Source organism: Lontra canadensis, unplaced genomic scaffold, assembly GCF_010015895.1.
Source record: "Lontra canadensis isolate GAN:19392208 unplaced genomic scaffold, GSC_riverotter_1.0 scaffold15, whole genome shotgun sequence".
Classification (NCBI taxonomy): domain Eukaryota; kingdom Metazoa; phylum Chordata; class Mammalia; order Carnivora; family Mustelidae; genus Lontra; species Lontra canadensis.
Window position 1 is genome coordinate 24,397,605 of NW_022631009.1, and position 144,179 is coordinate 24,541,783.

The 144,179-nt window shown below is 39.1% G+C and overlaps 3 protein-coding genes across 11 annotated transcripts in view; 1 reads left to right on the forward strand and 2 right to left on the reverse strand.

Moving 5' to 3' along the window:
• Positions 1-24,266: 24,266 nt before the first annotated feature.
• On the forward strand, positions 24,267-38,755 carry CCNE2 (cyclin E2). Of its 4 annotated transcripts, none has more exons than XM_032858681.1 (12): positions 24,267-24,532; positions 26,724-26,763; positions 26,848-26,944; positions 27,021-27,074; positions 28,011-28,162; positions 29,028-29,163; positions 31,342-31,488; positions 32,629-32,724; positions 34,003-34,137; positions 36,137-36,248; positions 37,029-37,186; positions 37,557-38,755. In XM_032858681.1, the coding sequence occupies exons 2-12, from the start codon at positions 26,750-26,752 to the stop codon at positions 37,668-37,670; spliced, it is 1,215 nt and encodes a 404-aa protein (XP_032714572.1). In that variant the 5' UTR covers positions 24,267-24,532; positions 26,724-26,749; the 3' UTR covers positions 37,671-38,755. The 4 variants fall into 4 exon arrangements, with proteins under 4 accessions (XP_032714572.1, XP_032714571.1, XP_032714569.1 ...); XM_032858680.1 differs by lacking the exon at positions 24,267-24,532 and adding an exon at positions 25,274-25,537; XM_032858678.1 differs by lacking the exon at positions 24,267-24,532 and adding an exon at positions 25,715-25,785.
• On the reverse strand, positions 32,933-88,370 carry INTS8 (integrator complex subunit 8). 3 transcript variants are annotated; one of them, XM_032858670.1, is made up of 27 exons: positions 88,077-88,369; positions 86,604-86,778; positions 84,261-84,401; positions 83,657-83,728; positions 82,669-82,720; positions 81,384-81,566; positions 77,210-77,317; positions 75,728-75,883; positions 72,844-72,944; positions 72,284-72,425; positions 66,849-66,919; positions 66,311-66,486; positions 65,038-65,171; positions 63,782-63,892; positions 61,422-61,623; positions 57,833-57,954; positions 52,583-52,767; positions 52,135-52,168; positions 51,205-51,261; positions 51,054-51,115; positions 47,803-47,921; positions 45,655-45,758; positions 44,872-44,922; positions 43,250-43,323; positions 43,110-43,174; positions 42,911-42,954; positions 38,960-39,155 (listed from the first exon to the last, which is right to left on the reverse strand). In XM_032858670.1, the coding sequence occupies exons 1-27, from the start codon at positions 88,204-88,206 to the stop codon at positions 39,039-39,041; spliced, it is 2,988 nt and encodes a 995-aa protein (XP_032714561.1). In that variant the 5' UTR covers positions 88,207-88,369; the 3' UTR covers positions 38,960-39,038. The 3 variants fall into 3 exon arrangements, with proteins under 3 accessions (XP_032714562.1, XP_032714561.1, XP_032714563.1); XM_032858671.1 differs by lacking the exons at positions 38,960-39,155; positions 42,911-42,954 and adding an exon at positions 32,933-32,951 and having other exon boundaries at positions 88,077-88,370; XM_032858672.1 differs by lacking the exons at positions 72,284-72,425; positions 72,844-72,944.
• A 20,900-nt stretch (positions 88,371-109,270) lies between these two features.
• DPY19L4 (dpy-19 like 4) overlaps positions 109,271-144,179 on the reverse strand; it is a 61,526-nt gene continuing 26,617 nt past the window's right edge. For 2 of the 4 annotated variants that reach the window (XM_032858674.1, XM_032858677.1), the window contains 13 exons: positions 142,988-143,111; positions 140,161-140,295; positions 137,241-137,372; positions 137,047-137,145; positions 136,430-136,503; positions 132,283-132,441; positions 131,019-131,138; positions 125,253-125,373; positions 123,345-123,401; positions 119,012-119,094; positions 115,923-116,055; positions 112,793-112,951; positions 109,271-110,349 (listed from right to left, as the gene is read on the reverse strand). In XM_032858674.1, the coding sequence (XP_032714565.1) occupies positions 110,185-110,349; positions 112,793-112,951; positions 115,923-116,055; positions 119,012-119,094; positions 123,345-123,401; positions 125,253-125,373; positions 131,019-131,138; positions 132,283-132,441; positions 136,430-136,503; positions 137,047-137,145; positions 137,241-137,372; positions 140,161-140,295; positions 142,988-143,111 (1,561 nt within the window). In that variant the 3' untranslated portion in view covers positions 109,271-110,184. The remainder of the gene's footprint in view (positions 110,350-112,792; positions 112,952-115,922; positions 116,056-119,011; positions 119,095-123,344; positions 123,402-125,252; positions 125,374-131,018; positions 131,139-132,282; positions 132,442-136,429; positions 136,504-137,046; positions 137,146-137,240; positions 137,373-140,160; positions 140,296-142,987; positions 143,112-144,179) is intronic. The other 2 variants (XM_032858676.1, XM_032858675.1) reach the window with 2 other exon arrangements.

Consider the following 144,179-nt stretch of genomic DNA (forward strand, 5'->3'; position numbering starts at 1 on the left):
CGCTTAACCCATTTATTCTCATTTTAACACCTGTGATATCCACACGTGTTTTATACTCCATAGCATGTCCTAGTGTAAGGGACAGGGTTTGATCTTTCTTAGTGACACACACAGAGGGCTTTCTTACAGCTGGTGGCATCTTGGTGCGATGATGTACGACAGAGCTCTCTTTCCTTCTCCCGGTGGCAGGCTGCCTCACTCCCAGCAGGGCCGCTCCTGCTTCACTTAGGGGCTCTCGGCCCTTGGCCACGGAAGGTGCCCTTCACTGGAGCATCATTGTCTTGCATACAGCAGATGCTCAGTGTGGGACCTTACCTCAAGTTTTCCTTTGAAATGGGGACAATTAAGACACATCCTTCTTGCTTGGCTCCTTCTCTAAACTTGAAGTGTGACCTGCCAAAGTCAATAAGGCTATAAGAAATTCTGTATCCAAAAAAAAAAAAAAATATATATATATATATATATATATATATATATATATATATATATATGTGTGTGTGTGTGTGTGTGTATCCCAAGTTTCGCCCCTGAATCAGCTCTGCTTTATTTAGAAACCTTTGGTCCAAGCATAGATTCTCAATGTCTCTCTGCCATATTTTATTTTATTTATTTTTAAATTCACTGCTCTAGTTTAGACTTTGTTGCTAACTTGATTCGTTTATAATGTCGATTGTGGATAACGAATTCAGATAGGACAAACCTTCTGGAACTCAGGACAGCTGCAGAAGTAGAACAGTGTCCTGTCAGAGGGGGTCCTTGTGGCCTAGGAAGAGGGGACATCATTCCCTGAAGAGCTTACAGGATCCTCTCTGTCACCGGGATAGAAGAAGGGTAGCCAAAAGCAGGTGGGTAGACTCAAACCTATGAATTTCTTGGTCTCTGAAAATAATGGAGCAAATCATGGGGACTACACAAAATGACATTCCAAAACGTCTGATTTCTTACTTGAGAATACATCACAATTAGTGATTATGGGTACATTTAATTAAGGAGTGAAGTAATAGCCATTTTTAAACGCTTTTATCAAATAATAACACTGGTGCCTCTAGTGGGATGATAGTTTATGTTTAAGTTCTGTAAGCAAAAACCCGTGTATTCGAAGGAGTAGGAATTCCTAAGGGAATTAGAGATTCCTAAGAGAAGTGCAGGATTTATTTCCTCTAAAAGATGAAGAAAAATTAACTTTGATTTTTTTTTTCTGTTGAATGATTTCCGTAAAGAGAATGTGTCCCAAAGTGACTTCAATACACCCTGGCCTGATGGTTTCATACAAAATGTAACATTTAACTAAATTAAAATTAATCTCCTATCGAGATATAAGGAATGAAAAGGGAGATGGATGTTATCAGTTTCTCAGGATTTACTGAAAACCTCCACAGGGTGAAATGTGGAGAACGAGTTGGAGAAGAAGTGGTTGGAGGTCCTGTCACAGAACTGAGGTGTGTGAAGTCGGGGTGAAGAGGAGAGGAAAAGAAGATTTTGAGTTTGGGCAAGGCTGAGGAAAAAGAATTCACTCTAGTCTGCGGACTTCCACGTGGGGCACTCTTTTTTTTTTTTAATTTAATTTTTACAGCCCATTCCGCCTTGTTGTAAACCTGTTGCAGGTAAGAAAACAGCCATGGTTGCTACCTATTTCACTGGAGATAATGTCATGGCGAAGACCTTCTACCTAGCTGTCTCTCACTGAGGGGAGGGGTTGGGGAACTAAAGCCTTAGAGGGGTCTAGTCAGTTCAGGGACCTAGTAAGTTATCTAAAAAGATCTTAGAGGTAGATATTGGGAAATCCTCACACTTGCCAACAGAAAAATTGGGGGTAAAATTGGGGGGTTAAAGCGCCCTGGACTTTCACGTGGGGCACTCTTAACGTGAATTACAGGAATAAAATTATTCATGTAAAAGAAACATTTGACAACTATATTCAAGCGTAGGTCACAGTAGAGGCACTGGGTAGCTCAGTCAGTTAAGTGTCCAACTCTAGATCTCAGCTGGTCTAGATCTCAGGGTTGTGAGTTTAAAACTCACTTTGGGCCCCAGGCTGGGCAAGGAACCTATATTAAAAAAAAAAAAAAGTCAAAGTACGAAAGTCAGTGAAGTGATATTTTATACAGCTCTCTCATAGGCTAAAAATAGCCTCTAGAGAAGTTTATAAAAATGAAAAATGGGTTAGTAATCAAAGAGCTATCTCTGGATAGAGATATCTGCGATAAAGCCTCTGGAATAACAATTATAGAGGCAGATGTGGTGGCTTCAACAGACAATTTATTTCTTGGCCAGCCTCCCAGGACCTCCCCTGTCACCATTGCCTCAGAAACCCTGAGAGGCCCAGGCCAGGGTTTCCTGCTTCAAACCCAGCCCCGGCCCCAGGGGACATGAAGAGCAATGGCTTCTCCCTGATGAGCCTGTGTCGTGCTGATAGCCCTGATCAGGAAGGGAGTCCAACTGGTGAGGTCGTGAGGTTGACACACTTAGAAGTTCTTGAGCTCTACAGTATCTTTTCTAGGGAGGAAAAAAAAAAAGATTATAAATATCTATAGAGAAATCTAAGGCAAGTTAGAAAACTTTGAAACTAAAGAGCAACTTAAAAGAAAGAGAAAGTTTTGCGCTGATCCTAAAACTTTTGACCCAAAAAGCATCTGACAACACGGGCTAAAGAATGTTCCTTTGCAGCCCTAGGGGTCTGCAGAAATTCCTGGGAGACTACTAGCCCAGGGAGGCTGCTCTTAATATCTTGTATTTCAGTAGCAGACCTGAGGAAAAGACTGACGTGTGTTCTTAAAGGAAAGTGAATAAACTCAAGAATGACTTCTTGTCTACCTTCTTATAAAACTGGATTGGCAAACCATTTACCCACAAGGTTATAATGTTTAGAGGAAGATTTGACAAAGAGTGGGTGAAATTTTTGCCGCATTTTTTAATAGAATTTGTACATTTATCGGTGATTTCTAAAATCTCTATAGTGTTAACACACTAAATTGCTTCTTAGAGATTCTTTGTGGTTACACTTGGGTTTGGTTTTGGGTTTTTTTTGTGTGTGTGTGTTGTTTTTTTTTTCCCCGCATTTTCTATTTTAAAACCAGTTTGCGGAGATGCCATCGGCAATACACTGAGTTCAACCATCTTGTCATATAATCCATTTCAGACTCAGAGCTTTATATAATTTGCCAATTTTGACAGAGCTTACTTTTACTTCTCTCTGTTGTTGTTTAGAGATCTTATTGGAGAGAGACAGAGCGAGAGAACACAAGTGGGGTGAGGGGCAGAGGGAGAAGCAGGCTCCCCAGTGAGCAAGGAGCGCGATGCGGGATTCGATCCCAGGACCCCAAGTTCATAATCTAAGCTGAAGGCAGATGTTTAACAGACTCAGCCACCCAGACGCCCTTCTCTATTGTTAAATAGGAGGAAAATATACTAGTCTGGCTGCTGGGAGATATGGGTTCTGTTTGCATCCCCCAGCAGGACTTGTGTTTAGCTGAAATTCCAGGAAGTGTGTGAAAGTTCCCAGAGGATGTAAGGCCAATGCCAAGATGTTAGCAAATGTCTCCAGCACCCTTGTGTGAGGATACTCCGGCATGGGTAGAAACCAGAGGGCTGCCATCCTTAGATTAGTGTGGTAGGGCTAATTTTTACTATAGGAAATTATAAGTCGATACTACATTGTCTAGTGACTTGTGGTCTGCGTTTATTCTTTGTGGCTGCTTTTGTTTTTCAGTCGGTAGCGTAAACTGAAATTGGGCCGACTCTGTAGTAATTCCTTTAAATGTAAATACTAAGGAAACCTAAGTGGCTAACAGGATGACAGCTGGGTTATAAAAGGGACTGGGCCATTTGGGAAGCAGGCCACTGGCCTTTCCCCTCAGATGGGTGGACTGGGGGACAATGGCTCCATTAGGGAAGCCTCTTGCTGTTGGGTGGTGCTGATCCCACGGGACAAGGGCCTGGCTCGCCCCTCGTTGTTTGTTGTGCTAGGGACCACCTCAGATGCAGCGGTGAATTGCTACTGAGAAACAACGGAGAGAAAAGCATTGCATCAGGCTCAAAGAAATTGCACGAGGCTTTATTTCTTCTCTTTTCTATACCCATCCTGCTACTTCCCTCAGCCACTCTGTGACCTCAAACGAGGCACACTTTTATGCCCCACTGCCTCAGCTGTATACCCCATTTCTGCTGACATTCCACTAACCAGAATTCAGTCAGCGGCCTCTCCTCGCCTGCAAGGGAGAAGGGGACACTTCATTTTTCTTGCACCGGGACTGGGAGATCTGTCGGGGAGGGGATCCCCAGCAGGCGCTTCCACCCCCACACAGCCCACTGGTCCTACAAGGTCTCATACGGGCGTCACTTCTAAGGGTCTTCCTGCCCCTTCCCTAATTCTTCCAGGCAGACTCTTCATCCTTCGTTGCTCTCAGGTCCGCCCTTTCCTTCTGCTTGCTCTTTGCCATGTGATGACATGACCTGTGTTCTCTTCAGGTCTCCTTCTAAGTCTTGAGTCCTGAACCATGGACACCTACGGCTCACCTCTGTACGCAAGAGTCTGTGTGTTACTCACTTTTGTACTTCTGCGTGCAGAGCCTAAGACCTATAAGGAAGTTTGCTGTGTAATACTGTTGGACTTCTGATAAAACTAGTAGAAGCCATCTGTGCTCCTTTCAATATGTATTTAAACTACGTTATAAAGCCAGTAAGTTTTATGTATAACCTGAATTGGTGTGCCAATCAAAATGCTTCTCTCTACAAATGACAGCATTTCAGTGTACTCAGGCTGGTGATCCGTGGCAATCAGAATCCTTGTTTGGTCATCAGACATACTTTGTTCCAAGACTAAAGGGGGGCTCTGGTTAAAAAAAGGGGGGTGGTGAGTTCCTGTCCTAGGTGCTCAGGAAGCTTTTCTTCATACAGCAGGAAACTGATATTTCTTCCACTGCACAAAATATTCTCTACAAAAGAATTAGATCCACAATTCCTTGTCTGCAATTCTGATCTGAAAAGCCTTTAAAACCAAAAGTTATTCCATAAACTTGGCACCGAAACTTATTTTGCAGCAAAATGGGCTTGAACTGACCAAAGACTCAGCTGTCACAACATCCCTCTCAAAATATCTGCTGAATGCTGGTATTTTGTTGCCTTTTTTTGTTCTTTTATAACTATGAAAACATCAGGGTCAAAGATACCCTTCTGGTAAAAGTGAGAAGATAGAAGAAAAGAAGCATCTCTCATTAACAATGTAGCACAGAGAGTGAAGTCATTACAGAAGCTCAGTCCTGGTGTGTTTTCGAGATATTTTACTCAAGATTATGAAGCAGAATCGTTACTTTCTATGACAAAGAAACAGAAGTCATTTAAGTTTTATAGTGATGATGAATAAGAATTAATAAAAATAAAAGATTGCATAAGACAAAAATTACAGATTTTTTTTTTTTTTTTTAAGTTTAAGTAATCTAGGGATGCCTGGGTGGCTCAGTGAGTTAAGCATCTGCCTTTGGCTCAGGTTATGATCTCAGAGTCCTGGGATCGAGTCCCACGTGGGGCTCCCTACTCTACGGAGAGCCTGCTTCTCCTTCACCTGCCGCTCCCTCTGCTTGTGCTCACTCTCTATTTCTCTCTCTCTCTGACAGATAAAATATTTTTAAAAAATTTATTTTTAGGGACTCCTGAGTGGCTCAGTGGGTTAGGCTGCTGCCTTTGGCTCAGGTCATGATCCTAGGTCCTGGGATCGAGTCCCGCATTGGGCTCCTTGCTTGACGGGGAGCCTGCTTCTCCCTCTGCCTCTGCCTGCCACTCTGCCTGCTTGTGCACGCGCTCTCTCTCTCTCTCTCTCTCTGATAAATAAATAAAATATTTAAAAATTTTTTATTTTTAAATAATCTCTACCCCCAATGTGGGGCTCAAACTCACTACCCTGAGATCGAGTCACAGGCTCTACCAACTGAGCCAGCCAGCCGCCCCGCCAAAACCTAAGATCTCGACCACGTTTTGGCTGAGTGCATTCAACAAGAAGTGGCTCTCTAACTAGAACACGGCTAGAATCTGCCAGGAAGAACTGAACCTTGAAGATGTGCCTGAACATTCATCATGATGGTTCCAGAAACTGAAGAAGCATCATTGCATAAAACCGCCTGCACACCAGGTGAGGACAACTTCTAATGATCAGCAAGCATCGGAAAGTTGATGAATTTGATAAAATCGTATTTGATGAAAATGTTTTTCTTTCCTTTCTTTTTTTTTAAACTGATGAAATCCAATTTTAATTTTTTGAAGATTTTATTTATTTATTTGGCAGAGATCACAAGTAGGCAGAGAGGCAGGCAGAGAGAGAGGGAGAGAAGCAGGCTCCCCACTGAGCAGAGAGCCCCATGTGGGGCTCCATCCCAGGACCCTGGGATCATGACCCCAGCTGAAGGCAGAGGATTAACCCACTGAGCCACCCAGGCACCCTGAAAACGTTTTTCTTGAGCATACTGAGAGTGCTGACGAAACCACTCTTACCTGGAGCTACATACTGGGAAAACCTCAGCAGCACTGATGGGTGAGTGGGGAACCAGACAGAGCAACAGGCAAGGTATCCAAAAGCTCTGTATAGTTTCCCTGGGCTTTTCCATGCAAACAAAGCATGGGTGGGACACCTGGGTGGCTCAGTCGATTAAGCGTCTGCCTTCAGCTCAGGTTATGATCTCAGGGTCCTAGGATCAAGTCCTGTGTGCGGCGCCCTGCTCTGTGGGGAGCCTGCTTCTCCCTCTGCCTGCTGCTCCCCCTGCTTGTGCTCGCTCTCCCTCTCTCTCTCAAATAAATAAACCTTTAAAAAAAATAATAAAAATGTTTGGTGGGGCGCCTGGCTGGCTCAGTCAGTAGAGCATGTGATTCTTGATCTCAGGATCATGGGTTTGAGTCCCACGTTGGGTGTAGAGATTACTTAAAAATAAAATCTTTTTAAAAAAACGCTTGGCCTTGATGTGATGCATAACCACACACTGATTATGAGAAAAATTAGACTCAAATTGAGAGACATTTTACAAAATACTTGACCAGTACTCCTCAAAAGTTTCAAGGTTGTGGAAAACAAAGGAAGACTGAGAAAGTACTACAGACTAGCCGGGGCTCTGGAGACAGGACGGTTGAACGCACGGAAGTGTCTGCCATTGGATCCTAGAACAGGAAAAAAAGGCCATTCATGGAGAAATTGGAGAAATCTGACAAAATGCAGATGTTAGTTAACACTACTATACCATTCTGAATTTCTTAGTTTTGACAAATGTGCCGTGGTTATCTAATGTTAGTGGAAGTTGGGTGTAGAGCACACAGGAATGCTGCACTATCTTTGCAACTCATCTGTATTTCTAAGATTACCTCAAAACTAGAAATTTATTTTTAAAAATGCTTGGTGTGGACTTGGACTTATACTGATGTTTGAAACCAAATCTATACAGACTTTGAAGGATTTCATAGCACTAATGAGAAGACAACTGATGCAAAAATTCGTCAGCCAGAATACAAAGCCAACAACAAAGAAATGTTCCACATTAACAGTGACCCTCCTGTTGTGCGTGTCTTGAGTGAGAACACTGCGCAAGTGATTTTTGTTTTGTTTTGGAATTTCGGGCGCACAAAATTTTTTTAAAATTGTGATAAAATACACACAAAAATTGTCATTTTAACCATTTTTTAAAGTGCACAGTTCAGTAGCATTAAATACACTCACATTGCATAGCAACCTAAGTATTCCCATTACTCTTTGCATCTTGTGAAATGGGAACTCTATACCTATAAACAACTCCCTATTCTCTCCCCCGCCTCCCCAGTCCCTGGCAACCACCATTACAACTTCTCTCTTGATGATTTTGACTACTTGAAGTACCTTATAGGAGTGGAGTCAGACAATATTTGTCTTTATTGTAACTGGCCTCTTTTACGCTGCATAGTAACCTCCAAGGTTCATCCATATTGTGCCAAAATGTAGGACTTCCTTCTTTTTTAAGGCTAAATAATCCATTGTATGGGGGCACCAGCCTGAGTCCATCTGTAGGGGTAGAGTGTGTGACTCTTGATCCCTGGGTTGGGAGTTCAAGCCCCACATTGGGTGTGAAGATTACTTAAAAACAAAATGTTTAAAAAAAAAATCCATTGTTTTACTACATTTTGCTTATCCATTCATCAGTCACTGGACACTTGGGTTGCTTCCATATTTTAGCTACTGTGAATAATGCTGCTATGAAAATGGGCGCACATTACATCTGAGACCCTGCTTCGAATTCTTCTGAGTACTCAGAAGTCTGGCTGTACAGAATTGCTAATTATAAGATAATTCTATTTTCTTGAGGAAATGGCTTACTGTTCTCCACAGTGACGGTACCATTTTAACATTCCCACCAATAGTGCACAAGGGCTCCCATTTCTCTCCCTCCTCCCAGCACTTGTTCTTTTTTACAGCAGCTAACTCAATGGGTGTGTGAAGTGGTTTTAAATACAGATGATCATGAGGGTAATAGCGCTGATGAAGATGGAATTGTAAACAGGTGGAAAAAACTTAGATGATATGGTGAAAATGTGTGAAGAGTCAACAGCTGGCCTTGAACTACACACATTTATCAATGTATGTGAGTTTATGAGGGTTTTGGTAACTAAAGAGGAACTGCTTAGAAGGAAACCTAAATTAATGAGCTATCAGGCCTGAGGAGAAGGTCTTAATGAGGCCCCTATTAGAATGCTTCCCTCAATCCAGCTCCTCCGGTCACGGGGACACTCGGTTTACATATGCACAGGCATATTTAGCTAAATTTTAACCTGTGTGTATTTAAAGATTCATAAAATGTCTTCCTAGAAATAAGAGTATTAGAGTATTTATAATCTATTTTTATCCTATTATTTCATTTAGTGTTTTATTATTATTTAAATAAACTACACACTGTTTGTCCTAATGATTATTTCACTGTAGGAGCTTTAGTGAGTTTGATTCTGATTTGCTGCCTTGGACCTTGCTGGATCTGTCCTGAAACATACAACATTATATACACTACCTTTTTTTTTTTTTTTTAAGATTTTATTTATTTATTTATTTATTTGACAGAGAGAGACACAGCAAGAGAGAAAACACAAGCAGGGGGAGGGAGAGAGGGAGAAGCAGGCTTCCCGAGGAGCAGGGAGCCCGAAGCGGGGCTCAATCCCAGGACGCTGGGATCGTGATCATAAGCTGAAGGCAGATGCTTAATGACTGAGCCACCCAGGTGCCCCTATACACACTACCTTTAAGGATATCTGAAAAATTCTGAGTTCCAAAATTCCCCAGGCCCCCAAAGATTTTGGAGTATAGTTTGTAGACATTATTTTAGCAAAAAAGCAAATAACACACTTGTAGGAGATCGTTCCATTGTTCCAGGTTAATATCTTTTTGGAACAATTTCTAATACCTGTTACTCTGGGCTATGCAGATTTCTATCTTCCCCTCATTGGATAAAGTCCTCTGTTACATTCTGGCACTAATATGAAACCAATACTTAGTTTTTAAGCAACAACACTGAAAAAGTTTAATCCTCTCTGGTAGTAATACTTCTAGACTGTGTTACACTCTAATTAGGGGCATTTAAAGGATTAAATAAAGCATGAGGGACGGTAGGCTGGTTCACTTGGAAGAGCAGGCAACTCTTGACTTTGGGGTCATGAGTTCAAGTCCCTTGTTGGGTATAGAGATTACTTAAGTAAATAACTTTTTTTTTTTTAAGATTTTATTTATTTGACAGAGAGAGGGATCATAAGTAGGCAGAGAGGCAGGAAGAGACAGGGGGTAAGCAGGCTCCTTGCTGAGCAGAGAGCCTGATGCGGGGCTCAATCCCAGGACCCTGAGATCATGACCTGAGCCAAAGGCAGAGGCTTAACCCACTGAGCCACCCAGGCGCCCCAGTAAATAACTTTTAAAATATTATGTAAAGAATGAGTTAATTTCTCCCTAATAATTCAGCATTGCCATTATGAAGGTGAGTTAGTCACTGTGAAAACAGGGCCTGGCTCCAGGCCTTCCAGCCACTTGTGTCTTCCAGCCACCCCTGGGCTCAGACCAGCTGTCCCTCCTGGCTGCTGTCAGGTGCTGCCCGTCCTAGCATCCTCACTAATGCACCAGGGCTGGAAAAGCTTATTTGGGTGTCTAAAATAAGAAGAAAGGATCTAGTAAGAGCTTGCCTTTAGAACATCTGTTTTGGATACTCAAGAGTCCCTTGTTAGCCCTTCCTCCTTCTCATCTGCGTTACTGACTGAGGTCCTGGGTAAATAACCCCCAGAGGGCCAAGGCACCATCATGAATCATTCTTATTTGATCTATAAGGATAAAGGAGGGAAATAGAGGTTATCACCTGGATATTCTTTCCCAGAGTGACACTAATCAACATCTTTTGTAGGCCAATGTCAAGTTGAGAACATATACTGATATCATTGACAAGTTTTGTGTATGTTCAAATATTCTGTGAATTGCATAGAAGGAAAAAGAAACAGAAGGATTACAATGTAAGACATGCTTTGTATATTTCCTTGAGTTAAACACAGGGAGGTAACTGTTATTCCCCTTTTACAGGTGAGGACTAAGGTTAGGTCAATTAACCAAACCTCTTACAACCAGTAAGCGACAGAAACTAGATTATAACCCACCTAACTCTCAAATCCATTTTCACTTTATTAAAAAAATCACAAAAGCAGTGCAGGTTTGTTGTAACAAGTCCAATGGAAGAGATGGGTTGATGTCTCCATCCCCATCCCAACTCAAGAGTACAGACTTTACTAGCTAGGATGGTATCTTGCCACTTCTCTCTCCAACCTCACGTAATTACACAGACACACATACAAACATTTCTTTATTTTCCCTCTTTCATTAATGTTAATCTGTAACCTTTCCTACTATACTCAATTGATAACATTCAGAGTTTCTCAGTCCACACATGTAACCCTAACTCGGTTATTTTTAATTTTTTTTAAATTTCTTATTTTTTTTTTATTTTTTTAAAGGTTTTATTTATTTATTTGACAGAAAGATCACAAGTAGGCAGAGAGGCAGGCAAAGAGAGGAGGACACAAGTAAGCAGAGAGGCAGGCAGAGAGAGAGAGGGGGAAGCAGGCTCCCTGAGGAGCAGAGAGCCGGATGCGGGGCTCGATTCCAGGACCCTGGGATCATGACCTGAGCCGAAGGCAGAGGCTTTAACCCACTGAGCCACCCAGGTGCCCCCCAACTCAGTTTTTAAAAAAGTAACTGCATAGTATATTCTGTACTACAGACAAACCACAATTTATTCAACACTTCCTGACAGAAATTCAAATTGTTTTTAGGCTTTTGCCATTACAAATAATACTGTGGTAAACTTTCTTGAACACACGACTTTACAAACTGGAACCTTGATTTCCACAGGATGAATGGACAAGAATAACGTAACTGAATGTAATCTCTGCATTTTTTTATTTTAATAGATAGTAGGCTGCATTTCCAAGATGTAACTAATTCATATTTATAGCAGCAGTGTATGAGCGCTCATTTTCTCACGCTCTTGCCGGAACAAAATATTAGTAATCTCTCTCTCTCTCCCTGCCTATTGGATGGCTGAAAAATGGCATGTCACTGCATTTCTCTGATTACGGGTAAGGTTGAGGTTTGTGCTCTTGTTGGTCAGGCTCAACTCATAGAGACAGAGTGACGTGCAAGGCCAGTCGATGGCATGATCTTCTCTAAGGTCTGGTAGAGTCATTCCTATGGGGCGGGGGCAAGATTCCCTGCACCATGAACCCTTGGTGGGCCAGCAGGGTCTATACCAGGAGGCATGAGAGAAAGGCAGAAAAACAAAACTAGGTTCTGAGCTGTGACCAGTTCAAAAGCAGTACATAAATGGAGAGTGAAATGAGGTTACTTTTACTAACTTTCAGACTCCGTGACCTTTATCAAAACGAGATCTCACAGGGAAGCGAGTAGGGAACCTTGGCTGGATGCCTCTTCCGTAAGCCTCGCCCCTCACCTGCAAGCTAAATAAGAAAGAAGGAAAAAGAAATGACAGAAAGAGGGAGAGAGAGAAACCAAGCTTCCTTCAGCTGGGGCCATGTTCCTGCCAGAGCTGGAGGTTTCTGGGGGCCTGGGCTTCCAGAGGCTTCCAGAGGCTCCGATGCAGGAAAGCAGAGGGCAGCTTGCTCTCCTGCAACTTCAGTCCAATCTCTCCAGCCACGAGTGAAGCCTGAGGACAAACCAGAGGCAGTAAGTGGAGGAGCCAGCTTCAGTGTAACTACGTCTTCGGCTGGAGATGCCCCTTGAGATACATCACAGAACCCCTCCGAATCTCACTGTCCTATTTCAGAAAATGAGGGAGGGGGTTGAAATTTTTGATGTGTGAGGCCTCTTCCAACTCCAAGGTTCTACAGTTCGAATTATAAAATGTTGATTGTTTTCTATTACTTTTGTCCCACCTTCTATTGGTATCCATGAAAAAGGAGAACGATCATAACACTTGGAATCATGTCTTGGGTTCAAGTTGCAACCTGCAAGCTACACAGTCTCAGACAAGCCCTTTGATTCTTCTGAGCCTTTTCCCCTCATCTATAAAACTTACCAAATCAACCTTGTAAGGCTGTGGCAAGACTCATGTGAAGGGGGCATTTGTGAGAAAACTTACAAACTCTAACAGTGTTAAAACAAATGTAGTACAGTATTCTTACTAAATCCGAACCACTCGCTTCCATCGCTTTGCTGCATTTAAACTTCACTCATCAAATACGTCAGTCATTCGTTCCAAAAATGTTGACCGAGCGTTTGGGGGCACTAGAGTTACCTTAGTGAACAGGATTTTGGAAATTACTAACTTCATGGGACTTGGACTTGACAGTTCTTCTAGTATCTGGATCAGTTAAGGGAATCTGGGCCCATAAATATTTCAGCAAGGTACGTCGATGATAAATGAGCGGTATCCAGTGTGCATCTCCAGTAGAGAGATGAATTCCATAAATGTGTACAGAGCTCTTCTTAGGGCTCCATAGTGATCAGGCACTGTTGTAGGCATTAGGAGATTGACGCAGACCAAGTTCCTGGCCTTCTGGAGCTCACATTCATAAGATCGAATCGGTTAGATGATCCGAATCCTACATGGAAGATACAGCCAAAGGAAGGTATGAGGGTGATTTTGAGAGGTCGAAAACCTAGTTCTGGACCCAGAGCTTCTGACCTCTTCGCAACAGTGTTTCCCCTTATTAGAACCAAAGGCATTATAAACTCTGACGCCTCATGCCTCGTTTCTAATTCCAAGTCCTCAGAGCCTGGACAAGTGCAGAGTCTGTACTGAGAGTCTGCTCTGTGTTGCCTCCAGTGCTGGACATTTTACGTGCGTTCTCTCACTGGATGTGGAAAGCTCCGTGACAGGCTTGGACTCTAAGACCTTGAGTGATAGGAGGAGTGAGGAAAGGCAGAAATGTAGTTTCAGATGAATATGCCCTCACTGCCCAAGGCTGGCCGGGCACAATGCCAGGTCCTGGGCACCCACGGTGAACAAGTGTGGATCCTGCAGTAGAGCACTTTCAGTGGGGGATACAGACCCCTACGATAACCAGACAATGACCAGGGCCACGCAGTGTGTGGTGTGTTACAGCAGGGAATAGCACGGGGGCGACAGGAGACCAGGAAAGGGGCTTTCGGTTGCCCCTGGCAAAACTGACTCCGTTTCTTAAGCTAAACTGAAACAGACTGGCTCGTGCTATTAGGAACCTCAGGGCAGAATCAGGACTTAAACAAGGAAACCCTCTCTCCGCTCTCTGTGTCACCATAGGCTTTCGTGCTGCGGGTGCAATGTTCTTCCAGAGGAACATCGGTTCATACGGTGACCTTGGAGCACGACCCAGGCTTCTTAGCTAGCTCTCAGGGAAGGAATATTCAGGGAAGAACTCTGGCCCTGCTCGGACCGCTTGGCTTTTCCCCTGAAACAGTCGTGGTGCCCACCCATGGGCCACCAGGATTTAACAAGCTCCGTTCGCACACCTATCCCTGTTGGCGGATGGCGGGTAGGTTCTGAAAGCAGAAGAAAGGGAGAGGGAGAAATGCCCGCCTGCTGAGTCACCCAAAACAACAGCTACCATAAAGAGGCCCCTCCCTGGAGGGAGCGTTGCAGTCATGGAAAAAGCAGGAACCCAGAGAAAGAAGTTTGCATGCTGAGTTCTGGCTGGAACCGTGGTCGCACCTAAGAGCTGGGAGGAAAACCAGGGGAGCATGCTGACAGCTCTGTGCAGAATCTCTGCAGTCCTCCCGAAAATCATTCAGAGCCACGAGAAGGAAGGTTTGAGACCACTACACACTTAGATCGTCAGTGAAATGAGGACGTGAGAAAGGTCACAAGCTTCATACTGTGTGCGGCTTCACCCCTGCACCAGCGCAGGGCAGCTCCAAAGTGCGGTTTGCCAGCTGCCACAGGGGAGACCAGAAACTGCCCAGGGGCCTGGGGGGGAGGGGGCTGCCGGTCCCAGCAATCCCCAGGGAAAATTCCACCCCAGCAGGAGAGGACTCAGCCTGGCTGGGAACTGCTGTGAGCAGGACTGGGAAGAGAAAGAAAGAAGTCACCCACATGCCTGGAGGACTCGGAGGGACAGGAGAGGGAAGGAGCGAGGAGCACGCTGGCAGGAGGGGCAGGACTCTCGGGGCCAGCGGCTTTGTCCGGAGAAGGAACCAGGGAAGCTTCCTGCTGGTCCTGGGAGCCCTCCTGAGCCAGGCAGGGATCCTAAAATCAGACGAGGCTCCATAAAGTAAAGGAAGTCTGCACCCCTGCATCAACAGAGGAGGGAGCCCTTGAGCTGAGAAGGAAGGCAGGCTTCCCCACTCCCATCACAGGATTGTCTTGCAAACCGCTGGTTTCGAAAAATCCAACTCATGCAAAAATCAATGATGAAACATTGCGTCTCCACCTCCAATCAGAAGCACGTTAGAAAAACATCCGTACAAAGGCACTGCCAGAAAAAAATCGGAAAAGGAGGAACAGAACTGCCCTGCAGACAATGAAAACTCTTAGGGCAGGAGAAAAACTTAATCAGCATCCTATTACAACAGTTAAAAAGTGTCACCAGGCAGCGGCAACTGAGCTAGAGGCTGATGGGGCAGAAATCACTCAAGGAAGGGGTGGTCAGGCCGCAGAAGGCCGCAGACAACAGGAAGACAGGAAAGAGGAACGGGGCGGGGATGGGTGGGGGGGGAGAGGTGGGGAGAGTTAGAAAATAAGTGTAAGAAAAACACAGCAGTGTTTCAGAAACCAAATTACAAGACATACAAGCAAAAAGAGGCACCACTCTAGAGGACGCTGTGGAAAACAGAAGAAAAGTGAAGAAGATAATGTAGAAATAAATAAAAATCATTAGAGAAGGCACGATAGGGATGATAGGCAGGCAAAGGAAATTGCACAAACGTAAAGTTTAGAGTCCCCGATGAAAAAACCCTGAATAATGGAACAAAACAAGTATTTTAAGTTATCATTCGATTTTAGGTAGGGTTTGGACCTGGGATTGGACGGAAAGTTTGGCCCAGATCACAGACCTCAATTTAGGAAGCAGGTGGGAAGGAAAGGCTGGAAGTCATCTGCGGGTGGTGGTGGCCTCCCAGGTCCCAGGGGCTCTGCCATTCAGGACAACCCCCAATCCCTCAAGCACACACACCCAGGGGCCTCCCAGGAGCTTTTCCCACGCTGTGACCGCCCCGCCCATGAGGGAGCTCAGGAGCGGGATGAGCAGCTCTGTCCCCGAACCCTGGCTCTGCCCAGAGTCTCAACTACCTACAGAAGTAGAGGCCAGGGCCGAAGGAGTAAATGAGATAAATACTTCAGGAGGAGCTCCTTAGACACAAGTCAGAAATCAGAGAACCAGAAAGTATAAAGATGAGTAAAATGAACGTGACTACATCACTCAGCTTTATAAAATCGTAGTATTTTTACCGTGTTCTCGTCAGAAGATTTTAAGGAAATACAACTTTAAGGATACAGGTGAAGCCTATTACAGACCCCTCTGATCCCATTCGTCTTCCTGCCCCCAGCCCAAGATACTACTACCCTGAAATCAAGGATTATTTTTGCAAAACATGCCTTTATGCTGTTAAGTATGTATCAATAACTGTATGTAATATCTGTTTCACACGCTTTCCAACTTTATATAAAGATCATACTGAGTGTTTCTATCTAAAATTTGCTTTTTTCCCCATATGTTTGAAAAGCATCCATGTTGATCCAAGTGGCTCCACTTCGTTTTAACTCTAGCCCAGTATTCCTCAGTGTGACTAGACCACCATGTATTTACCCATTCTTTTGTTGATGGACCTTTGAAAAAAAGATCTGACAGGTTTTGTTTTGTTTCAGGTTTTTTTTTCAAGTTTTCACTCAAATTCCAGTTAGTTAACATACAGTGTGATATTGGTTTCATGTGTAGAATTTAGTGATTCAACACTTCCACACAACACCTGGTGCTTATCACAACAAGTTGGTGATGGTGTTTGTTTGTATGTGTGTGTGTGTTTTTAATAAAACTGAGACATATTCCTACTCTATGATCCAGAAATTCTACTGTTAGGTAAATACCTAAAAGGAATGAATTTGTTTGTCCACAAGTGTTCACAGCAGGAATGTTCACATACAAGAATGTCCACAGCACCTTTACTTAAAATAGCCAAGAACTAAAAAAATAAACAGGTGTACAGATATGATGGAATACTAAGCAGTAAGAAGGAACAAAGCACAGGTCTATGCAGCAGCATGGGTCAGAGTCAAAAACGTGTTAAGAAGCCACTATGAGGGGCACCTGGGTGGCTCAGTGGGTTGGGCCTTTGCCTTCGGCTCAGGTCATGATCCCAGGGTCCTAGGATCCAGCCCTGCATCAGGCTCTCTGCTCAGTGGGGAGCCTACTTCCTCCTCTCTCTCTGCCTGCCTCTCTGCCTACTTGTGATCTCTGTTTGTCAAATAAATAAATAAAATCTTAAAAAAAAAAGAAGCCACTGTGATTCCATGTGCGTGTGTGTACACACGTATAACGCAGTTTGTATGTAATATGAAGTTCTAGCATTGAACTGGTAAAACCAGTCTGTGGTGGGAAAAACCCAGAACCTTGGCTCCCTGATGGTGGAAGTTGGAAGGGGGTATTGCCAGGGAAAGGGAACCTTCTGGGGGTGATGGTAATTTTTTTTTTAAAGATTTTATTTATTTATTTGACAGATAGAGATCACAAGTAGGCAGAGAGGCAGGCAGAGAGAGAGAGAGAGGAGGAAGCAGGCTCCCTGCCAAGCAGAGAGCCCGATATGGGGCTCGATCCCAGGACCCTGGGATCATGACCTGAGCCGAAGGCAGAGGCTTTAACCCACTGAGCCACCCAGGCGCCCCGGTGATGGTAATGTTTTAAAACTTGACAGGAGTTTGGGTTACAAGTGTATCCATTGAGAATGTATATGTAGTGTTTGTACTTTTCATTTTAACAAAAATAAGTTTTACCACACACACACACGCGCACACACACACACACATACACACACACAACTAAACGGATATCGAACTCTGTTAATGCTAGGCATGCTAAAGTATTCAGGGGAAAATACACTGGTATCTCACTTTGTTGGAAATGCACTGGAAAATAAGATGAAATAGTGGATGGACAGAGGGATGGATAGATGGAGAGAACTATGATAAAGTAGGAATAGCAAAACATTGGTAGAATTTAGGTGCTGGATATACAGGTACTCATAAATTCTTTCAGCTTTATTGGGCATTTAAAATTTTCGTAATAGGGGCGTTTGGGTGATGCAGTGAGTTTCAACTTAGGTCATGACCTCTGGGTTGTGAGATCGAGCCCTGTGTCATGTCAGGCTCTGCACTCAGTGCAGAATCTGCTTAAGATTCTCTCCTCTCCCCTTCCCTCCCCTATGCTCTGCCTCTCTCTCTAAAATGCATAAATAAATCTTTAAAATTTTCATAATAAAATGTAGGGAAAGGTTTTAATATTTAATCTGTCCAAAACCCACTCTTGATTTCATTCTGCCCTAAAGCCACTCCTCCCTTCAACTTCCCAATTCCAATAAATGACAGCCATTCAGCTAGTTGTTCACCTCTGCATTGCCCCTGACCCACACAAGGAATCCATCAGCACATCCTTTCAGCTCTACTTTCAACATCCGTTCCGGATGCACCCAGCTTTCATCAACCCCACCACCCGAGCCTGTCCCAAGTCACCATCCTCTCCCACCTGGATCACCCTAGTCTACTGAGTGACCTCCCTGCGGAGTCTATTTTCCACCCAGCAGTCCCACAGGTCATTTGTAAACGCTCCCTCCTGCTGCCTCCCCTCTGTCCCTCCCTCCCTACATTCCAGCCATACTGACCTCCTTGTTGTCCATTAAGTAAGCCAAGGTCTTCAGGACTTCCTGTTCCCCTGCCTGGAATGTTCTTCCTCCTCATCTGCATGGCTTGTTCTCTCACTTGACTTGTTCAGATTCCCTGAAATCTATCCAATATAGCACATTATACTGTTTTTATTTTTCTTCTTATTGCTATCTGACTTATGTTTGCTTGCTTTCTATACCCCTTAACTAGAATTAAGCTCCAAGGAGGCAGGAATTTTGTTTGCTTTACTACTGTGTCCTAGTGTTTGTTGAATTAATGAATGAGATAGACAAAATGTCACCACCTCCGTGAGTCCTTCCCAATCCACTCCCCACCTCCTACAAATTAATAGTTCCCTCTATCATATTCGTTTTTTTTCTTTTCTCTATTGCTTTTTTTTTTTTTAAGATTTTATTTATTTGACAGAGACACAGCAAGAGAGGTAACACAAGCAAGGGGGAGTCGGAGAGGGAGAAAGCAGGCTTCCTGCCAAACAAGGAGCCCAATATGTGGCTCAATCCCAGGACTCAGAGATCATGACCTGAGCCGAAGGCAGACACTTAATGACTGAGCCACCCAGGCGCCCCACTTTTCTCTACTGTTTAATGATAGTCGTTTGTTACACATTTACCCTGTCCCCCACCCCAACAGAGATATATATATAGCTCTTGGATGGAGCTAGGGGCCATTTCTTGTTAACTGTCATATCCCCTGCAGTTAACAAGAACAGTGCACGGCCCAAAGCATGCTGATCCACCCTGCATCTACCTGCCAACTTCAACCTCTACCCAGACCTTCTAGATTTCCAACGCGGCCCTGTTTATCTCTGTTCTTTCTCTGCACCGTGGAGTTACCACAAATCCTTCAGAAGCTACACCTATTATCTCTAAGGGGCTCTAGCTCCCACGTGTTAAGATGCCTTTCTTCTCAAGTGCACGCCCCCCCACCCCCCCCCCCAGCCTCCCACCACCTAGTGGCCAAAGGCAGCTCCCACAGAGCCAGGCTCTCTGGGCCTAGACTCCTAGGTGCTTCTGGAATCCCAGATGCCAGAAACCGCTCTGCCTCTAGAGGGCAGCACTCAGCCATGACCCTGCTGAGTCCAACATGCCTGCTGCAAAGGGAGTGGTTGGTCCCTGGAGTCTGGTTTAGGAGGGCCCATTTTGGCTGCCCCCTCCATTCATTCCACAAAAGGGACTGCGGTTGGCCAGGCACGTGGGTGTCAGGTATGAAAGAGGCAGTTCCTGCCCCCAGGGAGCTCCCTGCTGCCTGGTAGAGGCCAGCTGGCATGGGAGAAAAGGAGGAAGTGGGAAGAAAAGAGTGTGAAGAGCCCCACCTCAGAGCAGGACAGCTTTCCGGAGGAGGTGGTGTTTGAGTATTAATGGATTTGTGGGAATTAGTTGAGGGAAGGCAGCAGAGGGGGAGAGGAGACTGGGAGGTGCAGGTACAAAGGTCCAATCGAGAAGGGCAGGGGGTGTGTAGAACAGCTCTGCAGTTGAATTTCCCAGGTGCAAGAGGCTTTGTGTGTTAAGGGCTCTGGCCTTTACCCCAAGGCAATCGATAGCAGGGTGGTGGTGGTGTGGGCAAATCTGTGCTGAGAAAGAGCTTAGGGGGCACCTGGGTGGCTCAGCGGGTTAAGCGTCTGCCTTCAGCTCAGGTCGGGATCCCAGGATTCCAGGGTCCTGGAATCGAGTCCTGCATCAGGTTCCCCGCTCAGTAGGGAATCTGCCTCTCCCTTCCATGTTCTCTCTCTCTCGAATAAATAAAATCTTGAAAAGAAAGAAAAAAGCTTTGGCAATACATCGGAAAGCAGATTAGAGGGGGTAACACATGTCAGGAGAACCAGTTAGGAGGTCACTGCACTAACTGAGGAGAGACTGGAGTCGTACTGAACTAAGGTGGAGGGAAAAAAGGATTAATTTGGAAACGACCCGGTGGTACCTGGAAGCAGCACAGTGCAGGAGTGCTGAAGTCAGACCCTGCTACCGGTCCCAGGGAAACTACGTTTGTGTCTCATCTCTGAAGTGGGGATGACAGTAACAGCACCTGCCTTGTTGTGCTGGTGCAGGACTACAAGGAGTTAATACAATGGAAAAGCTTAAAGTAGAGCTTAGCTCCACTCAGGAAGTACTAGTTATAATTATGAGGCTCAGAAAAAAGAAGAAAGGAATAACTAAGATGACTCCTAGCATTCTGCTTTGGAAACTAGATCTGCAGTTCTCAGTGTGTGATCTGGGAACCTCTGGAGTCCCAAAGCCCCCTTCAAGGAGATCACAAGGTCAAAACTGTTTTCCTGGTGTTAATGTTTGCTGTGATGATGCAAATGGCAGTGGTGGTGAAAACTGCTGGTGTCCTAGCATAAATGAAGACAGTGGCGTCAAACTATACTAGTAGCCATGGTACCAGCACTCAGCAGTACAAAAAAAGGGAAAAAACAGGTTTACGGGAAAATGTCCTTGATGAGGCAATTAAAGGAATAGTCTAATGGGCAATTCAGTATTAAAATATGAAAAGATTTTTTTTCTGTTGATGTGTTTTGACTAAGATGAATAAACACGTTTAATGTTAAAAAAGTTTTAGTTCCCTCTTCATATGAGATATACTGGTTATTATTTAGCCATACTCATTTTTGCTTAATTTCAAATAATCTCTATGACCAAAAAAGTATTAAAAATACCCTGGCCAAGGCTAGAACAATTTGAGCAATAAGATAAAGTAATACTGAATGATACTTCAAAATACACAAATAAAACAAAAAGTATAAATATCCATGAGTGTATACTAATATAAAAAAATCACTGAATGAGATAGTAAATGGGAGAGAACAGACAAATCTAGCAGAACTCCAAATAAATAACGTAGATATTTTATCTTGAAGGCGAGGGGAATAGCTCCCCACTCCTTCCCTGTGGGCTGCACATGGTGATTTTTTCCCAAGCAGTATAGTATTTGAGGGTGGGGATGGGGGAAGTAAGTCTACAATGCAAAAGCCTGACAAACACTACTAGGTAATCAAGGTCAACACCAACAGTCATAAACCACGATGATAGTATGTACTCTTGATTTGATATGAAGAAAATGGCACTTTGCCTCTGTGATATTCTTCCTCCAAACCTATAACCTCAGTTTAACCATTAGAAAAACATAAGACAAATTCCACTAGAAGGGTATCCTACAGGGCCACCTGGGTGGCTCAGTGAGTTGAGTGGCTGCCTTTAGCTCCCATAATGATCCTGGGATAGAGCCCCACATCTGGCTCCCACTGCTCTGCCCCCCCCCACTCCTGCTCTCTCTCTCTAATAAATAAATAAAATCTTTAAAAAAAAAAGGCATCCTACAAAATACTTGGCCAGCACTCCTCAAAACTGTCAAGGACATAAAAAAAATAAGGAAAATGTGAGAAACTGTCACAGCCAAGAGGAACCTCAAGAAGACATGAGTTCTAAATGTGATGGGTTTGGATCCAGGAGCAATAAGACATTAGGGTAAAACTGATGAAATCTGAATAAAGCATGGGTTTTAGTTAAAAATAATGTATTGACATTATTTGTATGATAATAAATGTACCACACTAATGTGTCAATAATAGGAAAAACTGTGAGGTGGTCAGGGAAGGTGAAGGAATATATGGAAGCTTTGTTCTACCCTCTCAATTTTTCTGTAAATCTAAAAATTTCTAAAAAATAGGATTTTAAAAAACCTTATTATTAATTGGTGAATAATTCTACCATCCATCACTCTAGACTTTGAGAACTGAAGTTCTATAATGGGATATCCTATGCATAATTCAATTCAGTATTTACCAAGGTCCTACTCTGTAGGCCTTTGAACTGCTGGGTACTGACTATAAAAAAATGAACAAGATCCAAGGCCTAGTTGGAGATAAAAGACATTTTTAATAGGTAATTACTGTACTGTGAGGTGAGCAGAACTGAAGAGCAGAGAGAAAGGGGTTTAGGAAGGTTTTGCAGAGGAGGCATGGAGAGGAAGAGGTACAGAAGCAAGAAATAAGTGAATTGAGCCTTTTTAAAACCTGTTCCTCTAAAAGTCTTGTTTCTCTCCTTGTCCTTTTTTTCCCCTGAAAATAAAAGCACTGTAGAGGCCAATACTTTATTTAACATGGTGTTTTAACTTTACATGAACAATGGGAAAAATACACTTTAGAAAATGCCAAAATTATCACAAGCATGAAAGAATATACATTTCAAAGTGAATTTTCAAAGATTTATTTATTTGAGAGAGAGAGAGAGAATAAGGGGGAGAGGGAGAAAGAATCTCAAGCAGACTCTATGCTGAGCACAAAGCACAACTCCGGGCTGAATCTCACAACCCTGAGGTCACACAAAATAAGTGAATTGTAAAAGCGAGATCAGTGGGAAATGAGGGGACTAAAACGTGAAACAAAGATAATATATTGAAAGATGATGTCTAGAGGCGTCTAGCTGGCCTCTAGACAGTTGGAAGAGCCTATGACTTTTGATCTTGGGGACGGGGGTCATGAGTTCAAGCCCCATGTTGGTTACAGAGATTACTTGAATTAAAAAACTTTTAAAAACTTAAAAAAAATTTTTTTGTCTGGGGACACTTGGGTGGCTCAGTGGGTTAAGCCTCTGCCTTTGGCTCAGGTCATGGTCTCAGGGTCCTGGGATTCAGCCCCACATCGGGCTCTCTGCTCAGTAGGGAGCCTGCTTCCCCCCTCTCTCTGCCTGCCTCTCTGCCTACTTGTGATCTCTCTCTCTCTGTCAAACAAATAAATCTTAAGAAAAAAAAAATCTGAAGTAAGTATCCAAAAGGATGACTTCATGAACAAAATTCTGAGAAACAGCAATTTCCTAATTCTGCTTCATTTTATTGCAGATCTTTCAAACAACTCAAATTCCATGGGTGTAAACTAGTAAGGGGGGTGGACGGAGGAGCAAAGAGCAAGGACTGAGCATCCCTCTGTGACAGGTAACATATACAAGAGAGTGTCTCTCTATATATTTTCAAATGTAATCTTTAGAAGGAGCCTTGAAATGAGTATCTTCTATGTTTTCGGGAAAACCCCTGCTCAGAGGAACTCAGTATCTTGCAGCAGAGCAGGACTGGAACCAGGGTCCATCTGAGAGTAAACCCATGTCCTTTTTAGTCCCATTTAACCATTTAGCTGTTTGTAATATGGCAGTATTCACCCTGTTGGTTCCAAACAAAGCAGTCTTGAGATTGCTTCTGATTTCTTCCTTACTATGATTGCACTGTATTCACTTCATAGCCAAGGGCACTGAGCAAAGAACATTTCTAATTACATGTCTTGTTTACAAGTAACTTATTAATTAGCCCAGTGCTGGGCATACAATACATACATACTCCAAGATTAATCCTACAAATGTTCATGGACATCCCTAGTTTTCAGTATATTTTGATTACCATCGTCACTCATTTAGGCCGCCAGTTTCGCGTCCGTCAAGTGTAAGATACACTTGTTGGTAGACCTCCCTTCTGTTACCATCATGCTGTGACATCTCTAAGCTTTTTACCGCCAAGTGTTCTGAGCTGACTGCAAACGGAGGCAACTCCTTCCGGAACGAGAGCGCCATCGTAAGCATTATAACGGTATCAAGCTTCTTGGGACCGACAAGATTCTGGGCCTCTCCTGATTCTATGCCACCTGAAGTAAGGCTCTTCCTATTTCCTCCTGCGTTAATACCGGGGAGAAACAATGATTTTGCCGGAGGCACGAGACTGTCGTTAAGAGAATCCAGAGAGGGAGCATGAAAAACAGTTGGCCTTGCGGGCCCGAAATCCCGAAGAGCTGCGGTTATTTCTAGGCTCCCAGGGCCGCCCGGACCCAGCCGCACAAAGGGCGCGGGGCGGGGGCGCGGGTCGGTCCCACTGCCGCCGCCGCCGCCTCCTGGTGCATCTCGGGAAGGGCTCCCGCCCGGGCCGCGCCACCGCGCCCGCCCGAGCGCCTTCGTATCCCCGGCCCTACCCCAGCGGCTCGCGCCGGGCCAGAGCAAAGCGCCGAAGCCACCAGCCCGCGGCCGGCCCGACCTGCCGCGAGTTCCCGGGAACCTGCGCTTGGCTCCTCCGCAGCGGGGGTCTTTGTTCCCTTAGGCGTCCCCGCCCCACCTCTCCCGCCGCCAAACCCGTTGGCGGACTATCAAGGGCTTGTCCTACTTGGAGATGGCCAGTCCGGGGCGCGCAGGAGAGGGGCGGTGATAGAGGTAGCGAGGGTACCCTTGTGTCTGGCTAGGGGGGGAAAGAGAAGGAAACGCGTCGGGCCCGCCTCCTGCTATTATAGCTCGGAGGCGGGCGGCTCCCTCCAGCGCGGGCAACTCGCGCGGGCTCCGCAGGGCGCGCTGGCGGCAGCGGGGCGGGGCGCGGCGGGTCGGCCCGCGGGCTGCACGTGGTGGGGGCAGCTCTCCCGGCCCAACCCGGGAGAGCCACCGCTCTCAGGGGAAGGTGGGATGCCGCCCCCGGCCCCGCTCTGGAGAGACGTTTTACTCGTGGGGGGCCCCCGGAACTTCAGGTCCGGAGGACAGGAAGGGAGGGTGCGGCCTGGCGCGAGCCTTTTCTGAGCGCGGGGACTTCGGAGTGGGAAGCAGCCGGGCCGGGGAAAGGCGGCGGGGTGCGGAGGGACCCATCCATGGGAGGTAACCGGTCGGCGGAGCGGGGAGCGGGAAGAGGGTTGATACGAACCTCCGTCGGCGGGCTGGAGCGAAGTGCAAGACAGGCATTCCAGAGAATGGCTGCCCTCGGGTGCCGCGGCCGGCCCAGGTGGTCCCAGACCCGAAGGGTGGCGCGCGGAGACACACGTGGCCTGCCGCGCGCAGGGCTGTGTTTACATTCTGCAGCAGCTCCACGTTGTGCCTCCGTCTTCGCCTCCCATTGGCCAGCTCGCCAGCCGAAGCGGCGCTCCTCCCGCAGGGGCGGGCCCTCCCGGCCCCGGCGTCTTTTCCGAGAGAACCGGGTTCTTTGAGGCCTTAGCGGGACCGCCACGGTGCGCCGCAGGATGGCCACTACCTCAGTACTCTATGCTCGCCCGTGCCGCCTCCACCTGGCCGTAGCCGGGACTGAGCCGCGGCCTGACGTGGACCGGACCTGGGAGTTGACGGCGGGAGGGAAATTGAAAGTACTGGCGGGAGATGCGGAAGCAGAGCGGCCGGGAACCAATCCTCGAAGGAGGAGCCTCTGAGAGACTCCCTCCCGCCTCCGGGCCGCGCAGGCAGGTGAGGTGGAGAGCGGGTGAACGCGGACTGAGGGCCTGGGCAAGCTGGCCCCGGCCCCTCGGGGTGGGCGGGCGCGGACTGAGATCAGGGCGCGGCGCGCGGGCCTGCGGGGCGGGCGCGCGGGAGAGGGGAGCGCGCAGTCCGGAGGTGTCAGTCTGAGGCGCATGCGTGCGGGGCGGGCCCGGCCCGGCCTATATATTGGGTTGGCGCCGGCGCCAGCTGAGAGCGGAGCGGTAGCGGGTCCAGCGGTGAGAAGGTGCCGGGCGTAGGGCGGAGTGCGGGAGGAAAGAAAGCCCCCGGGGCCGATTCTTCCCGCGGGCGGGAGCCTAGAAGAGGAAAAATGGGAAGGCTGAGAAATAGGCGGCTGGGGCGGATGGCTTCCCGCGTTGCGTCCCTGTCAGGATCTCTGGCAGGGAGCCGGGGAAGCGGCGGGGGTGGAAGGCTGCCCCGAAGGGGGAGGCCACGGAAAATGCCCTCATTCTAGGGGCTTCTCTCGCCCACGCTCGTTAGGGGGGCTCTCCCGCGGGAGGGAGGATAAGGGTCTGGGTTCCCTTCACGGAGCGAAGAGCTCCCTGACCAACCCAGTTTTCCCCTTTAACTCTCTTTCCTTTCACTCCCACCCCCATCTGGAGTCGGGGTCCCGGTGCCCCTTCAAGCAACAGGCAGGGCCCGGTGGGGCTGGGAAGGAGGGAACGGAGACTGAAGGACGTGACACAAGTCTCCGTTCCCTCCGCCCCCTGCTTCCCCGCCACCGCCGCTCTCCAAATTGGCGCGGAACCGGCTTCTCCACGGCGTTTCGCCTCCACAACCCCCTCTCTCTCCGGGACTCGTCCTGGATGGAAGGGGGGACGTGGGGGCGCTGCCCAAGACCCCCTCGGGGTTCCGGGAGAGAGGATGGAGGGCGCAGAAAAGACCCATTTTGGGGGAGACCTGCCTCCTTGCTGGGGTGCTTTGTAAATTCTTGAAGACACTCGCGTCCCGGCCGTCTATTCAATTGAGGAGACGCAGGCATGTGTCCAAAATTAATACTGTGAGATAACCATTGTAGTCCGTGAGACAGCATGGTCAAATGGCTCAGGCCATCTCCTGAGGGACTTAGCCGAAACCCCTGAATGAGCGTCTCATTGGCACTTGGGGGAATATGGGTGACAATATATTTGACTCTCGTTTTTCCTGTCCCCTCCAGAGATTTCACACATTTGAAAGAAGAGAATGTCAAGACGCAGGTAACATTGTCTTGTAGACATGTTTAAAAATATTCGCTGCTGTGCTTTAAACGCATGATTAAACTTTTAAAAATTTCACCGTAGTAGCCGTTTACAAGCTAAGCAACAGCCCCATCCCAGCCAGACGGACTCCCCCCAGGAAGCCCAGATAGTTCAGGCCAAGAGGAGAAAAACAGCTCAGGTGAGTTGAGAGAGAGGAGAGAGAAGAAATTCTTTGCTGAGACTTCAGTTTAATAATGGTCTTTTTTATTTTCCAGGATGTCAAAAAAAGAAAAGAGGAGGTCACCAAGAAACACCAGTATGAGATTAGGGTAATGCAGAACTGGGCTGGGGGAGGGCTTGGGGGAAACAAATGCAGGACAAAGAATTGTGTTATTGCTATGCAATAGAAAGATACCTCTGACACTTTTACTTCGAATGCCCCTAGAGGTCAGCAGAAGGCCCGTATCTTTGGGTGGTTTATATGTGCCTGAATCCTACTACAGCTGCAGAGCAAGTTTGCCTTGAAGCAGCTGGTTCCTCTTTGTAAATCCCTCCCTCTTGGAATCGCCTGGTGCACCAGGGCCCGCCTAATCTGTCCAATGTACTGCTCTTTGTTCCCTCTCTGACTGTAGTGGAGGGTCCTAATAGCTGTTCCTTGGGCCATAAATAGGATGGAAGTCACTGACAGACTGGCACATAGCCCTTTGCCACCTATTCTCCCTATGTGTGGTACAGAGAACACTAGAGACCATGGTTCTCTTTGAAACCAGCATTGGTTGGGGAGAGGGTCCTTTAAAAGCTATTTAAGTAATTGACATCAGTTGATTCCACTTTTAAGGTTTTGCTTTATAGTATTCTGAAGTATGGAAGTAGACTTAACTGGGGTGGGGGTAGGAGCTTTTTATAAAACGAGGTGCCCTTACCACTATTGTAAAGAGTGAGAATTTTAGTTTTATGATCTTGAAAGTGATTATTAGTGTTGGACTACAGATGCATTTTGTTATTACTCCCTTCCCCAATATCTAATGTCTTGTATATTTCCAGATTTGTATTTTGTTCTCTAAAACATCCCCACCCATTACTCTTTATGTATGAAGATCCGTATGAACTGTGTCTTAATTCTAAAATATGAATGTCAACTAGATTGTCAGCAGTGGTTAACTAACAGTGGTGTTGGGGGCAACTATAGACTGTTTAGAGATACTAGCTTCCATCCAAGACAAAAGCTGATTTTCTTTCGCACAAATTTTTGTTTTATATGACAGAACTGTTGGCCACCTGTATTATCTGGGGGGATCAGTCCTTGTATTATCATTGAAACACCCCACAAAGAAATAGGAACAAGTGACTTCTCCCGATTTACAAATTACAGATTTAAAAATCTTTTTATTAATCCTTCACCTTTGCCTGATTTAAGGTAAGAACATTTTTTGTAATTTAATATCAAAGATTAAAATTGTACTTAGTATATTACACTATCTAGAATCCTATTTTGCCTTCATTAGAAGACCGAAAAACATCCAAAAATTGCTTTACTAATATTTATGCATGTACTGAGAATGATGTTTGCAAAGGATATGGGTGTTTAAAATACTAATTTTATGAAGTGCTTTTCATTTACTTGTTGAATACTCTAAGGCTTTTTAAATGAGGTTTAAGTCTTCCTTTTAATAAGGAAGCACTTTAACATGTATGACATTTTCATTTGATAGATCAACCCTATTTCTTACCAAGTTTAGAAATACCTATATTCAATTCTTTTTTCTAGTTAATATGACTAAGAGGTATAGCTTATACAAAGCATGTAGTGTAGTATATTTGGCTCTAATATACAAATGAATGAGCAGACATTTAAACTCACCACCCCTCCCCTTTACTATACTCTGTCCCAGCCACCACCACTTTAGGTGAGTCTACTATTGATTTATTTGGAGATGACTGGAACTTGTCTCTACTGGGATTATATGCTTAAATATTTAAATTTGCAGTGTTGATCTTGAGAAAATGTTATCTTAAATAGAAGCCTTTTAATTTATAAATGGGGGAAGCACTCTTGAAAGCCATAGTCTAAGTTCTTGCTGTACAATTTCAGGCTTCTGCTTTTTTATGCTAAAGAAATGGTTTCTAGAAGTTAAAGTAGCAATTTTTTCCTAATTTACTTTAAGAGCTCCTCCTTCCAAGTTCTAACTCAAAGTTGTATTTCAATACCTGAAGTTGATTCTTTGTACAACAGGTAGCCTGAATATTATGTAGGTCACATATTCTTTTCTCCCCTTCTATAGTTGGGGATGTTCAAAGGATGTTTGGCTAAACATGCTAAAAAAGGAGACCAGGTATGTTCATGACAAACATTTTGAAGTTCTGCATTCTGACTTGGAACCACAGATGAGGTCAATACTTCTAGACTGGCTTTTAGAGGTATGTTCCATCAATACAAATTTTCTTTATCTCTGTATAATGGAAAAGTATTTAGATGTGTATGTGCTTTCCATGTGCCCTTGCTATATTTTCAGCAGCCATCTTTTGGGGGATACATACTGCAGTTAACAGTACCAAAATGGAAAATGTCTGCTTTGTGAGAATAAAGTAACACAGCCACTGCATCCCATACAACCTAAACTTAATTCCGAACTCCTGGTGTCTGTGGGAATTGCTATGTACCAGGCCCTAGATGCTGAGGATAATCAAGATAAACAGAATATATACTTAGTTGAAAAGGTTTTGAATTCTGGTATGCAAAGTGAAGAACCAGGACTAGGCTTTGGACCTCAGAAGTCCTTTTTCTACATCACCAAAATCAAATTATGATTTGGAACCTGATTTCTAGGTCCTAAATGATAAGTAGGCTTTGAATATCCAGAGGCACTAAGCCCTCTGGGCTTCATGTAGTTTCCCTTTATTACACACCTTTATTCCTTTTTGAAATACACTGTACCATTAATCTAAAGGAGTAACAGTGATCTCCAAATCTCTAAAGATCTATGACAGAATGTTCTGTTTAGGCCCATTCCTTTTCTCTGGATAATAATTCCAAGAGTTTCTAAAATTGAGAAAATTACTTGTGTAAATGACAAACTGATTTTTCTCCAGCCCTTGGATATTTACTCTGTAGTCTCCCTGTGTTTGATAGAGATGATACACTCTAAGGGAGAAACGCTATAGGCTTTTCGGTGGAATAATACATGGCAGAGTAGATCTCAGAAGCTATCAGAAAAGTTTTTAAGACTATAAAACACTGTCCTTTTGAGTTAGGTTATCATTTCTTATTCTGACTAGCAGGGAAGATATTTCAGTCATGTGGGTACAAGAAGGTGGCTGAATTTTTACTTTGGGAGTTCCTAGTGATCATGGAAGCAACCTAAGCACAATTATGTAGATTTTTTTTCCTTTTTATGGTTACACTGACTTTATCCGGTAGTTGCCCATCAAATTTATTGCTGTCTTCCCTTAAACAGGATTATATGCAAAACTATAGAATATAATCAATCAGCAGTGTTAAACTCTAGTTTTTCTTAGTATATCCTTTTAGTCTATGAATGCAAAGATGGTTCAATATTATCTTAACAGTTTAAAAGAGAAACATCATAAAGTGTCGACAGACTTGAAAGATATTTTTTGAAATTCAGTTTCTGTTCCTCCTTTCAAAATATGTAGTAAACTAAGAGTTCCTTAACACATTGTTTATTAGAAACTCATGTACTTCCGTCCCTGTTTCCTCATCTTCAAAATGGCGATAAAGCTGCTACTTCCTGGAGCTCAGAATTTGAAGCTTTCCCTATACTAAGTATGGAAATGACAGATACTGTTTATTAACAATAGTGAAACATTAGGGAAATTCCCATTACAGTAAGAAACAAGGGATGAGATCAAGACTTTGTCTATCACCAATGTTGTTCTTTCAGTTGTCTTCTATAAAAATTCTTAGCCAACACAGAAAACATGAAAAAAATGAAGTTAAAAACATTGAAAGGAATGTTATTTTGTAGTTAAATGTCTACCTAGAACAGTGAAAGAATCATTTCGAGCTGTTAAAATTATAAACTAAGCACGGAAACATGACCATTTACCAGCAATAAACAATTAGGAAACTAATGGAAAAAAGTTCCCACTCACAGTCAGCAAAAGTATAAATATACCTGAGAATAAGTCCGTATGAATAAAATACATATATAAAACTAGTAACAGTAGGGACACCTGGGTGCCACGGTCAGTTAAGCATCTGCCTTCGGTTCAGGTCATGTTCCCAGGGTCCTGGGATGAAGTCCTGCATCAGGCCATTTGCTCAGTGGGGAACCTGCTTCTCCCTCTGCCTGCCGCTCCCCCTGCTTGTGCTCTATCTGACATATACATAAATAAATAACTTTGAATAACTTAAAAAAAAATCTAGTAAGTAAATGAGGATAGTAATAGATTCTTTTATCCTATATCCTAGTATATGTTAGTATCTGCCCCCCTCCTTATCCCTGCCCAATCTTAGCTCTGGTATCCTAAAAAGCAAAGTTGGTCTTGAAAGTATTCTAAAGACTGGTATTTTAGGTGAGAACTTTCTAATTGGAGAAATGCATAGAATATTTAAATGTTTGGATTCTTCTCTAGGTATGTGAAGTATACACACTTCATAGAGAAACATTTTACCTTGCGCAAGACTTTTTTGATAGATTTATGTTGACACAAAAGGATATAAATAAAAATATGCTTCAACTCATTGGAATTACCTCATTATTCATTGCTTCCAAACTTGAGGTGAGTTCTCAAGCTTTATCCATGATAATATATCTCACTTTTTTAAACCAACACATTAATAATCCCAGCATATACAGCTTTTGACATTAACTCTATAAGAAAGATGAGTGGGTTTTTTCCCCCAGAACGTTTTCTGAATATTATTGATTTGGATAGATAAATATAGTTCCCTTTGTTAGTATCTGAGCCTATTATAAGCATCTGGTTTAGATTCTGGAAGCATCTAGGTGAAATATCCTATGGTTCATTCTGCTGGACAAAATATACCAGCAGTGTGGTCTGTATACATATACAGCACTTGCATTCAATAGAATGGCCTTTGAAAACTAACTGACCAATCAAATGAAATAAATACTATACTGGGTTAAAATAATGGTCTATATATACTGAATGGTCTACATTCTGGTTTTGGGTGGTGCTGCCAGGATGGAAGGCAACCCTTTTTGCCTGAGGTTTTCTTTCACACAATCTTGTTTTTCTTAAACAATACATTTTGGATATCATACTTTTTCTTCTGAAAGTTTTGAAACTTGTCATCATTTTGAGGGTAGGAGAGGGACTGTGAATCAGGCCTTAATCTAAGTGTATTTTTCTTCCAAATTTGTCTTTTGAGCACCAAGAGCTATCTCCCAATTCTGCCATATTTGGTAAATAATTTTGTGTTCGGTGTATCATTACTGTGTGTTTCAGATATCTTTCTAGACTGAACTCGTGATTTTTAACCTGTTCTCATATGTAGCAGGCCTGTCAGCCAAACTGCACAACGTATTTCTTGATGTACCACACCTTTATAAAGGAACTGTTTTCAGTAGTTTCTAGACCTTGCTGAAGTGTCTTGTTTTGGTCTGGCCAATATACTAAGCAATCTTAAAAAAAGTCTGGCTTTTTATTTTTTAACTGAAATATTTTAAGATATTCTAGTTGTTTATTAATTGAAATTCAAGATCAAGTCTATGAAAATAAGTGTCAATGTAGTTGGCTAATTTAGACTCCTACATCTGTGAAAAATCTTGTTACTAAGACACATAATCACTTTATGAAGCTGTCCTTAAAAATGAAGCCTGTATGTGGTTTCTGTATAACCTTTTGTTTTAACCTCAATCTTAACTGTGCTTAATTTTTTAAAAATCCACTTTAAAGGAAATATATGCTCCTAAACTACAAGAGTTTGCTTATGTTACTGATGGTGCCTGCAGTGAAGAAGATATCTTAAGAATGGAACTTATTATATTAAAGGTAATAAATTTATTGTCTATTTGCTATTTACTAAGTTAGTAGTTACTACTGAATCTGAAAGACCACAACGTAAATAGTGAAAACAGGTTTCATTCAGCATTAGGATCCAGTTCAAAGAGGTTAATGCATCAAAATACGGACAATGGTATATAGACGGAGTGGAATTTACATAACCTATAGACTCTTCTTTTTCTGTGTCTTTGTTTCTATTGAGAATATATTATTTTCCTAATTTTAAAGTTAAGGAAAACACTTTGAAAAGTATAATTAGTATAGCCTAATTCATTTGTGTATACAAATGAATTCCAACAATGACTCTCAAATCTTAGTTCTGATACTGCCCCCCCCTTTCTTCCAGTAGATACAGAATGAAAATTATTTCATTGTCTTTTTTCTTTCTATATGCAAAAAAGGACTATTAAAAAGCATGGAGAAGAGAAGCATAAAGGTGTTTAATCAGGCCCTGAATTAAAGTAAAGGCTGAATGTTAGCAACTAGAAAGTATGTTATTAAATTTGAGCACCCTGAGTTTATATATAGGACACACCAGAAAACAAGGACTTTTTATAGATTATCTAAACTATATATATTATAGATTATAAATTTATATTTTGTAAATTATGTTTACAATCTATATTCATATTCGTAGCTCTGTTAAATATCAGCTTACCAGAAAGGTGCCATTCTAACAATAACCTTATTCAGATTCAGGCTTGAAGCACACCATAAGGAGTATGTAGGAGATGGAATTTTCTGTAACACTGTTCTCACCTAATTATTTTAGACTGCTTGTAAATGGTAAAGTCCTAGGTCTTCATGGAGGAGAGGATATCATAAATCGGGATTTGTCTTTTTTGTTCTAAACTTTTAAATTTGACAAGAAGCCATCAAAGATCATGAAAAGAAAAGATCTAAATGGAATTAGCTCTGGTCACTGAATACAGTTTTACAAAGGCAGTTTCAATAAATAATAATAGATGTGGAAGACCAGGGGCTGCAAGAAATGAGAAGAGGAGGAATGAATACCAGACGTAGTGAGCTTTCTAAAGAAAGACAACTAGAGAATTATAAAGGGGCCTATATTAGTAGACTGTAAAATATAAGCACCTTTACATCCTGAGGTATCTATACATATTTTTAATAAAAATAAGGGTCAATAAAATTCCTAGGAAGAAATAAACCTAAAGCAGGAAGTTTTTAAATGACTAGTAAAGTAGCTATGTATTACAGTGTATACATATCTACATTTATTAACAGGTATTTTAATTCCATTAACAGGCTTTAAAATGGGAACTCTGTCCTGTAACAGTCATCTCCTGGCTAAATCTCTTCCTCCAAGTTGATGCTCTTAAGGATGCTCCTAAAGTTCTTCTACCTCAGTATTCTCAGGAAAAGTTCATTCAAATAGCTCAGGTATTTTCAATGAATATACGCTAATGTTTATTATAGCTGTTCAGTGCATTTAAAGTCTTAACTAAGTTATACAATAAAAGGCATAATGAATTAAATCCACTCCTTAATTGACAAGAACAAAACTGATGCATAAAATTCTGTTCCTGATATTTATATTGCTAATTCTAGAAAACAAACTTTTTAAACTTTGAGTTTATATGTATTATGAATACTTTTCATTCTTTGAGTTCAAAGTAAATACCTCTTTTTGATATATAAAATGGAAAAAGGCATTTAGCCAGTTGTCTTTAGTATGATGTGAAATTATTCTGTATGATTATCTTATTTTTTTTTAACATTTTACTTTTGATGAGCAATTGCAATTTTTTTTTAAAAGATTTTATTTATTTATTTGACAGAGAGAGATCACAAGTAGACAGAGAGGCAGGCAGAGAAAGAGGGAGGGAAGCAGGCTCCCTGCTGAGCAGAGAGCCCAATGCGGGACTCGATCCCAGGACCCTGAGATCATGACCCGAGCCCAAGGCAGCAGCTTAACCCACTGAGCCACTCAGGCGCCCCTGATTATCTTATTCTTATTTGAATACAGAGTACCTACTTTGTACTTTAGAATTAAGATTACTTTTTTTTTTAAAATTAGGTTCAAATTACGCTTTCCTAGGCCAGCGTAACAAATGTTCTTTCCTGCCTGCTTCTCCTAAGTATCTTAAAGTTTTTTTTTTAAATTAGGTTCAAATTATGCTTTCCTAGGCCAGCGTAACAAATGTTCTTTCCTGCCTGCTTCTCCTAAGTATCTTAAAGGCCACTGTAACTGTTCTATGTTCTAATTCTGTATAGGATATGAAAAGCTTACATATGGAATTGAAGGAACTGTGTGGTATACTGGGATGGGTTTTAAATAACCTAGGGTAAAAGTTAGTTTTATTTTAAATCTAGTCAACACAATTATGAACACTAACACTGAATTACCAGTAAAATATTAGAATCGGTTCATTTTATAACATTTTATAACAAACGAGAACAAACATTTGATAAACTGGTAATTACTGTATCTGCATTGTTTATTTCTAAGTCTTCTACTCAGAAGTTTATTCCACTGCACAGGTATTCACCTTAGGCCTCTGAAATCTAGCCGTTTTACACCATTCTTCTCCATTATACTTCCTTTTAAATAATCTCACTGTTTAGACTACAGTGAAGCAGATACAGAGGGAACACGTTTCTAAAGGATCATTCTTAAAATGTAGCTTTCCTGATTTAAAGTCCTCCAGTAATTTCAGTAATAAGAACCAGAATTCTTAAGGACCTTTTATGATCTAACCTAGGCTAATCTATGATCTAATCTATCCCTCTCCAGCTACTGCCTCCCCCCCTTTAAATAAGGAATGAAGGAAAGGAATTCCTTTGTTCTGAACTAGGAGTTCCAAGGGCAAGGAATACTCTCTCATTTCTCATTTGCAAATGCTGTTCCCTATATGTAAAATACTCTACACCTTCCAGTCTTCCTAGCTATCTTGTTTTTTAAGATTTAAGCAGCACAAGGACACCTGGATGGCTCAGTCGTTAAGCGTCTGCCTTCGGCTCAGGTCATGATCCCAGGGTCCTTGGATCAAGCCCCACATCAGGCTCCCTGCTCTTCAGGAGGCCTGCTTCTCCCTCTCCCACTCCCTGTGCTTGTGTTCCCTCTCTCATGTTCTCTCTCGGAAATAAATAAAATCTTTAAAAAAAAAAAAAGGATTTAAGCAGCAAAAGTCTTCCCCACCCTGGATTAGGTGCCCCCCCCCCCCCCTATTACACAGCACACCGCATCCTAACAATCCTTGTCTGTTCACTTCCTAACTCAAGCCACCACTCTCAAGGAAATTATCTTTGGATCCCTTAGTTTTGGCAATTCTTGGCATAGGGATCCACATCATAAGTACTCTAACATTGTACCTGACTCATCTTTAGTAGCAACATGTATCACTCATCCTTTCTCCTCTTTTGCTTTTTCCTTGGTTAGCTTTTAGATCTGTGTATTCTTGCCATCGATTCATTAGAGTTCCAGTACAGAATATTGGCTGCCGCTGCCTTATGCCACTTTACTTCTATTGAAGTGGTGAAGAAAGCCTCAGGTAAGGCATTGTATTTTGATATCTTCTTACATGTTCACAACTAAATTTTAAAGGGGCTTTTATCAACTTTAGCTTCCTATTAAAATGGAAGAAAATTAGTTTAGCCATTATGTTCCCTTTTGTTAGAAGTACTTTCTAATTGTCAATATATATCCATAAACAAAAAGATCAAATGTAAATTACATCCATTTCAAGTTAGTCAACATGGATAAAAGCTCTAAGAGTTCTTTGGGTTTTGACGATTTGTTTCATATGTAGAAGGTACTGATTAAGAAGCTCTAAGTCTTGGTGGCTCAGTTGGTTAAATGTCCAACTCTTGGTTTTGGCTCAGGTTTCGGGGATCAAATCCTGTTTTTGGTTCTGCACTCTGGGGAGTCTGCTCCTCTGCCCCTCCCTATACCCTTCTCCCTGCTCGAGTGCTCTCAAATGAATACATCCTTTAAAACAAAAGGCTCTAAGTCGAATGGTCACATTATTAAAAGGCCAAAATCAGGGCATCTGGATAGCTCATGCGTTAAGTGTCTGACTCTTGATTTCAGCTCAGGTTCTGATCTTGGGTCATGGGATCAAGCCCCATGGTGGGCTCCACACTCATAGTGGAGTCTGTCCCTCCCCCTCTGCTCCTCCCCCTGCTATCATGTGTTCTCTAATAAATAAATTTAAAAAATTAAAGGCCAGAATCAAGTTCCAACAAGTTAAAGCAGTTTAGCACTCTAAAACTATGTTTAGAGACAGTTTCTGATGGGACCTTCACATTTTCTTAAACTTTCCTCTGTCTAGGTTTGGAATGGGACAACATATCTGAATGTGTAGACTGGATGGTGCCTTTTGTCAGTGTAGTAAAAAGTACTAGTCCCGTGAAGCTGAAGATTTTCAAGAAGATTTCTATGGAAGATAGACACAATATCCAGACACATACAAATTATCTGGCTATGCTGGTATGTTTCTTGTGGGGCTTCTGGGTTTTATCTAGTAAGTCACTGAAACTGATAGTAAGGATACTAGAAATACTTTACGGCAATGGTTTAGGCTACTAGGGGCTAGAAAGTTCTTATGGGCACACTAATGTCACAGCAAGATTTGTGGGGTGTCTCAACATCAATGCCAGTATTCCAGATAAGAGTTTTTAAAAATACAGCTGTAGGCAGTTCAAACGGTTGTATCTCTAAAATGTGATTAGTCATGCTTGCAAAGACAGAAACCTACATGAGGCCTAAGTAGTCTCAAGTTAATACTCAAAAAATCTGGGTTTTGTTTTACTGTCAGTGCTTACCTGTTAATCTCTGCATGATTTCTTCACATGTACAGGATGAAGTAAATTATGTAAACACCTTCAGAAAGGGTGGACAGTTGTCACCAGTGTGCAGTGGAGGCATTATGACACCACCGAAGAGCACTGAAAAACCACCAGGAAAACACTGAAGAAGTGAACTGGCAAACAAGTTGGAATTGAGTATTGGGTAGAATTTCATAGAACTAAACTACTAAAGTTTTCAGGAAAGTAGTGCTATGACTGTCCTAGCCAATTCAGAAGTTTCACTGCCATTCTTTGATTTTAAGAAAAAACACTTAAAATTGGCATTAAGGAAGAAATTCCTAGGTTAGCTGTTTAAACAGCTGGACTTGTTTACAAAGATGACTTCATTCCCAGCGTGACTGGATAGAAGCCAGCCACAATTTATGCCATAAGAATCTTTTTGATCCAGTGTTACTATGTTTATCTTGATAAATTAAGAATTTTATCATTGGAGTTTTAGGCTAGACAAGTGCTACCTTAAAGGGGACACGAGTAATACAATACTTTGAATCTAGTTTCTAGATTCGCAAAATTCATATTCTTGACTGGTGCAATTTGGTTTTTGAAAATAAAATTTAAACTTGTTTACAAAGGTTTAGTTTTATAATAAGGTGACTAATTTATCTATAGCTGCTGTAGCAAGCTATTATAAAACTTGAATTTTTACAAATGGTGAACTTTAATCTGTTTTTTTAACTGATACATTTGCCTTGCCATAACATTTTTTAACCAATAAGGCTTAAATGAACATGGTGTTTAAACTGTGCTCTAAAAAGGGGGAATACCAAAGAAATTTTAAACAAGATAAATGTTGTAGCTCCTACTTTGGGCTTTGACACAGAGGTTGCTTTATAATAACTTTTTGTACATCACAATTTAAGTGAAGAAGTACCCTTTCAACCTATTTATATGAGAAAGTCACTTTACTAACTCCAAGATATCCCCAAGGACTTTTTCTTAATTTAGTGTGACTAAGACTATTTATGTTTGCAAAATTATTAAGGTCCTTTTTAAATTCCTACACAGTGAGTTAAGGAGAGTGTCAAAGTGATAAAGCTTAACACTTGACCTAAACTTATTTTCATAAGGCAGAAAAGTAGTATATGTATACTGACTGCTAGATTATTTATTGAAAACAAACAAAAAAACCTGACATAAGAACTTGCTGTATATAGACTAGCTACTTCTACATATTTTAGTTTAAAAAAAAAAGAAAAGAAATTTCAGCCTCAAGAGGGAGTCTAAACAGAAAACAAATTATACTAAGTTGCTAGTTTATTCTGTTACTGGACATGTGAATCTCTTCCTTTGAAGAAATTATAAATTTAAGCTATGGTTATGGTATGAAGTCTTCTGTATAGTTTTTAAATTTTTTCAGTATTGTCTGAAAAGAAAACACCACTAAATGTGTACATATGTATTATATTATCTAATACTGTTTATTTTTAGCCCATTGTTTAAAAAATAAAAGTTAAAAAATTTTAACTAACTGCTTAAAAGTAAAGTTTTGCCATTGCTTGGAGAAACTTTTTTTTCCTTCTCTGCGCTGCCAGCTGTAACACTTCTTCTGGGTTGCTTGCATTCAATTCTGTCTGGCCGATGGCTTTGATCTTCCAAAACAAGAAAGTGACATTATTACAGGTGTGGTCAAAAATACTAGTATACATAATATAAAACTACCTACATATTAACACTCAGCTTAATGATTAGTTAACCTCTAACTGTAAATGATGAGAGGTATGGAAGAAATTAATAAAAACAGACTAGAGCCACTCTTAAAAAGGAGATGCTAAGCCACTGTTTATAGAATTATAGTAGGTCCCCCCTATCTGAAGGTCTAGGGTCCGGAAGCAGATGATCCTCCTCCTGACATATCTTAGAAAGTCAACAGTAGAGGGGCCTGAGTGGTTCAGTCAGTTACGCATCTATCTTAGGCTCTGGTCATGATCCCAGCATCTTGGGATCTGCTGCTCCCTCTGCCCGGTTTAGTGGTTTAGTGCTGATCAAAGCCTCCACCTGCTCTTGTGCTCTTGCTTGCTCTCTCTCCCCCCTCTCAAATAAAATCTTTAAAAAAAAAAAAAAAGTTAACAGTAACCTAATACTATACCACAATGCTTACATCATTCACCTCACATCATCACAAGAAGGGTGATAATACTCTGAGAGACTGTATTCATATAGCTTATTACAGTATATTGTTAAATAAACTGCTCTTATAGGTATGTACATGTGGCATTTAGTACTAGCCATGATTTCAGGCATCCACCAGACAGGTCTTGGAACTTATCCCTGTGGAAAAGCGGGGAGATGACTCTATCTACAGTAACATTAATTCATAGAAGTCTGACTGAAAATACCAGTAAATAAACCCTACATGTAATCTGACACATTTGTTAGAGTTAAATTAGGGCTCCAACAAAAGTTTGAAAAATCAAAATTCATGTTTCAGGAAAGGCTTCACTTTTTTAATGTGCAAAAATAGCTAGCTGTTCAGCACTGTAACAGCATATAGTACTGCACTTCTCCCATGATTAGAAAGAAATACCTCAGCCTACTAAAAATCGACAGTGTTCTGCCAAGGAGCATTTTGTGAGAACATTTTAGTATCTTTGAATTACCTTTCAAGTAATCTACAAATTAAAAAAAGAAACCCAATTAGAACATCTTTAAACAACAAAGACTGTTCTGATATGTAGCTTGAAGGGGGATAGCAAGACTACCCAGAAATGATCAGAGAGTAGGAAGACTTGCTGGACAATACCATTTCCATATGAAGGAATACATGTGGAAAAACATGGTCCCAGGGTATAACTAGAGAGTAATTTCCAACAAACAAAATGTCACAAAGATAACTGGCTATAAAAGTCCAAAGTAGAAGACAGAAATTGGAACAGCCCAGAGATTTGAGAGAAACAATGTATTCTGGGTAGCAGTCAAAACCGTAAGTGGATGGAGCTACCGAGGAAGGACACAGAGTAAGCGAAATAATGGAGGGACCAACTTTTTGGGGAAATCAAAGTTAAGGGGCAGACAGAGGGAGATACCCACACAGAAGAAAAGTCCTAACAGTCAGTGAAAAGAACAGTAAAAATGATGTCAGGGACAACACAGGAATAAAGAATTTTAAGAAGTGAGAGATAAACAAAAGGATAAGGACTGAAGAACAGCCACTGGTTGATGAACCTTGAGATAACAGGAGTGGTGAGTTACACTGGATCAAAGAGCTTCAAAAAACTAGGCAGAGAAGGGGAAGAGGGAGGTAGAGGCACAGTCAAGGATCAAATAGTTTATAAGCTATGGAGGAGACTGACAATACAGGAGAGGAGACAACTAGTTATAGGTCACTGAAGAGACAGAATCAAAGCCTAAAAACTTGCCTTCATCAAGGAGTAACAGAACCTCTTACTAAGAGGGTGCCTAGTGGTGAGCACAGTTACAGATTTTAAAGGTAGGAAGGAGGGATTTGAAGCTGTACTCATATGGCCACAATTCCCAAAACTACAATTCCTATATGGATAGGAGCTGGTCAGTCTTTTCTCTGGTCTAAACAAAGGCAAGGAAGTACAGAATAGGGAGAGAAAGGACAGGGGGCTAAACAGAAGGCAAGTCTATATCAGTCCGTGAAAAAGTAGACCCTTGACTGCTGGCCATAACACAAGAGATGAGCGGCCAATGAAGGTTGGAGACCAGGGTTTGGTAGTCGCACCAGCTTCTATGGTTGCAGGAGTCTTTCCAGTTGGACTCTGGCTCAGAAAAAAAAGCTTAAATTTTTGAAAAAGGGATTTTTCCAGGTGAAGTGAAGGACCAAAAAAAAGCAAAGATGCTATAAATATTGATCAAAGGGTAGTTCTGACAGTCAGCCACAGACAAGCAGGGGTTTCCAAATGTGGTTTGTCATCCAGAACGACCAGCCAAATTTAAAATGTGGATTCCAGAACCTCATCTCAGACCAACTGAATCAGTATCTCTCTGACAGCACACAGGTTGGTATTAGCTATACTGAAGTGAGTAGGGAAGGATGGGAAGCTGGGAAGGCACTGACAGACTGAGGAAAAACTGGTCTTGAACCTGAACATCTCACTGATAATGAGGAACATGGGAGCCAGGAAGTAAGAGAGGGATAGATTACTGGCAGAAAGATCTTACGTAGAACAACTGACAATAAGGCCTGGCTATGGGTGTGGGTGGCTGATTCAGAGTAAAGGTAACAATGGAACCTGTAAAGCTAGGGGTACTGGGTTAACAGATCACATAATTTGATGCATGTAGAGGAACAGCCAGTAGGTTGGTTAGATGAGCTCATGTGGAGACCGACGTAAGCTTTAAAGAGAAAGCGTGTAAGATGATTACAAGTAAAGGCAGATTGGAAGTAACAATTTCAGTACTGCCTTCCAGCCCTGGATAAGCTGGAAATGGAGGGACGGTGGCCTCCAGTCAAGTGCAGCTAGTTTCACGTTTTTTTTGTTTCATTTTTTAAAAAAGATACTATCATATTTTTCCTCTAAATAATGGTCCTACAATTTAGTCCAAGCAGAGAGCTTTAAAATACACACAATATGTAATTTTGTTAATGTGGGTGAAAGAGGAAAGAGAAAATATCTATGGTGATAATGATGCAAAAATGCTAGGCAAGTAAAAATGGCCATAAATTTATAATGCTTTGGCTTATAAGTCAAATCTTTAAATAATCTATTTAGTAACTACTGAGTATCTATTATGAGCCAGGATACATTCTAGGTATCAGCTGTAACAAAACCAAGTCCCTACCTTGTGGGGAAGTAACCAATAAGTAAATATACAGTATGTGAGATGTAATAAGTATAATGAAGGAAAATTTCAAAAGAGAAATGAGGAGTGTTAAAGGGTAAAGGGTGGGGAAAGACTGCCTATTTTATAAGATGCCCAAGAAATGATGATCACTAAGAAGACAGTTGTGGAGACCTGAGGGAAGTTAAGAAATGTTCCTAGAAAATAAAATTTCAAAGGCCCTTCAGTGATGAATGTTTTCAGCACGTTCAAAGAACAGCTAATGGTGTAGCAGAAGTTAGCAATGGAGAAAGTTGAATGGATAGTGGTCAAGTCATCTGCAGCCTTGGCCATTATAAGGACTCCGGCATTGCAGGAGATGGGAAACCATTTAAAGGTTTGGAGCAGAGAGGGATATGATCTAACATTTTAATATAAAATAAACTAGAGGTAAAAGCTCTAAGATAAAAATAGGACCTATTAAAAGTAAACACAGATAACTAAATTCTGGCAATAACAAGGCACACAAAATCTTTTTTTGTTGGTCCAAATGTTAACAACGGTTTAATACCGTGGAAATTAAGTGTGTCACTGAAGAAAGGCATATAAAGTAACTTACTGCAATTTGTCTTTTATCTGTTTCTCCTCTTTTATGATGAAGATCTAAACAAATCAGTTAAGAATAATAAATCTGATACTATTAAATACCATGACAGAATCTCAATTGTTCCTCAACTTTGATTTAGGAAATACACAGTTATTTTTTCAATTTACAGAAATGAACTGTTCTAATAACACATATGCTGATGAAAGGATACAAGTCAAATATTCCAAAATGGTAACATCCCATATGTAGTCATAGTAGGAATCCATAGCATCATGACTGAAAAACAGAATTTAGTTACTTCCTCTTTCTTAAGCCAAAAAATTTCAACTTCATTTTAAAAATGATTTGTACCTGTTTTGTTCCTGCAATGACTTAAAGGCTGTCTTGTAGTCAATTTCTCTGAGGAACTGACATAAAATTGCCACCTACATAAACAAAGATTTGAAAATGGTTTCACGTAACCAGTATCAACAATGACTCCCTGGGAGGGGTAAATTTTTAAATTTATTTAATTTTTTTTTTTTTTAATTATCTTCTCACCCCATGGGTGGTTTGAACTCACGAACCCAAGATCAAGAGTGGCATGCTCCTCCAACTGAGCCAGCCAGGTGCCCCCGGGAGGGTTAACTTTTAATGATTCTTACATCAAGAATATATTCAAGAGGGCTTGCAGATCGTACTGAGCAGATGAGCTTTATTTATGGACTCCTAGATCTAATTTTAACTACAAAAAACCTTTACACAAGAATCTGTCTGCCCAGGGCGCCTAGGTGGCTCGGAGGTTTAAATGTCTGTCTTCTGCTCAGGTCATGATCTCAGGGTCCTGGGATGGAGCCCCTCTTCGAGATCCCTGCTCAGTCTGCTTTTCCCTCTCCCTCTGCCCCTCCCTCTGCTTGTATGTGCATGTGTGCACTCTCGCATGCACGCTCTTTCGTGCTCTCAAATAAAATCTTTAAAAAAATCTGCCCAATACTTTTTAATCAATGAACTAAATCATAGATTTTTAGTTTTATTTGAGAAACTGGCAAAAAGCCAGTTCAGAAAACTGAAAGGAATGGAAAACTGCCAAACAAAAGTATTACATAATGACTTTCAAGGACATACAGAACATGCAATTAGACCTGTCACAGCTAGTCCACTCCTCCACACCCTCAGTGTCTGGCAACCACTTATCTACATTTGGACTATAGATTCGCCTACTCTGGACATTTCATATGAATAAAATCATTAATACAAAGCCATGTTTATGTGGCTTTTTTTCACTCAACATAATACCTCTAAGATTCATCCCTGTTGTAGCACGTATCAGCCTTTCACCCGCTCTTATGGCTAAATAATATTCTACTACAGGATCTACCAAATTTCATTTAACCATTCACCAACTGATGTACCTCTGGGTTGTTTCTACTTTTTGGCTGTTATGAATAATGTTACTGTGCACTTTCATGCACGAATTTTTCTATGGACTGGTTTTCAATTTCCCTGGTTACAAATCTAGGAATTGAATTGCTGGCTTACATGGTAATTTTATGCCTAAAGTTTTTGAGGAACTGCCAAGTTGTTTTCCAAAGGAGCTGCCCCGTTCTATATTCCTACCAGCAATGTATGAGGGTTACAATTTCTCCACACCTTCACCAACACTAGTTATTGTCTTTCAATTACAGCCATCCTAATGAATATGAAGGACTATCTCACTGCCATATTGATTTATATAGTTCCCTCACTGACTAATGTATATACCCACTCTTACATATTAAAAAAAAAAAACTTGAAAACGCAAAGACCAATGTTTTCTAATTCATACTTTAATTTTAGTTAAAATTTACTAAAAAATTTGAAAGAATATGCCAAATTCTTAAACACCATAAACTTTATGATACAGAAAATAAAGGCTACTTCCCAGTTCAATGTTTTATATTTAAAGTAAACTCAATACATGAAAATAAATCAACAACATGGTATCATGAACTAACCTGTGTGTGGCAATTCAGCAAAGAACAGCATTTTATCATTCGTTTTATTACCTACAAAAATAGATTATTTTCAAAAACAAGTCAACATCAATGGTAACCAATTGACCCAATGTAGAACGTCAACAGTGGTGAAAATTTTGTGTATGTGGAAATGGTGGGTATATGAAACCCTATTTTTTGCTCAGTTTTGCTATGAATCTAAAACTGCTCTAAAAAAATAGAATTTTTAATTAAAAGTAACTAGTTACTACAAAATTTAAGATCTCATTTCAAAAACCATTTATTACTAAAGTACTGAAAAATACCATTCAGTAAGTTTTGATAATGGCAGCCTAAACCAGAGGAAAGAGCAATACATATGGAAAGAAAATGAAATAAATTTGAGATTTAAGAGACAGAATCAGTATGTCTTGAAGGCTGACTGGATTTCAGGCAGAGTGTCAGTAAAGAAGAGGACATCAGGATTTGGGCTTGGTCAACTCAAATGGTCGAACAAAGGTGTTGGGTAGTTTGGTGTTTTTTCTTTTTGTGGAAAAAGGTCATGAGGAGGGAGACTATAAGGTCAGATACTGAAATCAGTTTCGGACAGGTTGAGTTTTAAGTGTTTTGGAAAAGCACAGCAGCAGTGATCTGTGGGCCCTGGAAATATACAGAGGAACTGCAGCTAGAGCGTTCAATTTGGAGTTAACCCCACATACACGGAAAGAAATAAACTCACCCAAAAGGGGGCCCGGAAAAAACAGTGTAAAGGTAGGAAAGAAAGAGCCCACAAAAATAGTTTACCTGGTCTGTATATACATCAGGGGGCACAGCCTTATTGAAGAAATCAGAACACACAGCTCCTGCCTGCAGGTAATAGTGGAGAGCTGCTGAATACTGATTTGTTGCTGAAGTAAAAAACAAAAGTAAAGAATTACTGATCATTAGACATAATAGGTGAAAAAATAGACAAGGCCTCTTTTGTGAAGAGTCGGGTATTACTACCTCATGAGTTGATAAAAGCAGATTCAAACCATAGGAGTAGGGATAAGACTTATCCAGTACAACACATACACACACACACATACACACATACCGCATTTTTTAAGAACTACTTTAAAGAAGCAATATAATGTGTTCCTTGCTTTCTAAAACCGATTAGCCAAAAATTTAGCTCAGATCTCTTGTCAACCTTACTAGCACATTACTAGAATTTAGTATTGGAGGTATGTGTTTCCCAAACACCCATACTAGAAACATACCTGAATTTTCTGAGGTAGTTTATAATAAAAAAATCTATTTTGAACATGGATATTAAGATCTTGAGAGTAAGTTATTTGAGGAGTTATGGTAAAAATGAGCATTGAAACTGGTAATTATTTGCTTCAAAAAGAATCCAGGAGAGGGGGGATGATGCGGGTGAGGGTACAGATGAAATAAAGCTGGGCGTAAGTTAATTACTGTTAAAGCTGGATGACAGATACATAGGGGTTCATTATACTAGCCGTTAGCCTCTCTTTTATTTTGAACTTTCTCTTTAAAAAATTCGATTCCTAAAGAAAATTGATCCTGAAACACCACCAGTCAGAAATTTGATTTTATCAATACAGTAACAGAAATATCGGAACTTTCATATCAAGTGGGAAAATCTATCACATATAATGGGGTGGGGGAGGAGTCAGGAATCTACTTCCAAGAACACAAATAATTATCAAGAGTGCCGAGACAGATTTTAGAATAGCATATTTAGAAAAGAATATTTAAAAATTTTTTTAAAGGTGATTTTGTTGTTCTTGTTGTTGTCTCTTTTTTAAAGATTTTCTTTATTTACTTGACAGAGATCACAAGTAGGCAGAGAAGTAGGCAGAGAGACGGAGGAGGAAGCAGGCTCCCTGCCGAGCAGAAGGCCCGATGTGGGGCTTGATCCCAGGACCCTGGGATCATGACCTGAGACAAAGGCAGAGGCATTAACCCACTGAGTCACACAGGCGCCCCAAATTTATTAAAGATTGTTATTTACTTATTTGAGAGAGAGCAAGCACAAGCAGGAGGAGGGACAAAGGGAGAAGGAGAAGCAAACTCCCCACTGAGCAGGGAGCCTAAGGCAGGGCTCAGTTCCAGGACCCTGAGATCAGGACCTGAGCAAATGGCAGCTGCTTAACCAACTGAGCCACCCAGGTACCCCTGGAATAGAATATTTTAAAACAGCAATTTTAAAGGGGCACCTGGGTGGCTCAGTCGGTTAAGTATTTGACTCTTGGGTTTTGGCTCAGGTTATGATCTCAGGGTCCTGGGATCAGGCCCCCGCATCATGCTCCCAGCTCAGGGAGGAGTTTGCTTATGGATTCTCTCCTTCTCCCTTTGTCTCCCCCTCCCCCTGCTTGTGCTTTCTCTCAGTTTCTCTCAAAAAATAAATTAAAAAAAAAAAAAAAAAAAAAGGCAATTTTACAAACTACCTTTAACTTCTTTCCCTAAGAATGTTTTAACCAGGGGCACCTGAGTGGCTCAGTGGGTTAAACCTCTTCCTTCCACTCAGGTCATGATCCCGGGGCCCTGGAATCGAGCCCCGCATCAGGCTCTCTGCTCATTGGGGAGCCTGCTTCCCCCTCTCTCTCTCTCTGCCTGCCTCTTTGCCTACTTGTGATCTCTCTCTGTCAAATAAATAAATAAAATCTTAAAAAAAAAAAAAAGAATATTTTAACCAACTTAGTAGATGAACATTCAAATTTTTTTTTAAAAAACAGAAAAAAGGTAGTCAATATAAAAAATTAAAAGTATGCAAATCAAATGCTCAATAAGGAAAAATGAATATATAAGTCTATCTGGGAAGAAGAATTAGAGATCAAAAACAAGACTTAAAGTATTGGGGGAAAAATGTGTCATGTATTTATTTTCACTTCCAAAAGTGCTACAAAAAAGCAAAAACACAAAGCAACCATACATCTCACTTACCAAAATAAATGTCTGCCTGAATAATTAGCCAGGAATGGGTGTTGGGGTTTATACTGAGGGCGTACCGAACTAGCTCTTTCACTGTGATTGCCACAGCTTCAAAGTCCACCGACTGGAGGCTTAAAAAAAAAAAAAAAAAAAAAAAAGACAATGAACATTAAGCTCTATTTTTTAACTTCAAATTCCAGACACACTAAAAACAAAGACTTAGCCAAAATTTAGGTGACCATAAATACAATGCTAAGTATTACTAAGAGTAAATATATTAAAACGGTCACAACTAAGTCTAAAAAAGGATTAAGTGGAAGGAAGGAAGCCAGCTGCTCTGAGCCTGGTTAAACCTGGAAGTCCTTTGACACAAAAATACAAGATGGAACTGTGGGGATAAAGCCAGCCCAGCATCCAAGAAACACAGCTGATAGTGCCCACCTCCCAGAAACAGTAAGGGACGGTGGGAGAGAACATAGGCTTTGGATTCAGACACACATGAGGGTCAAGATCTAACCATAGTTCACCAGCATTCCCAGTACAGAGGGAAGGAAACTGTGGTATTGTTGGCAAATACTTGATCAGACATTTATAACTAAATGAGTTAAACAGGTTTGTGATACAAGAAATTTATAAAATGTTAATAAGAATTCTATCTACAGGGGCGCCTGGGTGGCTCAGTGGGTTAAGCCTCTGCCTTCGGCTCGGGTCATGATCCCAGGGTCCTGGGATCGAGCCCCACATCGGGCTCCCCGCTCGGCGGTGAGCCTGCTTCCCCCTCTCACTCTCTGCCTGTCTCTCTGCCTACTTGTGGTCTCTGTCAAATAAATAAATAAAATTAAATTAAATTAAAAAAAGAAGAATTCTATCTACATATCAAAACAACTCATCTTAAATTAGTAATGTTTAATCCAGGCCATTCTCACACTGTTTTTGGAGTCAATAAAGACTCTTGCTCAAGAAAAATGCTTTCTTGGTCATTTAGTCACATTTTATTTTCTCCGGTCAATTTATATTAGAGTGCCTTTATCACGAAGATAATGGTTATTAAGCCTATTACGTGCCAGTCCTTATTCTAAACACCTAGTTCAGAAAATGTATTAACTTATTTAATCCTCACAAATCTGAGGTAGGTACTATTCTTACACCCATTTAATAAATGAAGAACTTGCAAAGAAAGCAACTTATCCAAGGTCATCCACCAGGTAACTGAAAAAGAGGCTCAAACTCAAACCCTACCAATCTAGCTCAAAGCCTCTATGGTAAGCTATTCTTTTGCTTCATTTATAAACATACACTGAAAATCAATCATCAAATTATGATGCTACCGACTATCAATTAAAAAAGCAGAAGTATTTCTACCTGACTTATGGACTGTTATCTTACATACAGAATTTTACATAAGGCGCTCCTGGGTGGCTCATTTGGTTAAGCATCAAGACTCTTGATTTCAGCTGGGGTCATGATCTCAGGGTTGTGAGACTAAACCCCACATCTGGTGCCTGCAAGATTCCCTCCCTCCCTCTCCCTTTGCCCCTCCTCACCCAACCTGGTTCATGCAGGTAAGCTAGGAAAAAAAAATTTTCAGGGGTGCCCGGATGGCTCAGTCTGTTGCACATCTGACTTCAGCTTAGGTCATATCCCAGGGTTCTGGGATCGAGTCCCGCATTGGGTTCCCTGCCCAGCAGGAAGCCTGCTTCTCCCTCTCCCTCTGCTTACTGCTCCCTCTGCTTGTGCCCTATCAAATAAATGAATAAATCTTTTTAAAAAATTCATATAAAAAATGCAGTTACAGGATGCCTGGCTGGCTCAGTCAGTAAAGCATGTGACTTTTGCTCTCAGGGTTATAAATTCAAGTCCCATGATGGGTGCAGAATTACTTAAAAATCTTGAAAAAACAAATCTGCAGTTATAACGCTGTGTAGTATAAACACTGGCTTCATGAAGCATGGTGATTCTTTGGGAAACAAGCCTCTGTAAGTGGAGGAAAGGGTCACCCACCCACTTTTGACCCTCCAAACCTCTACTCAAGATGCACAACTACTTTCCATCTCCAAGACTGAGTTGAAAGCAAATTACTCTCATTCTATAGACCACTTACTACCTACCAAAATCTTTCCTTCTTCAAAGATGCCACTAAGAGCAATAAAATAAGGCTTAGTCCTGCCCTTCAGGCATAAGTTAAAAAAAAAAAAAAAAAAAGCAAAGAAAAAATTGGGGAGTGGGGAAGGAAGAAAAAGTAACTTTTGTGAGAAAAGAAATGGGACTCCTGAATGAGAAGTGGCTATGGGTAGGAAAAGAAATGTGTAAACGGTTTCTTCTTTCAGAAAAAGAACAGTTTTGGGTACCTGGGTGGCTCAGTCGGTTAAGGTGTCTCCCTTCTGCTCAGGTCCTGATCCTAGCTAGGGTCCTAGGATCAAGTCCCACATTGAGCTCTCTGCTCGGCTAGGAGCCTACTCCTCCTTCTCCCTCTGCCCCTCCCTCTGCTTATGCTCTCTGTCATATAAATAATAAAATCTTTAAAATAAAATAAAATAGGGGCGCCTGGGTGGCTCAGTGGGTTAAAGCCTCTGCCTTCAGCTCAGGTCATGATTCCCAGGATCCTGGGATCGAGCCCCGCATCGGGCTCTATGCTCTGCAAGGAGCCTGCTTCCCTCTCTCTCTCTCTGCCTGCCTCTGTGCCTATTTGTGATCTCTGTCAAATAAATAAATAAAATCTTTAAAAAAAAATTAATTAATTAAAATAAAATAAAAATAAAATAGAAAAAGAACATTTTCTTCTCGCTCTCTAAAATTCCCCCATCATCTTATTTTGGTTCTCAGGAGATGAAAGAAAGAACATTCCTCAAAGTACCCAAGAACTTCTTAGTAACAAAAGGGGTTTGGGAGCCTCTGACAATCATAGTATTAGAGCAGACCTACAAATAATTATTAAAAAGTCATTTTCAAATAGATATCTGTAAAAGATGCAAAATCCTGGAAATCTAACAGGAAATCAATTTTTTTGCCTCGATTTTCTATTTCTACCCATTGACAAATCGTCAGGATCACTTAGGGATCTTTCTGTTCAACTGAAGGCTGGTATAACTTAGCTCTTAGAGTTAGGTTACATTCATTTTTCGGAAAATAATGACTGCAACACAGAAACAAACTTGGCTGTCGAAGACTAAGAGAAGCCTTTTAGTCAAATTACTCAAGGTTACCTATATCAGGATGGTTTCTAAATATATAAGTAACAAATATAAAGCTATAATACATCTTACTTGGGGATGGAAGATGGCCAAATAGAAATGTGCTCAGCTGTAATATCATTGACAATGTCCTCCTAAGAAGAAAAAAACATATATTTTTTAAAGTGTGATTTTTAAAAGATTTCTTTTGAAGATTTTTTAAATGAGATTATGAAATACTGACCCGAACATTGTGAAGTTTCACAAAGAGTGACAAAATAATAGTCAAAACCAATGGCTCCTACAAGAAATAAAATACAGAATCCTTAAATATATATATATTTAATATTCTTGTCAACCTCAGGGACACCAAGGATTTGCTCTAAAAAAATTCTTTCACTTGTGAAATATACCATCTCCTTTAGAGCACACACTACAGGTTATTTTTAATCTCATGAAAGAAATCAAGCATACAATTTACACAAGAATTACTCTATTTAGGGGTGCCTGGATGGCTTAGTCAGTTGAACATCTAACTCTTGGTTTTGTCTCAGGTCATGATCTCATGGTCATGGGATTAAGCCCTGAGTTGGGTTCCACACTCAGCATGTTGTCTGCCTGAGATTTTCTCCCTTTGCCTCTACCCGTCCCCCATGCATGTACACCCATGTGCATGCATGCACGCCCTCTCTCTACATTAAATAAATCTTAAAATAAAAATTACTATATTGAGGTGACAAGCTTATGGTGCTCCAGTCCTCAGATGACTTTTAAAATTGAGTAAAAAAATCTCTTTCCAATTAGTACTTCCAGCTATCTCTAAAAAATTAAACTTTTTATTCCCTACAATAATAAAGAATGGAATGGAATCTAGGTTATGTCCAGTATATAGATGTAATATTAATGCTAACAAAAATTAAAACCAGGCTTCACACATCCAGCCCTATTAGGAAGACTTCTTTAAAATTTAAAAAATACCTGTTCTATTCACTAAAACATGTTAAGGTAAATGCAAAATAAACCTCTGCATTCAGACCAACCCATCTTCGGGAATGATCACTGAAGATAATAAGCACAATATACAGAGTATTTAAATAATCAGCATTTAAACACTCTTTTTCAGTCCTATTGTATGAAAATCAGCATAATTAGATCAACTTTTAATAAAACTTACCCGTAATTTTTTGATAAAAGAAAGTAGTTCGCTCCTACAAAAAAACCACAAATTTTGTATTTACATTTATTATCAGAATTAAAAAGAAAGCAAATTATAGATGGCTTACTTCTAACTCTCCAGTTCTGCACATATAAAAGAAAATAATGTTCTATTGTCACACTAACCTAATAAAACAACTTGTCTGTTTTATCATTATGTGACTTCTTCACACAATGCAATCACAGGCTTCACTGACTCTGAATTCTAATAGATATTAAATGATTAGCAATCTCTTAAAATAACATATAAGCATAAGATACCTCCAAAGGTGGCCATGTCAGACCAGAAATCAGCACCAGAGAACTCTAATACTGTCTATCTTTATGATATACAAAGATAAGAGGCTGATGTTCTTGAAACAGTACATAGTACAGATAACTCAAGAAATAAACTGATAGAAACATACCGATACATTATACCTAATGTAGATTCCCTTTGCTTTATTAAACTAACTCTGCCATCATTTCCACGTTTGTGTTGACTGGACACACTACAGATCTGAACAACAACTTCCCAAAGGTCTTTAGCAGTCCGTCTACTTTCTTTCGGGCCAGGAAGTTCTTTGCATGTAGCTGCTAAAAGCTGTCCAAGCTATAACACACAAAAAAACAAAAAATTCACAAAAAATAATTTGTAACAGCAACAGAACCACAGATGTAAGTTCTATTATTAAGGCACACTTGAAGAAAGAAAGATAACTATCCAAATATACCAGTTATTTTATACAGTGCCTTCCATCCAACCGCTGAGGAATTTAGAGCTCATTGTCTACTGACAGATCAGAAATCTGAATGGGAAAGAGGATGCTCTGGTTCTGCCACACTATAAAGCTCATTTTTTCTACACAATTAAAGTTTAATGAGGACAAACAAGTATAGTCTAGTAAGAACAAAACTGAGACAAAGCAAAGAGGCAGGTGCTTCATTAAGAGTGTGTGTTGGCAGAGCGGGGGGGGTAGGGGGGACACACCAAGCTGGTAAATAGTATGATCCCACTTTAAAAGGGGTGGGGGACGTGGATGTGTGCGTGTATGTGTGTAATGCAACGTATACATAATGTTAACTGTGGTAAAGCCCAGAGATACAATTAAAATAGTGCTTTAACTTCACACATGCTTTAATCACTTAAAACAAACTTTTAGTGAAAAAATGAGAGAAATCTGGAAATTGAATTTGCCAAGACAAAGTAGTAAGATTTAAGGACAACCTTTGTCTAAGAAAAATGGCAGCCACTGACTGGAGCTATTGCAGATGTGAGGAGATAGAAGGAAGGACATATTACTGAAAGTGAATGATCTAAACAGAGAAAGCCTTAACGACCAAAAATGCAGGAGGAACCCATGAAGAGTAGAAGGGCTGAAAGCAGAAGGCAGAGAAAAGACAGGCCCCATATATAGAGGAAAAAATTGGCTTAAGTCAAATTCAGCATTTCTTTCCCTCTGTAATTTCAAAATGAGAGGGCCCCCCCATCCTTTGTTCTTATTAAATCTGATAAGTAATTGTTCTTTTAGAAGGTAAAATGACAAGGATAATTTCAAGTCCATAAGGAAACCCCAGATCCCTTACTGGACCTAGAAAATATTCATAATGGGGTCCCCACTGCTTAAAGCAGTTTCTTTAAGAAGGTGGCCATATTATGACAAAGATGAAAACTGATACTTCTCTCAATTTATAATAAAAAATTTCAAAAATAAAAATACCTGAATAGTTCAATATCCATACACTTGACTTACTGTGAATATTCTGCCGCATTTACTTTACATGTGCACCTATACTGCTTGTCAGCTAGTGAGCTGCAGACACCACACCTCATCCTTAAATACTTCAGTATGTATCTTCTAAGGACAAGAACATTCTCCTATGTAACCACAACTCATAACCACTACTCTGTGATCACACCTAAGAAAATTTAGAAACCTGGTGCTTCCTAAGGTAGTAAAAATGATGTAAAAACCCCCGCTGTGGGGGGCACCTGGGTGGCTCAGTCGGTTAAGCATTCAACTTGATTTCCGCTCAGGTCATGATCTCAGGGGCATACGACGGAGCACTGAACCGGGCTCAGCGCTGGGCGTGAGCCCACTTAGAGGATTCTCTCCCTCCCTCCCTCCCTGTCCCTTCCACACCCACGACTGCTTGCACTCTCCAACAACCAACCCTAGCTGTGCTATGTGAAAGGAAATCAAGAGTCCACAGTCTAGCAGAACATTTCCTCTTGCATGCCTACTGAACCCAAGTCAGCTCCGACAACGAGGCCCACCATACATGCAGCTACTGACAGGCAGTGCAATGCGGGCCTCCTATAGCTCCTGGTCTTAATTCATTTTTTGTTGTCAAGAATCACACGCTTAGTTGAACCTCATTAGATTGCTTTACTTGAAAGTAAAAATTTTCAGAAATCTTGGACCCCATGGGCACCTGGCTGGCTCAGTCAGAACAACATATGATTCTTCATCTTGGGGTGGGGAGTTCAAGCCCCACACTGGGTACTGAGATTACTTTAAAAAAAAAAAGATGTCTAAGGCCCCAAGTCAATTGAATTCCACAAACCTTCTTAAACATCTACTATGTGTGGGCACCAGGTAAAACACTGAGCATATAAAAAGTAACTATCAAGATTACACCGCGTAATTGCAACAAAAATCTGTCTATGGTTCAAAAGTAACAGGACCAGCAGCACAGTTCAAAGTTAAGGTGAGGAGAAAGGAATAAGGCAAAGCTTCAAAGAAACCACACACGGGGGCCCTACCTAGGTGGCTCAGTCATTAAGCATCTGCCTTTGACTCATGTCATGATCCCAGAGTCCTGGGATCAAGCCCTGCATTAGGTTCCTTGCTCAGCATAGAGCCTGCTTCTCCCTGTGCCTGCCGCATCTCCTGCTTGTGCCCTGTCTCTGTCAAATAAACATCCTGGGGTGCCTGGGTGGCTCAGTGGGTTAAAGCCTCTGCCTTTGGCTCAGGTCATGACTCCAGGATCCTGGGATCGAGCCCCTCATTGGGCTCTCTGCTCAGCGGGGAGCCTGCTTTCTCCTCTCTGTCTGCCTCTCTGCCTCCTTGTGATCTCTGTCTGTCAAATGGATAAATAAAATCTTTAATAAACAAACAAATAAGCATCTTAGAAAAGAAACCACACCAATAGGCAGAAGCAGGAAGGGTATCCCAGCTAAACGACCAACAGCACGTGCTTAAGCATAGAAGCGGAGAAAGCATCCTGCACACACAGACATGTGAGTACTCATAGTAGTCTGGTACCACCAGCACAGAGCTGGCATGACAGAGGAGCAGCAGAGAGCCAACTGGGGAAGAAGCACTTGCACCTTAAAAGGCCTTATAGGCCACATTAAAAACCCTGGTCTTTATGCTATGCTATTACTATTGCCACCAAGCCCTCCTCCGCCTCCTAGCAGCTAGTCTTTTATAACCCAAGTGTCCATAAATCCTGTGCACTTTCCAATATACTACGCTGCCTCCTCCTCTGATCCAAGGGGGAGACAGCACAGTTTTATTATTATTTCAAAAGGGCACAATTTAGTTACATGCTTAAGATTTTTTTCCCTTTCCTTTTTGTGATTACAGAATATCCAAATAAATAAAATATGGAAAATAAAACTGATTAAAATCACCAAATATTCCACTATCCAGAGATAATGAGAGTTAATACCCTTCCAGACATTTCCCTATGCATAGGTATACATATTCCAGGCCAAATTCCAAGTTTGAAACTGCTCCAAATGAAGGGATTTTTGAAAGGGATTTTCAAAACGTCCCTTACTCTAGACTTCTCAGATTCCCTTTTCCTCACATAAACAAGGCAGCAAGGGGCCAACACAGGAAGGGGACACACAAACCCTAACTAGATGAGATGATGAGATGCCTCAGGGACTCTTCAGCAAGGTCACCGCGTATCCTTCCTCCTTTTGGGTGTAATCAGGGGGACTGCAGGAAGTAGTGAGATCACCCAGCCCAAGGGCAGGGAACTTGCAGCACAGTATCCTGCACACTGCAGGCTCTTAACCATGTGCCCAGTCCTGCCTCTGCACAGTTCCATAGAACTCATTGGAGAGAAGAACAGAGAATCTACTGTATTGTCCTGAGCCACAAGCAACAATCCTAAGTGGAAATCTCTTGGAACAAAATGCTTCTCTCATCTGAGCGTCTAGTAAAGACCAAGACTATGGGGCATAATCAGATAACTACTCTAGATATGAGGAACTCCTATCACAAAGGTTAAAACACAAACACACACACACACACACACACACAAAACAGATATAATCCAATGTCTAAAATTCCGAAGACAAAAATGATTCAAATTATGACAATATATTTTAGGAACAATTGTAGAGAAGACAAAAAGGAGGAAAACCTTCACCAAAAAATAGCAGTTAAATCTTCAAAGAGTTGAAATGAGCTCAGTTTTTAAAAGGACATACATGAAATTAGTAGGAAAAAACAACCAAAGACAAATGTAAAAAAGTGACAAGAGTCTTCCAAGAGTTCCCAGATAACCACTGATTTAAGAGATCATGTACTAAATTTGAGAGCGGATAAAGAATAAAAAGCATACAAACAGTAAGGAGGAAATCTAAAGAACTAAAAGTACACACAGAAAAATGTTAAATCACTAAATGTTATCTTTTTTTTTTTTTTTTAGATTTTATTTATTTATTTGACAGACAGAGATCACAAGTAGGAGGAGAGGCAGGCAGAGAGGAATAAGCAGGCTCCCCACTGAGCAGAGAGCCCGATGCAGGGCTCAATCCCAGGATCCTGGGATCATGACCTGAGCCGAAGGCAGAGGCTTTAACCCACTGAGCCACCCAGGCGCCCCCACTAAATGTTATCTTAACAATAAGACCAGGAAGCGAGAATAGTCCACTGCTTATTCAGGGTACACACAGCACAAAACAGACAGTCTTAGGGAAAACTCGGTCTCTTTTTTTGTTTTCTCCACCCAGAAACATTTTCAGTTGCACAGAACAGATAAAATTAAGAAAGGAGAACTAAGCACCAATTCGCTGAAGGGAATCTTTCACTGGGGTGTAATTACATAAACATTAACAAGAATCAGGCCCAAATCTAGAGGAGGGAATAGGCTCCAAAGAAGGTAAGGTGCACAGATGGAAACAGCTGGAAATGTACCCCTCACAACTCCACCAGTTCATATATAGGTACGCTCGTGTATTACAGACCTTAAAATCAGAGTTTGATTATTTTGATCAAAGCAAGAAAAGCTAACATCTCACTAATTTAGAGTTATACCAAAATGTTGTCTGTTAACTAATTTTTGCTTGCCTTCTCATGAATGCAAAACTATACTTTTAACCACAAACATTTGTCCAATCTTCCATTGTATTATAGAAATTGGACAAGTTCCCTAAGTAGTACAGATCTAAAGAAAACAGGAGCACCTGAGTGGCTCAATGTGCCTTCAGCTCAGGTCATGACACCAGGGGTCTGGGATGGAGTCCCGCAACAGGCCCCCTGCTCAGCCGACAGTTGGCTTCTCCCTTTCTCTCTCCCTCTGCCTCTCCCCCTGCTCATGCTCACTCTCCCTCTAATAAATAAACCTTAAAAATAAATACATAAAGATAGATCTAAAGAAACAGGTACAATAATCCCAACCTAATAACCCCTTTATTTAGATTAAACACAAGTTACCTTTACATATGGATTATTCTGAAGCAAAAACGCGGGAACTTGCAGTGTAAGGTATTCATTTTCCCTCCAGTTTAACATAAAAGCAACACACTCCTCAGCAATCACCTGACGAAGAGGAATATCTAAAAAGCCAAAGAAGAAAACAGTTGGAATTACCACATAACATTAAAATGAGATCAAAGCAAACATGTACTAAGATTTCAGTTGAACAAATTAAAAACAACATTTACAGGTGAAAAAGTAGAAAAATTCCAACATTTTACATTTTTCCCTAGAAAACTAAGGTTTCCCAGTAACAGACTGCATGGTCCCCACTACTAATCAACACAACCATCTACTATGAATACGTTACATGGCCAACACCCTGAGAAAGTCCACAGTACCTGTCCTCTAGAAATTTGTAATTCAAACAAGCAGAGAATAAACACACAAAGTACAATGGTACCACATAAACTTTTAGCACACTTAGAGCACAGAAACAGCTAAAACATAATAAAATTGTAATAAATCTGAGTAAATATACCATTTTAAATATTTTTTCAGATTAAAATGTAATAAATACTCCTCAGAAATAAGATTTTCACTTTCAAAAAAATATTTACTGCACCAAAACCAATTTTAAATAAAAAAGTGATGAGGAGGAAAAAAAAAATAATCACCCAGAATTCAATTGTTTTGGACCAAAAAAAAAAAAAAACAAAACTGTTTTGCACATAATTTCCTTTGAGATATTTATTAAATATACCTTAACTATTTAAATATGTTGCAAATTTTCATAGCTCAAAGTATATAATATTCAAGTTTTTTTTTAAAGATTTCTATGTATTTATTTGACAGTGAAAAGCACAAGTAGGCAGAGAGGCAGAAAAAAGGAAAAGGAGAAGTAGGCTCCCAGCTGAGCAGAGAGCAAGACATGAGGCTGAGCCACCCAGGAGCTCCAATATTCAGGTTTTAATGTACTTCAGCAAAAAGAAAAATCCCAAATACTAAACAATGTTAACTTAAAATAGGGAGAGCTATCAAACTTCTTGAGTGCTGTATTTATAGTGTAGTCTTTCTAGAAAAGACTGTGGCTATTAGTTTATATCTCACCTTACCGAAAAAAGGATTTGACAGGACAAAGAGAGTCATAGGAACACAGCAAAATATACATTATTTGCACCATCGTCAAGAAAGAACAAAGACAGAAGTGAAATTAGTATTCCCAAAGCATGCATGTCACTGAGTTCTTTACATTTTGCCAAAGGCAGATCACACAGCGTTTGGCTCCAAGGTTTCCTTTATTGATCCAGCACTCCCCAATAATAATAGAGCAATGGTTCTTAAAGATAAATCAGAATCTAGGAAGAATACTGATACAGCCTGAAAAGCAATGATTTGGAGATTAAACTTCCCTTTAAGCATCTGCAATGCAATTAATCATTATTTCTAAATGTAGAGTCCTATGATGTAACAGGCACCCAGAGCAGACCTAGAATTCAATTTTGTTGAAATCCTAGGAACATAACAAAGACATACGTCTTAATAGAAAGTAAGCTGTTAATACAAAGGTATTAAAATTGGGAAATTTCTGCTTTAGCTGGTGGGATTGAGCCTTTGCTGGGCTCTGCACTGGGTGTGGAGCCTGCTTTTCTCGTTCTTCCTCTCTACCCTCCCCGCTCTCCCAAATGAATAAACCTTAAAAAAAAAAAAGAAAAAAAGAGGGAGGACTATGGAACAGATGTCACCTTTCGTGTGCACCCCTCCCCCTGCTGTGATCCATGGAGAGACCATCCTACCACCCTGACTCTCACAGTGGCAGTGGGGTGCACAGCTGTCAAAGAATCAGAGCCAGGTGTCTGCTGAACTCAGGGACCTTAGTCTGTAACTGAGGCTTGAAGCAAGGCACTAGGCCTATGCTTGTTTCTCCTAACAATACATGACATCCTTGCAGTTCCATTTTAAACACTAAATGTAACACCAACTATAGGACAAGCAGTTGAACATCCAGCAAGGTAAGAATTTATATAAATTACATGCAGTCCTAGGAGTCTTGGATCAAAAACAAACAAAAAAAAAGTGATGTGAATTCCAAACTACTTAAAGGTCAAAAAGTTAGTATAAAGTGACCTGTGCTTATTTAAAGGCATTCCCATCTATTTCAAAGAGTGAGAGAAGAGGCTTAACCAGGACTAATGGATTCAAATCATTGTTCAGTCTCTTACTACATGACTTTGACCAAATTCCTTTATCTCTCTGTACCTGTTTCCTGATTTACAAACAGGAATAATTAAAGTACCTACTTCACTGAGCTGCCAGAAGGACTAAATGAGTTCTGCACCTAAAGCTGCTCCAACAACATCTGACATGCAGCTAACACTCAACAAATGTTAAAATTTAAAAATTCCTTTTACTCTACATTTTAGAGAAATTCTGCATGAAAAACCAAACTTCCACCTTTAAAAAGAAAACACACACAGAAGCATGTGTCAGCTGATAGTGCCAATATATTACTAGATCCATTTTTAAGACATTAAAGGGCACTGATGCATTAAGGCTCAAAGGTACTCTATCAGCAGAGTGCTAAAAAGCTGTAATATCTGCTAGAAATCAGAATGTAGTAACAAATTCACCCAAAAGACCCAGAAGCCATTTCTGTTTTTGTGCATTACTAGCACCTTCCTTTATACTTTAATTTTGTAGCTTTAAATGTGTACAGTATGATTTAATTGCTCTAAATATCACTAAAACATGTAAAATTAAATTGCTTTAACTAAGCAAGATTTACATACAACAGAGATCATTTGTATATGTAAGCTCCTTATCATAACATATTTACACTTATAACTGGACACAGAAGGTCTGTTCCTAAAGTGACAAGAGAGTTCCTAACCCCCTGGCAACGATTTTGATAATTTCTATGATGGTAATGAGGAATTAAATGTTCAACCTATACTTACAAGGACATTTTAATTCTTTGTTAACAGAGTATCTTAAAATTACAATATAGTTTTATAGTGTGCTGAACAGTGTTCCCTCAAAATTCATTTCCACCGGAGACCTGAGTTTCCTCACTTGGACAACGGGGTCTTCACAGATATACTTAGTTAAGAAGAGATCACACAGATTAGGACACACCCTAAACCCAATGACTGGGGCCTTTATAAGAGGACACACCCAAGGGAAAGCCATGTAACAAAGGAGGCAGAGACCGACTGCAATGTGAAGCTACAGGCTAGGGAATGCCATAGATTGCTGGCAGCCACCTGAAGCTAGAAAAAACCAAGGAAAGATTCTTTCCCAGAGCCTTCAGAGGGAGCACAGCCTCGCAGACACCTTGATTTCAGATATCTCATCTCCAAAAATGTAGAGAGTAAGTTTCTGCAGTTTTAAATCATCTAGCTTATGCTACTTTGTTATGGTGATCCTAGGAAATGAATAGTTTCCTACATTATCTCCGGTGCTCTCAAGAGAACTCCACATCTGAATTCTGTTTTAGGAGAGCAGTAACTTTTTGAAGAATGGCAAAAAGCCAAGCAAGTGTTTAAGGTTCTTCCCTATGATTAGTTGAGCACCGCATTTCTGAAACTTGACTTTGTGAACATCTTACCAGGAAGCCTCATTTCCAGATATCCCCGCACCCTACTAATAAGATCAGAAGGAGGCCTCTCTCCCGACTGCCCGGTTCCAGCTTCATGTGTATGAATATCCAAAAGCAGCATCTCATTCAGCATGACCTGACGAAGCTTCGGTGAGAACTCTGTTACCAACTCCAAACAAGCAGCGAACAGCTGTTTGGCATGGGAAAAGTCCTACAGAAAGAAATGACAGATCACTGGATCACTTTTTCTCTGGAATCAAAAAAATTGTGCATTTTTTCTAAGTACAGAGCAACGAGAAGAACTAATTTAGATGGTTAACAACAGTTGTCTCGGAGAGTGAGGCTAGAGTATCTTTTTCTTTATCATCTGTGTCACTGATTTATTCCAATACTTACTTCTTTTAAAAAATCCAATTTACAGTATACAATTTTAAAAATCCAATAAACAGTATAAAAACATGCTATAGAAAACAAGTTTTACATAAACTATAAAACAAAAAATTTTTTACATAATTTATATACGTATCATATTCATATATTTTATATACATAAGCTATACATGTTATATACACACACAAAATTATACATGTTGCATACTTATATGTATATAGAGAATGCATACACTTTCTATGACAAGTACCCTACTACACACCTAGATTATTCAGAATTGGATCTTACACTCTTCAGTAAGGTTTTACATCCTACAATCTTTGCATACAAGCTTACTAGTTCACATAATTGGCTAATAAATCAAATAAATTCACTAAGTCCAACCCTTTTCTTTACATATCTGCTTCTAATTTTTTCAAAGAGTAGTTTTCATTCATTCTTTCTCTATCTCCTCCCACGTGCCTCCTTGACTCCTACAATCTGGCCCCTACCTCCATCACAATGAAAAAACAGTTCTTACTAAACAAAGATATTCTAATTGTGCAAACTACTGAACGCTAATTTTTAGTTATCTTACAGGACTTAAGGGCATGTGCATCCAAGTGCTGCCCACTCCCTTGTTCTTGATAGTCTGTCTCTTCGCTTGGCTATTAGGACTCCACCTCTGTTTGGTCCTCATACCCATCATGCCACTGTTTCTTGGACCCAATGTTGTATCCCCTCAATTCTGTATATTCTCCCTGGGTCACCTCTCAGGCCTACCAAATCTCTATCTGTAGCCCAGACCGTTCCCCAAGCTTTAGACTGTTTCTAATTGCAGGCCCAAATTAACCATTGTAAAAATGAATAATCAATCCTTCAAAAATGTTCTTCTGCATATTCACTTGCTGGCATCCAAAGCAGAAAGCTGAGCATTGCTCCCCATTCTTTTCTCCCTCTTGCCTTCCATAGCACATCAGTAAGCAATCAATTTTAGATTTTTTTTTTTTTTTTTTTTTTTTTTTTGACAGAGAGATCACAAGTAGAGAGGCAGGCAGAGAGAGGGAGAAGCAGACTCCCCGCTGAGCAGAGAGCCCGATGCGGGGCTCGATCCCAGGACCCCAAGACCATGACCTGAGCTGAAGGCAGAGGCTTTAACCCACTGAGCCACCCAGGTGCCCCTCAATTCTAGATTTTACCTCCTAAATGTTTCCCTCTGTTCTCTTCTATCCTTTCTAACACTTGTGCCACTTACTAGCTGAGTGACGTTAATTTAATACCTTTGACTCTGATTTCTCACCTATAAAACTGAGATAACACCTTGTACACAGTGTATGTGTGTGTGTGTGTGTGGAATAAGTGAAAGAATAAATATATATGAAAACTGCATTAGAGTCTCTCTGTGCCCAATAAATGTTACTTATTTTAGGGATGGAAAGAGAAAAGCTGCCAATGACATGTCCCCTATTATAAACTTGTCAATAGCTCCACAATTATCTAGAGCTGTATGGTAAAATATGGTAGCCACTAGCTGTTCGTGGCTACTGACCACATGAATTGTGACCAGTCCAAATTAAGAAGTGTCTTGAGTGTAAAATACTAGATTTTGAGTGAAAACCTAGCACACGCATTGAAAGAGATAAAGACACAAATAAATTGGAGACCCAAATAATTGAAGACATATACTAAGTTCATAATTAAAGGACATAATCTTGCCATCAATTTTTAGGTCAGACCCTGAATATAAAGCATATTCTTTTTTTTTTTTTTAAGATTTTATTTATTTATTTGACAGACAGAGATCACAAATAGGCAGAGAGGCAGGCAGAGAGAGAGGAGGAAGCAGGCTCCCTGCCGAGCAGAGAGCTCGATGTGGGACTCGATCCCAGGACCCTGGGATCATGACCTGAGCCGAAGGCAGAGGCTTTAACCCACCGAGCCACCCAGGCGCCCCTATAAAGCATATTCTTAACCAGTAGTTGATGTACACTTTTACTCACCTTAACAGTACTGCAGTGTAAACCTTTGGCCATGAGAATGTAAACCAAATCTCTTGTTAAATTGTCTTTAATTCCCAGGATAACCCCACTATACACGGAAGGCACTTCCCACTAGAAGAGATAAAAATACATAAATACACATACACACACACAGAAAGGCAAATCTAGGGAAGAATCTTTCAATAATCTTTAATCATATTTTAAAGAGTCCGGCAAGGGTCACTTCTGTAGAGAAAAGAAAATGACAGCCATAATGTAATACTAATCAAAATGAACATATTCACTATCACCCAGTAATAAATTAAATGGATTGGAACTTTCTAAAGGATAATCTATAGATAAAAAGAAGAAAAAAAAAGCCCTAGGAGTATATCTATTAATTTATGTGATCCTCACCAAAATACTATTAAGTAGGTACTATTATCCTCATTTTACAGATAAGAAAAGCAAAACACCAAATGTCAAATAACTTGCCCAAGATTGATTATACAGCTAGTAAGGACAGAGGCCAGGATTCAAACTCAGGCAGTCAGATCAGAACTCCCTCTTTACTATGCTACACTTCTTCATCTGTAAGAATGAGCACTAACAATAACATCAACACTAACCCAACACTAATGTTCAGAGAAATCTTTCATCTCACTGCACTTACATGTTCAAATCCCATAAGATATACATAAACTTCTGACTGCTCTTTTACTACATTTCCAGCAGAGAAGTACGTGGTGAGTTAGAAGTACTGCCATCCTACTTTAATTTCTCCCGTATCCCCTGTATCTTTAGCTACATTCCACTGAAATGGTGTTCTAAAAGTTATTTTCATGCACACTTTGCATGCAGGAAAGCTTTTAAACAAATAACTCAGAAACAGGTAAATCCATTGGCTGGGCATTTTAAAATGAACATATAAAGCAAAAAATGTCCCATAAAGAAGTTTTAATGAATCGGTTTCAACCTTTAGGCTTTAGACTTCAGGAGGGTATTCATAAAAACAAAAATACTCTATAAGCACATAGCAAGGAGCAGCTACATAATGCATAAAGAATATTCCTTATACAGATACTTGCAGCTTTATTTAAAATATATGGAAATGCTAGGACAATAAATAGGACATAAACTTATTTTTAGAAGTTATGGAGGGAGCCTCTTCCCCCACTAGTGCACATGCACTCTAACAAAATTTTTTCCAAAATAAATAAATTACATCAGAAAGTAAGTGTGATTTTCTTATGTGTTCTTGACAAAGGGTTTCTAACCTTGTTAGACACTGTCCAGAACTGGCGCTCTGAAGTCATACCATGTAATTCAATTAAAATCTGTCGAATCCTCCAGGGATCCACTGACAGTATCAACTGATGCTCCAACTGACCAATGTTGACACTTGCTGAAGCTAAGAAAGAAGAGATTTCCATTTCAATAATGACTTAATTCAAAGAAATCCTTAATCCTACAAATATAAGAATGATAATTGAGAGAAATTGTATATTTGTTAAGTATTATAAGTGAGAAACAGCTCTCATCTTCAGAACTCATTCAACATAAATTACATATTCTATCCTCATACAGAAAACCCAACAGTTTGTATTAAGTCTGCATTTAATAAATAAATACAATGAAAATATAAACAAAGATAAAAATCAATAACTGGTTCAAAGAACTAGGTGGGATATATGGAAAAATTAACTTATGTAGACAGTCTCCTACTTTCAAACATAATGTGTTAACAAAGGCATGTGTAAATATATTTTTGTTTTAGTAAATACTAAAAATGTGGTTTTTAAAGGAAGAGTAAGAGAAGGTAGAGGCACTACCTTCCCAGAAAACCAAGAAGATCATTAAAATCCCCAATTACAACTCGACATTCAGATACAGTCTTCATTAATCCATTCCCAGCATTTTAGGTCTTAATGTCATTTTCCTAGTAAGGTTCAAAGCAGCTACAATTTTGTTTTGTTAAATTAAGTGCATTCTGTCTCACCTATATATTAAGCTCTAAATCTTATGTTTCTTAATAAGAGCACAGTATTTTCTACTTGTATCCATAATACAAAAGCAAAAATAGAAGAAAATCATCAAATAAATAAGGCAAACATAGCAATGTTGCCAAAGAGGAATGCTTAGTCAGCAAACAGTATCACACAGCACTGCAGACTGAAACGCATGAGAACCTGTACTTTTTTTTTTTTTTTTTTTTTTTTTTAGTTTCAGGACCCTTTACCACTCCCCTCCCAGCTCTCATTTTTACCTCCAAGAACACAGCAGCAGCAGCAGAATCACCTTGGTCTATTTTCCCAGCTAGAATCTTGTATGTAACTAGGCCTCAATCTCCATTAACCATAGACTCAGCAGAGTTCGGCACTTAATGCTTAGACAGAAATACGACTACAGAAGACTGGTAAATTTCTAATTAATTACTGACATAAGTATAAATTAAAACAAACAAGAGGGCATCCTCAAATACACTGAGGGGCAAATATAATAGAGGGGCAAAATGTGCCAACATTTTCGCTAGCAGACTAGAGAGCTAACCTGGGATATCATAAAATGAAGTTACAGGTTTAATGCACAGATTTACTCTAGGGGATCGCTTCCTCATCTGATCAACAAGTAGCTTTCGTTCTTCATCTTTCAACAATGTAATGAAAAGCTCATGTGAAGAAATCATGAAAACATACTGCAGATCTTCCAACCCCAGACACACATTCCTAGATCAGTAAAAATATTGTAAAACAAAAAAAGTTTATAATTTAGTTTGGGAAAAGCAATCATATTAACCAATCTTTACTCATAAACCATTTAACAAGCTACCACTTCATGAACTGTGTAATTATATTTGAAATATATTTTAAAATATTTTTGGTCCTTACTTAAAATTGTGAAGTCAGTGTCAAAATATACAAAAAGAGTAACTAATATAAATCCTAAATTTTGTGTCACTACACAAATCTGAACTTAACTGGCTCTCAACGGACTGCCTGGCTATAAAACATGCAGGTTATATACAAAAAATAATGTTATTTTTCTCACAGGACTAACTTGAAAATGAAGGGAAAAAAAAAGCACTTACTTTAGAAAAGCAGCCATGTTTCCTTTCAAAGAATCTGAAGCTTTTTCTAAATTTATTGATCTTGAACATACCTAGGAATTTGAGTAATTTTTATTTGAATATTGGCACTTTAAAAAACATACCCTACAGTTTGAAAAGTTTACATTTAAAAACAACAAAGTTCTCCTTCTTCAGACACTTATCACAGATTTACCTAAGTAATTTAAAAAATGAGACTGTGAAATAAGAATCATTATGGGGAGAGGGAGTGGAATGTGATCATTTCAACAACTGCAGGTGTTTATAGGATATAAAAAATAACGTACCTAGCATGGTATAAAGCTTTCCCAGAATGTATAAAGTACGTTAACCAATTTTATGAGGTGATAAACTCTACAGTAGCTCCAGTCAGAAAAGTGAAAGAAGATTCATCTGAAACAGCTGAACGATCAGTAACAGCTAAAGTATACAGAACCAATGATTAAGAAGATAACCAAGGTTTTAAAAATAAAGAGTGAAGTTAAGGAAAACTAGTTGTGGAAATGTTAGTTAGCTACAAATAACAGTCTCATAATATTCTGAGTTTATTCATCAGATTAAGACTTCTCCCATATATTACTTACAATAAACCAAAACAATGCCATCATTATAAAAGTCCCTAACTGATGGAAATTGTCAAATATTCCCTAATATGTTAACAAAAAATAGAATGTTCACAGCAGCATTACTAAAAGCCAAGAACTCATAATAGCCAAGAACCCTAAAGTCCATCAACTGATGGAGACATAAAATGAACAATGAAAAATGTATCCATTCTATGGAGTATTATTCAGCCACAAAAACTAATGAAGCACTGATACATGCTAAAATATGGATGAAACTTGAAAACATTTAGTAAAGAAGTCGGTTTAAAAAAAAAAGAAAAAAAAAGAAAGAAAGAAAAGAAAGGGCCACAAAGGGGCGCCTGGGTGGCTCAGTAGGTTTTGTTAGGACTCTTGGTTTTGGCTCACGTCATGACCCAAGGTCCTGGATTAGGCCCCTGTATTGGGCTCTGCACTCAGTGTGGAGTCTGCTTGGGATTTTCTCACTCCCTCTGCCCCTCCCCCATTCACACTCACACTCTCTCTCTCTAAAATGAGTAAAATCTTAAAAAAAGGGGGGAGGGGGGACACATATGATTTCCTTTTATATGAAAGGCCCAGAATAGGCAAATCCAGAGATAAAATTAGATTAGTAGTTGCCTGGGGCAAAGGCCACCGAGGGAATATAAGGGATGACTACTAACAGGTAAGAAGTTTTGTTGTGAGGTAGAAGAGGGAGGATGATAAGTTCTGAAACTGAGGTGGTAAATTGCGCAATCTATGAACGTACTTAAAAAAATCACTGGATTGTAGTTTTTAAATGGGTGAACAGTAGGATATGTGACTGTACCTCAATAAGGCTGTTATTAAAAGGGGGGCAAAAGGGAGCACCTTGGTGGCGCAGTTGGTTAAACGTCCAAGACTCTTCATTTAGGTTCAGGTCATGATCTCAGGATTGTGAGATCGGGCCCCACTTCAGGCTCCAGGCTGGGTGTGGAGCCGCCTTATGATTATGATTCTCTCCCACCTCTCTCCCTCCCTCTCTAAAAAAGGAAAAAAATAGTAATTTTTCAAGTACCATGCTCAGAAACAGCCTTGTAAAAGAACTATGCTCAGATGAATAATCAGCATATAGCGCATCTGAACATCTTGATGTACAAAATACATAGCAATAACTTTGCTCCACACTATAAATACTAATGATCTTATTAGAAGTAATACCTGAATATGCTTTCACAATAGCTTATTCATACATAGTGATACATTGTACACCTATCAAGAAACTTAGGGAATGGGTGTTAACTTCTGATAAGCAATATAACAAATATGTTAATTAAGCTCAGTTCTTAAAACATGAAATGGGGGCATCTCTATAAATGCTGTAAACATTTTATTTTCTTTAAAGATTTTATTTATTTATTTGAGAGCAAGCGAGCCCAAGGGGGGGGGGGGATGCATGTTGGGGGCAGGGGTAGTGGGAGAAGCAGACTCCCCGGATGAAGAGGAACCCAATATGGGGCTCAATCCCAAGACTCCGAGATCATGAACCACCCATTTTAAAAACATAATAAACTTAAAAATGTAGGTGAGGTGGGGGCACCCGGGTGGCTCAGCTGGTTAAATGTCTGACTCTTGGTCACAGGCTCAGATCTTGATCTCAGGGTTTGAGTTCAAGCCCTGCACTGGGCTCCACACTGGGCATGGAGCCTTCTTAAAAAAAATTTCAGATTAAGTGGATAAATTCTTTAAAAAAAAAAATAACCTCTTAAAGATAATCAGGAAAAATACAGTAACTCTATATCCACTGATGAAACTGAAGCAATGCCAGAAATCTTCCCTCACACAAAAAATCTCCAGGCCCAAATATTTCATTGGTAAATTCTACCAAACACTTAAAGAAGCAATGAGTTCATTTTTAGGAGAGAACTTTCCCAGGCAAGGAAAAAAGGTCCCTCAATTTATTTATGAAGTATGTATGACCTTGGTACCAAAATCAAAGGAAGAACATGAAAAAAAAAAAAAAAACAAAAACAGCTATATCAATTTCATACACAAATGTAAAACACCTTAAAATATCACAAACTAAATCCTGCAATAGGTTTTAAAAAGTGAACATATACCTAAAACTAATATAATGTTACATGTCAACTGTATCTTAATTTTTTAAAAAGTCATGACTTAGCTGAGTTTACTACAAGCAAGCCAAAGTAGTTTAACCCTTAAAATTAACATATTTCTACAGCTACCACAGAAGACAGGATAGAGATTCCTCAAAAAATTAAAAACTGAACTACCATGTAATTCAGTAATTGCACTACTGGGTATTTACTCCAAGAATACAAAAACACTAAATTCAAAAGGATAGATAAACCCCATGTTTACTTAAGCATTATTTACAATAGCCAAACTATGGAAGCAGCCTAAACGTCCTATGATAGATGAATGGATAAGATGTGTATAGATACAACAGAATATTGCTCAGCCATAAAAAAGAATGAAATCTTGCCATTTGTAACAATGTAGATGGAATGGGAGTATAAAGCTAAGCTTCAGAGAAAGATAAATAGCATATGATTTCACTTGTATGTGGAGTTTAAGAAACAAAACAAATGAAAAAAGAGAGACAAACCAAACAGACTCTTACCTACACAGAATATCTAGAGGACTACCAGAGGGGAGGTGCATGGGAAGATGGATGAAAAAGGTGAGAGGGATTAAGAGTACATTTATCTTGATGAGCAATGAATAATACATGGAATTGCTGTATTACTATATTGTACACCTGAAACGAATATAACACTGTATGTTAATTGGAATTAAAATTTTTTAAAAATTTAAAAATTTGGGGTGCCTGGGTGGCTTAGAGTGGTTAAGCGTCTGCCTTTGGCTCAGGTCATGATCTCAGGGTCCTGGAACAGACGAAGATGACATAAAGAAATGGAAAGAAATGTTCATGGATCAGAAAAACAAGTACTATTGAAATGTTTATACTACCCAAAGCAATCTACACCATTTACTGCGATTCCTATCAAGATACCAACATTATTTTTCACACAACTAAAACAATCCTAAGATTTGTATGGAATCACACACACACACACACACACACACACACACACACACCCTGAAAAGCCAAAGCAGTCTTAAAAAAAGAAAAGCAAAGCATCACAATTCCAGATTTCAACTTCTATTACAAAGCTATAGTAACCAGAGCCCCTGGATGGCTCAGTCATTAAGCGGCTGCCTTCGGCTCAGGTTACGATCCCAGGGCTCTGGGATCGAGCCCCACAGCGGGTTCTCTGCTCAGCGGGAAGCCTGCTTCTTCCTCTCCCACTCCCCCTGCTTGAGTTCCCTCTCTCATCCTCTCTGTCAAATAAAGAAATAAAATCTCAAAACAAACAAAAAACACAAAGGTATAGTAATCAAAAGCTACAGTAATCAAGAGAGTATGGTATTGGCACAAAAATAGGTACATATTAACGGAACGGAACAGAAAGCCTAGAAATTAACCTATAATTATATGGTCAATTAATCTTTGGCGAAGCAGGAAAATAGTGGGGAAAAAGACAATCCTCTTCAACAGATGGTGCTGGAAAAACTGGACAGCAACATGCAAAGAATGAAAGTAGACCACTGCTGTACACCACATATAAAAATTAACTCAAAATGGACAAAGACTTGAATAATGGACCTGAAACCGTAAAACTATGAGAAAACATAGGTGGTAAGCTCCTTGACCTCAGTCTTAATGATTTTTTTTTTTTTTTGGAGCGGACTCCAAAGGCAAGGGCAACAAAAAACAAACAAATTGTGCCTACATCTGCTTCTGCATAGCAAAGAAAGCCATCAACAAGATGAAAAGATAGAAAATAGTTACAAACAATATATTAAGCGGCTAACATCTTACAGCAACAAAAAAGTCAACTATAAATGCATACAACTTAGAAAAAAATCTGACAAACATTCTTTAATGAAGGAAAAGAAATACATTTTGTATGATTTCGTTTCTATAAAGTTTGAAAAAGGCAAATTAAAGAATATTCTCTGGGGTACATATAAAGGTGACATAACTATAAAGAAAAGAAAAAAAAATTATCACAAAAGGCAGGATAGTGGTTTCCTCAAGGGGAGATGGAGAAAGGATTTGGTAAGGGGCATAAAAAGGACTTCTAGGGGCACCTGGGTGGCTCAGTCGTTAAACGTCTGCCTTTAGCTCAGGTCATGATCCCGGGATCGTGGGATCGAGCCCCAAGCCCCACACTGGGCTCCCTGCTCAGCAGGAACACTGCTCTCCCTTTCCCATTCCCCCTGCTTGTGTTCCCTCTCTCACAGTCTCTCTGTTAAATATATAAATAAAATCTTTAAAAAAAATAAAAATAAAAAGGACTTCTAGAGTGTTGGCAATGTTGTATTTTTGGAACTAAGTTGGTATTAACTGTGCTTTCTATATTTCTCTCAATGTCTGTTATATTAAGACAGTTAAAGAGGTAGAAAGATCCAACAAAAACACGGATTCTGGAGCTCACAGAAGAGGTTAGAGTTATGATTTGGGAATGTTTAGTCAACATGTGACTGAAGCTTTAAATAAGAATTCAAAAATGGTATGAAATAACTGAGCCAAAAACAAAACTACTGTAAACAGAAACACTAAAGGGAGAGCAAAAGAGACGTCAAGCAACGACCAAGGAAAACTTGGTACTGGGAATCAGCAAAGAGCTCTAGCAGATGATAAGGACAGAGAGCACCGTCTGTCAGGAGTATCCAACACCAGCAAGTCAGATGAAGAGAGAAAAGAGGGCACTGGATTTGACAACTAAGAGGTCATTTGTAAGTTTACAGCAAAATTACAAATTAAAAAGGGAAAAAGTGTCTTACCTCAAGAAGAAAGTCTATTTTCTCTTTATTAGGTCTAAGAAATAGCTGGTTAAATTGAACACTAATCGCTCTACCTTCCAATATATCACGGACTGTGTTACAGGCACAGACTTTAAAACAGATTTCATCTAGAGCTTCATTTCTGTAGAATACAAAAGTAGATCCACTAATACATTCTTTTTAATAAAAGGTAGATATTACAAAACCAAATTGGCAAGAATGAGTTATTTATCCTTGAGAGGTAAAATTTTAGGTTATTCAGGCACATGTCAAGGGTGGGGATAGAGCAGAACAGAAAAGTTTTAAATCTGTGAAGGGACGATTTAGTTACAGCTTAGGTAACAGAACCAAATTCTGCTAATTTTTCCCAAGTGCTTTTAAAGTGGATTCGATGAACATTAAAGTGGCTCCTCCGACTATGTTAATTTCCCATTTACTAATAAAGGTGAAACTACTGTCACAGTCTTATAGGTAATTTGGAGGTTATTTTTGATAAACCCAAAGTGCACTTGCTCTTTTATCCAAAAATAAGAAAGTAATTCTTCAATTTACTTACTTACCCCTGTTGAGCTTTCTGGAAGAGTTCCCTTAGTACTGACTGCCGGAACTGGATAGGTAAACTGAAGGTTAAGTTATCTTCAATGAAAATCTTTACTACATCCTAGAACACAGACATAAAATTGCATCCAGTTCAAAAATTCTGGCAAAGTTTCTTTAAAAGTCTTTCCAAAAAGAAAAAAAGAGTCTTTCTATAATGGAAAACATATTGAAGAAAATCATGAAACTAGGAAAGAAAATCACCTTACTAGGAAAATCTTTTCTAAAACTTTAAAATTAGATTGAGGATAAAAACAGCCACCCCCCCCCAAATTCTGCCCTTTCAAGCTGAAGATCATGAACCAAAAATAAGAGGTAAAGGAAAAATCAATCAATCAGAAGCAATCCAGGTATATTATTAGAAGTTGTAAAAATTCAGGGTGCTGGGTGACTCAAGTCATGATCCTGGGGTCCTGGGATCAAGCCCTGCTCAGTGGGGAGTCTGTTTCTCCCTCTCCCTCTCTGCTCACTCACTTTCTCCTTCAAATAAATTTTTAAACCCTTAAAAAAAAGTTGTAAAAATTCTTCTCATCCACTTTAAACATAGGTTCATACAACAAACTTTTAAAAATATTAAAACAGTTAAAATAACTGAGCTGGAAAAAGCACACAAAGAAACAATTATAATAAATTTAAATGGTTTAAAATATAGTCATTAGTGAATTACAGAAAATACCTGTATCACTCCATACAGACTTTGTCTCAGCTCTTAATCAAGCAATTGAAGAGGAGAAGAAAGGAGTGATATCAAGCAATTTAAGAGAAGGGTTGAAAAGAGTGGTAACACATGGAGATAGGAAAGAGGATTTCTGGAAACATTTAAAGCTAATCAGCTGTCACCATCAAAAAAGTACTGACCAAGGTGGTTTCACAACTAGGGAGCAAGCACTGTCCATAGCAAAACATGAACAGTGTAGGCCTACACACAGGCAAGACAGCCTTTTCCCACATGCGAGAAGACACATTTTTTATAGCTGTTCAAATAACTATATTCATTCATTCATTCATTCACTCATTGGAGGTAGAGTGGGGAGAGGGAGAGAGAATCTCAAGTAGGCTCACTTAAGCTCACTCCCAGGGCAGTCAAATCATGGAACGCAGCTCAGATCCCACCAGCCCAGGGTCATGACCTGAGCGGAAATCAGAAGTTGGGATTTAATGGAGCTTAAGTGAGCCACCCAGGCACCACCAAATAACTACACAATCAGCACAAAAACTACAGAGTTTATATAAATAGAACCCTATTTTTAAAACCAAGCTAAATATGACTTCTACGATACTCCTGTATATATAACTGAAGTGATAAATTTCAGAGTTGTAATAAAATTGTGATTTTCTTCTTCCCAGCTACTCATTACAATACCTTCTGATTTATAAATGTTGGCTTTTCATTATATTCAGTTAACATATGCCTATCCATGAGTACTATTTCTAAGGTCTTGTTTACAAAGGTTTACCATCCCAGAGAGTTCCCTAAGATTCTGAATCTTACCGTAACTGATTTCCACCCTCCATAAGCCTGTACTAGGGATATATAACTAAAAGATGTCTATACAAATCCATCTGTATCTAATCTGTCCTTAAGAAAGTTTAGTTTTCTTCCCCAAGGCAAAGCAGAATTTGAAAAGGGGGCAGAGGTGGGGGAGGAAGTACTATCCTGCTCTTATTTTCTGTGGGGGTAAAAAAAAAATCAATTCTATTTAAGAGTGAACTAAAAAGCTTGGCTGAGGGGCACCGGAGTATCTCAGTCAGTTAAACATCTGCCTTTGGCTCAGGATCCCAGGGCCCTGCTCAGTAGGGAGCCTGCTCCTCCCTCTCTCCTTTGCTTGTGCTCTATCTCTCATTCTCTCTCAAATAAATAAAATCTTTTTTAAAAAATTAATTTAATTTAAAAATAAAAAGCTCGGTTAAAAGCCTATTTGTGGAGACAAAACTAAAGATATGCTATAGCTTTGTCATTTCATGACTCCTGCTTTGAGCTAACATGAAGGCACTATTCATTTTCTAGAAAGAAAGCTTTCCAATAAAGATTTTAAAACTACAAATGCTAATTCCCAGTGATTTTCATTATAAAACTAAAAATATATACCCAAAGGAGACAATAAAAATCTCAAGACTAATTTAAGCCCTTTGCATGGGTAAAACTGAGGTAACAACCACACTCGTTGGTAAAGCAAGCTGTGTAAGAGACCATCCAAAACTACCAACACCACTTTGATCACTTTCTTCTTCAGTCTTAATATCTGCAGTGACTAACAAGGCTGGGCTATAAGGCCATACTTTTAAGTCAGACACAGGACTTAAGGGTCCACAAAACTAACAATTCTCTACTTTTAATTTAAAAAATTACAGAGTTTCTTTAAAAATTTACTTAAGGGGCATCTGGGTGGCTCAGCAGATTAAGCCTCTGCCTTCAGCTCAGGTCATGATCTCAGGGTCCTGGGATGAAGCCTTGCATCCGGCTCTCTGCTGCAGGGAGCCTGCTTCCCCCCTCTCTCTGCCTGCCTCTCTGCCTACTTGTGAGCTCTCTCTGTCAAATAAATAAAATCTTAAAAAAAAAAAAATTTACTTAATATGGGAAAATTCTTGACCTTTAAGAAAGGATATTATCAAAATGAGTCAATATTTGTATAAGGCACTGCTTAGTTTATAAACTATAACTTCTCAATTGATTCTCATAGGGAGCCTATGAAATGAGTTAACTATTACCACCATTTTAGAGGTCAATCTGTTTTACTTGCCCCAAATCATACAACTGATAAATGGTGATGCCAGATTTTGAACTCAGCTCTGTCTGGTTTCCAAAACTTTTCAACTACCCTATTACATCCCTATCATACATCTTACCTGATAGTTGCCAGATCTCAAACAAATATGAACTTGACTATATGGAGTCAATTGTTGAGATGTACTATCAGAAGAAGGTACAAGAACATCACATGCTTGACAATAGCCCGCTAACCGCTTCTCATCTATGGTACAATGAAGAGATAATGAACCTATCTGCAAAGTAAGAAGTATACATCATTATCCATCAATGTAACAAAAACAACAGTCTAGTACCCACTCAATGCATTTTAACAGTACAAGAAAATGCAATGGAAAATTCAGGGATGGAGGAACCATAAAAAATTAGCACGAGTTAGCAAACTAGTGTTCACAGGCCAAATCTGGCCTGTGGCCAATTTCTGTAGATCCCATGAGCTAAGAACCACATTTAAGGTTGTAAAGGAAAAAAACAAAAACAAAAAACACAGCAAAAAATGAGTATATGCAACATAAACTGAATATAGCCCACAAAGGCTGAAGTATCTATTATTTGGCCTTTTACAAAAGTTTGCTGATTCCTGGTTTAGTTTTCAGACCAACATACAAAAGGCAGATGTCATTACTCTAAGTAGATATGACAATTAAGATATTAGCAAAATGCTAATACTGTTAAAAAACAACTTAAGATACTTAAGAAAACATAAGAGGAGAACAAATCTGATGAATGCCTGGACAAAGGAAAATGGGAATTCCCGACAGGTCTAGAATAGATTTAAAGTAAATCTCTTGAACATTTAATCAATTTCTCTGACGAGGAGAGACTGAAATACGAATTTGTCTAGGCACCAAGCACATAAAAACCTAGTTATATACTTCAAAATGCAGTTGCCAGAATCATACAAATAAAAATGCAAGTGATAAACATGAAAAAGTTCACCCTTACTAAGAATTAAGGAAATGCAAATGTTTTAAAGTTACTGTTACTTCACCCAACCAAATTAGCAACTGAAAGGGAAAGAAAAAGGAAAAACACACTGCACTGCAGATGAGAGTACCGTGAGAGAAATTACCTGGAAAGCACCTTGGTTTTATGTTTCACAGCCTTTACAAATTTAGTAACCATTGACTTGATATTAAACCAAACAAAAACTTATGCTTGGAGACAGAAATATCATAGCTTTACAATAAATAAAAGTAGCAAACATAAATGCCCAAATATTAGGGAAATGAAGTAAATCACAGCTCATCTATACAGCAGAAGAGAATACATTTAAGTGTCTATCCAAAGACTTAGGCATGGTAACAATATGGTAAATATAGTCAGTCTAAGCTTATCCATATAAAAACAAAGAATGAAAATAGGAAGAAAATAAACTAAAATGACAACAGGGGTCATTTCTAAGCAGTAGTATTACAGAGTTTCAAAATGTTTTCAGTATTTTTTAAAACTTACCAAATGTACTACAATGAATACTTGTTTTTATTATCATCAGAAAAAGCTAAAAAATAGATGGACTTTTTAAGGACTGATTATCTTGTGCCTGTTATCACTATACTTACCTCTGCAATTAGTTCTTTGGTTCTAAAAAACTTCTCTCTGGCATTTTCATAGACAGCTGAATTCGTAGAGCCCTGCTGGAAGTAAGCTGCACCCAAATCATAACACACCTAAAATGGTAATGAAATTTGTTTAGTAACTTTTCATTTTTAAGAGCTAACAAAACACAAAATTTGTTTATCTCAGCAAAACACAGGTACATATATAAGAAAAAAAATTTCAGTGAGCAATGAAACAACGTTCTTAGTCACAAGCAACAGAATCCAGTGGACTGATTTAAGCAGAAAATAGATTTAACTCTTAAGATTTCAGGTGACCTTTAGAATTACTGGGCCAAAGAATCAGGCTTGGAAAACAAAAGGGGCAAGGGAGGCAAGAAACCAGATGAGAGCCCAAAGTGACCTAGTGAGCACTGCAGCCATCTCAACACTAGACTCCAAAGCTCTGAACACCCGTGGCCACCAGCACTACACAGAGAGCAGCAACAAGCTATACTCTTGCTAGGGCTGCCACTGGAAACTAGATGTTACTATCACCGTTGCTACGTCCACCATCATAATGGATTCTCTACCATCTCTACTTGTTTTATTTTTTTAAGACCCTATTTTAGAGAGAGAGAGAGCGCGCCAGGAGTGTGCACAAGTGGGGGAAGGGGCAGAGGGAGAGAATGACCGAAGTCAAAACCAAGAGTTTGACGCTTAACTGAGCCACCCAGGAGGCCCAATCTCCACTCTCTTTAAAGTGGGGAAGAGCAACTAAATGGCCAAAGTGAAATAGTAAGAAATTTGAACTATAAACAATAGGAAAAAAACAACAGGAAAAGTACTAATAGAATCTCTTTATTTCCTCAAGAACCTTTTTAAATTCATGCCTAGATTCACCAAATGCAGAACTCAAAGACTCAGATTATTGAACCCAACCTGAACATTTTCTGAACAGGAACAAGGCCCAGAAAGTGACAATGTCTGGTTACAGGCATATAACCAAGTACTGGCAGAGCCCAGGCTCAAATCCAGATCCCTACAGCTCCTTATATCCTGTTTCAAGTTTATTCTACACATCGCTGACAAATCTGAATTTTTTTTTTAAGGTTTATTTGAAGGAGGGAGAGGGAATCTCAAGCAGACTCTGTGCTGAGCATGCTGGGCTCAACCCACAACCTGGAGATCATGACCCAAGCAGAAAACATAGGTCAGACACTCAACCAACTGAACCACGCAGGCACCCAGACAGATCTTTCTTTAAAAAGTCTTCAAATGGGGCACCTGGGTGGCTCAGTGGGTTAAGCCTCTGCCTTCAGCTCAGGTCATGATCTCAGGGTCCTGGGATTGAGCCCCACATAGGGCTCTCTGCGCGACGGGGAGCTTATCTCCCCTTCTCTCTCTGCCTCCCTACTTGTGATGTCTTTCTCTGTCAAATAAATAAAATCTTAAAAAAAAAAAAAAAAAAAAAAAAAGTCTTCAAATTATTGCCCCAAGTAGGAGAAAGTTCAAATCCCTTGGCCTCATCATTAAGGATCTCAGAATCTAGATTAACTTCTCTCTCCAAATCTCTCACTCTCTTTGATTTCAACCACACCAGCCTTTTCATTTTCCCACCCATATCAGATCCTAGAAATAAACTTCATTCCACACCCTTTATTTCCATCTACACAAAACCAGCCTTAGCCAATGGGTACTTATGTCTCCTCTAAACTCCTAAGCTGTAACAGTCTGATATGCATTAGAACCATGATTTACTTTTATGCAATATATATATATATAGATAGACATATATATTCCATCTTCTTGAGCTAATCAGGATGAATTCTCCACCTCTAGGATACTGCTTTCCACTATTTAGTCCCCATTAAATGTCTGGCTGATTTTCATTCTAGAGTGCTTCCTCACACCTGGAGCAAAGGGGTGCTAAAGAAGTTTAAAAAAAAAAAAAAAAAAAAGGAAATGGATATACAGATATTTATACACATATGCACACATACATATTAGAGTTTCATGTAATTCCCCTTTCCAGATAGACAGAGTACAAGATACAAAAAAGGTATTTTTAAGTATAACTTTATTAACTAGCCATCAAAACAAGTTTTTAAAATTTTTTTAAGATTTTAAGTAATCTCTACACCCAAGGTGGAGCTCCAACTTAGTAACATGAGTCACATGCTCCACCAACTGAGCCAGCCAGGCACCTCCATTAAAACAAGTTTAAATTCTAGAAGCACGTGGTTGGCTCAGTATAGCATATGACTCCAGATCCCACGGACATGAGCTTGAACTCCCAATTAAAAAAATAAAACAAGTTTAAATTCTATAATCAAGAGGTAGTCAATAGGTTAAAAACAAAAAGCCTGATAATAAAGCAGTCCTAAAAGAAAGTAAATACTTTCAGATTTACAGGGGAATGAATGTAAAGATTTTTTCCTTTTAGGTCAGGTAAATTTTAGTAATACAAAGAATGCACTTTAAATATTACAATGCCAGGAAGTGAATATTGCTACTAATTTGCCATTCAAGACACAGAATCAGGACTCAGCTATGTAATTAAGAGAATATCTGATAGCTTACCTAGCACACTGAGATGTTTTGTTAAGAGTTCTGGTTTTCACGTTCTATCACCCAGTCTACGGTGAAAATCAGAAGTATTACCAATAATCTTTAAACAGACTCTCAGTGATTGTAAGATACTACGTACCAGAAGCCTTGCTACATGCAAGTTTCATTAACAATTTAAAGAAGTTACCAATTGTCAGTCCTCGCTACTCCTATTCCAACTATGACCTCCATCTCATCAGGCACTGAAAAACTGACTACCCTCAATTCTGTAACCAGCTAATCTGAAAAGGTACCCCGCAAATTATGGTTATTCCTGCCCATTTCAGAATGGGAAAGAGTGATTAAAGCAATCATGCAAGGGCACCTCGCTGGTACAGTGGGTAGGGCATGAGACTTACTCTCAGGGTGGTTGACCCCCACTTTGGGGGTAAAGTTTACTTTAATTTTTTAAAAATAAACTACTAAACTGTTGCGATTTTTTTCATTAATTATTTTTATTAAAATATATTGTATTATTCGCCCCAGGCATACAGGTCTGTGAATCATCAGGCTTACACATTTCACAGCAGTCATCATAGCACCTACCCTCCCCAATGTCCATAACTCAACCATCCTCTCCATACCCCTCCAACCCCCAGCAGCTCTGTTTGTTTCGTGAGATTAAGAGTCTCTTATGGTCTGTCTCCCGCCCGATCCCATCTTGTTTCATTATTCCCTTCTACCAAACTTTTTTAAAAAAGACGACAACATGCCAACCCACACAAAGAAAAGAACACAGAATATAAAATGCGCTATCCTCATGGCCCTCTTTAGGCGGTTCTCGAAAGTTTTAAAATTTCTATCATACTCAAGGTTCTGTGCTAAAAGTGAAGAAGGTGCGAAATACACATTAGAAAGAGACACCTCAGAAAGTTTACAATCCAACAGAGAAAAAGACAACATGAATACATAATTTCTCACATCAACTAAAACCTGTCAAAGGGATTAGAGCCCAGAGTTACAGAAAGCAGACAACCTTAAGATCCTTAAAAAACTAATTACTTTCTCCACGAGCCTACATTTTTCAAAGCATAGCATTTGTTTTGCAGGGGGGTTTTTTGATTTAATTATCTAATAATATAAATGAACTGTAAAATGAGTTGCATGCTCACTGCATTCTCAATATTTAAACTCTTGTTCCCTAAACACGACGGGGAAGCAATTTCAGAGGTGATAAAGCAAACAAAATTTCCCTTCCATTTCTTTTAGGAAAATTTAAGTCTTATAAAATTTACAAATTAAATACAATGCAAAAGGGTGCTGGGGCAGCTCAGTTGTTTAAGCATCTGCCTTTGGCTTAGGTTATGATCCCAGGGTCCTGGGATGGAGCCCAGAACGGGGCTCCCTGCTCAGTGGGAAATCTGCTTTTCCCTCTGCCTCTCCCATCTCCCCAAGGCCCCCCACTTGTGCATGTATTCATGCTCTCTCTCAAATAAAATCTTTCAAAAAATAAATATGATGCAAAGTTTTAAACAGCATCTTAATTCAAAATCAGAGAGACAAAGGCAGAAATTAATAACGCTAGAATGATCTCACGTAAGGTCTTCCAAAAATTTGCCACACATTGATTAAACACAGCTATAAATACCTGGCACTGCATCTCCTCGGTTCTGATTTTCAATCCAGCGGTAGAACTCTCCGTTTCTCCATTTACCATACCTGGCTCCACTGCCAATAAATCTAGTGTTCTCATCGTGTGGACATAAAGATCCTTGTTTAATTTAAGGGCTGCCTCTAGCACCAAAATAGAATCAGAAGCTTGCTCTTTTAGCTACAAGAATTCAATAAAAGAATTATTAAAATACAGAAATCACAGAAAATTAGCTAAAATATATTTACAGGATACTCAGTAGCTTGTCGTACTAAGCTATTAAAATTTTTTTTTAACACAGGAGTGCAATTAGATCTGTTGAGATTGTTATCTTAAATTTTAAAAAATACAGTAAAAGTTCCTATTTTGAAATTAGAAAATATGAAGTGGTAAGATTTTTTTTAATAGAAAATTGAAAGAAAAATGCTTTAAAAGATTTGTTTCCACTGATTTATTCCAGAAATATTTGTATGCATCACTGACAGCCATTTAGTAGGCATTAGAAACAAAATTAAAATAATGCAGGTTTTTTTCTTCCACATTCAAAACACTACAGAACATGTTAATTTTATACAGATATAGATACAGAAGGTTTCTTATCTTCCCTGCGTATCTCTGGCACACTGTAGGTGTTAAAGAATTACAGAGATAGGGGCGCCTGGGTGGCTCAGTGGTTAAAGCCTCTGCCTTCGGCTCAGGTCATGATCCCAGGGTCCTGGGATCGAGCCTCACATCGGACTCTCTGCTCAGCAGGGAGCCTGCCTCCTCCTCCTCTCTCTCTCTGCCTGCCTGTCTGCCTACTTGTGATCTGTCAAATAAAAAAAAAAATAAAAAAAAAAAAAAAAAAAAAAAAAAAAAAAAAAAGAATTACAGAGATCACTTTTTAATTATGGTAACTCCCATATTTCTACTTTTATATTAACTAGATTTAAGAAGTAACTGCTACATCTTCCTGACTGTAGAAGTAATTTTAAAATGTAAGTAATATGTACTTATTATAGAACTCTGGGAAATATTAAATATAAAAATATCACTAAAGGAGTGATTTCTCTAATCTCAAGTATCAGGACAATTCGACAAAAAATTGGTAAAGCACCACCATTAACACTGAAAAGCTATACAATTTACAATTATTACCAAACTATGTTCTAACAGGAAAAACCGAAACATCATTGCTTCTAGACCTTGCCAATCCTCATACACTTAAGGTTATAAGCAGCACGTGAACATACTCTGCCATGCAACCCGGAAATATGAAAGTGTAACTGATGCCAATACTCACTACTTTCAAAATATTTTCTGTTAGCTCTTTCTCCTGTTGCATCTGATTCATACTAAAAGAGAAAATGATTGAAAAGAATCAAATGTTACTCAAAGGACTATAAAGTCTAAGCATCAGAGCATTATTCAACGTGAGCTGGAATTGAAATAAAAATGTTTTTAATACTATTTCTTTTCATGCTTAAAGATAAATAAAAAAATAAAAACTCAGGCACCTGGGCAGTCAGTTGGTTAAGCATCCAACAACTTGATTTATGTCATGATCTCAGGGTCCTGGGATCTGTCCCTGAGTCAAGCTCAGGGCTAAGCAGGGAGTCTGAAGAATCTCTCCCTCCGCCCCTACCCCCATCTGCACACTCTAAAATAAATAAATCTTTAAAAAAATTAAATAAAAAAACCCACAAAAGCTCAATTATGATGCTTATTTAACCATTATTTTCCCATGTGCTTTGTGTTTAAAAAAATAATTCTCAATTTAAAACTAAAACTTACTGGCAGCAAAAGCTCATTTATGTCAAGATAGAAACTATGCTCTCGAGCCCCAAATTTGGGTAAACCACCTAAATTTTAAGTATTAGGTTTAAAACTCCACATACAGATAAATTCAGTAATTAATTTTCGGACTCCTATCAATTTTACATATTAAGACAATTTCTCCATGTACAGAACAAATACACCTTCACATAAATTTAATTATATGAAGAAATCTTAATACTCTGGAGCAGATGAGCTAACACCAAAGATGAAAGGCAAGATTCACAAAGTGTCCTCTCCTACCATCTTTCTAGAGCTCTCTATTCTAGATGTCCAGAGCCCTACCTGATTCTCTTACCCTTCCAACTCCTTCAAACCTACCTGGATGCAAGCCTTCTGCCCTCTGGGTTCTACTCTACACCTTCTGTACCACGGGTTTTTAAAAATTTGCAAGAAAAAAATTTTTTAACTCTGATGAAAAAAGTGCCAACAAAGGGTCATATCTGCCAACTTACACACTTAACTGAGGAGGTCCAGGTTTTGCCTGTTTGACAGGAAAACTACTTTGAACAATTGTCCTAATTGCCCTGAAGAAAAGACAAAAAAAAGAAAATTTAATATGTTATAAATGTTTATTTTTTCAAGTACTCCTTAGAACATTTGTATTATAAATTATCCCAAGTTTTAATTCAGATAAAAATTTCATAAATTATCCACATTTTTATCAGAATGCTCAACTATGCAGTTATCAATTTTCTCCACCATCAGACTCACAGTTTATAAGATCCTCTGAGAGACCTCTAGGTTATAGGGGACTCTTAAAAGCATACCCGAGGGGCACTTTAGTGGCTTAGTCAGTTGAGTGTCTGCCTTTGGCTCACGCCATGAGGGCCAGGGTCTTGGAGTAGAACCCCAATTCAGGCTCCCTGCTCAGTGGGGAGTCTGTTTCTTCCTCTGCCTCCTCCCTCCTCCCCAGCTTGTGCTCTCTCTGATAAATTAAAAAAAAAATCTTAAAAAAAAAAAAATCTTAAAAAAAAAAAAAAAAGCCATACCCTTGAAGGCCAGAGTGCAATTAAAAAGAGGCTGCCCAACACATTTTAGGTCTATGAAAAAATTTACCATCTGTTGTAGAGAAGGATAGCCATGGCCGTGGTTGGAGGTAAAGTGGCCAGATCCATGTCCACATGCTTTGTCCCAGGAGGAACTTTACTGATGCACAGCAATTCATTTAGTAGCATATTCAATACTGGAACAGACAAACTTAAAAGAAAGAAGTAAAAGGTTAATGTCTGCATAAGAGGCATAAAATGCACAATTCAGTATTTTCACTGAACATAATTAAAATGCTAAAGGACTAAATCCACGGGGCTATTTTATACACCTGTCTCAACAACTTACACAGAAATACTAAATTTCAAAGTATTTTTTAAATCTCATTATGAAAACAATTTAAACATACACAAAAGTACTAAGAATATAACGAACCAATATGTGCCATCATCTAGTTTCAACAATTATCAGCTGATGGCTAAACTGGTCTCATCTCTATTCCTACTTCCCTTCTTCCTATACTATTATGAAGTAAATTTTTAACATTAAATCATGTCTTCCTTAAATGTTTCAGAAAAGATCTCCAAAAAATTAACTGAATGGGGTGGGGGGGTGCCTGGCTGGCTTAGTTAGAAGAGCATGTGACTCCTGGTCTTGGGTTCATGAGTTTGAGCCCCACCTTGCATGCAGAGAGGACTTAAATAAAACTTTAAAAAATTAACATAGTCACAGTATTAATTTCACATCTAAAAAGTTTTCAGTTGCTTATCAAATATTCCATCAGTGTTCAATTTCCACCTGTATCATATACACCATACTTTCTTTGTACACATCACTCTCTCTTGATACACCTCCAGCCTATTAATACACCTCCAGCCTATTATCTTCCTCAGATTAAAGAATTCTTTCCTTTAATTCTAATGCTTGACGATGCAGAAGGGTAGTGAAAAAGTGTTTAAAGACTACCAATGAGAGCATAAACTAGTACAACTCTCTTGAAATGCAATCTGCCACTACACATCATGGGATTTAAAAATGTTTATACCACCTCAGTCAGCAATTTAATAATCTGTACTAAGGGCATAACCAAAAATTCAGATAAAATTTAAGGACAAAGATATTTAAGGCTCTGACTTATTAGAGTGAAAATGTAGAAATAAACTAAATATCAATGGAAGAACAGTTAATATATTCTCCACATGATGGAATTATCTCCAAAAAAACCAAAATGGGGAAATGTTCATGATATTGTTATTTGGGGAAAAGAGGGGCACTGGGGTGGCAGAGTCAGTTGGGCATCCGACTCTTGGTTTTCAGCTCAGGTCATGATCTCAGGGTTGTGGGATCTCGCTCAGAGCTCAGCGGGGAGTCTGCTTGAGATTCTCTCCCTCTCTGCCCACGAATTCCCTCTCTAAAATACATAAACATACACACAAACACATATATTTTAAAGATTTTATTTATTCATTTGACAGAGCTCACAAGTAGGCAGAGTGGCAGAGGGAGAGGAAGAAGCAGGCTCTCCACTGAGCAAGGAGCCCAGTTTGGGGCTGGATCCTACAACTCTGGGATTATGACCTGAGCCAAAGGCAGCAACTTAACCAACTAAGCCACCCAGGTACCCCTAAAATAAATCTTTAAATAAATAATATATATGTGTATATACATATATACATATATGTATATGTATATGGAGAGGGGTGCCTGGCTGGCTCAGTCAGCAGAACATCCAACTCTTGATCTTGGAGTCATGAGTTTGAGCTCCATGTCGGGTATAAAAATTACTTTAAAAAAAATTGGGAGAAAAACAACTAAAGTTACACAAAAATGTTAGAAATGCTTGTCTCCCCTCCACTATTATTTCCTTCCTAGTTTCTGAATTTTACAAAGTACTTTCTCTTTAAACTGTGAGAAAAAGGGGAGGAAAACAAGTTGTTTTCTAAGCATAGCCTTGACAGTACTTATTTGTTAAAATACAGGCATTGACTCTAAGATATTTTTAATAGTTTGGCAGCTACTGACTGATTTATGACCAGTAAAAAATAACTGATTTATTTAACAGCAAATCATCTATATTACATAACTATCATTAATTTTCATTCATTTTCTTCAGATACATAAAAATAGACTGAAACATTTAAAACTGTTTAGGTGTGGATTTTCCCTAGTCATCATATCAAGTAATAATGATAAACTAAGTCACTATGGGTAAGTCTACACTTCAAAAGGTGATTTAAATTCATCTAACATTCAAATATTTTATACCTTTTGAAAAAGAGTTGCGTATTTTACCAAGAAAATACAGAAAAATAATTTGCACTTTAAGGGCTGGTTATCATAAGCATACATAAGAAATAACCCAAAATATCTAAATAGTACTTCAAAAATAGACTTCTTTTAAATACTGTATACCTTTTCTCTAATATGTCTAAATCCCACTTCAAATGTGCAGCAACTTTAAGAGCAAGTAGTTTTAAAATACGATTTCTCTTGTTATCAGGCGGAGGTTGCACCTGGTTTTGCTCATTCACTGAAGGTTTGGAAGCCTGTTCCAAAAACTGAACAATAAGTTGAACTGGTGCAGGATCTAGGATGTAAAAAAAAAAAAAAAAAATCTTAAAAGTTTTAATTATGAAGATGCAAATGGTTTCCCTGTACTGGTTTTTGGCCACAAAAAGAACCCCAACAGCTGTGTAGTTGTAATAACTAAGGAATATGATTTCTAAGAAGTATGCTCGGGGATTACAGCAGAGAGAAAGGGCGGTAAGGAGAAAGTGCAGGAGACTGATGCAGAAGAAAACACCTGTAGAGTAAGAACATAATGGTTATAGGTTTCTAGATCAGCAAATAACCGATGTTAATTACAGGAAAGCCATGTCATCTTTAGAACTGTTTTAACAACGCAACCTGCATCAAGTTACCTCTGCACCGGTTCCCATCAATGCAAAACAGAAGATACTGGAGATTATGAAGGCTGAATTAAATGAGGTAACAGATGAGAAGCATTAAGCCTGGCACCCAGAAAGCACTCAGTAAGTGTATGAAAAGCAAAAAATTAAAATATAATATGATACAGGCAGGAAAACTGCCCGAGTGAAACCATTAACTTCTGGCAGAGTTGTCTCTATAGTTAAGCTGATGTAGACTTAGCAAGTTACATCTTTATGAACTTTAGGAGCAGAATACCTTTTCATGCCAGGACCTCTTTCCAGACACGCCTGGAGTTTTCCTCCTTCCCTAACAGCACTCATTAACTGGGATATTAATCCTGATCATCATTAAACAACCATGTTACAACTGTACAGCATTTCCTACTCTTGGGAGATTTTCTCCTTTTAATTCACAGCTCAACTGCGGAATATACAAATATATGGTTATCTATATGTATGTATGTGTGTATATATGTACGTGTGTATGTGTGTAGATGTATATATAATCGGTAAAATTCCCTCGCTGAGAAACAAAACATTTAAATAAGAACCTAAAATATAACGAATCAGCGTCAGGAGCAGCACCAAAACAGCAATCTCTCGCCCGCTCCAAATTGATCACAGGCCGGCGTTCTGCAGGGGTGTGTCCGAGCCAGCCTCCCCAGCCCCTGCAATCTTACACGACCATGTCGCAGATGCTAAAACCGCAATCAGTAAAAGGGCCAAGGGCGCGAGAGGCAGGAGGGCCTCGGTTTTGCGTTTTCAAGCCCTCCACGGCAGTGCCCCGGCTTTGGGATGCTGAATGCTTAGCGAGGGTGTCGGGCCACAACTCCACACGGGTTCACGCCTCCCGGGCCCGCAGCTTCGTGGCCGAGGAGATGCGGGTCCTGAGAGCCAGGCGGGCGGCGCCCGCGGCCGGGTCCCCGTCCCCTCGGGGTGCAGGCGCCGCGCTTACCCGGGCAGGGCTTGCGCAGATGTTTCTCCAACAGCGACTCCTCTAGCAGGAACTCGAACCAGCTGGTCTGCGGCGGGGTGCAGGGCCGGCTGGAGGTGGCCGCCTCCCGGTCCGCCGCCTCCGCGCTCATCCTGCCCCCGCCGCCGCTACCCCCAGGGACGCTTCCCGGCTCCAACCTGACACTCGGACGCGTGCCTCTGGCCTGTGATCTACGGAACCTCCCGCGGCGAAGCCACACTCAGTACGTCCTGGAAACCCACACAACTCAAAATGGCGACGCGGCCCAGCAGGAGCTGGGGAGCTTAAGCCCACCTCCTTACGCCACCGCCGCGCTACCGGACCAATCGCTGTTCGACTTGTCGAGATGGGGCGGGGCCAGCCCTTAGATCACGCCTCCTCCCCGGTTGCCTTGGAAGACTACTGGCAAAGAAGCTGGATCGCAGGTGGGCTTTCCCCCTTCCTTGAGAGATTACCAGTAAGAAAATGGAACAGCCTCATCCAGGATTACAGCGGCCGTCAATGTCCTCAAAAGACAGCGAAGACTACGCGTGTAAACTGTGATCCAGGCAAATCTTGTCTTCGGTGCCTTCAATTTCCCCTTTTCCATTTCCTAGATTTCCTCCCATTTAGGTGCGCTCGGTGGAGGCGCCCTCCTGGCTTGGGCACTAGCGTCCCTGACCATCCTTCCCCGAAAGATGACAGAATGATGCCCCACAGTGAGATCCAGCTTTTCTGTTACTTCTCAGGACTAGCTCTCAATATTTAGCGCTCAATTAATCCTTTTGATATCCCAGCTAGAGGTATTGTTAATCCCATTTTACATTTACCGCCATTCTGTAATGTGTTTTTTTTAATTAACAATTAAAATCTGGGGGACGCCTGGGTGGCTCAGTTGGTTGAGCAGCTGCCTTCGGCTCAGGTCATGATGCCAGGGTCCTGGGATCGAGTCCCACATCAGGCTCCTTGCTCGGCAGGGAGCCTGCTTCTCCCTCTACCTCTGCCTGACACTCTGTCTGCCTGTGCTTCCACGTGCTCTCTCTCTCTCTCTCTAACAAATAAATAAAATCTTTAAAAAAATAAAATAAAATAAAATCTGGGAAAGTGTATTCATAGATCATGCACACGCTCTGTGTAGAGTGCAAACTTGTCCAGGTTAAGCTGTTTAACCTCTCTGAACTTTAGTTTCCATATTTGTACCTAATCTTAGGGTTGATAAGAGAATTCAAAGCAGAGCTTGAGATAACACAGGTAAGTTAGATAATCAGGTAAATAAGATAATGCAAGTGAGCTTTTTAAGATTTTATTTATGAGAGAGAGAACACAAGGAGGGGACGGACAGAGGGAGAAGCAGCCTCCCCACTGAGCAGGGAGCCCCACAAGGGGCTCCATCCCAGGATGGATCATGCCCTGAGTCCAAGGCACAAGTTTAACCAACTAAGCCACCCTGGTGCCCCCAGTTAGGGTTTTTTAAGCAAGGCCTGACATTTAAAACATGCATGTTACCTGATCTCATATAGTGCTTTCTTTTTTGCGTATTATTTTCATACACGAGTCTAATTTTCTCCTATAACAAACTCACTATACACCTTTTAACCAATGAAGAAACTGAGGTTCCAGAGTTATTTGCCCAAGATTTCCCAACAAAGAAGGGCTGAGCCATGACTTTTGTGAACTTTCAGCTGGATCCAGGCTGCTTCCAACATGGGATAAGCAAGGATAAGATCAGTTGCTTATGGTCTTTTCCAGAATGAAGAAGGAAGGCATTCGTAAGTTTTAAGAAAAATAAATGGAAGTAACTCCTTCATAAGTGAAAGTGAATCAAAACAAAAACTTCAGTGGCAATCCTTGCCCTTTTCTTTTTTTCCTGCCCAATCCTCTTTCTGGGCTCTGTGCTGCTTCTCCTCTTTCCTTTTAGTGTTCCTGGGGTCCCATTCCTTGTCCTCTTCTCACTGTAAAAACCATCACTGGGTCACTACCCCCCAAATAGTGCAATTCTATTCCAGGCTCTAAAGAAATCATTCATATATTAGACTAATAAAACCATGAGGACTAAATTAATAAAATACAAGCAGGGAGATTAAACAGTCATTTTCATGGAAAATTTGGCGTGTTTTACTCACCAGCTAGGCATAAAAAGTTGAGGGGAGAAAGGACGGATCCCATATTCCTGACTCCATTGATAATGGTAGCTGACCTGTCTCTCCATCCTTTATCAGTATAGTGAATAGCTAAGAGAAAGTTTGAAATTCATGTTGAAAATGTTTGATTATGCACCTCCCGTTAGGTGTCAGAGTGGAAATGTCCAGAGGGTGCTAACTTTTGGACACGTGATTTGTATGCAGGAAAAAAAAAATTTAATAATAGTAGCCAATGCTCATTTGTGAACTCACTGTGGCGAAGATTTAAGCACACGGATTCATGCATTGTCTTATTCCATTCAGGCTGCTAAACAAGATACCATAAACTGCGGGGCGCCTGGTGGGCTCAGTCGTTAAGCTGCTGCTTTCAGCCCAGGTCATGACCCTAGGGTTCCTGGGATAGACCCCCGCATCTGGCTCCCCCTTCAGCAGGAAGCCTGCTTCTCCTCTCCCACTCCCCCTGCTTCTGTTCCCTCTCTCACTGTGTCTCTCTCTGTCAAATAAATAAAATCTTAAAAAATAAAAAAAAATTAAAAATTAAACATAAATAAAAAGATATCATAAACTGAAGGCCTTTTAAACAACAGAAATGTATTTCTCATGGTTCTGGAGGCTCAGAGTCCAAGATCAGGGTGCTACATGGTTGCATTCTAGTAACAGCTCTTCTGGGGGGCAGACTGCCAACTTCTCATTGTCTCCTCAACCGACAAAGCAGAAAGGAAGCCAATTCTTTCCTAAGGACATTAATCCTATCCAAGAAGTCTCCACCATTATGAACTCCTCTAATCCTAATTATTACCTAAAGGTCCTGCCTACTAATACCATCAGGTTAGGTGGTAGAGTTTCAACATTTCAACATATAAATCGGAGGAGCACAAACGTTCAATCCATAACATGCGTATTATCTCATTCAAGCCCTATGAGGTGGGTTTCACGATTATCTTCATTTTCAGGTGTTAAAACAGGCACAGAGAAATTTTAAAAACCGCTATTAAGTGCCAGATGCTAAGCATGAGTTTAAGCAGCATGATGGCAGAGATTAAAATCTTACCCTATGCACTATGTGTCTCTTTAATAAGAAAGGACCGAACAAAACAAAACAGTCCTATAGAAAACTGGGCTGTCAAGAAAATGCAATCTACAAAAGAAGATATTTGAATCCAAGTTAAACACTGAAGAAAATATTAGGCTCAATAAACAATGAGCAGAGTTTGAAAAGTACAATCAACACGATTGCAGATTCCAAATTGTAACTAACCTTTAAAAAAAAAAAAACACTTGCGGGCGCCTGGGTGGCTCAGTGGGTTAAGCCGCTGCCTTCGGCTCAGGTCATGATCTCAGGGTCCTGGGATCGAGTCCTGCATCGGGCTCCCTGCTCAGCAGGGAGCCTGCTTCCCTCTCTCTCTCTGCCTGCCTCTCTGTCTACTTGTGATCTCTCTCTGTCAAATAAATAAATAAAATCTTAAAAAAAAAAAAAAAACACTTTCTTGAGTTTTGGTGTAGTATCAAAGAAAAAAATCCACAATTATCTGAAAAGACTTAAAATATTCCTTTTTCTTTTTCTTTTCTTTAAGCTCTGAACCCAACATGGGTCTTGAATTTACATGTTATACCAACAAAGACAGCAAAAGCACCCCAAAATACTCCTTTTTTCAACTACATATCTATGTGAAGCTGGATTTTCTTCGTATATTTTTACCAAAAGGATGTATAGTATTCGAAAACAGAAGCAGATATGAGAACCCACTGTCTTCTGTTAGTTATACATGAAAGAGATTTGCAAGAATGTAAAACAAAGCCATCTCCTTATCAGAGTTTTAAATGAAAATAAATCATTTCGCATAAAAATTATGTCAACATATAACAGGCTTGTGATTTGTATTATTTTTATTTATTTATTTTAATTACAATTAACATACAGTGTTATATTAGTTTCAGGTATACAATGTAGTGATTCAACAGATTTTTAAAATTTAATTTAATTTTTGGTTTTTTTGGTTAAGATTTTAATTTATTTGACAGAGAGAGACACAGCGAGAGGAAACACAAGCTGGGGGAGTGGGAGAGGGAGAAGCAGGCTCCCCAATCCCCCAGCAGGGAGCCCCATGCAGGGCTGGATCCCAGGACCCCCAGATCACTACCCCAGCAGAAGGCAGACAGATGCTTAACGACTGCCCAGATTTTTATTTTTATTTTTAAACGAGTTTAGTATCCCCAGCTCCACTGGGCCACTCCACCATTTTAGATTGTGTGGATTTCTAGAATGTTCTAAGCCCAGCCTTGTTGCCTGGATTCATGAGGTTTTTAATTGAATTAAATATTTTTTTAAATTTCTCAGTTTTAATTTTTAATATGGTAAATATCAATAAACATAAATCACAAATAAAGACCTTATTTATCACTTACGAACCAGAGTATTTTATTTATATGTTATATATAAAATATACATATTTATATATATTATATAATATATCATATTTATATATATTTATATATTATTTATGCACAGAACTGTGCAAAGTATTTTTTTAAGATTATTTATTTATTTATTTGACAGACAGAGATCACAAGGAGGCAGAAAGGCAGGCAGAGAGAGAGAGAGGAGGAAGCAGGCTCCCTGCAGAGCAGAAAGCCCAATGTGGAGCTCAATTCCAGGACCCCGAGATCATGACCTGAGCCCAAGGCAGAGGCTTTAACCCACTGAGCCACTCAGGCACCCCTGTGCAGAGTATTTTACACACGCCATCTCAGTTTAGCCCCAACAACCCCACAATAAACAGGTTCCATTTGCAGTATTATGCCCATCTTATAGATGAGAAACCTGACTCTCAGGGGAGTTAAGTGACTTGCCCAGTATCACATACCTAGTTAGTAGAAAATAGGGAGTTGAGTCTGCTTTATCTGATCCCAGAGCCCAAACTCACCACTCCATCAAGAAGATACCTTGCTGTTGATTTTTTAGTTTGCTTTTTAAATAGTGATAAACCTACAAAAAAGGTTGCAAGAATCATACAAAGAACTTTTTTTTTTAAAGATTTTATTTATTTGAGAGAAAGAGAGAGTGAATGAGCAACGAGAAAGGCAGAGGGAGAAGGAGAAGCAGCCTCCCCCCTGAGCAGGGAGCCTGACTCAGGGCTCCATCCCAGGACCCTGAGGATCATGACCTGAGCTGAAGGCAGTCACTCAACGGACTGAGCCATCCAGGTGTCCCCATATAAAGAACTCTTACAACCACTTCACCCAGATGTCTCGATTGTTAATACTTTACTGCATTTCCTCCATCGCCCTCTCTCTCCAACTCTCTATGTATCATTCTGCTTCTTTAGACGCCAATAGGGTGACCAACTCATCCGAGTATGGCCAGGCCCCAGCACCTCCCTATTCCCCTTCTGGGCAAACCCTAACCTCAGGCATGCAACAGCATGCCCATGCAACAGCACCCCCTCACTTTGCTTCCAGTTGTTTGGGTGCTGGCGGCTGTCATCTCTACTTGGAGAAAGTAGATGGGAAGTGAAAGGAAGATGGGAAGAGAAGATTGTAGTTAATTCATCAAGTGGCCTGAAAGATGCCAGAGTGCTAAACTTTAGAAGGAGGGAAAATCACAAATTAGGTGATTCCAGATTTAATAATATCATAAGAATAAGTGAAATTCTAGCGAACATTTTTACAATGGTGATATTTAATTAACAGAACATCTTGCAAGGGTCATATGCTGTGTATGTGTAACAATTATTCAAGCTACAGTGGAAAAAATGCAAAGAAGTATTATTACTGTTTTTTAAGATTTTAAAGATTTTATTTATTTATTTATTTATTTGAGAGAGAGAGAGACCAGGAGGAGAAGCAGAGGGGGAAGGATAAGGGGAAAGAATCTCAAGCGGACTCAGAGCGGAGCACGGAGCCCAAGGTGAGGCTGGATCCCACAATCCCGAGATCAGGACCTGAGCCGAAACCGACAAGAGTCAGATGCTCAACCGACTGAGCCACCCGGGAGCCTCAAGATATTATTACTGTTTTTCTATTTAAAGATTTTATTTATTTATTTGACAGAGAGATAGTGAGAGAGGGACAACAAGCAGGGAGAGTGGGAGAGGGAGAAGCAGGCTTCCTGCAGAGCAGGGAACATGACCTGGATCTTGATCCCAGGACTCTGTTCATGACCTGAGCCCAAGGCAGACGCTTAATGACTGAGCCACCCAGGAGCCCCAAGGTGTTTTTTTTTGTTTTGTTTCGTTTTAAGATTTTATTTATTTATTTGACAGACAGAGATCACAAGTAGGCAGAGAGGCAGGCAGAGAAGAGAGAGGAGGAAGCAGGCTCCCCGCTGAGCAGAGAGCCTGATCCTAGGACCTTGATCCCAGGACCCTGAGATCATGACCTAAGCTGAAGGCAGAGGCTTTAACCCACTGAGCCACCCAGGCACCCCTGTTTTGTTTTGTTTTTTAAGTAAATTCATTACTATTCAATTATGAATAGATAATTTAAAACTTTTTTCAGTAAGTATTTTGGGAGTGAGGTCCCTGGCAGCCTCAGTCCATGGAGCATGTGACTTTTGATCTCTGGATTGTGAGTTCCAGCCCCAAGCTGGGCATAGAGCTTACTTAAAATAATAATAATTATTATTATAATTATTATATTAAAATATTAATAAAATAAAACCAGTAATATTATTTTAATTAATAAATCAGTAAATTAATTACTAAATTAATAAAATATTAATGAAATAAAAAGAATAGATAATTATTTATTTATAACTATTAATAATAATTATTATAAACAATGGCGGGGGTAAGTACTATATTGATGTTACACTGCCATCTTGTGGCCATGGCCGGTCGTGTCCATATCTACCAGTTGGAAGAAGGACTATGACATGAGGCTTATGATTGGAAGTTACCTATTCTTTACACAAGCTATCCAGCTACATCTAAATGAATCACATCTTCACAGGGAATTCCAAAAACAGATCTTTCAGGACTCCTGGGTGGCTCAGTCGGTTGAGCGTCTGCCTTTGGCTCAGGTCATGATACCAGGGTCCTGGGATTGAGTTCCACATCTGGCTTCTCGCCGCTCAGTGGGAGCCTGCTTCTCCCTCTACCTCCCTCACCCTCTCCCTGCTGCTCCCCTTGCTTGTGTGCTCTCTCTCTGAAAAATAAATAAATACAATCTTAAAAACGAAACAAACAAAAACAAAACAGATGTTTCAAGAAAGATAATGAATCCTGTAGCTATCAGACTTAACTTCCTGGGGCATCTGGCTGGCTCAAGCCAGTAAAGCATGCTAACTCCTGATCTCGGGGTCATGAGTTTGAGCTTCCTGTTGGGTGTAGAGTTTACTAAAATAATAATAATAATAATAATAAAGATACTTCCAAACTTTAAAAAAAAATTACTTCCTTACACATATATTTAATTTCTCCAGGGCCTTCCCTTGACTCCTTGAACTGATGGGCACCCTGTTACATACTGCCATAGCACTCAGCATCAGCATCCAGGCCCTCACCTCACCTGCTTGCAGTTAATTAGCAGCCTAACTTCCCTGCTACACTCTAAGCTCTTAGGTGTGTGGTGGGGAGGAGCAGGACAGTGGTTGTATTGTTTACCTAGTACAGTCCTTGGTACATAAGAGGCACCCAATAAATATTTGCTAACTCAATAAATTGTTTGATTGAACATGTAGTACCTACATGCAAACAGTAGAAACCAGAGCTACAAACCTTAATCTCTCCTTTATCTGACCTACACCTTTACTAAATTGCTCCTAAAACGATTCACTGATGTGTTCTAGGCTTTACAACCAGCAATGAACTTAAAGCTCATAAAAGGCAGTGTTCATGTTGTAAACTTCTGTCTTTGTATTACTCCTATGTAATTTCTAGTTGAATGGATAGCTGCCTGTGTGCCCTATTTACTTAAGAAAGGGAACAGGCAGGGCTGCCTGGGTGGCTCAGTGGGTTAAGCCTCTGCCTTCAGCTCAGGTTATGATCTCAGGGTCCTCGGATCGAGTCCCACATGGAGCTCTCTGCTAGGCAGGGAACCTGCTTCCTTCTCTCTCTTTCTCTACTTGTGATCTCTCTCTGTCAAATAAATAAAATCTTAAAAAAAAAAAGAAAGGGAACAGGCATATGCTGGCCACAACGAAGCCAGAGCTGAGTCCCCAAGGTCTTTCCGCCTTCACCTGGCCTGCTTCTCCCTCTCCCACTCCCCCTGCTTGTGTTCCCTCTCTCGCTGTGTCTCTGTCAAATAAACAAATAAAATCTTTAAAAAAACAACAACAAAACCAGTCCTTCACTGCAGATGGTTTGAGAAGCACTGTGCCAGCACTCACATGAAAGGTATTCTCGGCCACAATTAACAAGCTCGAAGTTCAGCTGTGGCCAATAAACAACAAAATCCACAAAGGACTTCTACGGAAGAAGAGTAATTCAGTTTGTTATTCTGGCCAACCCAGAACGGACACCGTTCCTTCAGACGCTTCTACTACTTAAAAAAAAAAAAATTATTAATATTTTTTAATATTTTAATTTTTTTAAATATTTTATCTATTTGACAGAGAGAGATCACAAGTAGGCAGAGAGGCAGGCGGGGGGCGGGGGCTCGCTGCTGAGCAGAGAGCACTGAGCCATCCAGGTGCCCCGATTTTTCTACTTTTTAAAGCAAGCTCTGCTCCTTTGACCACTTCTTTGGGAGCCACATTGCCTGGGGCTGGAGGCAGGGTTAGCAGGGCGGTGGGAAAGAAGAGAGCTCTGCGCCACATGCTGGAGCTTTCTCCACAAGGCCGCACAGGGAAGGGGATTTGGTGGGGCCCACGGAGGCGCAGCAGCCTGTGTGACGTACACCCGCCCATGGCGACAGCAAACCCCAAATTCTTACCGTCCAGAGGCAAGCTCTTCCATGGAGCTGTCCACCAAGCCTGCAACCTAGGTGACAGGAGAAAAACATGGGACTAGGGAGGAGCCACGAGCCAGCCTGTCTCAGGGAACGGGAAACCTACATGCTAGAATGACGCCAGCCCAGCAGCACTATCACCAAGAGCCACATCCCCTGGGCAAACATGCAGGGAGCCCAGCTCTTGGCTCCAACTAGGAATGAAGCCCTCGCTCTTTTGGTGGCTTCATCTGTGCTAAGAAGGGAAGGGGTCATTTCTGGGACGCTGCTACCCTCTACTGGGATAGCTGCAGTGGTGGACCGCCTCCCGAGAGCTCCCAGGAGAGCAGGAACCATGGGCTCCTCAAAGGCAGACAGCCCATTGGCCCTGCCCAAAGGCCGTGACTTCTGCCACATGCCTTCCATGGACACCCTACGAGGCTCAGAGACTAATGCCAGCTTGTGGAGGGCATTGAACCTGGAGGATCGTAAGGACTAGGGCTTGGAAGCAGTCATCTGTAGGCAGAAGAAGCGGGTCCACAGAGGTAAAAGAAGGGAGCAGACATGCTAAGAGAAGCAGAGATAAGGGACCAAGTTTAGCTCCAGTGAGACAGAGAGTAGCTAACTGCTCCAAGATTTTTTTTTAAGTTTATTTAAGTAATGTCTACACCCAACATGGGGCTTGAACTCACGATCCCAGGATCAAGAGTCACCTGCTCTTTCAAGTGAGCCAGCCAGGAGCCCCTTGAAGATTTTTTTAGTATCTGTTTCAGGCCTGTTGCTGGGCACAGAATTAGAGATTCTAAGCAGCGTTGTTCCTATCCCAAGTTTCCTGTTTTCAGATTCCTGGAGATTTGTTTCTGTCCATGACCATGACCATTTCTTTATAATCCCTAAAACTTGGCATACCTCACTGTTGCCAACTGCCAGCGTGGGAAACTGCCTCACGAGAACACTTTGTCCCTGTAATATGTCAGTCATTCATTTCCACAAGGTGTTCATTGCACAATGCTGCATGCCACAGTGCCCCTCAGCACAACATGTCCCAGCCCATGGGCTGGATGGTCTTGCCTCTGAGGACTGAAGAGAAACATTTCTGTCTTTCAAGAGTCTATTTTTTCACTGAACACAAGGCTCATCTTATTGCCACAACATAATTTCGGTTTCTAAATGATTATATATTGAACTTAATTAGATAGTATTAACATTACAACAACAAAATTCCCGTAGAAATTCCTAGAACAACATAGTGGAGTGCCTAATTTTTTTTTTATTGAAGATTTTATTTATTTGATGGAGGGAGAGAGAACACAAGCAGGCAGAGCAGCAGGCAGAGAGGGGGGAAGCAGGCTCCCTCCTGAGCAGAGAGCCCGATGCGGGACTTGACCCCAGGACCCTGAGATCACGACCTGAGCCAAAGGCAGTGGCCTAACCCACTGAGCCATCCAGGCGCGCCAAGGAGTGCCTAATCTTGACCAAAGGAAAATTCACAGTACAATTTACAATTCTACCATAGAAAGAGAAAGACATTTTTTTTAAAAGAATTTATTTGAAAAAAAAAAAAGAATTTATTTGCGAGAGAGAGAGGAAGAGAGAGCACAAGCGGCAGGGAGGGGGGGCGGATAAGGGGAGGAGAACCAGACTCCCCACTAAGCATGGAGCCCGATGTGGGGCTCAATCCCAGGACCCTGGGATCATGACCTGAGCTGAAGGCAGGTTAACGAATGAGCCACCTAGGTGCCCTTAATGGGCATTTTCAAATATTTATAACTATAGCAAATTGTACAGTTTTATTCTTCTAAACTATTTATACTGTTTTGTTGCTTTTTAAATTACATAATCCATGTTTATGAATTAAACTTAGGAAATACAAAAAGAATAAATTACAAATTGCCAATAATTCTACCACCTTACCATTATCAATATTTTGGTATATAAGCAGTCTTTGCTTTGTATAGTAGTGCAGAACCATAGACATGACCATGCAAGCTGAAATGATGCAAAAATGATCTTGATCATCAATGGAAACTGTTACTATTGTTCCATGATATTTAAATTAAAAAAAAATTTTTAAAGATTTTATTTATTTGACAGAGAGAGAGAGAGAGAGAGAGATCACAAGTAGGCAAAGAGGCAGGGAGAGAGAAGGGGGAAAGCAGGCTCCCTGTTGAGCAGAAAGCCTGATGCAGGGCTTGATCCCAAGACTCTGAGATCATGACTTGAGCAGAGGCTTAACCCACTGAGCCACCCAGGTGCCCCTAAATTTTAAAAAATTTTTAAAAATATTTATTTGAGAGAGAGAGGGGGTGTGCGTGCAAGAGTGGGGGGAGAGACTCTTCAAAGAGACTCCCTGCTGAGCGTAGAGCCCGATGTGGGTCTTAATCTCACAACCCGTGAGATCATAACCGGAGCTGAAACTTAGAGTCAGAAGCTTAACCAACTGAGTCCCCCAGGCACCTCTAAATTTTAAAACTTTGAAAAATTTTGTCAAAACATTACATAACTCTTTAACTGGCAGTTATAAGTGAACATGGAAGTAAAAGAATGGAAGAAGTGATATTTAGTATAAACACTAAAAACTTGGGGTATTATTTTATTTCTCCATCAAAAACTTATCAGAAGTAGTTTCAACAGTGCTTGACTTCTTCTCCTCATATAACTCGTGATACAGAGCAAGCATGTGTTCTCTGTTTTGCCAAATTCTCATAACCCTTTCTAAGCTCAGATCAGCTTTCCTAATTTTATCTTTTGTGTTTTCAATGTCATAAAATATCTCTGAGAATTCCTTTAATCCTAAGTTTTTTTGTTTGTGTGACTTCCTCTGGGACATCTTTTATCTTTTCTCCTATCGGTACATTCACACGGCTCCTTTGAAGGCATCCCTAGAATCTCCCAGCAGTGGCAGTGTTGATATATATCCCCGTCAGGTATTCATTGTCTAACTTTATCTACATTTGGTTCAACATTCATTCAAACATTATCACTTTTTTTTTCCCCCCTTGGTGTACTTTTATCTTGGCTTGGCTAATTCCCTCTTTCAGTTCACCCATTTTTGTAAAACGTCACTCAGGTTTATCACTCGCTGGGAGAAACGGAGGGGACATCACCACCTGCTTTGCGGTCTGCGAACTGGAAAACAGATGTGCAGTCAGTTACCAATCAGATTGCGAAAGAGGTGCAGGACGTGTGTCTGTTACATGCGCCGTCCCTTGTGCACTGAAGAGCTGACAGGGAAGCTTGTACTTTGTGAGTACAGTTGCTGTACGATGGTAACTGAAATGTGAACTGTGCTGCTGGAGGACTGCTGTTAATGGAAGCGTGGTAGCTGACGTCCATGTATGTCGAAGCAAGGAAAGCCTACATATCCTTCCGGTCTTTTTTCTATTCAACCGTATGCATAATTTTTAAAAACTGGATCATCCTTGCAGCGTATATAATGAACTGGCTCATCATCACTCATTCCAGTGGTTTCTTTTCTGCAGGAAAGCTGAAATCTACATTCTCCCATTCCCATCTAGAGCTCTGCAGGTGACTTAAGGTAGTAAGATTTGTTCTAAGTAGGTTCAGGGTGTGATTCTTGTTTTTCCTGGCTATTTTTCTCAGTCTTCCTGAAAGCCCCTTAAGGCTATAAAGCTACAGTAGTTAAGAGAGGTTGGTATTGATGGAAGACTAGATGAATAGATCAATGGGATAGAATGGAGACCCACATGTATACAGTCAACTGATCTTTGACAAAGGAGCAAAGACAATTCAATAGAGCAGAGACAGTCAGCTCAACAAATGGTGCTGGAACATTCACATGCAACAAACAAACAAAAACCCAAGTCTACACATTGACCTTACATACTTCACAAAAATTAACTTGAAATGGATCATAGGCCCACATGTAAAACACAAAATTATAAAACATCTAGAAGATAACATAGGATACTATCTAGATGACCTTGGATATGACTTTTTAGATAAAATACCAAAGGCATGATTCATGAAAGTAATAGCTGATAAGGTGAACTTCACCGAAATTAAAAACTTTTGTTCTGTGAAAGGCAATGCCAAGAAAATGAGAAGACAAGCCACAGACTGGGAGAAAATATTTGCAAAAGCTGTGATGGATGAAGCACTGCTATCCAACATTATACAAAGAATTCTGCCCTAAAGAGAAACTATTTCACTAGAGCTTAACAGCTAGGGCTTCATCAGAGCCTAACTACCCAGGAGAAGGTAAATATTCAACACTAGCCCATGCTAGCCATCATGTCCCACCTACAGGGAGAAGAATGAGGAGACTTGTGAAGTTCACAGTCTAGAGGTACGGGCTAAGAGTGCAGGCCCTGATCACAGCACTATAGCATGTTTCCCCTTCCTCCACGCCTTACCACTACATTACTAAAAGCCTATTTATAGCAATTCCTTTAACCCAGAGTATGTCTGCCTATCAAGAAAAAATTATATACTAAAAGGCAAATGACACAATTTGAAGACACAGAGCAAGCATCAGAACCAGACATAGCAGGGATATTGGAATTATCTATAATTTAAAGGAATTTAAAACAACTATGATTAATATGCTAAGGGCTCTAATGGATAGATCTCATGCAAGAAAAGATGAGCTATGTAAGCAGAGATGGAAGTCCTAAGAAAAAAAACAAAAGAAGTACTAGAGATCAAAAATACTGTAACAAAAATGGAGAATGTCTTTGATGGATTATTTTTGCTATTTTGTCCAATATACTTAGATTTTACTTAATAAGTGGACACTTGGGTAGCTCTTTTGCAGAATTAATTTCTTATGTAATAGTCAATGATCTTATTTTATTTTCAAAAAGATTTTATTTATTTGAGAGAGAGGACGAGCAGGGGAAGGGGCAGAGGGAGAAGCAGACTCCCCACCCACCCACCCTCGAGCCAGGAGCCCAACGTGAGGCTCGATCCCAGGACCCGGAAATCATGACCTGAGCCAAAGGCAGACGCTTAACCCACTGAGCCACCCAGGCACCCCTAGTGATTTTAGAAGATAACGCTTAATAGGAGCTGTGAAAATGCTAACATTGCTATGTACCAGGCACCAGACCAGAACTTGATATTTGGATAATAAAAGCTTAAATTTACAAAACACTTGCTTCCTGGTAGGAATTGAAAATGTTTTACTTAGTATCAAATTTTTATTTCTCACCAATTACACTATGGGGTAAACATTATCTTAATTTCACTGTATTTTATCACTGTGGTTATAAAAAACACAAAACAGGATTATAACTGAATATTTGCAGCAGTTTCTTGAGCCTATTTTTCATTGCTTTGACATTTAGTTTATCAGGTTGACAAATAGCCAGTCCTTCATTTCGATAGCCCTAGTCATAATTTTTCAGGTAAGTAATAACTGTTGATTAATTTTATTTCCTTACCAATGATACTAGCAAAAAGAAAGCCAATTAGGAACTACTGTAAATGATCTGCTACGTTTTTCTCCAGTCATCAATAGCCGTGAAGTTCGTGTACGCAGTCCCACATCTGGAATGGCAGTGTGAGAAGCTCCCATGAAACAAGCCTAACTGGTGACAATTATTTTTTTTTTAAAACCACCATTTAAAAATATCTGGGAATTGACCTAAGGTCATATGGTGAGTGAAGAAATATTTATTCAAAGAAATCTACTAAAACTCGGTGAGAACAGCTACAGTCTATAGCACTTGAACCCATGTGGCACTGGAACCACTATCCACCCCGTTGCCCCCCACCCCAGCTCAGCATGATGGCAAATTCACTTCAGGTGGGTACAGCTACAAATGTAGCTGTTGAGGGCTGCAGTACCTTCCTTGGAGAGGCAGGCCACCAGAATTTCCCATTTCTGCTAGTCATGTGTTGCAAAGGCTAAATCCCAAGCAAGTGAGGCCAAGAGGTGAAAGGTTACCTTTTTTCACCTGTCAACACAATTTGAACAAACCTTTCAGAATCTCTAACAGGAAAAAAGAGAGTTCTATTAGAGCCCAAGTTAGGACAGCTGCCCAGGAAACACTCTTCACAGAGAAAAATTGTGTGCTGGGGGGTACCTGGCTGCTCCGTCAGTGGAATGTGCAACTCTTGATCATCCGGGTTGTGGATTCGAGCCCCAAGCTGGGTGTAGAAATTACTTAAATTCTTAAAAAAAAAAAAAAAAAAAAAAAAAAGTGTGCTTGAAATGAACAATTTTCACAGGGTTATACACTTCTTTACATCTTATAAAAGCTGAAAAGATGATAGATTCCCTAATGGTCAGGAATCACAAGTTTTATCATAAAGGAATGCAGGGACTATAAACATTGATCAGTAGATTATCTCAAGAACAAGGTGGTTTTCCTTTATGCTACTCATTCACAAAGCAGATGTACAATGCATATGTACTGGGTGACAAATCAGGCTTTTGGTTTGAACAAAGTTTACATACAGTCACGTTGACTTAGAAAGAAATCTGAAATCATTTCCCGTGTGTAAAGAGTTTTTCTCTCTTTAAAGTGTTTTTCTCTCATCACAACCAGCTCCCGCTATTAAGAGGAGAGACTCTATCTCAGGCATGGCACATGGGTAATTCTTATCCCAGCTAATTTGTAGGGTGAAGGTGGCAAATTGAGAGAGCCATGGTAAGACCAGAGAGGCTTTCATCTCTACCCAGAAGCCTGCTCCTAACACAGAAGGGCCACTTAGACACATAACTCTGCCTCTACTTCCAGCTCCAGAGCTATGGCTCAGTGATTTTTGCCTACAGAGGAAACCAGGGTGTAAAACAAAGAGCTCCACAGCTATCTCCAAAAGAATTGCCTTCATTTGAAACAGAGTATGAGGAAGTTCAAGCTTAAGAGTACTCAAAACAATAGAGATTTTGGTGGAAAGCAATTATGAAGAAGCTGGTAACTTCATAGAAGATGCAAGCTAAATGATAGCCCACATAGTTTATCAGAGGCAAGCCGGGAAAGAGACAGCAAAAAAGAGCCCTCTTGACACTGGAACAAACCACAATCATTGCCCCCCGCCCCTCATACCAATACCCCTTCAAAGTAGAATTTAATTGGATCAGGTTGTGGAGCAATTTATGCTCAGGGGATTGCTGACTAGTAGAGTTTCACAGCTGAGTAAGATCAATGAAAGACAGTAAGGAGCCCTGCTAAAACCCACTGTCACCCCAGGGTGTCTGTGTACATGCTCAAGGGAGTGATGTCTGAGGACCAACATCAGAGGCTCCATAATGTGGAGGAAAGACATCACTACAATAGTCCAGACAAAACTAAGGAAATAAGCCAACTATAATAACAAGCTCCAGGGGTGGGAGGGAGACCAATACCCACAGTTACTATAAACAGAGAGTATCAATAGAGATAAAAATGGTACAGGCACACACACACACACACACACACATACAAATGGAAATTCAGAAAGGCTCCAAAGAAGATTTGGACTGACAAAATTAGCAAACTTGAAGACAGACTGAGATTATGCAATTCAAAGAACAAAGAAAAAAAATGAAAATTACAGAGCCTCAGAGAAATGTGGGTCACCATTAAACTCACCAACATACAGGTGTGGATAGGAATATAAAGAGTTGCAAATTTGATTTAAAGAAAATTCTTAATGTGTATAATTAGGCAGCTCAACAAACTCCAAGTAGGATACATGTCAATCTATTCAAACACATCATAGTAAAAATGCTGTATCGGGGAGCCTGGGTGGCTCAGTCAGTTGAGCATCCAACTCTTGATTTCAGCTCAGGTCATTATCTCAGGATACTGAGGTCAAGCCCTGCATTGGGCTGTGCTCAGCAGACAGTCTGCACGAGATCCTCTCTCTCTCCCTCTCTCTTGGCCCCTCCTCCTCTGCTCTCTAAAATAAATTTTTTAAAACTAAATATTTTTAAAAATCAATAACATCAAGTACAATCAAAATTAAAAGCATTTGTGCTTCAAAGGACACTATCAAGGAAGTGAAGCAAACCCAAAGAATGGAAGGAAATATTTCCAAATCATATATCTTATGAGTAACTTATAGCTAGAATCTATAATCTTATATCAAGAATATACAAAGACCTTTACAATTCAATAGTAAAAAGACAACACAATTTTTTTTAAATAGACAAAGAATTTGAATGAACATTACTCCAAAGAAAATACACAAATAAAATACACATAAAAAGATGTTCCACATCATTAGCCATAATGGAAATGTGGATTAAAACCACAATAATATACCACTCACATCCACTAGGATGGCTACAATCAAGAAGCAAGGTAATAAGCAAGTGTTGACAAGGACAGGGAGAAATTGGAAACCTCATACTGTTGCACGAATTGTTAAAGTGGTACAGAAAAAAAAAAAGATACATACAACAACATGAATGAACTTTAAAAGCATCATGCTAAATGAAAAAAAAAACAGTCACAAAAGACCATATATCATGATTCCATCTATGTGAAATGTCCAGAATAGGCAAACAGAGACACAGAACTATATTAGTAAGAGTTGCCTAAGAATATAGTGGTTATGGATGACAGCCAAAAGGTATGGGGTTTCTTTTCCCCTTTTTTCTATATTTTATTTATTTATTTATTTGACAGAGAGAGAGTGAGTGGGTGAAAGGGAACACAAGCAGAGGGAGTGGGAGAGGAAGCAGGAGGTTTCCTGCTGAGCAGAGAGCCTGTTGCGGGGCTCCATGCCTAGACCCTGGGATCATGACCTGAGCCGAAGGCAGACACTTAATGACTGAGCCCTCCAGGCACCCCAGGTATGGAGTTTCTTTCTGGGGTGATAAAAATTTTCTAAAATTAATCTAAAATGTGATAACTGCATAACTCAATATACTAAAAACTGTCAAACTGTACACTTTAAATGGGTGAACTGAATGTATAGAAATTGTCTCATTAACAAAAAAGATACATATATAAATAAAAGACAACTTAAAATTCTAAAAAGTTTTATTATAGAAACAAAACAAGGAGTGTCATTAAGCATGAAATAAATAATTTCATTCTTGATAAAAGTACATTTAATGTTACAAAATCTGAAGTAAACTAGTTTATAACCCAACTCTTAAAGGATTTCTATTTCTTCAAATTAACTTTTATTCTTTTGCAAAGATGTAACTTTAGTACAAGAGAAACACATTTAATTTGTTATACATTGTTACAGATACAATTCAGAAGTCAACATACATAAAAGCAGCTATATTATTCATTTTTGCTAAATATTTGTACAAAGCTATTAACTTACAATATAAAAAAAAGTTGTTCATGAGATATTTCAAACTAGAAGTTTGGAATGCATGTTTCTATCTGATACCATTAATCCACTAACTACCGTGGTCAGATGTTCAGTGTATCTCTCACAGAACTGCACGTAAAATTACAGAAGTCAGGTAAAATGTTGCAAATTTTAAGGGACATAAGCAAAAATCAAAGATGATTTTATGGTAAATTTGGCAAATCTGGTGCTTAAATGTCCCTTTTTATTACAGAAAACAAGGAAGTCTAATGTTTAGAAACCTTAATGGATGGAAAATAATTGAGTCAAATATATTCTCTGCAAGTTCCACATCTAATTTTATTTGAAGTGTTAACTCTGAAAAATGAAAAAGTTAATGAATTATTATTTTAATAAGAAATTGTCCAATTTTACTTGCAACTTTTCAAAAGTATAATTTTAATACATATTGGGATCTAAAACAACTAGCAAATAGCAACAACAGAGACTATATATTTTAAAAAGTGGACAAATGAAGAGAGAATATATTGGGATGTAAATCAGGAATTAGTTATCTGCTTTACAAAAGGTTCTTAAATATACACAGTATTTCATAACACGTGATCTTTAAGTATTCATGCATTTAAAATAAACTTAGAAGAAAGATCGACTTACAACTTTTAGAAACCCCATGAATTTATAAAGAGAGGCACTACTTTTATCTATTCACTAAAGGCAATAAAATGTTTTAAACAGTTCAAAAATAGAAAGGGCCAAAAAAAAAGTGATTTTTCAAAAACAAAACAGTTTAGTAAGATGGCTATTCACTGTGCCCTTCAAGAAATTCATAACCTACTTTTATAAAGCATATTTTTCAGCCCCAACTTGTGACACACTTTGACCACCATTTCTGCTTCTCCTTAAATCAATCTGGAGTACATGGAAGAGGGCCACAACAGTGAGGCTACTGGCGGTTTAGGTTAACGTCCTGAAAAAACATGCTGTCTATGTACACAAAAAGTAATGGAAAAAAAAGTTAGTTCTGAAGTACAACGCCTATTCCCTAGGCTGTAAAACCCTACTAGTCTAACAAAAAGCACCAAGTTATAGGCGCCAAAGTTGGAAAAAAATAGAGACATTATCATACACCTTATCAATTAAGTTTTATTTATTGGTCTGTCTGGCATTTGGAAAGCTAAATAATTTAGCAGGCTAGAAATACCCTTAGTACCCTTGCCAAAGATTTGCTTATTAATGAATTAAAGTTAATACAGAAAACAGCATAGTGAGGAGTCTTCCTCTGTGCTTAATGACGTGGAAAGATACTAAAATCTTCTTACAGAAAGGAAAAAGGTCCATAATATTTTTTGAAAAATAAAAAGTAAATGGAAGTTAAGGCACTTATTTCAATGGTTCTGCAACATCAAGGGCAAAGTATGTTTTGTATTTCTTCGAGAAATTCCTTCCATCCTAAAACCATATCTTTGCTCCTTTCATAGATTTTTATTGTCAAATCTAACAACTGTAAGTTACCCAAATGGAATTACTTACAGAATTTTTAATCACTTGTTTTTCTACAAATAAGCAAGAAAATTAATTGCTCCTCACTCAAAGTTTTCTACTACTACAGAAGCAAGTAAGCTAATCTCTCATATCCAATATTACTACTTCTGTAATAAAGCTTACATTTTCCTTTTCAACTGATGCGGACTGAAAAATTTATCATTTAAAGAATTAAAAGTTTCTCCAAATCTATTTAAGAAATAAGCTGACAGAAGCAAAAGCAACTTACTAATACATATATGTCAAAAGCTAAAAACAAAAAACACACATCAAAACTAATTCAGCATATGTGATAATATAAATCAGTAAAAAGTGAATTAAATATTTCATGCTACGCAGATTATTCTATTTTCCTTTCAAAATATGCAAGCTGACTTTGAAATTGCATTGTTTTACATGCTCTGATCACAAGGACTACCAGGTGACTATTTGTTGTATACTTAGGTAACCACAGTAATATATTCTTTTAAGATTTTATTTATTTATTTGAGAGAGAGCACAAGCAGGGGGAGAGGCACAGGGAGACGGAACAGACTCCCTGCTGAGCAAGGAAACCAATGAACGTCTTGATCCCAAGACCCTGGGATCATGACCTGAGCCGAAGGCAGACGCTTAACCACCCAGGTGCTCCCACAGTAATATTTTCTTAAGGCTTGAAGCTAAATACTAGTGATTCACTAATTAAGATGTATAGAGAACCTGAAATGCCCTGTCTTTAACTATGTTAATATAATTGTTAAAACTATATAAAAAGCATGAAATGAGAACCAATAAAACTAGTGCATCAGATATATGACACTGCCATCAAACAATTATTCTGAAGCTCCAAAAAACCAAAACATCCTAGAGCTAGTATAAGAATGCATGTGCTTTTGCACTTAAAAAAAAAAAAAACCCAAAAACTATATATATATATATATACATATATATATATAAATAAAACAGAAAATAAAGTTAATGAAAAGATGCTCCCTTCTAATGTAGTAATTCAGAGTACTGAAATTGTACTTTTTATAGCACTCTAACAAGTGAAAATTTTAAAGATCTGTTCACTAAACATGTGTAAGGTAAAACTAAACATGCATCCTGTCTTATTAAAATGATACATCTATCCCAAATCTCTTTATACAGCCCAACTAATAATTTATGAACATCTTTTCATAAATGATTAAAAATATGAAAACACTTAACCTAAAGGAGCGTAGCATTTAGGTTGTGATACTGTGTTGTGAATTTTATAAGAATTGTCATTTTGTTCTTAACGTTGAAGACTATACCATAGTTTCATAAATAATAGCATTTGTGTTTTATAATAAACATACCTGTATACAGAATTGTTTTTAATAGCATCTGCCCCATCTCCAGAAATTGTTCATTTTAGTGTTATGTCATTTTAGTCATTAATGTCAGAATATTCTTGTTCTGATAAAGATTTAATTTTTCACTTAATACTTCAGTAGAAAATATGTGAATAGACTGTATACCCCATTCCATATCTTTTAAAAACCTGAACAACATTCTTTTTAAATATCTGTTTTAAAAAATATTTAGGTAACAAGAGTGACTGTTTTATCATGATTAAACTGGTATTAAATTTACAGGCATAAGTAAAAAAAGTTAATCACTTAATATTGTAAAATAATAAAATGCAACATCATGTATGTATTTTACTAAGAAAGTGCACAGTTATACAAGCAGCAGATGATGAGAGCCGTATCATGGAACATCTGGATATATCTCTAGGTATATCCTTCAAAATCACATTCCTTTATACAATTTACAAATTTTAATTTAAATGTCACATATTCTCAGCTAACATTTAAATTAGTTTTTACTGTACTATTTCAATTCTATTATAAACCGTGAAATACCTTCAGAAACTGCTGTGAGGGTAAGAAGAGTTCCCTTCTTTTGAGTCTATAATTATATGACATTAAATGAAATATTTATTAAATGTTCTATTTGAGAAATATACTCTCACCTTGAACATATTCAAATTCAAGACCTATGTCACGACAGAATGAAGATTTATGAGGACAATTTTATAATAGTTGAGAAGATAATGAGAAGATAAAGTTTGTAAAGACCATGTAATGTTAAGGAAAACACCTGACCAGAATATGACAGACTGGCAGATTTGACATTTTACCAAAGGACAGTAATGTTTGATGTTCTATTCCCTATAGAACTCTGAATCCAGTTAACAGCAGGAGGGAAAAAGCAGCAGCATTTCAAATGTCCATACTCTGATTTCTAAAAGACACCGTGTAGGTAAGAAGAAAATCACATTTTCCTTCAAGTGATATAAGTCTTTGAAATGAAGGCTCCGCTATCTTTCAAGACTGAAAGGATATCACAGTGTTGATTTTATATACAAAGTAGGATCTGTTCCAGTATACTCTAGTGAAATAATTCACATATGGAGAATAGTTAATTTTGACCTCATGACAAAATCGCCCATATTTTGAGTAGGTTAACTTGTCACCTTCTTCGCAAACCACCTATCAAAAGATATGAAACAGTATTCAAAAGGTTATGAAGTTTATAGGAAAAATACAATCAATGTACAAGTGACTATTTATATAAAAAATACATTATTGCTATACAAGGACTATCTCACATTGATTAGCAAATCTAGAACCCTCTTTATAAGAGAATCACCATCTCCATTAAGCTCTTCAGCTTCTCCTAGAGATTGAGACTAGTATAAAGTGTTTCTGATTTTCTTTTCTTTTGTTTTTTAAAAGATTTTATTTTATTTTAAAAGATTTTATTTCAGAGAGAGACCTAGCAAGCGAGGGAACATAGGTAGGGGGAGTGGGAGAGGGAGAAATAGGCTTCCTGCCAAGCAGGGAGCCCCACACAGGGCTCGATCCCAGCACCCTGGGATCATACCCTGAGCCGAAGGCAGGCACCTAATGACTGAACCACCCAGGCACTGTTTCTGATGTTCAGAAAGATTTTAAAATCCTCAAATATAGAAGACTGTCTCCTCAGTTAATTATCATTCCTCTGACTTATCTACTGAGAAATGGACATATTTTTAATATATGTTCAAACTCTTTTCCTTATATAGAAATGACTCACAATTATCTAGTAAGCAAGTTTTTGTGACTTATCCAGTGTAAACCTTTATATTCTCATCTTAATGATGTTCAGTAAGATAGCTTAACTAGCTTGAAGGGTTTTCTACACTAAAACATTAAACATTCTTCTAATGCTTGGAAAGATGTCAGAGACCCAACTTTTAGAGTGAAAGGATGGAGTAGCTTTAAGTCCATGCCGGGTTATTACATGAAAGAAGAAATAATCTGATCTTCAAAATGGAGCAGAAAGATGGCCAAGATCAGAATTAACAGGCTCCAGATAGCAGGCAGCAACACAGCAGTAATTACTGAATACCTTATGTTTAATAAAATCCCATTTTGTCACCAATTAAGCCAAAGATCACAGATATCAAGTACCAACAGAGAAATTCAAAATACATGCAGCAGAACACAGAATACATTTATATTACAGGTTTTTGGGGTCATGATGAAAGACAAAAGTGGAAATCATAAAAACTAATTTCTCACCTCCAAACTGGTCTGGGACAATAAGAGAAAGAACTTATCATTTATGAAAAGACAGAAAAAGTCCTGGCTGCAACCCATATAGAACACGCACGTCAATTCAGAATTGGCAACTGAAATTCTTCTAAGGTCCCTCAAACCCAACTTTCCAAGGAGTAAAGACACCCATTCCAGACAACACTAATTACCAGATATACAAACTCCTGTCTTTCTTTTAGTTGTCAGATATGTAAGGTACATACTGTAGGCTGAGAAGTAAGAAAGCTTGGTAAAACAGCCAAAATCAATGAAAAATTAAAATACAGCTATAGCTAAATCCTTAAAACCGAGGTAGTTCTGAATACACTAATTTTTGTGGATATCAGGGACTGTGATAATTTAGCAAGCAATTTTTCTAGCTATGAATCAAATTATCAGAAAATTCTCAACATAATAATGTAACAACACAACCAGCTGCTCTTTAGATTATAAGTTAAAATAAAATCATCATTCAAATCAAATTATGCCATCTTATTTTTTTTTAAGATTTTATTTATTTATTTGACAAAGCCAGAGAGATAGCGAGAGAGGGAACACAAGCCGGGGAGTGGAAGAGGGAGCAGCAGACTTCCCACTGAGCAGGGAGCCCGATGCAGGGTTTGATCCCAGGACCCTGGGATCATGACCTGAGCCGAAGGCAGATGCTTAACGACTGAGCCACCCAGGTGCCCCAAATTATGCCATCTTTTGTATATAAATGTGGAACATAAACAAATACAGGCAATGAATAAGGAATCCAGGTATTGGTAAAATTATTTTTTTCTGCAAACTGCCCAAATTTTCTTTTGTACATTGGAAAAAATGGGGCACCTGGGTGGCTCAGTCATTAGGTGTCTGCCTTCGGCTCAGGTCATGATCCCAGGGTCCTGGGATCAAGTTGCTCACAGAGCTCCCTGCTCAGTGGGGAGTCTGCTTCTCTCTTTGCCCCTCCCCCTGTTCTCTCTCTCACAAAAATAAAATCTTAAAAAAAAAACAAAACAAAACACTTCAAAGTACTTTTAATGTACTCTCCCACTGTTAAAGAACTTTTTTTTTTTTTAAAGATTTTATTTATTATTTGAGAGACAGTGAGAGAGAACATGAAAGGGGAGAAGGTTAGAGGGAGAAGCAGACTCCCCATGGAGCTGGGAGCCCGATGAAGGACTTAATCCCGGAACTCTGGGATCATGACCTAAGCCAAAGGCAGTTGCTTAACCAACTGAGCCACCCAGGTGCCCCTGTTAAAGAACTTCTAATTATATTCTTACTTAAGGTCTAGAAATAAAGTTTGATGAGTAAAAGTTTAAAAAGTCATTTTTCTCAAAAAGATTTAACTTCTCAAATGGTTACTTACGTGGCCATTTGCAATGTCTAATAAATCTTTAACCCTACAGCCTCTCGTGGTTCCCACCTCATTGCAGATAGCATCCTCTACAATTAGGTAATTAGCCTTGTAGGATGTCAGTATTTTATAAATATCCTCAGCAGATCGCTTTGAATAGATTTGATAGATCTGAAAGAATATAATTAAAACAGTAATTTTAAAACATTTAAATCTTGTTATATGAAACTATACATTGAGCATCTACTATGACTTAGTATTCGGCACTATCCCTGGAAAATAAGGATATTCACTAAGACTTGATTCCTGCCCTTAAGAACCTTATGGTCATAATTCATTCATTGTCCATTCTGTATCTTCTTTGGAGAAATGTCATTCAAGTCCTTTGGCCATTTCCTCCCCAGATTTGTTGAGATATAATCGACATATAACATTTTGCAAGTTTAAGGTGTACAATGTATTGATTTGACACACTTAAATGTGTTTTTTGTTTTTTTAAGATTTTATTTATTTATTTGACAGAGAGAGAGAGACATCACAAGTAGGCAGAGAGGCAGGCAGAGAGAGAGGGGGAAGCAGGCTCCCCACTGAGCAGAGAGCCCGATGTGGGGCTCGATCCCAAGACCCTGAGATCATGACCTGAGCCGAAGGCAGAGTCTTAACCCGAGCCACCGAGGTGCCCCGACACACTTAAATGTTGCAAAATGATTACCACCATAACATTAGCTGGCACCTCCTTTGTGTCACATAATTACCATTTCTTTTTTTTTTTTATGAAAACATTTAAGATTTACTCTCTTAGCAACTTTCAAGTATATAATACAGTACTGTTAACTATAATCACCATACTAACATTATCCCCAGAACTTATTCATCTGATACCTTGAAGTATTTAGGTTAATACCTAAAATATATAAAGAACTCATACAGCTCAATTAAAAAAAAAATCTGTGGGGTGGCTCAGTTGGTTGGCCATCTGCCTTCGGCTCCGGTCATGATTCCAGGGTTCTGGGATCGAGCCCTGTGTCATGCTTTTCCCTCTCCCTCTCTCCCTCCCCAATGTTCATACCACCCCCAAAATAAATAAAATCTTTAAAAAAATCTCATTAAAAAATAGGCAGAAGACCTAAGTAGACATTTTTCCAAAGAAGACATACGGATGGCAAACAGGTACACGAAAAGGGGCTCAACATCATTTATCATCAGAGATACACAAATCAAAACCATAATGAGATACTACCTCACATCTGTCAGAATGGCAAGTATCAAGAAGGCAAGAAATAAGAAGTGTTGGCGAGACTGTGGAGAAAAGGGAACCCTTGCATTGTGGGAAGGTAAAGTAGTACAGCCACTAATGGAAAACAGTATGAAGTTTCTTCAAAAAAAATTAAAATAGAACTGCCATATCATCCAACAATTCCACTTCTGGGTATTTATCCAAAGGAAATGAAAACACTAATCCAAAAAGATACATGCAAACCCATGTTCACTGCAGCAGTATTTACAATAGCCAAGATATAGAAACAACCTAAATGTCCATCAATGAATGAAGAAAATGTAGTATATATGTGTATTTATAAATAGGAAATTATTCAGCCACAAAAAAGAAAAAAATTTTGCCATTCACAACAATACGGATGGACCTTGAGGGTATTATGCTAAGTGAAATAAGTCAGAGAAAGACAAATACTATATAATCTCACTTGTATGTGGAATTTATAAACAAAAACAAAAACATCCAAGCTCACGGATACAAAGAACAAATAGGTGGTTGCAGAGGTAAGGGGTTAAATGGGTGAAGGGAGTCTACAAACGTCCAGTTACAAAATAAATGTAAAGCATAATGACTATAGTTAATAACACTGTATTGCACATTTAAGAGTCGCTAAGAGAGTGTATCTTAAAAGTTCTCATTGTAAGAAAAAACTTTTTTTATAACTGTACGGTAATGGATGTTAACTAGACTTGTGGTAACCATTTTGTAATATATATAAATACCAAATCATTACATTGTACACATGAAACTAATATACTGTTACATGTCAATTATACCTCCATTAAAAAAAAAAAAGAGCTATTGTGGAAATGAAAAAGAAAGAAAGAAAGAAAAGAAAAGAAAAAAGAAAAGAAAAGAAAAGAAAAGAGAAAAGAAAAGAAAAGAAAAGAAAAGAGAAAAGAAAAGAAAAGAAAAGTAAAGTAAAGTAAAGTAAAGAAAAGAAAAGAAAAGAAAAGAAGAGTCCTGGCTGGCTCGGTCAGTAGAGCCTGTGATTTTTGATTTCTTGATCTAGGGGTTGTAAATTTGAGGCCCATGTTGGGTGTAGATATTAGAAGTGCTCAATCACTATATTGTACACCTGAAACTGGTATTACACTATATGTTAATTAAGAGAATTTAAATAAAAACTTTAAAAAAATCTTTAAAAAAGAAACTTGTTCAAAGTCACAGAGCTAGCACATGGCAGAAGTAGCATTTGAGTCCAGGTATTCTAATTCCATAGTCTGCATTCTTACAGTCTAAATTCTATATTACTATACTACCTCCTTAGCTTAGAGCTTGATTAAAAACCATATGAAATTCTCTCCAACTGAAAAACAGAATATTTGGAATTCAGGTTCAGTTAGTCACTGCTCTCAGATGTGAAGTTACCATTTATATCCAGACTAAACATTCAAATATATTATCTGAATAGTAAAAAATTAGATTATCATCCTAATATTATACTAAGTTATCAGTAACAGCCCATACCAAAAAATAAACCACAGTGAGATAGAATTTTAGCTTGGAAATACAAAATGCATCAAGATATTAACTGACAGCCTGACTTCCTTCAATAATTTGATTGAGAACAATGATATTTTCGAAAGAGGACAGTTAGTGTCCTCTTGAAACTTTGTGGAAAATTAAAGGTTTCTCCTAGAAACATCAATACTATTCATAAAATAAAGAAATTATTATTTGAATTTTGGTTCTCCTCTTGCTTAAACATACTACACAGCTTTTTAAAAACTAAAGCAAATTAACTCTTTCTAAAATTGTTTGGATATTCCTAGCTAACCAAGAACATACACATCATTACAGAGCTACATTGAAAATAAAGAGCAATGTTAGAAAGATCCAAACGTGTAATCTAAAATGCCTTACGTTTTCATTTCTCTTGAGAAGATCATCATCATTGTAAAGAGGCAAGCTGGTCACCATCCATCCAGTGCATAATTTAATGGCGCCCATTAACTGTGGACTCCCTGCAAACACGGCTGCAACCGGAGCTTGCCTTCTGTAAAGAGACACACAGATTTACACACTATTTAGATCACTGATTTATACCAACTCTGATATAGCACACAACTCAACAATGTATTGTACATTTGAGTTTCAATATCAGCTTTCACTTCATTTACAAATTCCTTAAAAAAAAAAAACCTGCGTACTTACTATGTGCCAGGAACTATTTTGAATGCTGAAAATACAGAAATTTTTTTAAAGCAGGGATGAAGATGAGGTCCCTGTTTTTGAGAGAGACTGTAAGGACAATAAACATATAGGCCAGGTGGTAATAATACCACTAAAAAATATGCAGGGTATATATAATGACAGGAATTGACTACTTTATATAGTGTGGTCAATTCACTGGTGATAATGTGAAATCTCAAATTTATCGTTCTGCGAATATTAACTACCACAGCCCAAATTCTTCCCAATCCATCCACCTTCCTGCTTCTTCCCTGCCTTTACCATATACCTGTCTTCAGATAACACATGTAGTTCTCCACTTTGAACCACGATCCAAAGTCCCAGACAGATGCCACTTACAAAACTAAAAGCAGATCCTGAAGGATTGCTCCAATGTCTTTACTTATTTAATCACTTCCTGTATTCAACATTAACCTACACAGTCTAGGAACAATGCCAAGCTCTGGAAATAAAAGGCAGCATATAACCATTGTCCTCAGGGCACACCCAGTAATAGGGAAACAAACATGAAACAGGATAATTACACCATGGTAATATATATGTCTGACTGCCTGATGCACAATGTTCAATGTTCAGGACCCTGTGCTGGTTTTGAAAATATTGTGATAAATCACAAACCCAGAATCAATTTCCTCTTTTGTTAACAACAATGCAAAGCTATACAGTCAGTGTTCCACAATGGTAAATACAATTCACAGAAAATATTAACGGGCAATAGTTAAGAGTGATCGAAAGAAAAAAATTTTTAGACATATGAAGGGTGTATTTACAGCAACAAGACTTTATGATAAGACCAATTCTCATTTCTATAAATCTATTCCTCATTCTAGAAACATTTTTGTCCCCCCTCCGTATTTTCCTGGCTATTTTTGATAGTGTTTCATTTCTTTTTCATGTTTTAGTTTCTTCTTCTATGTCTTAAATAATTTACAATGTAGTTCATTTTATAATGTCCATCCATGGGATAGACTAGTCACAAAACGCCTGCAATGATTCTTCTCCCATACCTATGCTCTCGGAGCAAATGCTGGTCTTGGTCATGTGACCTGCTTTGGCCAACAGAACAACATAAAGTGAGCAGAGACTTTAAAAATGCTTGACATTGGGGCGCCTGGGTGGCTCAGTGGGTTAAAGCCTCTGCCTTTGGCTCAGGTCATGATCCCAGGGTCCTGGGATTGAGCCCTACACCGGGCTCTCTGCTTAGGATGGAGCCTGCTTCTTCCTCTCTCTCTGCCTACTTGTGATCTCTATCTGTCAAATAAATTAAAAAAAAAAAAAAAATGCTTGACATTGGCATCCGTGTTCTCCTGCTGCTCTCTTGGGAACTTTACAACCACTACCTTGTGAATGAACCCAGGCTACCTGGCTGTATGATGAGAGATCCATGACCAAGTCAATTCCATCCCTTCAGCTGATACCTTTAGACACATGAGAGGCCATGCCAGGCTACCCAGTCCTAGATCAGCTGGCCCAGACCAGAAGAATCCTCCCCACCTCCCTGACTCAGCTGACTGTCAAAATGGTGCAAAATTACAAATGTTTATCATTTATAGCCACTAAATTTTGTGATAGTCTATTATTCATCAAAAACTGACATAAACAAGTTTTATTATCAGAAATTGCTACAGGTCTGGGGGATCTGGCTGGTGCAGTCAGAAGAGCATGCAACTCTTGATCTCAGGGTCTCATTGTGTGTAGAGATTACTCAAGTAAATACATAAATAAACAAAAAAAAAATTGTTAGAGGTCTAATTCTGTTGTTGATCTCAAACAACAGCTAATTCTTACTGTATTAGACTGTTTCCTCATGTGTTTTGTAATTTGAGAGCTCATCTTCATGAAGTCTTATTTGTAGAAACCTATGTAGCCTAGGTTGAGAACATTAACAGATACTCCAAACCACCCCAGGACCACTTTTTATGATACTTTCTTGACTGGGGGTTTCCTGGATTAAACAAGTATAACTTCAAACTGCAAACCCATGTGAATTCAGATCCAGTGCTACCAATTCAAAGGAAAAACTTTTTTTGACCAAAAGCTGAAGCCAAGGAAGACAAGCCTTCTTATCATCTGCTTCTAGCACTCCTGTTAGGTTGTTAGTCTATCCTTTCCCTGATACTGTAACCCTCTGAGGTCCCTTAGTTATGTGCATGTGTTGTGAGAGGGAAAAAGGTGTCTCAATTATAGTTCCCTGTATCCACTGGCCCAAGACCACATCTCTGGTCCTATGTGGGCATTAAAATGTGCATGGGTATTAAAACTAAAATTTTAAGTTTTGGTAAAGTTGTTTACCAAGACTAGCAATCCACCACTCATCCACTTCCAACCCAGGGCAAAAGAAGCATCATCTTGACTATTCAAAGGAATATTTGTTCATTTATACTCCCCATTTCTAGGTGTTTGATGGCAAGATCTCAAATTTCAAACTTACAATGCTATATTTTCTAAGTTTTTTATTTATTTAAATAATCTCTATACCCAACATGAGGGTTGAACTCACCACCAAGAGATCAAGATTCACATGCTCTTCTGACTGAGTCAGCCAGGTGCCTCACAATGCTGTATTTTTAGTGAAGAATTCAATTAGAAAATTTGAATTATAAGTCAATAAAAAACTAAATATCTCTAAAAGCATGGAGGTAAAATTCTGAGTTTTATGAGAATGGAAAAGCATTAATTTATTATTTCCTCCAAATCAATTAGATAGCATGCAACAATTATTAGTTTAACAACAGTCTTAAAAGCAGTTCAATTCTTACTTTATCCAGGTCATAAGTTCCACTGTATCTGGATCATAAAATTCTTGTAGTTCCATTAATTCTGTCATTAATCTTGGAAAAAACTAAAATGCAAAACAAAATTTCCAAAATGTATAAATGTATATAATCATGTATATATGCAGAAAGTTTAAAACTGTTACACAGTATTTCAAAAGACTAAGAGACTAACATAAGACAAACAGTATTTAAACATTTTTCCCAGGGGAAAAATGTCATGGATCTTTTTACTTCCTTTCAGCGAGCTGCTCTTCCCTCTCAGTTACAAATAATCTAAATAATCTACTTTAGGGGCATCTGGGTAGTTCAGTCGGTTAAGCATCTGCCTTCGGCTCAGGTCATGATCTCAGGGTCCTGGGATCGAGCCCCGCAACTGGCTCCCTGCTCAGTGAGGAGTCTGCTCCTCTGCCTCCCTCTCCTCTACCCCTGCCCCCCAACTCAGGCTTGCTCTCTCTCAAATAAATAAATTCTTAAAAATAATCTATTTTATGTTTAATTTAATGCCTAGACTCAATAAATAATTTTCTCATTACCAATCATTAGCTATATCTTTCATGCACACACAATTTCAATTAGCTTCATGTTACATTACAATAAACTAAAGGATTTAAAATATTTTATAAATATTTAAATTTTGGAGTTGCCAAAATATTTGTTTAAAAATTCCAGTGTAGTTAACATACAATGTTATATTCATTTCAGGTGTACAATATAGTGATTCAGCAATTTCATATATTACTCAGTGCTCATCAAGTTAAGTGTATTCTTAATCCCTTTCACCTATTTCAACCATTCCCTCGCCCACCTCCCCTCTGGCAACTATTCGTTTGTTCTCTATAGTTGAGAATCTGTTTTGTTCTGGTTTCTCTCTCTTTTCTCTTTCCTTTGTTTTATTTCTTAAATTCCACGTATGAATGAAATCATATGGTATTTGTCTTTCTCTGGTTGACTTATTTCACTTACCATTATAGTCTCTAGATCCATCAATGTTGTTGAAAATGGCATGATTCCATTCTTTTTTATGGCTACATAATATTCCATTGTAAGTGTATGTGTATGTGTATGTGTATGTGTATATGTATGTGTATGTGTATGTATATACATACATGCACCACATTTTCTTTATCCATTCATCTGTCAATGGACCCTTGGGCTGTTTCCATAATTTGGCTATTGTAAATAATGCTGCAATAAACATAGGAGTGCATGTATCCCTTTAAATTAGTGTTTTTGTATTCTTTGGGTAAATACCCAGTAGTCCAACTGCCAGATCATAACATAGTTCCATTTTTAATTTTTTGAGGAAGCTCCATATTGTCTTCCACAGTGGCTGCACCTGTTTGCATTTCTTTTTTTTTTTTTTAAGTTTTTTTTTTTTTTTAATTTATTTGACAGAGAGAGAGAGAGCACAAGCAGGGGGAAGAGCAGGCAGAAGGACAGGGAGAAGCAGGCTCCCTACTGAGAAGGGAGCCCAATGTGGGGCCCAATGCCTCAATCCTGGGATCAGGGCCCCATTCAAAAGTAGATGCTCAACCGACTGAGCCACCTAGGTGCCCCACCAGTTTGCATTTCTACTAACAGTGTATAAGAGATTCTATTGAGGGATTCTATTTTTTCACATACTTGCCAACACTTATTTCCTGTGTTTCTGATTTCAGCTCTTCTGACAGATGTGAGGTGATATCTCCTTATGGTTTTGATTTGCATTTCCCTGATGATGAGTGGTGTTGAGCATCTTTCCATGTGTCTGTTGGCCATCTGTACATCCTCTTTGGACAATTATGTCTTCTGCCTATCTTTATTTTTTTAATTTTTAATTTTTTTATTTTAAAGATTTTATTTATTTATTTGACAGGGAGAGAGATCACAAGTAGGCAGAGAGGCAGGCAGACAGAGAGGTGGAAGCAGGCTCCCTGCTGAGCAGAGAGCTCAATGCGGGGGCTCGATCCCAGGACCCTGAGATCATGACCTAAGCCGAAGGCAGAGGCTTTAACCCACTGAGCCACCCAGGTGCCCCATATCTTTATTTTTTTTTAAAGACTTGTTTTTTTAGAGATTGAGCGAGCAAGAGCACAGTAGGGGTGGGGCAGAGGGAGAGAGAGACTCTCAAGCAGACTCCTACTGAGCTTGGAACCTGACACAGACTCAATCCCAGGACCCCGAGATCATGACCTGAATTGAAATCAAGAGTCAGATGCTTAACCAACTGAGCCACCCAGGTGCCCCAGTTCTATATATATTTTAGATACTAACCCCTTATCAGATACATCATTTGCAAACGTCTTCTCTCATTCAGCAGGCTCTCTTTTTGTTTTGTTGACTGTTTCCTTTGCTGTTCAGAGCGTTTTATTTTGATGTAGTCCCAATAGTTTATTTTTGGTTTTGTTTCCCCTCTCTCAGGAGACATATCTAGAAAAAAGTTGCTATGGCCAATGTCAGAGAAATTACTGCCTGTGTTCTCTTCTAGGATTTTTATGTTTCAGGTCTCACATTTAGGTCCTTAATCCATTTTGTGTTTATTTTTGTGTATGGTATAAGAAAGTGCTCCACATTCATTCTTTTAGCTGTCCTGTTTTCTCAACATCATTTGTTGAAGAGACTTTTTCCCATTGCATCTTTTTACCTCTTTTGTTGAAGATTAACTGACCATATAATTTATAATTGTGGGTTTATTTTTGGGCTTCCTATTCTGTTCCATTGGTCTATGTGTCTATTTTTGTGCCGTGCCATACTGTTTTGATTACTACAGCTTTGTAACATAACATGAAGTCTGGAATTGTAAGACTGCCAATCTTGTTTTTCAAGATTGCTTTGGCTATTTGGGGTCATTTGCAGTTCCATATAAATTTTAGGATTGTTTGTTCTAATTCTGTTGGTATTTTGGGGAAATGCTGTTGGTATTTTGATAGAGATTGCATTAAATGTGTAGATTATTTTGGGTAGTATAAACATTTTAACAATATTTGTTTTTCCAACCCATGAGGAGCAAGGAAAGTCTATCCATTTCTTTGCATCATCTTCAATTTCTTTCATCATTGTTTTATAGTTTTCAGAGTACAGGTCTTTCACCTCTTTGGTTAGGCTTATTCCTAGGTATCTTGTTATTTTTGGTGTAATTGTACATGGGACTGTTTTCTTAATTTCTCTTTCTGCTGCTTCATTCTTATTGGTGTATAGAAACGCAATGGATTTCTGTATAGAGATTTTGTAGTCTATGATCTTATTGAATTCAATTATTGGTTCTAGTAGGTTTTTTTGTTTTTTTAAGATTTTATTTATTTGAGACAGAGAGAGAACAGGCATCAGCAGGGGAAGGGTAACGTGGAGAGGGAGGGAAAGTAGATTCCCTGCTGAGCACAAAGCCATACACGGGACTCAATCCCAGGACCCTGGGATCATGACCTGAGCTGAAGGCAGAGGCTTAACCAACTAAGCCACCCAAGCACCCCAGTTCTAGTAGTTTTTTGGTGGAGTTTTTAGAGTTTTCTATATATACTATCATGTCATCTGCAAACAGTAAAAATTTTACTTCTTCCTTACCAATGTGGATGTTTTTTTAATTCCTTTCTCTGGTCTGACTGTTATGGCTAGGACTTCCAACTTCCAGGACTATGTTGAATATAAGTGGAGAGAGTGGACATCCTTATCTTTTTCCTGATTTTAGAGGAAAACCTCTCAGTTTTTCATCATTGAGTATGATATTAACTGTGGGTTTTTCATGCCAAAATACTTTTTTTTTTAAATTTTTTATAAACATAATATATTTTTATCCCCAGGGGTACAGGTCTGTGAATCGCCAGGCTTACACACTTCACAGCACTCACCATAGCACATACCCTCCCCTGCCAAAATACTTAATAATATCACCTATTTATTCAGTAATTTCCTTTGACAATTATAAACTGAATTTTAAAAGCATTGGACTACAAGCATCACATGGCATTCTAAAAATGTCTTAGCAGGGCACCTGGGTGGCTCAATGGGTTAAAGCCTCTGCCTTCAGCTCGGGTCATGATCCTAGGGTCCTGGGATCGAGCCCCACATCAGGCTCTCTACTCGGTGGGGGGCCTGTTTCCTCCTCTCTCTCTGCCTGCCTCTCTGCCTACTTGTGATCTCTGTCTGTCAAATAAATAAAATCTTTAAAAAAAAAAGTCTTAGCTCTTTTTTTAAATGTTCCTACTGATAAAAAACTAACCATACTAATAGCACGTTTTATGTTGTTAGAGTAGTGTCTCAATATAAATATGCTACATAGACATAAACTTATCAATACCTTGAAGTACATATTAATAATACAAAAATCTGATTTTCTTACCTCTTTCCATAAGCTGAGACCTATTATAGTGGGAACAGCCATACTCAGAATAAGAGCCTAAAATATTGAAAGAAAAATGATTATGGATAAATACATTTCAGAATGTATTAGAAGTCTTAGACATTGACTCTATGACCAATCACAGATTCTTACAGTTGTAAAAATTTCAGTCAGAGAAATTGAAGTCAGTATGGAACCTAGTTCACAGAGTGAGAATAGTGAAGACTAATGAATTTAAGACATAAAGTGAGACATACATGTTTACCATATAAAGGAAGAACATAAAAAAGGGTAACATTTATACTATATTTCAAATAACAAATCAAGGGGCGCCTGGGAGGCTCAGTGATTAAAGCCTCTGCCTTCAGCTCAAGTCATGATCTCAGGGTCCTGGGATCGAGCCCCGCATTGGGCTTTCTGCTCAGCAGGAAGCCTGCTTCCCCCTCTCTTGCCCTGCCTGCCTCTCTGCCTACCTGTGATCTTTGTCTGTCAAATAAATAATAAAATCTTAAAAAAAAAAATCAGGGGCGCCTGGGTGGCTCAGTGGATTAAGCTGCTGCCTTCGGCTCAGTTCATGATCTCAGGGTCCTGAGATTGAGCCCCGAATCGGGCTCTTTGCTCAGCAGGGAGCCTCCTTCCTCCTCTCTCTCTGCCTGACTCTCTGCCTACTTGTGATCTCTCTTTCTCTGTCAAATAAATAAATAAAATCTTTAAAAAAATATAAAAATTAAAAAAAATAAAAATAAATCAATATTTGACACAGGAATTTAAATTTTAAGAGTTTACAAAGGACACTTAACTGTGCTACCTAAAAAGCTAACAACAAAAAGATAATGAATTAACACAAGAAAAATAGCCAGTATATATCAATAATTATGCTAAAATAAGAACATACAGGGGCGCCTGGGTGACTCAGCGGGTTAAAGCCTCTACCTTCAGCTCAGGTCATGATCCCAGGATCCTGGGATTGAGCCCGGCATTGGGCTCTCTGCTCAGCGGGGAGTCTGTCCCCCCCCCCCAATCTCTGCTTCCCTCTCTGCCTGCTTGTGATCTCTCTCTGTCAAATAAATAAATAAAATCTTTAAAAAAATAAATAAAATAAGAACATATAAATTCCTCTGGAAAAAGACTGGCAAAACACAATATGACTATTACAGAAGATTATTATTCATCACCTCCCTGTCAAAACCTGTTCTTCTTCCATCGTCTCATGACAACCCCATAATCCGTAGTCAAACAAACTAGAGACCTAGGAAATATCTATGATTTCTCCCTCTTCTTTAGTCTCCATATTTAATGAAGCACCAAGTAACCTTCTTTTGCTATTTTTTTTCACTCCAGTACAGCATAGTATTAAGTAAACAGTCTCTGGAGTCAGAAAAACCTAGGTATAAATCATGGTTTCCACATTTATAAGCCATGAGATCTTAGGCAAGTTATTTAACCAGTTTAAGCCTTAATTTCTTCATCTACAAAATACAGATAATAAAACTTGGCCATTAGGGTCTTTGTAAGCACTGAGTAGCGCATGAAATGTTTTATTTCACTGAGTGAACACTCAATATATCGAAGCTTTTATCACTTCCATCCACCATGTCCAGTACCTGGACAACAGCCTCCTTCTTGGCCTGTTTGTCACCCTTAAGTCTATCCTTCAAGAACTAAAAGCATGAACTGAGAGAAAATCTAAGTCTGACTCTCTAATGAGAAAGATGTATTTTACCTGTCTGCATTTAAATGCATGTCCTTTATAATCAGAAATTATATTAAAAAAGAGTTTTTCACAAGATCTTTTTACCTCAAGTCATAATATGATTTACTCGTGGTGTTTCAATTATATACAATGTGCTTTCCATTTATATAACTGAAAGAGAAGCAAGTACTTAACCCAAAGTAACAATGACTCACCAACAATACTGGGTGTACAGTTCGTAATCGAAGCCACTTGAAAAGTGTCATCCAAAGTTCAGGAGAACATACACCAAATGCTGCCAACATGCATACATATGGAGTCCAGAGGTATTTCAAGCTAGAAAAGACAAAAGGAGTAACTATGAAATATCCTGTGAATGTCATTACTATGTCATTTCTTTTTTTTTTTTTAGAGATTTTATTTTTTGAATTCATTTCTACACCCAACAATGGGCTCAAACCCTCACCCCCCAAGATCAAGAGCCACAAGCTTCACCGACTGAGCCAGCCATGTGCCCCCAATTTCTCTTTTCTGAGTTCTTTCCTGCTACCTGTGAAAATACCACAATGTTAAAGGAAAATGAAAATCTTAGCCTCTAAGTTTCAGGAACAAACTGTTATTCATTTCTTAAATAATTAAGAAGACATATGGGGGGGTGCCCGGGTGGCTCAGAGGGTTAAGCCTCTGCCTTCGGCTCAGGTCATGATCTCAGGGTCCTGGGATCGAGCCCTGCATCAGGATCTCTGCTTGGCAGGGAGCCTGCTTCTCCCTCTGTCTGCCTACTTGTGATTTCTGTCAAATAAATAAATAAAATCTTAAAAAAAAAAAAAAAAAAAAGGTGGGTTACTAAAATGAGAATGAAATAAGAACACTGATATAGATGAGGGTGTAATAAAATTGTACTCTTGGACAGAATATAAACTGCTACTGTCCAATTTCAGAAAGCGATTGGGCAGAACCTGTAAAAGTTTTAAATACCCCAAAGACACTCCCATTTTTAGTAAGCTAGCCTACAGATATACTAGCGTGTAAGTGTATAAAGATATAAATACACAAGTTTTAAGTGCAATATGTTGTTTTAATAGCAAGAAAATTAGAAACCTGGCTGTCCTTCAGTAGGTATTAATTAATTATTATTATTAACAATAATTAATTAATAATTAATTAATAATTAATTAATTATATAAAGCAAGGAAATGCCAAATTTCAGGTAGTATATACTGTTACACTAGTTTCTTGGTGACTTAAAAAAATGTAGGGGTGGGGCACCTGGGTGGCTCAGTGGGTTAAAGCCTCTGCCTTCAGCTCAGGTCATGATCCCAGGGTTGTGGGATCGAGCCCCACATTGGGCTCTCTGCTCCGCAGGGAGCCTTGCTTTCTCCTTTCTCTCTCTGCTTGCCTCTCTGCCTACTTGTGATCTCTGTCAAATAAATAAATAAAATCTTTAAAAAAAAAAAGGTAGGGGTACCTGGCTGGCTCAATCAGTGGAACGTAAGGTTCTTAATCACAGGGTTTTAAGTTTGAGCCCCATGTTGGGTGTAGAGATTACTTCAAAATAAATCTTTACGGGTGCATGGGTGGCATAGTTCATTAAGCATCTGATTAAGTGTCTGACACTTGGTTTTGGCTTGGGTTGTGATCTCAGGGTTGTGAGACTGAGCCCTACATCGGGCTCCACTCATTGTGGAGTCTGCTTGAGATTCTCTCTCCCTCTGCCCCTCCCGCTCATGCTCACACTCATGCTCGCTCTCTTTCAAACAAATCTTTAAAATATAAAAATTAATTAAAATAAATAAATCTCTTAAAAAATGAATACTACCTTGGACTTTGAGAGAAGTAGTGGCTGTATATAGGACACATGTTGCTAAGACAAAGAAACTACATTAGTTTTCTCTGGTCAACTAGTATCTCCTCCTAATTTCCTCATGGCTGCTATTTTTCAAGTCAGCCAGAATCAAAACTAGAGTCTGACTTATAACTCCAGAGACACCATTCACACTGAATTATACATATACAATATGTCCTAGAATATCAACTTTGTGTTCTAGAGATTGGACCATTATGTCCAATCCACTGATTTCTCTGTATCCATCTCATTTTATTGCAATAGCTGCTAATTAACATCTCTATCTTTTAAGTTTGTTTATTTTTTTTAGTAATCTCTACACCCAAGTGAGGTTCAAACTTATGACCCTGAGATCAAAAGTCACATATTCTTCCAATTGAGCCAACCCTAAGATCTCTACCTTTAGACTCTCCTTCAACCAAAGTCAAATGAATCTTCTTCAAACATAATTACAAAACATGTTCTGTTAAAAAAAACTTTACTGGTTCCCCAGCATGTGCTGAAATAAATGAAAACTCGTCTAAATGGGTATCAGGCCCTCAAAAAACACGGTCTTGATTCACCTTTTCAGTTTTCCCCTATGACTTCCCGAAATATGATTAGTGTTCTAGCCAAAGTTTGCAGAACAAACTGTGTTCCATTCCATAATGCACATAGGCTTCTCCCTCCTGACACAAGGGCGCCCCTGTCCAGTGCTGCCTAACCATTTATACCCCTTTAAAAATTTTTCTTTTGGCTTATGAGTTGCAACTTCTTCTAGAGTCCCTCCATCACAGTCCTTACTGCTACTTATTCAGTTTCCAATTACCAAATATTTTAGTTTTGGCCCTTTCCTCCATCTCCACTGCTACTCCCCTCTAGATTCTATTACGATTCTTAACTGGCTTATCTTCCTTTAATCTTTTTTCTGAAAACTTTCTCAATCACTGTTGCCAGAGAGACCTTACTAAAAAGCAAATCTGATATAAAATTTCTACATAAACACTTCACTGGTCCCTGCTTATTTTCCTACACATATTTCTTCCTTTCTTTCTTTCTTTTTTTTTGAGACAGAGAGAGAGACACAATGAGGGTGGGGGAGGGGCACAGGGAGGGAAATAAGCAAACTCCCCACTGAGCAGGGAGCCCAACATGGGGCTCAATCCCAGGACCCTGAGATTATAACATGAGCCAAAAGCAGACACTTTGACTGACTGAGCCACCCAGACGCCCCCAGATATATCTCTCACACTGACTTCACATTCATCTCACATTATTAGTTCCCAAAGAATACTGTTCTGTCTAGATTATTACTTACACACACACACACACACAAAGGCACATGAGAAAATGGACAGCCTGGACAGTCTCTATCTCTGAAGGCTGTCGCCCCATTTAGGAAATCTTCCTTAGGGGCACCTGGGTGGCTCAGTCGTTGGGTATCTGCCTTCGGCCTGGGTCATGACCCCAGGGTGCTGCAATTGAGCCCAGCATCAGGCTCCCTGCTTGGCGGGAAGCCTGCTTCTCCCTCTCCCACGCCCTCTACTTGTGTTCCCTCTCTTGCTGTGTCTCTCTCTGTCAAATAAATAAAATCTTAAAAAATAAATAAATAAATAAAGAGGAAATCTTCCTTAAACTGACTTCCTCTACCCACCCTCTACAATTGAGTTAGTACCTCTCCTCTGAGTGACCAAAACACCCTTTGTATACCTTTCTCATAGTACTTCACTTTGCTCTAACTCTTGGTTCACTTATCTATGACAGGAACTCTTCGAAAAAAAAGAGTAGATTTTATATATCTTTAATCCCTACTCTCTACTTAGTAGAGTGCCTGGCACCTTCTGGGTGACTGTGCATCTTATTTGCATGTATAGGTGATCTACAGCATTATAAGCCTAGTGAGTAAATTAAAGAAAGGTGAATAACAGAATAATGCAGATTACATGTTCAGAAAAAGGATTTTGAATCTAAAATAGTAGACCCAACAATAAAAATGGTGGCAATAACAAAAAGTTTTTCTGCAGAAAGAAATAAAACTGACAGAGTACAATGGGAGGAAAAAAAAAGGCAAACTAAGGGCCAAAATTCTAACACTACCAGGCAATGAAATGAGAATCAAAGCATGAATCACTTAGAATATTCATGGCTTAATACATTTCTTCATACCACTTATTAGGCATTATGGAATGCTAATTACTAGAGTGAACAACCACTCTTGCTTCATGTTTCAATAAAGAGATTCCCACTAGTCATGGGTTTGGCAGACTGATAAAGTCTTATGTTGTCTTATAAGAAAATGTTTGTAAGTGCATAAAATATACAGGCTTACAAAGGAAACCAATTATATTGAAATATTGATATCAAATAATAAAAATAAATTCCTATATAGTACTACTTAATACATTAAATGCAGCTCTAATAAAAACTGTAACTTTGAAGTTGTGATGTGTAGAAACAGTATTTCAAAATAAAAAATTAATAAAATAGCTAAGCTTTCTGTTGAGGAAACACCAACAGAACACCATGGGTGCTATAATGACTGAGATTCAGTATCTATATTCACAATTAATGGAAATTTAAATTGTGAAATCTTATAATAGGATCAATCCTCTTCATCTCTCCCTATTTCTCCTCCTATCCCTTCACCTCAGTACCTTAATGGCTCCTCTTCATGGCAGTGATTTATCTGATTTGTGTGCAAGAGAAAGAGTTGAGCATACCCAGCTCAAACATTTCTAGGCTTCCACATTTTCTATCTTCCTTTTGCAAGGTGGGTGTAGATAGGGGCATAAACTTACCAAGGCTCTGCCCATTGAAAAGAGATGGCCTGAAGTTTGAGGACTAAGCTCAGTTTGGGGTGGAAAATGGTAGAGCCCTTGGTCACACATGAAGTGTTTGCCAATGCAACCTTTATCAAAATCAGAATCATGCAGATGATCAAATATATTTCTCACATATATCTGGTCTTTGTAAGGCTTCTGGCTCACAGCTCCCCAAACTCTTGGAATTCCTAAGTGATGAAATTGGGAAGATGGCTTTTGTCATTAATGGTAACTTTTGGAAGGTACCAAAGGATGGGGTCAGTTGCCAGTGGAGCCAATCATGTGATTAGGGTGTTGAAACTCTCAGTCCCACCCCAAACCTCTGGGGAGGAAAGAGGGCCTAAAGTTTGAGTTCAATCACCAATGGTCAATGATTTAATCAATCGTGCCTATGTAATGAGTCTTCCATAAAAACCCAAAAGGACAGCATTTGGAGAACTTCTGGGTTGGTGACCACATGGAGACCGGGAGAGAGTGGCATGCGTAGAGAGGTAAAGGAAGCTCCATACCCCTTCCTACAAACCTTGCCCTATGCTTATCTTCCATCTGGCTGTTCCTGAGTTCTAACTTTTTATAAAAAATTGGTGATCTTACTAGTAAGTAAAATATTTCTTTGAGTTCTGTGAGTCGCTCTAGCAAATTAATTGAACCCAAGGAGAGGGTCTTGGGAAGTTCTGATTTGGTCTGAAGCACAAGTAATAACCTGGGTTTGCAAATGGAACCTGAAGGCGGGGTATAGAATCTTGTAGTACTGAACCCTTGGACTGTGGAATCTGATGCTATATCCAGGTGGAGAGTGCCAGAATTAAGTCAAACTGTAGGACACTCAGCTGGTGCCTGAACGATGGCTTGTTGTTGGTGTGGGGAAAGCCCTTTCTCCAACTGAAACTGGGTGTTCAAAATCATTTTATACTCATGTCTTATTTTTCATCTGAGTCCAAACTTCAAGGAAAAGGGTATCATTTATTGAACCCTTAGCCTCACAGCATCATTTATTCTACTTCACTTATCAAAGTTGTATTTTTATTTTTGTGTGATTAGTATTTGTTACTTTCATTAGGCCATAAGTCACATAAGGGTCACCACAGTACCTCCAGTGCCTAGTACAATGCCTGGCCCTTGGAAGACATTCAATAGTTTTTGAGCAAATGAGTGAGTAAGTAAATGTCAGTTTATTGTACTATAACAACCTCCATAAACTCCAGTTAGGTTAAGAAAGTCTGTAGATTTTGAGTTTTTATAGTTTCATAAATAAATTCTTGAAAGTTCAACTTACTAGCACTAGAAAGAATAAAATGTTGTAAAAACAAATAGATCCAATAAAGTACACTTACCCTTCTATAACCATTGCAAGAGAGCCCAGTAAAATAGTGTGAATCACATGATAAATTATTTCTGGCCTTCCTCCAATTCGTCCATCTTCAAGAGTAATAGTTTCTTTCAAGGACTTACCACTATACAAAGGAAATATGTTTTTTTACTATTTTGAAAATATATATTTGAAAAATCAAAGATCTTAAGTTTCTTCATAAAAAAAATATAGGTGGTCCTTGAAATTTCAAAGTATATTCTTTCAGTCAAATATCTAACTTACACATTTCCAAGTCTCTGAAATGGTTTCTAGAACATGAAGATAATGGACTCTGTGAAGACTAAACATGAAAAGTTCAGGAAATATGACAAAAAAGATTTTTAAGGGGCTCCTGGGTGGCTCTGTCAATTAAGCAGCCGACTCTTGATTTCAACTCAGGTCATGATCTCAGGGTCTTGGGATCAAGCCCAGCCTGGGGGGCTCCATGCTCAGAGGGGAGTCTGTTTTAAGACTCTATCTCCCTCTGCCCCCGCTCATTTGTGCTCTCTCCCTCAAATAAATAAATCCTTTTTTTTTTTTTAAGATTTTATCTATTTATTCGAGAGAGAGAGAGACAGCAAGAGAGGGAACACAAACAGGGGGAGTGGGAGAGGGAGAAGTAGGCTTCCCACAAAGCAGGGAGCAGGAAGCCCAGCACAGGGTTCGATCCCAGGACCCTGGGATCACAACCTGAACCAAAGGCAGACGCCCAACAACTGAGTCAGGCGTCCCTCAAATAATAAATCTTTAAAAAAAAAAAAAAAAAAAAGATTTTTAGGTTCCTTTTCCAAGATCAATTATCACTCAACTAGTGGTTACTAAATCAATATATTTAAATCATAACTTGAATAGCTAAGTTCTCAAAATTAAATACTACATACAACCTACTTTTAAACATGACAGAAATATTTTGGAATTCTTCATAATTTAAAATCACTTATACTACTAGCTTCATTTAAGTTATACACAAGAAAATTATTCTTACATTAAGTAAAACTATGACTAAATTAGTAAACAAGTCTGTAACAATTTAACCGAATATAAATCCTACATTAAATTTGGACATTATATATTTAGATGTATAAATAAATTTGAATTTTATCTGGATGATATTTTAGATGTTGATAACAAGAGAATGAATCTAGAAATTCTAAAACAAATACAAATATTGGAAGGATATTAAAAATTATTTATTTATTTCCATAATGTATTAGTTAGCAATGTGATTGATTCTCATTGGTACTTACCCAATTCTCCTAAAAATAACTTGCATCATAGAAAGAAAACAAATAATTAACACTAAAATATAGAAAGGTAATAAAGAAGACTGTGTCAATCGCAAAAAAAAATCCTGAGATGGTGCCTGCAGGGATTCTTGACATAGGAGCCAATTCATTGTAAAATTCCTACAGAAAACAAAAAGCATGGTATTAAAATCACAGATGATATACCCATAAAAGTATTTTTTATCTCAATAAAAACTAAGACAAAAGACACATTTCTTAATCTATTCACTTGTGACTCTCTATAAAGATAATAGCATCAGCAATGCTCCTCAACAAATTGCCCCAATAAATGTAAAACTGCTACTTCTTATTACCCAGTAATATGACCATCTCTAGAACCCAAAATGGTTTCAGTAAGTTTAACTATTTTTATCTGTTAGACAACAAAAAATTCAGCTGTCCAACCTCCATATCTGCAGTATCCAATATGGTAGCTACTAGGTACAATGTAGTTATTAGCATTTGAAATGTGGCCAGTACAAATCGATATACTTTAAATACAAAAAACACCCTGGATTTCAAACATAAAAAAGAATGAAATGGACTAAAGAATATAAAATAGCTCATTAATAAATTTTATACTGTTTATATATTAAAATAATATTTTAATATATTGGATTAAATAAAATATATTATTTAAATTAAATTCCTTTGTTTCTTTTTACTTTTATAAATGTGGCTACTAGAAAATTACACATGTGACTCATGTTATATTATTACTAAACAGTCCTGTTTTATATGGATGAAAGTAATTCAACTAGGACCCATTTTAAAGAGTAATTTAATTATTAAGACAGAAATCATAAAACTCTAAACATAAAGATTTTGAGTTATAAGACTCAGGATACACTTTTTTTTTTTTTTTAATATTTTACTTATTTATTTGACAGACAGAGATCACAAGGAGGCAGAGAGGCAGGCAGAGAGAGAGGAGGAAGCAGGCTCCCCACCGAGCAGAGAGCCCGATGCGAGGCTCGATCCCAGGACCCCGGGATCACGACCTGAGCCGAAGGCAGAGGCTTTAACCCACTGAGCCACCCAGGCGCCCCTCAGGATACACTTTTCTTAACACTAAGCTGAAGGTGATCAACAAGACTCTTAGTTATGTGTGATTTTATCTGCATTCTCACACCTGATCCATCTCCAACATCCATTTTATCCTTAATCCCTAGCCTGAGAAGGGAGATTAGATATGGAATGATCTCCAGAAGAGCTCTGGATGGACTATGAATGCCTGCATCCCAGACCACTGGGTTTAGAAAAAAGTTAAAGTTTCACAATGTGTCAAGCAGTAATACAGCTATATCAAAGAAGCTGCCTTCAAAATGTTTTGTACATATGATCATATGATGAATCACATCTTTTTTGTCTACCTACTAAAGTTACCAGTTCTGTAAGATCTAATTCAAATCTCAATTTAATGAATATTCTTCCCATATCCCCCAGTCTCAATCGTTCCTTCCCCATATCCCCATGGCACTTTACTTATCCCTCTGTTATAGTGCTTAATGCAACTTGCTAGTTTAAGATTATAGTCATTTTTTGTATCTCCCAGAATACCTGGCCTAGTATTCTGCACAGCCAATAAATACGTACTAACATTTCTTTAGTGGTTCTTGAAAGTCTGTCTCAACAGAAATGTTTCCTGAAATTCTGGTGAACTACAAATCCTAATATCCAGCAGACACATTTGAACATAAGGCATTAACTGTTTATACCACTCATGCCATTAACAGTATAAAAACTAACTAATGAGCGCACCTGGGTGGCTCAGTGGGTTGGGCCTCTGCCTTTGGCTCGGGTTAGATCTCAGGGTCCTGGGATCGAGTCCTGCATCAAGCTCTCTGCTCAGCGGAGAGCCTGCTTCCCCCCTCCCTCTGCCTGCCTGTCTGCCTACTTGTGATTTATCTCTCTGTGTGTCAAATAAATAAATGAAATCTAAAAAAAAAAAACCAAACTAACTAATGAGATGTCAATATTCTTAAGGACAGACATGCCTTATTCTTAAAACACCTAGTGTATTACACTGTGAGGCAAATCTAGTACCTGACATGCTGAGCAAAGCGGCACAACGTAATATCAACTAAGAAACGCTAGACAAAAGCAGCCCTTACTCCTATATGCATTCTAGATAGAGTCTTAAAGATTAAAGAGAAAGTCAGGGGAAAGGCCATCAATTATGGAGTTCTATTACCAATTTTTCTTACTTGCCTGGTAAATACCAGGCCTATATATACACCTGAAAAAGACATGGTCCCTGTCCTTTTGGAACACTTGGCCTCCTAAAGGATCCTTTTACCCCAGTAGATATCTATATATGACTTATACTTCAAAAGATTTCTCCAGTGTTTAAACACATTGTTGTGATACATCACAACATGAAATTCCATGCACAGCATCAAAAATCCCATGTAATCACAGCAAATGACAATAAGGTTCTAAGGTATATTATATGAACCAGAAAAATGTGTATTTAAATATATATTTTGTTATATGTAAGTGGACATTATCACACATAAGTCATTTATTTCACTTTAGATTTAATTATTATTATTTTTTAAGATATTTATTTATTGGGACGCCTGGGTGGCTCAGTTGGTTAAGCGGCTGCCTTCGGCTCAGGTCATGATCCCAGCGTCCTGGGATCGAGTCCCACATCGGGCTCCTTGCTCGGCGGGGAGCCTGCTTCTCCCTCTGCCTCTGCCTGCCTCTCTGTCTGCCTGTGCTTGCTCACTCTCTCTCCCTCTGTCTCTGACAAATAAATAAATAAAATCTTTAAAAAAAAAAAAAAAGGTATTTATTTATTTATTTGACAGAGAGAGAGTGAGTGAGTGAGAGAGAGCACACACAGGCGGAGAGGGAGAAACAGATTCTCCACTGAGCAGGAGCCCGATATGGGGCTTGACCCCAGTACCCTGGGATTAGGACCCAGGCTGAAGGCAAATGCTTAACTGACTGAGCCACCCAGGGGTTCCTCACTTCCGATTTAAAAAGTGCATTTAACTAACAAAAAGCATAACATTACTCGAATTTCAAAAGTCAGCTTCTAGGGGTGCCTGAGTGGCTCAGTTGGTTAAAAAGTCAGCTTCCAATGTAATCCACTATTATGACCCCAAAATGAGATTCTTTACTATGGAATAGATATCTTACTGCCCACCCCTTTTTAATGCAAGCATTTTGCTGATGTAGTGGTAAAAATTACATTGGTTTTGGGGTGCGTGGCTGGCTCAGTCAGCTAAGCATCTGCCTTGGGCTCAGGGTCCTGGGATTGAGTCCCACATTGGACTCTCCAAGTCTGCTTCTCCTTCTCCCCCTGTGATCTCTCACTTTCGCTCACTCTCAAATGAATAAATAAAATCTTTTTTTAAAAATTACATTGGTTTTTAAATTCATTTAAATCTTTAATTTATTCCGACTTTAGATTGTATCATTGTTCCACATCAAGGGAGAAAGTAGCCTTAAAACACTGTGATACTATTAAGGCATCTAATTTATAAATTTATAATTTATTAATTTATAATTTATAAAACACCTAAATGAGATTTTATTTATTTATTTGAGAGAGAGAATGAGAAGGCGAGAAGGTCAGAGGGAGAAGCAGACTCCCCATGGAGCTGGGAGCCCGATGTGGGACTCGATCCCAGGACTCGAGGATCATGACCTGAGCCAAAGGCATTTGCTGCCCCAACTGAGCCACCCAGGCACCCCTAAATGAAATTTTCTTAAAAAGAGAAAACATATTAATGCTATATTTCTTCTAGATATTATAATATGCTAAATTATTTATTTTCTAAGTGGTAGGTAATTAGGTGTTTACTATTCCTTGATTTTTTTTTTTTTTTGCTCCTTATCTTTTTTTTTTTTTTAAGATTTTATTTATTTATTTGACAGAGAGAGATCACAAGTAGGCAGAGAGGCAGGCAGAGAGAGCGAGAGGGAAGCAGGCTCCCTGCTGAGCAGAGCCCGATGAGGGACTCGATCCCAGGACCCTGAGATAATGACCTGAGCCAAAGGCAGAGGCTTAACCCACTGAGCCACCCAGGCACCCTGCTCTTTATCCTCTATGTCATACAGAGTTAGGTAAATTTATATATAATCTAAAACTTACTTAGTCATATTTAGTCCAAATTTTACTTCAAGGAATTTCAGCATGTGCCCATTTTCTTTGTGTGGGACAAACATCTGGAAGAAAAAAGGACAGTTACAACAAAGAACTATTAGCTAGGCTCACAGCAATATGTTTCTACCTAGAAATAGGAAACACAGCAAGACTATAAAATAAAAACTACAAACTAAAAATGAATTAAATAATACTTGGTATAACAACTAAGCCAGGAGATCTAGTGACCTAAGTCAATCAAATTACTTTATAGTTAATCGTAAAACTATAATGGGGTAGTAAGATTTCCACCTATCCTGCATGACTTAAGTAACTTACCCACTCTTTTTAAAACTTTTACTCATCTCAATTTACTTAATTACTTAATGTTAGTTAATTAGGTAATGATGACATTTTAAATTAAATGGAAAATAGTGTATCTTTTAAGTATATCTAGAAAAGAATTAGAATCCTATTTTTCCTATAAATATGATCATTGTTCAACTCAAAATTTTACTGTATGAACTCTATTATTATGCTATCTCATATTTCTTATTAAAATTTAGCCCAGTATATTTCATTATTCAACTTGACCTACTACATGAATCTCATATGCAGTTATTTACCTTCATTATAATGTTCAGTGTCACTGTCAGAGTACGCACCAAGTAAAAATTAATCACTTTCATTATTTTAGCTATAAAAGTTCCTTTCTTCACATTCAGCTGTGGGGGAGAAATCATGAACAAAGAAGTGAGGTATGAAAAATTAATAATTAAAAGATTCACTGCAAGAATGATAAAAAGGCAATTCTCTTTACCTGAAGGCACTTAGCAAGCATTAAGGCTACTACTAAACTCAATAAAGGAGACACCAATAAAGCTGAATTCTCAAACTGCAGTAAATATCCCAGAAAGAGAGAAAATATATAGATTTTATAAACTTCATGAACCTGTTGGGACAAAATAAGATAAATGAGAATAAAATGAATTTTATTATACATGTTCTCATTTGTTTCATTTAGAATAGATTTGACTCCAATTATAAAATAAATGCTCAATTATAATTTAGGATAGTATCCTACAAACGTTCAACCTGTATTTTTAATTTTATAGTATATAATGAATTTATTACTTTCTCAGAAATAACTCTCATAAACAAAGTAAAAAGTTTTAAAACCACAGACATCTTAATCATCCTGAATGAACCTGCTTTCACCTTGATTTAATTTTACTTTGCTTGCCCTGTTATTAAAATCCATCTATACAACATCAAACTGCAAAAATCAAAAGTCACAATCTTTAGAAGCAGTTCTGAAAAACCTACCTAATGAAAACCTACCGCCATGAAATCTAACACCAGAGACAAGTATTTTTAGATTTGGTCCATTTAACAATAAGCATAAGAAAGTTAAATTCAATGTCCTAATAGAAGATCTCCCAGGAAAGTCACATGTCTTAGAAAGTATCTTTTCTTAAAATTCAGAAATATAGTAATTTAACCTCTCATAAGATTAATTCCTTTTGGAAAAGGAAAACTAAGACAAAATATAGGCATTAGTTGGGGGGGTGGTAGAATAGAAGGCAGAGTGCTAAAGAAAAAAAAAAAAAAAGAAAAGGAAAACAGAATGAACAATATCCCTAAGAGGCCAGAGCCATTAAGAAAAGAAATACCTTACTGCTGGAAGGCTGAAGTAATGACTGGGAGAGGCCACAATGGGATCTTCTGAGTGCTGAAAATTTTCTTTTTTTAAATATTTTTTTTTCAGAGAGAGAAAGAGAAAGAGAGCGAGAGCACACACAAGCAGGGGGAGCGGAGGCAGAGAGAGAAGCAGGTTCCCCACTGAGCAAGTAAGTAGCCCAAAGCAGGACTTGATCCCAGGACCCCAGGATCATGACCTGAGCGGAAGACAGAAGCTTAACCGAATGAGCCACCCAGGTTTCCCTGAAATTTTTCTACTTCCTGATTTTGGATGCTGGCTCTGTGGATACACATATGTGCCAGTTAATGAAGGACTGTCTCTTAGCTCCCAACCTATCCCTCCACCACCTGCCTTGTAATGCTGGGGCTGGAGACTCTGCAATCTATGTTTCTGCTTTTCCAGCTGGCTCCCTATTAAACTCTGCCTGTGTGGAATGCTCGAGACAGATTACAAGGCTGGAGGAGAATGCGGGAGCTAGCAGCTTCCTGTCTGCTTTGCAGCTCCTGTGAATATCCTATTGGCAGTAATTCTTCACTCCAACAGAGCCATTCCTTCTAGCTGAAGCAGCTGAATGCAGGTGCAGTCTGTCCAGCACTTGAAGAACCAGCTTTGTCACATTCTCTTGCCCCCGAGACCCCAGGGCCAGTTAGCCAGAGCCCCATTCACAGAGGTCTGCATTGCATTTCCATGGGGCCCTTCCTTCCAGTTTAGAGACACCAGCAAAGCCAGGCAGTGGCCCCTCATTAGCAGCCTGAGTTTCAGCTCCACAGATGTCCCTCCTCTAAGTTTTGAAGTTTTAATTAATTCCAAATTCTCCCCTTTGCTTCCTCAGCTCTGGTAGTGGTACCTGCTTCCTACAAACTGCTACCTCTATGATACTTTCAGGTTCTTACTACGCTTTCAATTAACAAGATAATGACATTATATTTTATATAATTAACAAGATAATGACATTATATTAAGGATTCTTTATCTTAAATTCTCTCTATTCAGTTAATCTAAGTGTTTGTATTCATCAGGATTCTGGATCATCTAAACATACAGGATTAAGAAAAGAAAGAGCAAGAAGATCCCCAAATTTCTGGCTTGGACAACATATTAAATACTTAATGAATGTTTATAAATAAAAGAAAGATGAGAGAGGGGTAAAAAAGAAAAAGATAAAGAAAGGAACCAAATGCTGATGGGAACATTTAACCATGGCAGGCACTTACATAAACTGCTATAACCATTCTCGACAAAGGCTTAGTATTTAGTTAGGTTGAATATTCACATATCCTTTGACTTGTAATTCCACTATGAGGTATATACTCGAGAAAAATCTTGCACTTATGTGCCAGGTAAAAACGTTTACAGCAGCACTGGTTATATGGACAATAAACTGGAAAAAAATGAAATGTCCATCAACAATAAAATGTATAAATACATAAAAATGAATGAAATCTAGCTCCGCACATCATCACGGGTGAATCTCAAAAGCAAATCAGATAAAAGTAAATAATACATTGTTTACAGTGTATTTTTAAAGGACCAGCTAGATAGGTGGTAAAACTCGTAAGGAATCAGGGGAAAGGATTAACAAAATCAGGACAGCGAGCCTCTGTTAGGGAGGGAGCAGGGTGTGACTGGAAACATGAAGAGAGGGACTTCTGGGTATTTCAGTGTTCCATTTCTTGGCCTGGATGGTCAAATACTCATAATTTATTCTATACAGTATATGTACACTGCATACGTATACTCTTTTGTGCATGTTCTATATGCCACTCTTTTTCAAAGAAATATAAAGGGAAGGCAAAAGGGCTGGAAATGGAGAAGCAGCACATGGTTGACTGGTTAAGTAGACCTTCTTTAAGGGAATTTCACAGTGCTTCTAAAAGGGTGGGAAGAATGAGTTTAGCAATCTTTTGAGTAGAATTATAAATCAGAGCCTAATAAAACATTTCAAAATAAAGCTTAGAAGATAAATGATCTTAAGATACAGCACTATAAAAACATTTATTCTCTGGATTTAAAATCACAATTTCAAAATTCAAAATACCTTGTCACTTTGCTCCAGTGAAAAACTATCTAGCAAGAAAAGAGATATTGCTTGAAGAAATAAGAGATAGTGGCTGTACTCCCACATCATCATAAATGTGTAAGTTGAAGCACTCATCAATAAGTAGCAAAATCTCTAGGGAAAACAAAGAAAGAAACTAAGTATCAGTAGCTTTATTACTATAAAAATCTATGAGGTTGTTACCTCAAAGTTGCAGCTCTATCACTGGTTATACTTTAAGCTATTTAATTCTAGAAACTTTGTTTTTAAAAGTTGCATAAGTATTACTAAATCCTTATATAAACAGTAAAATCTTAAATAGAGCACACAGACAGAAATCAACGACTTGTCCTTCAAAGTTCAACATCATATTGAGAACTTCAGGATGACAAAGGGAAAAAATTCAGTACACTTTCAACTCGAAAGAGGTGAAGTAATAAATCTAAGATAATGGTGGCTTTACTAGACTTGGCTGATGGGCTTTTGTTACTGTGAAGGTAACTCCACTCACCCTAGAAAATATTTTCACTTCTGTAGTGCTTCATATTTCCCTAACAGTTTCCATTTAAATAGTCTGTTTACATCTCAGCCTATTACACAGTCATGGAAAAAAGCCCATTGCTTTTTTTTATTGCTTCTTAGCAGAAGTGTGCCCTTACCTTTCCCCAGTGCTTGTACTGTCGACCACATAAAACTCTCTTTTCCTTTGCTATGGTACTAAACACAAAGATTTCTTGCCCTTGCCTGAAAAATACCTGGGTAAAATAATTTCTGTCCTTCCAAATGTCATCTCTCAAATGATCCCTTAGTGGGAAACCAAGTCTGACAAATCCACTGTTTCTCAGCATATTTCTAACAACCTCTACTTGCTCCAGGGACCTACAATTTTATTCCCAATTTCCCCGCCAGCCATGGTGTCAAATGACTTGGTTCTGATAAGAACAGCAAAGGAGAAGGGTAATAAGGGTCTAGTCAAACCTGAGAAAACAACCATACTCTCTAAAACTTAATCTTTCAGACTCCGCTGACTATACTCAATGATAAATTTTGGAGTCAGAAACACCTCAGGCCATCAGCAGATATAAGGATTTTCGAGTATCCTGAATAAGATTAAGACCAGAGAACAAAATATAAGAGATGGAAGAAGTCTACCAGTTGGTCAAAGAATAAATACCAACTGCCAGGCCCAAAAGAGCTTAGCACTGACAGAACACATAAGCATCTGCTCCTCATATCACCACAGCTATAAGAGAAAGTGTTCTGGAAACTTCTAATGTAGAACAACCAGAACTGTAATAACAAGGCCTGAAATGATCATCCCCAGAAAAACCAGTTCCAGAAATCGATGAAGGCTCAGCTCTAGATCCAGCCTAATTAATCTACTAGACATGTGGATGTTACTTCAAGCATAATAGGAAAAAACTACAGTATAATGAAGCAAATTGCTAATTCCAAGGGTTTATTCTTAAACTATTCTAAAGAAAATGCAGCAAAATAAAAGAAATCTATGTCAAACACAATCTGGATAATTAGCTATGTTTTTCCTTTCTCTGAACATTTTCAAAATTCTGTGCACTCTGGTCTACCCCTTACCTTGCTCACTTCATTTTCAACTATGTCTTTATTGTGAACTATTTTATTATACATATTACTTGACACATTGTGTTTCAGTAATCAACCACAGATGTCTCTAGATAGCTCCAGATAATTGCACAAAATATCTGAGATGCAACTGGGACCACAAGCTCTAGCCTCAACAATAGGAAGCAAAACTACAAAATATGTGATTAAAATATACATATTGCTGTAATCCTACTCAGTAATGAAAACAAGCAAACTATTGACAGAATGCACAACTCACATGGATGTCAAGGGCATTAGGCTAAATGAGAAAAGCCAGTCTTGAAGGAAAACATACTATATAATTCCATTTGTATAAACTTTCAAAATGACAAAATCATAGTGATAGAGAACAGAGCAATGGTTACCAGAAAAATAGAAAATAGGAAGCGCTACCATAAAAGTTAACATTACAGCCATTTTTAGTCATTTGTGGTTTTTTAAAAGATTTTATTTATTTATTTGACAGAGAGAAAGACAGCAAAAAAGGGAACACAAGCGGGGGGAGTGGGGGAGGCAGAAGCAGGCTTCCTGCTGAACAGGGAGCCTGATGTGGGGCTTGATCCCAGGACCCTGAGATTATGACCTGAGCCAAAGGCAGACACCTAAAAACTGAGCCACTCAGGCACCCCTGTAGTCACTCTTTGTATCTTCATTAATATTTCCTTAACTTGCAAAGACTAAAAGCCATCAATATTACAGAAAATGGTAAATTAATGAGACAAATTAATTTTCAAAATAATATATTCTTCATATATTTGTCAAATAACTGCACCGAAACAATGTATCATCTCCTTTTTCCTTAAAATAATTTACTATCTATCAGACTAGACTAACAGCGTTATATAAATAGGACTACCTAAATATATTCTTTTTTATGTAGTAATTAGGCTTCACTAATGATTATAACTTAACTGTTAATATGATTAACTTTAGAATTTTACCCCACAGGGGCACCTGGGTGGCTCAGTGGGTTAAGCCTCTGCCTTCCGCTCAGGTCATGATCTTGGGGTCCTGGAATCGAGTTCTTTGTCGGGCTCTCTGCTTGGCAGGGAATCTGCTTCCCTCTCTCGCTCTGCCTGCCTCTCTGCCTACTTGTGATCTCTCTGTGTCAAATAATAAAATCTTTTTAATAAAATAAAATAAAATTTTATACCACATTTGCAATACACCAAAATTAATTGTGACAAATAAATTTATACCTTACCTCTCCATAAGTATTTAAGTTGCTTTTTAAATAGCCTGTAAGTGCAGCAATTTGGCATGCGAAATATGGTAGTGCCCAGTTTTCTCTTAAAGGAATGGAGTATTCAATTCTTGTTGTATCTACCCTAAAGTAAGCCATAAATGAAGAGCAAGATAGCAATATATTATATTTGTGTAACACAGAACTTTTCAAAGCACTTTCACACAATCTCATTGTTCTCTATACCAATCCTGTGAGTTAGGTAGGAATAGACAAAGCCACCACTGTCTATACAGCATCTTTGAGCAAATTAAGCATCTCATCCAGCCCCCATACTCTCCCTTCCAGGAAGACTCAGTGCTGCCATGTACTGCTTGGTGGAGAGATGGGCTTCTAGAAAAAATGAAAAAGGCACCCCTGCTCTGAGCAGATAGGCCTCATGCTAAGGCAACATAGCTTGTTGCAGAAGACACTGGATTTCAGCTCCCACTCTCTCTTCCCTTAATGAGATGGCTACCCTTCTCTAGAGTACAATCTGCATTACATAATTAGCAGGCCTGACAAACCCAAAGTTCTTATCCTCCCTTATTTAAAGAATATGAAGCTGAGAGAGGTGATATGACCTAATCAGGGTCATACAGCTAATAGGTGACGCAACTGGGATTACAGTGCATATCTTCTGATATCTTATTTAATAATCTTTTCAATCAGCAGGTTACCTGGAATTACCATTACAGTAGTCCTTCATGTGATATAACCAGAAACTTTTAAAAATTCCCAGTCACAAATACAGCATGTCTTTCCATGCTCTTCCTAAGTTTCTCCTCAATTTGCACTGACAGCAGGTTGTCTCCTGTACATATCCTCGCAAGACCTTTCCAATAATCATTAAATTTGGAATTCATACACCCAACGGCTCTTTTCCACACAGAAACAAAGACTGCTTTAAAAATTTTATGAAAATTGCTATATAACTCTCCTAAACAATGGAGGGGGATATATTTGCATACAATTTAGTTCAATTGAATTATGGTATAGGATATTACATAACAATGAAAATTAATAAACTATTGATATGCCCAACATACATGAATCTCGAAGTAATTATGTTGAATGGGAAAAAAAAAAACCCAAAAAAGCATATGCTGTATGACTCCATTACATAAAATTCTAGGAAACTAATTATAATGATAGAAACTAGATCATTCGTTTC

Excerpts from the sequence above, each read along its gene's own strand:
- CCNE2 (XM_032858681.1), top strand. Across the intron at positions 27,075-28,010 it reads AACACCAGTATGAGATTAGG|AACTGTTGGCCACCTGTATT; the intron begins GTAATGCAGAAC and ends TTTATATGACAG. Across the intron at positions 36,249-37,028 it reads AGTGGTGAAGAAAGCCTCAG|GTTTGGAATGGGACAACATA; the intron begins GTAAGGCATTGT and ends TCCTCTGTCTAG.
- INTS8 (XM_032858670.1), bottom strand. The coding sequence starts at position 88,206 with ATGAGCGCGGAGGCGGCGGACCGGGAGGCGGCCACCTCCAGCCGGCCC. Across the intron at positions 63,893-65,037 it reads TCTGGACAGTGTCTAACAAG|TGGGAAGTGCCTTCCGTGTA; the intron begins GTTAGAAACCCT and ends TATCTCTTCTAG. Across the intron at positions 51,262-52,134 it reads CTTTTATCAAAAAATTACGG|GAGCCATTGGTTTTGACTAT; the intron begins GTAAGTTTTATT and ends TATTTCTTGTAG.